At 40.2% G+C, this 142834-nt stretch overlaps 5 protein-coding genes and 1 long non-coding RNA gene across 6 annotated transcripts in view; 5 read left to right on the forward strand and 1 right to left on the reverse strand.

The window, feature by feature from the left end:
* Positions 1-9615: 9615 nt before the first annotated feature.
* On the forward strand, positions 9616-25260 carry PAPOLG (poly(A) polymerase gamma; the record flags this gene model as incomplete). The annotated part of the gene is made up of 21 exons (XM_082480223.1): positions 9616-9677; positions 9757-9823; positions 10485-10566; positions 10650-10759; positions 12001-12054; positions 13132-13243; positions 13930-14019; positions 14641-14779; positions 14936-15008; positions 15091-15211; positions 15524-15608; positions 16025-16078; positions 18142-18261; positions 18590-18699; positions 21050-21171; positions 21258-21427; positions 22330-22436; positions 22512-22750; positions 23651-23722; positions 24312-24368; positions 25162-25260. The coding sequence occupies exons 1-21, from the start codon at positions 9631-9633 to the stop codon at positions 25258-25260; spliced, it is 2130 nt and encodes a 709-aa protein (XP_082336349.1). The 5' UTR covers positions 9616-9630.
* Positions 25261-31105: 5845 nt separating this feature from the next.
* LOC309670725 lies at positions 31106-33993 on the forward strand. The gene is made up of 3 exons (XR_014269035.1): positions 31106-31126; positions 32210-32288; positions 33933-33993. It is a non-coding gene; the product is annotated as an uncharacterized lncRNA (long non-coding RNA).
* A 10281-nt stretch (positions 33994-44274) lies between these two features.
* Positions 44275-75292, forward strand: REL (REL proto-oncogene, NF-kB subunit; the record flags this gene model as incomplete). Its single annotated transcript, XM_082480224.1, has 10 exons — positions 44275-44470; positions 49622-49764; positions 52957-53105; positions 57515-57606; positions 68237-68377; positions 72346-72450; positions 72783-72995; positions 73328-73396; positions 73506-73580; positions 74221-75292. The coding sequence occupies 10 exons, from the start codon at positions 44275-44277 to the stop codon at positions 75009-75011; spliced, it is 1974 nt and encodes a 657-aa protein (XP_082336350.1). The 3' UTR covers positions 75012-75292.
* A 4292-nt stretch (positions 75293-79584) lies between these two features.
* Positions 79585-111405, reverse strand: PUS10 (pseudouridine synthase 10). The gene is made up of 18 exons (XM_082481538.1): positions 111368-111405; positions 109776-109912; positions 107932-108198; positions 106190-106276; positions 99871-99905; positions 98314-98425; positions 96547-96608; positions 93948-93993; positions 91090-91154; positions 89925-90010; positions 86951-87076; positions 85160-85216; positions 84146-84222; positions 83998-84053; positions 83755-83872; positions 82438-82580; positions 81670-81769; positions 79585-79976 (listed from the first exon to the last, which is right to left on the reverse strand). Exons 2-18 carry the CDS (start codon positions 109899-109901, stop codon positions 79938-79940), a joined length of 1602 nt encoding a protein of 533 aa, XP_082337664.1. The 5' UTR covers positions 109902-109912; positions 111368-111405; the 3' UTR covers positions 79585-79937.
* Positions 111406-111617: 212 nt separating this feature from the next.
* On the forward strand, positions 111618-118997 carry PEX13 (peroxisomal biogenesis factor 13). Its single transcript, XM_082481539.1, has 4 exons — positions 111618-111731; positions 113865-114562; positions 114995-115120; positions 115643-118997. The coding sequence occupies exons 1-4, from the start codon at positions 111658-111660 to the stop codon at positions 115936-115938; spliced, it is 1194 nt and encodes a 397-aa protein (XP_082337665.1). The 5' UTR covers positions 111618-111657; the 3' UTR covers positions 115939-118997.
* A 6322-nt stretch (positions 118998-125319) lies between these two features.
* SANBR (SANT and BTB domain regulator of CSR) overlaps positions 125320-142834 on the forward strand; it is a gene marked incomplete at both ends in the record, with an annotated part of 19923 nt that continues 2408 nt past the window's right edge. Inside the window, 17 exons of the mRNA XM_082481314.1 lie at positions 125320-125469; positions 127350-127536; positions 130816-130909; positions 131929-132167; positions 133034-133092; positions 133901-134061; positions 134931-135017; positions 135127-135237; positions 137236-137359; positions 137551-137703; positions 137931-138076; positions 138461-138560; positions 139655-139687; positions 141290-141389; positions 142257-142348; positions 142453-142481; positions 142579-142652. Of these exons, the coding sequence (XP_082337440.1) occupies positions 125320-125469; positions 127350-127536; positions 130816-130909; positions 131929-132167; positions 133034-133092; positions 133901-134061; positions 134931-135017; positions 135127-135237; positions 137236-137359; positions 137551-137703; positions 137931-138076; positions 138461-138560; positions 139655-139687; positions 141290-141389; positions 142257-142348; positions 142453-142481; positions 142579-142652 (1939 nt within the window). The remainder of the gene's footprint in view (positions 125470-127349; positions 127537-130815; positions 130910-131928; positions 132168-133033; positions 133093-133900; positions 134062-134930; positions 135018-135126; positions 135238-137235; positions 137360-137550; positions 137704-137930; positions 138077-138460; positions 138561-139654; positions 139688-141289; positions 141390-142256; positions 142349-142452; positions 142482-142578; positions 142653-142834) is intronic.

A 142834-nucleotide genomic window follows, 5' to 3' on the forward strand; every position in this document is an offset into this window, starting at 1 on the left:
AGGGCACAAACTTACCATCTTAGTTTTCCCCTTACAGTGAAACCCCAAGAAATTGAAGAAATCTACATGTTTCCATATGCCAGCTGCTTATCCAAATGCTAGTATACATAGACACTGTTAGGCAGACCCTTTGGTTGAGTTTAGCTGTCAAGCACCACAGGGCTTGTCTGCACTTCCACATAAATAGCCCCAACATACTGTCATTATGTCTGATGCATGCTGGTGGAATCAAAGGATTCAACCTTCTTCTAAGATCAGAGCAGATTGTTGTATGGGCAAAAATTAGTGAAGTGGAAAGGCAAACAATGGCTTTGGACATGGTAGAAACAAATACACAGAATAGATAATAGTTGGAAAGGCAAAAAACTCCAACACCTTCTACTATAATCTTGCTAGTTCCTAGACATTTTAGGCTGTACCCCATTATCACATGGTGGAATAGCAGAGTCATTTAGATGATTGGTTCAGGTAATCAAAGTAGAAAACAGCTAGAAATAATACCGCCAAGAGATTAGAAGAGAACTGGTTGTAAGTTTAAACACCATTTTGATTCATTAATCTCCAACAGCTAAAGACAAACCTAAAGCAAAATTAACATCATTGTAAACTAAGCACTCATATCCTGTAGCTATTTTTTGGCCTGCTGAGAGAGAATGAGCTGATCAAAGAAAGACACTTCATTCAGAGCAGCAAGATTAGTGTTGCTTCAGTAAACTCACAGTTAGTTCCTATTAACTAACCTGTTTTAGAAGCTGGTAACTCCATAATTAATCTTAGCTTCAATTTGAAGTGTAACAAGGGAGCAACCCATCCATCTCCTGATGACATTGCACGTGCCCTACGAGCCAGTGCAAATTCAGGTATAGTCTTTTGTTGTTGTTAACCAGGTGAAGAGCTGTAACTAATTTCACATTAAAGGGCACAAGCATTTAAGACTTTCCCCTGGGAAAGCGGAGCAGAGGTTTTTTTGCTCTGTTTTGCTGGCTCAATGTACAGTGGCAAGTTGAAATCCTACCCAGCAATTGCAGTTAAGATAGGAATCCATTGTAACTGTCAGTATGAAGAGCAAACAGCCATTAGCAGCAAGCCAGCCTAGAAAGACATACAGCAGTGTAACAGCATAGTCCCAAAATCATGCTCTCCAAGGCAAACTTAGTGTTTCAGCAGCAACAGTTTGGACTGACTTAGAAGATTAATGTGTTATGAATTTACATTTCTGAGTAGCTTTTTAGCTTACCAATACCACATTTCTTAAAATTATGCCCCTTACGTTGATGCAATTCAAAGATAAAGAAAAATCAAAACAAACCCAAACTAGAAAACCTTCACCACTTGCTTAAATCCATCTGAAATCTGTCTTCAGCAACGCCACCTTCTGCTGTTCACTTATCTCTTACTGTATATCTTCCCACATAATGTGATAGATTAGTAAATCTTGAGAACATTTATTACAAAAGGTAGCTTTCCAGAATTGAATTTCATGTTATTTTTAGCTGATGTTCATTAGGGTCTAAATGTACATATACAAATTATTGCCGACAAAAATCTTTCTCTAGTGAAATATAGTACATTACACAGATAAGACCCTCCTCATTTTTAAGAAAAATCTAAAGTTTGATTAAAATATTTTTCTGATTTTTTTTTGTCTGTTCTGTGGATAATATTTTAATATCACACAAAAATATTTTCTCTGTAGCAGTTTCACCTTTCAGTCAGATTTTGTGTGTTGCAGCAGAAAGGTTCAGGTGCAGTGGCTGATACCTAACTTTTCATGCATATACCTAAAGTTCCTCCAAAACTGCCTTTAAAAAGCTGTTTAAAGTTTCACTCTCTTTTATTCATTAAAATGTAATAAGAGTCATGAAGCACCTTGCCAAATAAAGTATGATAAAAGTCTTTCTGGGGAAAGATGTATGGTTTTTTATGGGTTGCAACACACAATTCATCTGAGAAAAAGCTACAAAACTAAGAAAACAGAGCAAAATATCACACCTTTTCCATTCACATAGACACGTTGCTTATTGTTACCATCCTCACATGACTCCAGCTACACACTGCCTCATAAATACCAGCTCCTCAGAGACATCCCACTTCATAAAAGAAGTATCTCCAAATAAACATAGATAACCAACACTACCAGAAGGTCAGCTGATAGATGGTACAAGTGTTAAATCACAGATCCAAGCATGTAATCTTCCACATACACACAAGATTCAAAGAATTCAGCCTGTGACATGCGCATCATGAAAATATTCGACTGGAATAATATTCATGTGCATGCCTCTATGGATAAGAGTTGATCCTATAAAGCTAACAGTTGTATTCTCCCCATAAGAGTATCTCCAAGCTATCTTGCTAATATAGAAACACTAAGTATTTCACAAGAATTCACATTTGTCTATGCATTTACAGGTGTGCTTGTGTACAGGCACAAACATGGCAGGCAGATATGCACACCTAGCTGTATACATTTCACAATGCACAGAATTACAGAAGGAAAATAAGAGCAGAGGAACTGTAGAGATAGATTATAACTTTTCTTAAATCAACTGATGTACTGGAAAACAATGTAAGTTTCCAGGTACACAGCAACCTGGATTTAGATTAGTTTACGATCTATCATCCCACCTCTCCACTTCCACAACTACGTTTGTGGTTCTGCTTCTCCCTGACACCAACAGTAGCATTCAGGAGCCTTCACATACTTCAACAACTAGGAAATGGATCTAGCTCAACACCAATTCAGCACAGACTCTTTGACGGATAAAAGAAAAGTCTCATCAACCAGGGTTAGACCAGTTTAAATTGCCATGGAACTACTACTATGAGAGTATAGTTTAAGAAAACAAGAAAGATCTTATCTGTATAAGATACAGAATTTAGCTTGTGGATATTGAAAGAAATCACCACATCGTATGTTCTTTCTCCCTCCCTTGGATCAATATTTTTGACCACACAGCTACATAATCAGATACTTGAACTGACTTATCTAGCCAGAAGTTAACACAACGAAAGCTTATATTCAAAAGATTAGCTTACACAACTTACAGGAATTGTGCACTGAACAAAGAGCTGGTTATCCCACTTTGAATAAACAAGAACAGTTTGTAAGGGGAAAAAAAGGAGGAGTCCCACCTTGTACTGAGAAGGGACGTTTACAAACAAGCATCCCCTGTGGAATACAAGGGCAGCAGCTGAATATGCCATATCTTAAAAGAGGTAACAAACAACAACAACAGCAAAGTCCATAGAAAGTACATAGACAGCTTCTTTGAGCCAGAAATAAGCATTTAGACTATTGAATTTTAGAAGTCTATCAAACACATGGTCTCCCACAAGTGATTTCTAAAACACATCACGCTACCATCAAGTTTACAGATAAAATAAAAGATATACAGACTATAACACATGAAAATGCACAGCCTATGTATTTGTATTTACAGAGCATATCTCCATAAAATCAGTAATACCCTCTAACAGACTAAGAGTACTCAGATATCACCTCGTTTATGCTACAGAGGATATTTACTCCTTTAGAATGTACCAGCAATTAAAAAAACCTAAAACAAACCAACCCCAAACAACCCCCCACCCTATATCACTGTAAGAAAATAGATTTTACTTTTTCAAGGTGCTACCGGGTAACACATACAGGCACCAAGAAAAAAAGCCTCAACAAGCAATATTTAATTGGTTATCAGGCATTTCTAGAACCCAGACACTACACGAACATGTTTTAAAATTAATATAATATACACATCAGAGGAAAGCACTGCCTTAAAACAGACTCTCCCCAAATTCTTTATGTTCTAAAACATCATGTTTTAGCCACTACTACACATAATATTGTGGAAACTATGTAAGTAGAGCGCAACAGTTACACGTTCGAAAGAATTTTACATGAACAACTGGCAAACAACAAAAGAACCTCATTTTCTGTGAAACAAATATTACTCACAGAGTAGCCAACCTGATCAATCTCCTCAGTTCTGACCTTTGAGGAAGACTCTCAAGTATCTTCAAAAGATAATTCTAGAATCCATACACTCAAACAAAATAACATGAACTCTACTGAATTACTGCTCTCATAACTATCCCTTTTCCAGAAACGAAGCATGTTATTTCCTTATTCGAGCTCTAACCGTTGTAAGAGCTCCCAACCTCACCATCTTACTTCAACTACCTTTAACGTCCTTTGTTTCTCAGGTACCCCCGCCTTTTCTCTTTAATAGTGTACTTGATTGAAGCAATCAAGTTAAGCTTGATTAGTTTCCATTTGCATTTAACATTAGAGTGGCACCTGAGGAAAAACTTCTGTTCTTGAAGACCTGTTAATTTTTTCCTAAATGTTGCAGGTGATTTAAATAAAGGTGCCACGTCTCCATTAAAAACCTTCCATCACATCTGTAGGCAAATGCAGCTACCATTGCAATACTAAAGCATGCAGCAGAAACAGATTAGAGGAAAATATTGGCTAATTAGCCATTTAACTTGGAAAAAATAAAGGCAGATGGTATCAACCTGAGAGAAAAGAACAGGAAGCAGCATACAAACAAGTTTTCCTGATTCTAGGACCTCAGTAGTGCTGCAAGGATCATAAAATGTTAAAGAAAACCACGATGAACTTTTAAGAATACAAGGGCCGTTAACAGACCTTTAAAAAAAAATCTGAAAAAATTTGCTTGAAATCTTTTCTTTTATCAGTGCAATTTCTTGCAGAAGCATCTGATTTTCAGAGACTTGGAAATGTTAGCACAAGTACTGCCATGCAAGTATTCAATAAATAAATAATTTTTTAACTCTCCATACCATGAAGTTATTTGAGAAGGGTAGATAAGGCTATCCTGCTAAAAGTACCCTGGTGTCTGACCACCAAACATTTGTTTTGTTAGTTTGTTGAAGCTTCAGGACAAAAGTTAAGTTTGTGTTTCTTCAAAGCATCTTGCAAGATAAAATATATTGCAACAAAGGCATTACAGGCAACACAGAAAAGTACAAAAATGATGCATGTACTAATCTCAGAGAAAGTCTCTGATATGGCAAGGCATCAAGGCAGTTGGGAAGCAAACTTTTTCCCAAAGATTTGTTCAACTTTACAAAAACATTATGGCTTTACTTTTACCTTATTGCAGGCTTGAATGCGAGTGGGGAATCGTCATCTAAATGCCATTGTGCAGAATAGTCTCAGGGTATTTTGGTTGCTTTAATACCCAGCTTGTAACAGACCATGTTGGCCCAGAATGATATATGGCAGTAAGTTATGGCAAGTACTCAAAACTATCTGCTGTCATCAACAGTGTGTGTTAAATCCTTCCAATACCAATGTAAGCCAAGCGACGCTTAGCACGCTCTTCAGCATTAGTGGATGAGAATACATTAATAGGGCACTAGTGACTTCTGTCTTTGTACCCCTCCTGTCTCTGAAGGGGGGTGCCAGGGAGGTGGCATGTGAACGGGCATGTCCCTGCGCTGTAGGAGGGAAAGCTGCGTTGGTGCTGGACCACCCCACCTACCAGCGGAGCCCGCCCCGCGCGCAGCTCGGCCCTCCCCGGCTGCGGGGGGGGTCTGTCAGCGCCTCTCTCCCCGCGCCACGGGCCCGCTGAGCCAGCGGCCCCCCGAGAAGGCTTTCCCCCAGCTTCCAAGCGGGACGGCGGGTGGCACAAACGCCGAGAGGCATCTTCGCCATGTCCTAAAGGTCAGACGCCCCCCTCCGCCCCGCCGGCCGGGAGCGGGAGGCAGCCTTCCCCTCCCCGCAGAGCCTCCCCTCAGGGCTGTCCCCCGCCCCGCTCAGCCGGCAGCCACCGCAGCCTCCCTGCCTCACCCAGCCCACCTCCTCCCTCCTGCGAGGAGAAGAGCAGCTTGTGCATCTCCCGGTTTGGGCCGGGGCGGGGGAGGGTGTGATGTCCGCCCCGGTGCGGGTGCGTCTCAGCCCGTGTGGTGACCGGTCGGTGACCGGTGCCCGTGAGGAGAGGGGAGGAGGGGCGGGAGTGGAACCGCCTCAGCCGCGCGCCACCAACTGCCGCCAGGGGGCGACGAGCGGCCGGGCCGGCGGGGGCGTGGCCTCCCCAGCAGGCCCCACCCCGCCGGGAGCGCTCCCCCTTCCCATTGGCCGAGCGCCGCGGTGGCTGTCGGGAAGGAGGCGGTGGCGGCGGTGGCGGCGCGGAGGGTAGAAGGGGCGCGAGCCGTTGGGCGGCATTTGCGGGTCGGGTTCTGTGGCGGGCGCCATGAAGGAGATGTGCGGGTGAGGCGGTGGCCCCCTCCTTCCCTCACCTCTCCCTGAGGGGCTTTTCCCGCCGTTAGTCCCGTGAGGGGCCTAGCGGGGCGACCGGCTGCGGGCCCCGGAGGGGGGGGGGGGGGGGGGTTGAGAGGGGAACCTGCCTTCCCGTCAGGGAAAATTTGTCCTTAAAATAGATGACAGGCCTTTTCTGTGTGAGGGCAGGGAGTGTGGGCAGGGCTGAGGGGCTGCGTGGGGTTAGCCCCGGGTGTCGAAGCCCCCGAGTTCGGTGCCTGTCTCCGCTTTGTGCTGTCGCCGTAACCAGGCAACGGCGGGGCTGGCTGGGGGCTGCCGCCGGCTCGGGCCCTGCGCTGGGCTTAGGCCGCGGATCCCGCTTCAGTAGGGCTGAGGAAAAGCGCCTTTCTCTTCATGTTGGCCTCAAGGGCAAGGTGCTTTAACTTGCCAGCGGGTATCTGCGGGCTTTTTTCAGCGTGCGTTTATGTGGTAGGACTGAAAGGTTTAGTTGGTGTTACTTCAGTGAATGTCACAGGGTTGGGGGGTTATTTGTTTGTATTTAGTTTGTTGGATTTTTGTTTTGTGCTATTAATTTTGGTGGTTCAGGAGCTGGTTTTGAGTCACCAGGTGGTGAGGGTGGAAGAGGCTGGAGTGATAAATTTCCCCCAGGCTCGAGGCAAGTGTGCCTTGTGAGATGGAGGAATGTGTTGACAGTGAATCCTTGTATGCTGCACTGGTGGCTGAAGGCGACTTCCTGAGCCGTAATAGTGTAAACTTATCTGTCGTCTCTCAAAGCATGCTGGAGAAATGGCTTGCAGCTTTGTAAAGCTATAAATAAGTGACGAAATCTGTAACAGATCAATTTAGGTTAACTTCTTGTATAAAATTAGGATCCATCAGAACAGAAATATGTTGGATCTGTTCACTGTAGTCGACAAATCATAGCAAGAGTTGGCAAAATACTAAACTACAACAGACTTCTTGTTTAAACAGAAGGCTTATGGATGAATAGGTAGTATGCCATTTATGCTACTTTGTCTCTTAAGATGCCTTCTTTGTATATGCCTGGTAGTCTGGTACACTTGAAAAAAGTAAGATTTGGGTTTTTTAATTCCAAAAGGGGAATGAATTCTATTGGGCAGAAGTAATTCTTTCAATAAAATTTTCTAAGTACTGTTTTCTTCAAGTTTTAAGTTGAGAAATCAAACTCTCAATAACACATGCAAGCAACTGAAAAATATCTACTATTGACTGGAAGAATTAATAATAACTGATATATCTAATTGATATTGTTCTGTATGTCAATCTCTAATTATAGTCTCTGTAGGAAGAATGGGGCAACGAAAGGCAGATAGTGGCCTTCTGTATGCTGGAAAGAATGCTAGCTAAGTCTAAAACCCATTCTTGTTTTGTGCACTTCGGAAAGTTTGCAAGTTGTACAGGGCAAGTAATATGTAAAATGTGTAAGAAGTTGCTGCTATAAGTGTTTTAATTTTGATGTAATGCACAGCAATTAAACACGGGCTTTCCTTCTATATTTGTTATGAAAATGATATAAGAAGGAAAATACTAATTACAAACATTTTTACTTATGAAGTGGAAGTTGACAATGCCTATAAACAAGGCAAGGCAAATTAGGTCAAGGCCTAGTTACGCTTGTAAGTAAACAGCTGTTCTGACTGGGGAGACTAGTTGATAGGACTAGAGTCCTAGTACTCCCACAGCTGTTTGGAAAACACATAGAAGAAAGTTTGAAAAATGAGCTTACAGAGAGGATGGGGGGGGAAAATCACTAGATGACTAAAAGCTGTGCTATAGTTGGATAAAGCTACTCTGAGACAGAAATGCATCTTCTTCCAATGGAAGAGTAAAGGGAACAATTAAAAATAAGGAGCTGTAATAAACTGTCTTTTTTTAATCAGGTGTTGAAGCTGTCCTTTGAGCATTTCCTAATCCTATTCTAGCTGAAATGGATCAGATACCTTTAATAATTATAAGCATCTCTTGACTAACCCAGCTAATATTTGAAGTTGTCGCTGTGTGAACTAGAAAAATATCCAGTTTCAACAGTGGCATAATTAATCCCTTTAGCCTTGGGGTGTGGATATGGACTCTTTGACAAGCGTGCTGAGTTGTAAAGACCTTTTAATGTGTCTCCTGCTTTTGCTACTCGTGTTTCTGTAGAGATCTTTGATCCATTAAGTGCAGTTCTTATCTCCTGTCCTGCTCCTTTATCTCTCCTGGTTTCAGCTGGTAATGCAAAGTAGGGTGTTTTCTCAGTTTTTCCCTTTCTAAAGCAAGAGTTCTATGGTGAAAAAAAAAAAAAAGCGCTAATCCTGCCTTTAATTTCATGTTGTCCTGCCATGTCAGTCCTGTGCTATTTCTGATTGCAAATAAGTCTAAACATGCATGTAATTGGAGTTCCAGGGGCAGTAACCTTGGGGGCGTTCCAAACCCAGGTGCCTGGTGTCCTGCTCAGTCTAGCTGGACAGTGAGCTAGCGAAGTGAGATTTGAGCACCCTCTATGAACAGAGTTTAATTTATGCTGCTTTATATGCTGATGTACATTTCTTGGATTTAGATAAAACAGATGTAGGCTAAGCCTCTGAGCTGTGAAAATTGAACACTGTTAAGAGCATGAGGCTCTCCTAGCAACATTAGCTTTAGATTGGTTGATGTTTGCATTCATATCCTTCCATAAATAACAAGATAATACTGAACTTACTGCATCAACTCTTTTTAAGAGATCACTTCAAGATAAGTTCTTCCTCTACAATCAAGTATAACGCCCTTCCAGAATCAGTAGAAGCACAGCAAATACATTTAACTAAAAGCGGCCAGTGTTAAATTGTCTTATTTAATGTTAGCAGGAAGCTGATAGGAATATCCTTAAATCAAAACTGATATAAAACTGAAATATGTCCAAAACTTCTGCTGTATGTAGTGTCACTCTTAGTGGATTTCAAACCTCTTCATTTCCTGGTGATCAGTTCTGTCTAGAGCAATGCAAAAAATGCAAATAACTCGTATTAAGATGGTAGCAACTTGGATCTTTTCTCATATCCACATTTTTTTTTTTAAAGTAGTTATGACTTCTAAGTTAGGTCAAGTTATCTAAAAACCATAAGTGAGATTTTTTTTTTTTCTTATTTATGTTAAGGCTGGGTAAAAGAGCAGAAGTTGATTTGAAAACCTGTAAGCTGAAGGGTGTTTTCTAGTAAGTTGTGGGGTTTTGTGTGTTTTTTTTTTTTTCTTTTGTGAAGTCTTAGTATTTTATTTTATCCCACAGTACTTCTAGGCTGCAGAACCAGCCTCAAAGGCACTATGGAATCACCCCTCCCATTAGCTTGGCTCCTCCGAATGATATCGATTGCATTCAGACTCAAAAGCTAGTTGAAGCAATGAGACCATTTGGGGTATTTGAAGATGAGGAAGAACAGAATCACAGGTATAAGAAGAGTGTAAAATTTGTTAAACTCTTGGTTTTTTTTTTTTTAAGGCAAACTTAACGTGAGTTTTCTTTACAGGCTGGTTGTTCTTAGTAAACTGAATAACTTGGTCAAAGAATGGATTTCAGAACTTGGTGAGAGCAAGGTAAGGATTTTTTTGTATGTTCTTATCAAAACACCTGGAGCCTTTTTACTTCTTTTAGTGGCTGTACAATTAGGACTTATGCTGAAGTTCGACTTCTAACTTTACTGAAGTATCAAGTAGAGATGTAGTAAATGCTGTTGAAATTGTGTATAAAAGATACTTCAGGTCAAGATCTTGGAGTCTTTGGGGCACTGGATAAATTTGTAAAATGGCTCTATCAGTTGATTTGTAGCAGTTAACAAAGCTGAAACAATATATTGTGGAGTGAGATAGATGGTAAATGGGCACTAATTTTGCTGCAAACAGCCTACAGCACTCAATCTAATTGGAAATTATTACATTAGACTTGCCTTTTGTATAGCTCTTAGATTATGTTAAGTTAGTGCATCTGCTGCAGGGAAGACTAATAATAGGTTTTAAGTTGTGTAAATTAATGAAAGGACTGCTATGTTACTCAGCTTTTTGGGTTTTTTTTTTTGAGTTGCAAGCACTCACTTGAGAAAAAACAGTATTGGTCTGTTAGACTAACAACTGAGTGCAGAAGTGAGAAGACATTGTTTATGGAGGCTGTTGTAGTCTTTCTAAATAACTTGTATGCTAGTTAAACTTGGTTAATGTGTATCTTATGTTCTAAAGTAAACTCTTTCTCTTCTACCCACAGAATCTTCCCCCCTCAGCAGCAGCAAATGTTGGTGGCAAAATATTTACATTTGGTTCTTACAGGCTTGGAGTGCACACTAAAGGTAGAACTTTTATTGTCTGGTCATAGTTGTAATGGTTGAAAGTGACTTTCAACAATGACAGAAGAAATGGAATCTCTTTGCAGGTGCTGACATAGATGCTGTTTGTGTTGCTCCTAGACATGTGGAAAGATCGGATTTTTTTCAGTCATTCTTTGAAAAACTTAAACATCAGGAGAAAATAAAAAATCTAAGGGTGAGTAAGCTCTCTCCTTGATAGATTGTGCAACTTCTACAATAAGAATATTCATGCTAAAGACTAGTATTAGTAGTGAATGTCTTGCAAACTAAAATAAAAAAAGAAATTGTTTCTGAGCACCTTCTAAAATACTATTTTATGCAGCATGAAAAGGTTGAAGTCAAGCTTTTGGTTCCTTTCCCCAATGACTGTATATCATGTAAGAATCTTTGTGATATGCTTCTCCCCTATGCATGGTTTGGGAGTGGCTCAGCTGTATAAAAAAGCAAGGTTGTCCCCAGGAACCTTTCTTTAATCTTAGATGTAGTAAGGGGCTTGGAAATGAGGTAATTGCATGCAGGAAGAGGAAGGGCAGCCTGAAAACTAAGGAAGTTGAATGTGATGTGGAAAGGATTCTGTCAATACCTTTACCATGAAATTCCTCTGAATGTACTTTAGGATGTCTAATTCATTCTTCACTGGTCATGTTCCTCTCTGGTTGCTCAGCCCAAGACTTAGCAGAAGGGATGCATGCTATCAGCTTCACATAAAGTTAAAAGGAGCTGTGCTGTGAATGTATAAAACTGCTTTGTAAAATCACCCTCAGGTGCATATGTTGCATACCTCGCATGTGAAACTGAACTCCTGAGAAATGTTTCTCTTACCCTAGTCTTCCTGGTGCAGATATTTTGGAAGACTTCATATGCATAGCTAACAAGCCTTTGTTTAGATGACTATCACCTGGAAACAGAGTTACAGTGGGCTGTGGCACAGTTCTAACAAGTGGTCTACAAAATTGAAAACTGTCCCATAAAGTAGCTGGTAGTATCTCAGGCATGGTAAAAAAAAATATATATATATATATATACAAGAGACTAGTGCACACAGTCAAATAAGGACAGAAATTTTTTAATTTCTCTGGATGTTAACTAGTAGTGAGATAGCTACAGAAATGTCTTTTCTTCCTCACTACCAAGGTGAGTACCTTACAACCACTGGTACTGATGTCTCATTGTGCAATGTTTGTTCATTAAAATACATGATCAGCCTCTGAATCTCTTGGCTAAACAACTTCTTAAAGCTACTGTTAGTACTGTATTAGTGCTATACTGCTTGTAGCTTATTAACAATTCAATTGGTTCGGAAGCAATTCAGTCTTTATACCGAGTAGTTTAGCAGTGTAAATTCTGTATTGTACCATCTTTTATGAAAAAAGTAGCAGAAGATGTTTTCTTACACAGTTATCCTCTCCTTTACAGGCGGTTGAAGATGCTTATGTGCCAGTTATCAAGTTTGAGTTTCATGGCATTGAGGTAAGTGTTTCAATTTTTTCTTTAAGTAGGTAATTTTTTTTTCTTGCTTTGAAATAGGATACCTTTTCCAGCAACTTGGGACTACTATGTTGGAAGGTTATTGTAATCTTAAAGTATATTCAGTTAACTGTAATTGAAAAACCTGACTACAGCCAATCCCGAGAGAATACATTGCAGTAGAATGGGAACCTATAGGAAAATAAGCCCCTAGGAAGCCTGGCTTCTTGAGTAGCATTTATCTCACAAGGATTGTGCGGAGTGGGAGTAGAGGCAGTGTCCTTGCTAACTCTTCTTATCTCTGACAAGCTAGCTTTCCGCAAAGGGCTGCGTGTAGTGTAGTTCACTGTATGAATCATGTGAGCAGACTAAGTGGTTGGTTTTTTTTTTGCAAATGAAAAATGAAGCAGTTATGAAGACAAACCATCAGGAAAATGAAAAGTAATCATTCGAGTCCTGCCTCGGTCTGTCAGCTGCAGGAGTCCTTGTATCTTGATTACATCTTATACAGTGAATAGACCTGCACACTGTAGTACCTAAGGAAGTTACTGCTTGGTATCACTATCATGAAGACACTTAGTCAATGACCTTCTTGCGGCCTTTATGTGGTACAGACATTCACAGAATAATTTTCTTGCCTCAGACTACTAAAAAACAGATTCTTCAGGATCAAAAGGGCTTATTGCATAAAGAAAACTCTCTCTCTCCTTTGCTGAAGTATAGTTAAGGAGATTGAACTTACATCTTAATATTATGATTAATTTTAAGTTCTCTTTTAATGGAAGTTCTAAGTTTAGAGTATCTTTTCAACTTAAAAAAAAAAAACCACCTTCCTTTCCTTAGCTTAAAAAGAAAGGGGGGATGCAATGAAGGTTTTGTAGACAAAAATATGGAATATCTAGCAGTTTTCTTGAGTTGTCTGGCAAATAAATCTTTTGGGAGATGTATCTGTAGTCATATAAATTCTAAAAACAAGTGTTAACCAGTCTTTTTAGACCTGACTAATTGTCCCCCACTAATGTGCTGTTCACAAACAGTGTGACATTCTAACTCACAGTTGGCTTGCTTTTTCCTCTTAAGATTGATCTTGTGTTTGCAAGACTGTCTATGCAAACTGTTTCTGATAATCTTGATCTTGGAGATGACTCGCGTCTGAGAAGCCTGGATATAAGATGTATACGGAGTTTAAATGGTAAGCGTATTTACACATCTTTAAAAAGAAAGTGTTACTAAAATTGGTATAGAATGCACATTATGCAACCCAAGTTTCTGTACAAGATGCAGAAACTGATCTCCTATATACTTGAGATCTAAGGAGCTGACAAGTGGCCTTAAATGTACATGTTTTGAGGAGGTGGCAAGTGGGCTTAAATTTAGAAGTTTCAAGGAGTTGTGTGTTTAGATAGACTTGTATTTCATGTTTCTTTGATCAGGGTGCGTGCATTGTTCCAGTTTGCCTCAGAAACTGCTTCGGATGACTAGGTAGAGCACTTGATAGAGAAGAATGTGTTATAGTTCATAAAAAATAAAATATTTATATATTTAAAATATCTGAAGTCTAATGTGCTCACTGTTTAACATGGACTGATTTAATTCTTCCTGGCTGTTGAAAGAAACCTAGCTTTTGGACTCCTGTAGAAAGGCTGCCTTAAAAAAAAAAAAAGCTGTCGAGGGCACCAGTTACCTGAAATGATACTGAATGGTGTGTGTAATCTATATATTTTTTTTTTTTTTTAAGGTAAGACAAAGCAAGTCATCCAAACTTGTTTTCATAGACTTGAATGTTAAACTGTGAGCTATTGATCCAGTATAGCATAAAACTGGCTTGTACTGGTTATAGGAACTGCTGTACTTTTTTTTTTTTTTTTTTTCTTACAGGCTGCAGAGTTACTGATGAAATACTACATCTAGTGCCTAATAAAGAGAACTTCCAGCTCACGCTCCGTGCAGTTAAACTGTGGGCAAAACGTGAGTAATGTGATTGTTCATGGTCTTTAAAGTTTGCAGAGGCATCTAATTCTGAAAAAATGAGACTGTTAGAAGTAATTCAGCTTTGGATACTGTTTAAATGACAATTTTAATACTAAAAACAGGTTTTGGTTTAAATTCAAGGTATAGAATCTACCACATGAACATGTGTTTTTTAATGGGGATAGAGTGGGGAGGGGAGTGCCTACAAGACAAGGTGTTGTGTTGCTTATTGGGTACCTTACTACAAATGATAAAAATGCCAAGTTAAGTATAAAAGCTCGATACATAAGGAATAAGGAAATACTGTTGATGCACATGGCTAAAGCGAGTGCTAGAAGGAAGAATGGCAGAACTCTCTTTTTAAGGGAAGTTGGAGTGAAGCTGTAGCAGTGCAGGCAAGTTTCAGTTAGCAGTATTTTGGGAAGTGGTGTGGCAATGATTCTTTCTCTTATCACTGTAAGGACTAACTATTTTGGCCTCATTACACTGCCAAAATAATAAACTTTGAGGCTGATGTGTACTAAGTATTGTATAGATTGTAAAGTTGGTGCTGTAAATCTGAAGGAATATACTTGGGTTTTGAAAGACTACAGGCTAACTACAATGTATCTATTCTAGGACGTGGCATTTACTCCAACATGCTGGGATTTCTTGGTGGGGTTTCCTGGGCAATGCTAGTAGCAAAAACATGTCAACTCTATCCAAACGCTTTGGCTTCTACTCTTGTTAACAAGTTCTTCTTGGTTTTTTCAAAATGGTAAGAGCTATTGTTTGTTTTAATTTTGCATAAAGAAGTAACACTTCTAGAGGTAGTTCTTTGTCAATGTAAATCACTTATATAACATTCAATCCTACTGTGGATTACATGGTGGAGTTTTAAATGGACAGTTAGTTACTGGCTTCTCTTATATAGGGAATGGCCAAATCCTGTATTGCTGAAACAACCCGAAGAGAGCAATCTTAATTTACCAGTATGGGACCCTAGGGTAAGTAAACATTGAATTTGGAAGCCTTTAAACTTTCTTCTAACCTAAACTGATACTAAGCACAATTGTTTTAACATCATAGGTGAACCCATCAGACCGATATCATGTGATGCCTATCATCACCCCAGCCTATCCACAGCAAAACTCTGCATACAATGTATCTACATCAACGCGAGGGGTAATGGTAGAGGAGTTCAAATACGGTAAAGTTCTTTCCATGCTTATTAACTGATTAAAAAGTATAATTCTTGCCATATGAAACCACATTATCTGAATTGGTTATATTCCATGAGGTGTTCTGCTCTTTTAGCCAGAGTAGGCCTCTGGGAAGTATGCCTGCAACAGGCATAAGAGACCACTTTTACAGTGAACTGTTATAGTAGACCTGTATTGTGTCACGGAAATTCCTGGTTTTTCATCTGTCTTACTGTTCAAAACCTTTATCTTGTAAGGTTTATCTCATGCTCTGCTAGCCTTAAACAAAATGGTAATACGGTTTTCAACCTTAATTGTAGGTCTTGCAGTTACAAATGAGATTCTCCAAGGAAAATCAGACTGGTCAAAGCTCTTTGAACCACCGAACTTCTTTCAGAAGTACAAGTATGTATGAGATCTGTTGTCTGAACTTGAAATTATTTACTTACCTCACACCAGGACATTAGCATAGTGAGATTTAACTTGCAGTCTAGATAGGAGATGGCATTAACGTTTGTTTTTCAGAAACTGGAGGTAGTAATATGAATTTTGGTGACGATGAATACAGGAAAGATATAAAACCAGCATCAGTGGCATAACACAGGTGTTTTTTCTTAGAAGAAATCAACTATGATATTTAGAATGTAGCAGAACGGTTCTAAAGGATGTAATCAGTTTTTCTTCAGTTAACACTGTGCTGAATACAGGATATAATCTGTCGTGTCTGGAAGTGACATTCTATACATTTAAGGCAGTTTTGGTTTCAGCTGAAGGAATATATATAAGTCCTGAGCTAGTATATTAATTTTTTTTTCTTCTAGGCATTATATTGTGCTGACTGCTAGTGCTTCTACTGAAGAGCACTATTTAGAGTGGTAAGTTTTGCTTTAAATATGAATTCAATACATAATTGAAACTCAATTCAATGTCGCACTTCGTTTTTGTTAACTGTATTAACAAATGAAGTATTAAACTGTGCAACTAGGCAAGGAATATACTGCCGAGTGAAGTAGACGGTTCACCAGCAAAATTAAAAGCTTTCTTGTGAAGGGAAGTTAACAAGTCTTGCTGTTTAAGAAGTTAACCTAAAGATTTGAGTCATGATGAGAAGGAACAAAGAGGGTTAGTGTGTGTATGCCTGAAGGTCAGATACTTTGCATCATCTGGAGGAGCAAGGAGTCTAAGGAGACTGCTTACCCAACACTACTGCAGCTAGGAAGATGTTCCTTGTTGCAGAGACTGAAGCAAACAGGGATTACTTGATGTAGCCAGGTGTGTTTCCAGACACTGGAGAGCTAGGTCTTTTACTGGCTTACAGAGCACCAATCTCCAAACTCTTTTCATCGTGTACTCCTATTAGCAAAAAATTCTTGAACACGTACTTGCAATACATGTCTACTTATTTACAAGTCACATATGCATTACTGAAGTTCTAATATTCTTTTCCTGTACCCCAGTGGATTGTCTTGTGTACCCCCTGGGGTACAGCCCCTACCCCCCCACTTTGAAGACCACTGTTCTAGAGCCTTAGATTTGGTTTCATAACTTCTTACTGGATGTAATATTTAATTTAGGACTAGATTGTACCCGATGTTCTGGTTATGTAGTCAGCCTATTCCAGTGCCTACTTTTCTCCAATGAAGTGAAACAGGGCTGTTTAATCTGGATGAAACCTGACAGTCAGCACAGAGCGTTTGAATGCCAATAAGTTTTATTTACTAAGTTTTAATGTAGCAGTGTGCTCAGACATCTTATGTTTATTGCTGAAATGGATCCCTTCAGCAAGCTTGGTAGTGGATACCTAAATTGCAGGAGTGCTGATCTACTTTGTGAAACTTAATGTGACAACCACTTCAATTGTAGTTAGAGAAAATGACAGCTTATGGCATGATATTTGTCATGGTCTCAAGAGAGATATACCAATAATACCTTCTTTAACCTATGTGAATTTGCTGACTAACTGGGAATCTTGAAATAAGGGGAAACGGTGAGGAATTAAGGCACAGTAACATGCGTGTTGTTTTTAACTTTGCAACGGTATTCATTGTTAAGAAATGAGTGACCAAAGCGTGTTGTATCTCACCGTAAAGGTGAGGAAAATTGTGGTTCCAGTAAAAGCTGATGTTTTCGCAGTGAGAGAAATAGAGGCAAATGGGGCTTAGTTTTGCATCTGGGAAAACTAAAAAGAAGATAAACTTCACTTTGTCTGCTGTAAGAACAAGTTTAGTTCACTAACTCTTGAATGGATTTGGGAATAGATAGCACATCTTTGTTGGTCATCAACATAAGATGCTTTTGAAGAATGTACAGATTTCTGACTGCTTTCAGAGTTAGCCATGGTTTACGTAAAAAGGGTAAAATGCCAGTACTTTAAATAAAAATCCTTCATGGTCATGATTAATTTCTTGGGTAAGTTTCTGATGAGACTGTGGTGACTAGATAATTTGTTTATTAAAAGAACTATATTTTTCAATTTGGCAAGAAGAAAAACTTTTACCACTAATTGATCTGCAGGAAGAATTGCATCTTTACTCAAGTGTAATTGAATAGTTGTGCTTGGGCCTTTTCTAAACTACTATTCCCCTTAATCTTTGGGGTAAAAAGGAGTTTTGCTGCACTTCAAAAGGCAGCCAATGGTTCTGGGATCTGCTTCTAGTTGATATTTTCATCATTGGTTCTGGGTTGAACCATATCTGAACTGTTAAAAGTACAAGTTAAACTTATTTACCTCTGTCTTTGGAAACTTAAAAGCTGAAATATCACTGGAAAAGTCTCAATCTAGAGTGTTTGTGAAACAAATCTAGTATCTGTTCAGCTGAATGAAACTTACTACTTATTCACTGGTTAGCATTTTTGTATTAACATGTATTATAAAAAGGCATGTAATTACTGTGCTGGATGCAGTTAAAAATGAGTAAATATCTCTTGCTCTTATTAGGGTTGGCCTTGTCGAATCTAAAATCCGTGTGCTGGTTGGAAACTTGGAGAGGAATGAATTTATAACTCTTGCACATGTAAAGCCACAGTCTTTTCCTGGAAACCAAGGACTCCATAAACAGTGAGCTTCATTATTTTTTCTGAAATAGTTTAGCCAATGTATTATGACTTGTTTATATTCATTAACCTCAGCTCATCTGTGAGATGTTCAGATAGATATCTACTGTTTCGTAGGTATAAGCTCTGACAGGCAGGTTCCGAACATGTAAGTGTTTTTTTTTTTTTAAAGGGAGAACTTCAGAGAGAAGTACTCTGAGACCTTAAGTATGATCTGACTCTAACCTTTAACTGCTGTGTAAAACTAAACTGTTTTGCTTAATTCCTTCTTGAGAGTAGATACTAGCATCCAAATAACTGTTCATAAATGATTTGTGAATCTGTCTTTTTAGGAGCGGATATGTGTCAATGTGGTTTCTTGGAATTGTATTCAGGAAAGTGGAAAATGCAGAAAGTGTTAACATTGATTTAACGTATGTTATACAGTCGTTCACAGATACAGGTAAGCCTATATTTTGCTGTAGTCTGTAGGGCTTCATTTTTATTCTAGCGGAAATTGCTTCACAAACTGAATTATGCTTCCTTCTAGTACTAGCTATTAGATATTGCTATAGAGAGTGACATATAGAAGATTAGCTTCAAAAATGTACCATTTTGATCCTTTGGAAAAGTAAGTTCATCTTAAAGTAAAAGTGTGTACTATAGTCATACACCATATGTGAAATAACAGTTCTGCAGACCATAGTAAATGTGCTCACAAAGGAACTGCATTTCATGAAGTGGACAGTCAGATGTGAAGCCAAAAGACATCTGTTTACTGGGTGTAGCTACACTTGTCAAGCATTTGTTAGTTGCTGAACTTTCAAAGTGGGAATTAACTCTATCAGGCTCTAAAATAAGCATGTTAATGCATGTTGACAGTATTTTTTCCAAAATAACAGTTTGTGTATGACTTTCAAAGTTCTGGGATTGTATCAGTGAGTTGTTCCGTTGTAGTTACATCCAGTCTTGCATGTGAACCTTCATGTTCATCTTCCATTATTAATCTTGATAGATGTAGAAATAAAGTAGTATTGCAAGTGGTGTTAGATAATGCTAGAATAAAGGGGTTTGGGTGTGAGGAGTCATTTGAAAGTATAGGTCTCTTCTATAATCTGTTTACTTCTTCCCAAGCTGACTGGTCATGTGCCCTTCAGAAGTACACGTGTGCGGTCACCCTCACCCTGAGGAAATAGGGTTACTCTTCTGAAGTGACAAGTGTGTTTGGACAGAGTTCTAAACAGTGAACTCCTTTAGATGTTTGCACTGATGAAGAGCATATGCATGGTATGAGTGTGAGCTGTGTGTTGTCTTGCTCAGACAACATAAATGCAGTAAAACATGACCTTCTTTTTGGCTTATGCTTTAGGATATGAGAAAAGCACAGAAAAATGCATCAAAACTCTTGTCCAAGTTTCAAGCCAGGCAGGGTGGTTTTCTCAGATTTGGCACTGTTATCTGTGCTCGTCTTGTACGCTACATCCAGTGGCAGTGTGTTTCAATGTTGTGGCAAATGTGAATTACTTCAAGGTTTATGTACTGCTAAGAGGCTAGAACTAATGTTAAATCCTCTTTTTCTGTGCACAAACTATATTAGTATAGCTGTGTGCTCTTAGTTTAGTGAAGCACAGCCCATAGTACGTTTCAGATACAGGGTTTGATTCCACAGAGATTAAACAGAAAAGGTATTTCTTGAGGTGTGGAATCCTTTGGCAAAAGTAGGAGTGACCAGTAGTTATGTGTAAGAAAGCAAGAAAAGCTTTTATCATGTGCCTTGAATTTGAGAGAATATTTTTAGAGGGCGAAGGTTAATTTCAGGTTGATGGGCTCAAAAACATAAGGCTCACTGTTGGGAAGGCTTTTGTTAAGTGAACTTTATCTCACTTTTACGTAAAACATTATTGAATTTACTTTGAAGCAACTGTTCATATTGGTGTGAACGTTCACGTTTGTGCTTTTGACTTCTAGGTGTCCTGTAGAAAGACTTGTAAGCCTTTTTGTTGCATGTCTTTACTTTGATTCCCATTCTGAATGTTAGTAAGCTGACTTTCCAGTTATGCTTGTGATAGGCCTGTTAGATGACTTTATCTAAATGTGACTTAATCCTGTAATAACTGCTGTGCTAGTATAGTATTGTTAAGTTGTGTAAAAGGCTGTTTGCAGACAGATAAGAAAAACCTGTTTAAATTGTAGTGATTCTGATAAGTCAGATGTCCCTAAAATCCAGTCTTATTTTCTTGGACAGACAGAATTTTAATATCTAAACTATTGAGAAGTTATATGATGTTGCAGAACTGTTATGAAAAAACATGTCACCACTGTAAATATCAAATTAGTCTGAATCTTGAGTAAGGTGTCTGGTCTCTCATCAGCTGTGCACAATTCAGTTGATTCAGTTAAGTCCTCTAGATCTATTGTCAACCAGAAAACTAATGGTTAAGGAGTATTATCTCCTGGCTAAAATCAACTCAAATATGAGTTCTCTCTATTCACAATTCAGCAGCATGTGAGCTGCACAGTTAGCAAACCACAGCTGTAACTTGCACATAAATGCATATTTGCACTTAAATAGCTCTTACATATCTGGTCTGTACTGGATGTGAAATAAGCATTGTAGGTCACATTTATCTTCTTGAGACTATATGTGGGGTGCTTGGGTAGCATTTTGTGTTTGGTTAGGCTGGAAACTTCTTGCTCTTCACTTGGGCTGGACTGACTTAAATACTTGCTGTTTCCAAAGAAACCATATGTAACTTTGACAAATACCTAATGCAAACATGCCCACTAAACTACAACACTAAATTTTGTGTTAGTTTACAGGCAGGCTAACAACCTCAACATGCTAAAGGAAGGTATGAAGATTGAGGCAGCTCATGTGAAGAGAAAGCATCTCCACTATTTTCTGCCTGCAGAAACCTTACAGAAAAAAAAGAAGGTATAACAATAATTTGGCTCTTCTGGCAATATTATTTTGTTTTAATAATTACTTGAAGGCTTCATTATTTTTTTTAACTGTTTCAGCAAAGCACGCCAGATATTAGTCAAAATGCTAGTGGGCTTCAGTGCAAAAGGACTTGTTCAGATGGAAGCTGTTTGGACAGTTCCAGGGACACAGACTGCAGAAGACCATATAATTCCTCTTCATTAAATAAGATATCTAAATCGGACACCTCTACAGCAGAGATAGAAAGGTTAGCACCATAACCTTAGAACTGTGAAGAAGCTGCTTTTTAACTGACTCACGATGTAAATGAGGTCTAGGTTTTCTTGTTTAAATCTATTTGGATCATAAGCATATGGAGGCCTCTAACAATCTTCAGGAGCAAAGCTGGCTTCTCCTTTGGGCACGCGGTGGGAGATGGGTTAAATCCTTGCAAATGTTAATTTAATGTACATGAACACATAGGAATGAAGAACTTGATATAAGGGAAATTATTTGGTCTTGAATATAAATCACCTTAGGTTAGGTGTAACTTGAAACCAGAGTGGTTATGTGTGGGTAACTGTGTTCTTTCTAACCAAAAGTATAGTTAATGCCTAGCACTGTTTACTTCTAATGAAGTGCTGATCTTGATCACAGAAGCACTAGAGCTGCTGCTGACTTAGTGGAGCAGTATGAGAACTCGGGCAGTAAAAGTGTCTCTCTTTTCCTGGGAAGTCTGTTTGTCCATAAGCTACTTCAGCACAGGGGGAATATGTAATCTTGAGAGTAGTAGCCCAATGTGTAGTGCCTGCTGTGTTCAGACTTTTTGGTACTGTAGGAGTAGCATGCAAAAAAAAAATAAAAATGAGTGCCTGTATGGGTAGAGCAGATACATTCATTAAAAGCAGCACAGACTATTGGATATACCAAGCTGGAAAACAGTACCAGTATGTAGAGACTCACTAAAGAAAATGCTTAGGTTTAAATACGCAGCCTGAAGTTCAGCAAAATGAAGATCTTGTGCTAGAGATTGCCTGTGAGTTTGTGGTGTTTAGTAGAGCTGTGACAATGAGCTAAGAAGGTAATGTTTGTCTTGCATGAGCTTTCTGGAAATTAAATATAGCATTTCACAGACTAGCATTTTATAACTCTAGCATCTGACTTTTACAGAAATGCTGTATATCAGAGATCTAATGGTGGTAACAATAGAGAGAAGAGATCTCATGTAGCTGTGCCATCAGTGTCTAAGGGACTGTCCGTTCCTGTTACTGATTCAAGTATGTATTGAAGTAATGGGTGGAATGCAGTCTTTAATTTCATTGCTGACTCTAAAAGCTCAGTGTCTCCTCCAGAAATGCAGGCTACAGTTGCAATAAGAACATCGGGACCTCCAATTGGTTGCACCATTCCAGGACGTAACACAGTTTCTGAACTCAGAGCACACTTTGTCCAAGGACAGCATGAACTAAGTGGGACCCCAATTACAGATCCTAAGAATGCTGCACCTAAACGACCTTATTCAACGACCTCTAAAGGATGTCCTCCAACTACGTCAGAAGGATGCCCCAAAAAAACAAGAGATAGAGAAAAGGTAAGGGAGGGGGGCTAGGCCAGGGAGGGTTTGAAGCAGTATTAATTATTGATGTAGAATAAATGAAATAACCGAGAAGACATGCATATATACATCCCCAGTGGATTCAGGAATCTAGATTTTAGGTGTAATTATAGTTTTACTAAGATGTAGATATGAGAAATTGTCTTGGATATAATGTATACCTATTAAACAAGTCTTTTTCCAGGCTCTGCCACTAGTGACCGTTTCTGGTCTGGTGGCAGGGTCTCTAAATAATGCTGTATTTACATGTTACTGTACTGACCAATTGCTAAATGAACTGGCTCATTTGGAAGCAGTACTTAAAACAATTCAGAAGACAATTGTCTGCAAAATGAAGAGGATACATCTTACAAGTGTAAAAGTATGAGCTAATCTTGTTCTGGCAGATGATTTTTGAATGCCTATTGGTAGTTTTGCTGCCTTAGAAATCAGCAGCCTACTCAACAGGCTGTCTACCGCTGAAATGACACTGTGGAGTTGCTTGTTAACTCTTGTTTTGGTGGAAGCTTTAGATTAATGCTTGATTTGCTTTACTGCTTTATATAAATCTCCTTACATAGCTGTACTTGTGTCTTCACCTCTGATTTGAGGCAGGGGCAAAGAACAACTAGAAAAAGCTCAATTTTGACACTTGTAAAGAGTCAACTTGAAGAATTGTTATCTAGTATTGAATATTTCAAGTACAGATTTCAAGGTTTGGGTAGTCAGACTTTTTTGAGAGGCTTGAGATTCTGCATGGGTAATGGTAGTCTTGTCTAAATGTATTTGTGGACATTCTTAAAACAACATTTAGTGTGTTGACTAGAAGCTGTACCCATAGATTAAGTTAACTTTAGCATAGCAATAATTTTGAGTCTGTGTATTCTGTTCTTCTAGTTAACTGGCCAGGATTCAGCATTCAAAGATGGTGGCAATCCAGAAGATGTCAGGCGAAGATCTACAGAAAACGTAATTTTGAAGTAGTTTTACTCAGTGGACTAAAAGCTGAATGGATTGTTTAGTTCCTAGACTACTTCACACAAATATTCTACATGTTTATTGATGTAAACAAAAATATGCTTTTTAGTTTAACTTATTTCAGTCTTCATTACCCAAATATTGCACCTGTATGACCTATCTCTTGAAAGTTACTACTAGATGATTTGGTAGTGTCTAGCTTCTTGCCATGCTTGAAATCAGATTTTATTTTTTAAAAACCACTTGATTCATTGATGTAAACTAAAACTACTATAAAGACTAAAGCATTTCACTTCTCAAAGGGAGGATAAAGAGCTCTATATTTAGTGTAGCTTGCTACTGAAGCATAAACTCTTGAGGGCACACTCTCAAATCAAGGTGTGGTCTTGTTGTTAAAGTGAAGGTTGAAATACCTGAAAAGCTATATGTGTGCTTATAGGGCTTAAAAAAAAAAAAAGAGGTTGAGGTTGTCGATGCACGTATGTATTTAGTTTTTAAGTATCCTAGCTGTCAGACCTCACTGTCTCTCAAGTCATGAATTTGACAATGCTGCCTAATGAATCCTCTCTGGCTTTTTTAGGGTGTCGTTGGAGGAAAACCCATGCTGATTCCAATTATCAACACATCAAGATCACAGGTATTACTTATTGTGCCTTTGTATTCATAGGTAATGAATTTCAGTTTATGTACAAAGACTTATGTACTGTTAATACCTATAGACTTGGTGGTTCTAACTAGGTGATAAGCTTTTGCCTATCATTCTACCAAATTGTATAGCTGAACAATGACCTTCCAGGTTTACTCACAAAAGTGAAGCCAAAGCTTCCAAGTTATTGACTTGAAAAAACATGTTTCCCTGCTCTTAAACACTGACACAGTTTGTTTCCTGATTTGCTTTTTTCTTAAGCAAAAAGGTCTGTACATTTTGTAGATCTTCTATAAGGTGATCTGAGATCTCATTAAATAATTGTGTACTGACTTCTGTGACCAGACTTGGAAGCTTTGAAGTGTATAAGTGGCTTTAATTCTTTCGTGTCATGTACAATATTTTGAAATTGAGGGTTATAAGACTGGAAGTAATCTGGACAGTAGAGACACTGTTCCATGGATCTGAGAAGAATGGTAGCTGCTTCTATTATGCTGTTGAGCAACTTGCAACTTCATCCCTTCTCGGGAGTATATTTATCTCAATTGATGCCAGGAAGGAAGTGTACAGAGGGGGAAAGTGCTCTTCCTCTGTAAACTGGTGGCAACTAAACAAGTGGTGTGGGGGAAAAATCCTTCTGTGTAAATATTGGGGGTTGGGCCATAATGTTTCAGTACATAAACCCTTTCCTAGCTGAATATAACAACATTCTTTATCTGCTGCTCATTCTGAATTAATGAATTTAGAACTTTTTTTTTCTGTGGCATCTTTTTGTGTGTTGTAGAGGCTTTCCAGTAAAGAACTACCAGATTCTTCATCTCCTGTTCCAACAAACAGTATTCGTATTATTAAAAGATCCATCAAACTTACCCTTAACGGGTAACCAGTATCTTTTCAGGTAAAGATGATAATCGCTTCTTTAGTGATCCATATTTTCAATGTGTATTGTAGTTACTAACAAAATATGGAAGATTACTGTTGCCGAACTGCAATTGGCCAGTTAAAATCATGGTCTTATTTTATAGTATTGTTAGATGCTTGCTTCCTTTGAACTATTCTTTGCATATTCTTGTAACAGTTATCCTTATTAGTCTTTTTAAAAGTCTTAACTGTCACTAGCTGAAAGAGCTTTTCAAAAAGCCACAAAAAAACCCACCTGTCCTGTGACTTGGATTCAGAGTGTATATAAACAGGGTTAGCTGGTCACTGCAACCATATTCTGGTTTCAAGTATGTATGAACATGCTTGTACTCATTTGTGCTTTCCTAGTTCATGTGCATATGTTGTTCTTATCTTAAATTATTTTCCTGCTTGGCACACACACTCCTGTGCATCTATCACAATGGTGCTCAGCTTCCTCAGCTAGTACCTTTCCACTGTCTAGCACAGCCATGCACTACACAAGTATTGCCTCCCATGGAGGCCCATAAATAATTGACATACTGAAGAAAATGCAGCAGAGGATGCTACCAAGGTATGGAGATGATAGATGTGTCTTATGCCACGTTATCTGATTTTTGTCTTAAGACTGCTCCAGCATGAGACTCGTCTTTGTTTTTTTGTTGTCACTGGGTAGTAAAGCTAAACTCAGAACACGCAGCTGAAGATGCACTTAAACATTGCAACAGGCGAGGCAGTTGTGACACTACTACCCACCTGCAAGCTGCAGTCTTGAAATAAATCCCGAAAGCTGTTATAAATGGTTATGTGAAAACTTGTAGTAGTCTTAAGTCTGGTTCTGTAAACTGATAACACTGATTTAACATCTGATAACTGATAACACCCAGTTAAGTGCATTAGGGTTTTTTTGAGATGTGGGGAGAAATTCTGATCGTATGAAAAAAATGTTATGCTACCTCTCTATTGTAATTTCTTTATAATTTGGTGCTTTTTGTAAATGAAGTTGTATGTGTTTTCCAGAGTATTTTTGTATGTATTGTGAAATACTGTCTTTCAAAGAGAAATTGAAAATCTTCTGTGTCTCTTCTTGTCTCTTTTTTTTTAATGCAGGTGGGATCTGCTTAACAAACTAAACCCAATGTAAGGCAGGGGGGCAGTGCCACAAAAAAATACATTCTACAAAACAATAATGTCATGCTAGAGTAAATTTGAGACTAGGAACACTGCTTTCCTGCTTCTAGTATTTCCAGGTTTTGAATTAATGCCCTCCTAATAGTGCAGTTTGCAAACTGCATTGGCAGCTGGAGTCCCAGTTTGCTATGTTGACAATAGATACCCCTGAATTCTTCTAAAATTAGTTGCTTGGCTTAAACAACAATTCTGAGCTCTTATCATCTTAAGCATCCACCTAAAACCCTAGTGACAAGACTGGAAGACTGTAAAGGAATAAGAAGAGGCATGTATCTTGTGAGGTGGTCTTTCTCTAGCATTCCACCTACCTAGTATTCCAAACTTCTGGAGAAAGCATGACTATTTATCACAATATACTTAGTTTTTTCCTTATTACCGCTGGTTTCCAGCTTACTTCAAGTGCAATTTATCTCTTAAAAAATTGGCCTTAGTGGGTTTGAGAGGTCTTATTCTTCCCTCTCCCCTCCAAAACCCCCAGAATTAGACTGCAAGGCTTAGGTTTAGTCACAGGTTAAAATTAAGAAACAGAACCCATGTTACTTAAGTGGCTTTTAGCAGAACTACACCTTGAATTTATAAAATGGTTACCTCATTTTTGACCTGTGTTAAAACCATGGTATTTAAATATTATTAAATCTGTGTACTAGTTACAGTATGTATACAACTTCAACACCTGTGTAAATAAAAATTCATCATGAATTTGAAGGAATTAAAGCTGAGATGGGTGATAAGATAAACAGCAAAGCAAATATGAAAAGTCAGTGTTCTGTAATAGTCTACAACCCTGTAATATTACCATGCTTTTAAAAAAAATTATTCCACTTAAGTATTCCAAAACTGTTAAGGCCTGTTTTGCCCTTAACCACTATGTCAGCACATGCATTTATGCAACTAGTCTCAAACTAACCTAGCTAACGGATATCAAAGTGTATGCCTTTACACAGATTTTTTTTCTTCTTGTTTCACAATTATCTTAGTAATTACTTTTTTTTTTTTTTTTCCTCCTTACTCTTAGGCTTTTAAGAAGACTATTTAGGAAGAATTTAAGTTACTAGTTTCTCGGACTTGATCCAGCATAGGTGAGATTACACAGTTTACATTAATGTACACTGACTCAACGCTTTGCCCAGTGCAGAGTGACATCACTGTTCTAGAGTTTCCCTGGATGTTGCAGAAGGATTAGATTTCAGCTGTTTTGAATAAAGTTCACACTGCAACATTCAACTCAAATGTTTTCTTTTGTTTATGGAGCGAGTCCTCTGTTAAAGTGACTGAAAGGAAAGTTACTCATGCATAGAGACTGAGTGAGGGAGGTTCTCTGATATCAGATTTTCTGCAGACTTTGCTAGTTTCTATCTGCTTTCTTAGTTGTTTGCTGTATGTGTGGCTTGGAGGTCTGGATGGAAGGGGTGAGGGCTGCATGATCAATCTCCTTAAAGAGGAGCAGCTCTGTACTGAAATCATGTATGGTTAGTAACTTTGAGCAAGAAATTCCATTGCTGGAACTAACATCTCCTGTGGTTTTACTTATTAGGTATAAGCAAAGAAACAGTTAATGTAAAGTCACCTACAGTTCTGCTGTTGCAATGGATGTCCCTGTAGAAATGAAGAGAAAGTAATAGAATACTTATTCTTTGCTTTAATGAGTAAAAAGCAAGGGGGGGGTGGGAAGTATCTTGAAATTGTTAATCTTGACTTTGGGAGGGAGGGGACTTTTTAATACTGCCTTTATGTAATACTTAGTGAGATAAGCTGTTCAGCCTAAAAACACAAGTGAAAACTCCTAGCTCTATTTTTGCAATTACCTCATCACACTTCTTATAAACAGTCTGTTTTTATGCATTATTCCAGTAACTGAAAAGATGTGGCTATAGTGTGCTATGTATCTGCATGCAGCTGAGGGGCAAACAACTACTCTGAGCTGCAGGTACTCTGTGTCTTGCCCCCAGAGGAAATCAAATGGCGGTAGGTGCTCCCTTGATCTGAGCAGTAACCTGCTCCTGTGAAAACAGGCACCTTCTCCCACAGGACCACCCACTGGGCTGTAGCCTCGTCCCTCAATCCACCCACTGCAGAGTGGCTGTGGGGGCTGTGTGCCCTTTCCCTAGTGGGGAGGGCTGGCGGGGCGAAGGGGAGCTGTGGCTGGGCTTCCCACGCTGGGATGGGTTTCCTGCTGTAAGGTCTGTGGCGGGGGCGGGCTGGGGGCAGAGGGCTGCGTGTGCTGTGACGGTGCTGGCATGTGACTGCACCGCTGCAGTGCTCTGGGAAACACCACTGCAGCCCTGTGCTGCCTGCAAACCCTGAGCACTGGCCCGGAGGGGTTGGGGGGACTAGCTGGAGCCCCCAGCTTCCTGGCCAGCTCTGCTGTTGCTCTACCTTTTCTGCAATCCTGCTGGGCCACGCTGGATTAAGCATAGTACAGTGGGGTGTTTTCCAGCCCCAAGCTGAGTGGTGGGCTGTTGAGCACTCCTTGCTGCCTCCTAGCATGCTGGTTGGCATGGACTGCCCTTCACTGTAGCTGAGGGTTTTTTTTCAGCCATCATCTGCCCCTGGGGTGGCAAGCTCTGAGCATGGCCCAAGGGCTCAGGGCTTCAGGCTGCTGGACCTTCTGTATTTTTTCTGGGAGGATCTTAACAAAACAGTCTGGGGGCTGATTTTCCTCTTGTTCCAGAAGATACAGCCTGTTGACCTCTCAGCTGTATGACCTTCAAGAAATAGATAGAAATCAAGAAAATCAAACTGGGAGTGCTTGTCCTTGGGCAGTTCCTCTTTGCTGGGAAGACCCTGTCTGAATCATCCTGCTCTCTTCACCCAACCTTGTTTCTTATTCACACCTCATCTCAGACTCTGGCCTGTCTTCCTTTTTCTCTGATAACCTAGATTTTCCTTTCTCGCCCAAATCCATCTTTGCTTCCTGTGCACTTGAACTAAGTAGTACTTTGGACTGTGCTGATGGAGTAAAAAAATCCCAGGAGTCCTGAAAACAGAGGAGAAATAACCTACCCTGTTTCAGTTTTAGTGTGTGGGAGCCTGGCAATCAGCTGCTTACTGTGGGGGCCATCCAACTCAGTCTCTGCAGTATGGGTAACGGAGGGAAAGCTAAAAATTCTTGGCTACTAAGCAAGTCTGGTGAGCGTGTGTAAGTTCCATCTTTTCAAAGTTTCAACACATGCCTAGATATGTGCGGTTCTTCAAAGGAAGAGCAAAAAGTCCAATAGTGACAGCAGCACAGCCTCTGTGCTAAATTTGATCTGTTTCTGAAATGTGAATAAGGGTTTCTTAATAAAAGTTTTAAGAATTCTTTGAATATAACTAAAGCAGCATATGTTCCCCATGACTTATTCTTAGAAATGACTGAGTAATTTTTCTTCTGTTTTTCTTAAAAATCAGCGCATTATATGTAATCATACTCCAAAGAAAAGTTTTTGGCAAACTTGGAGTAACTGAAAATGTGGCCTTAAAATAGGAAGTGTTGACTGGCTATAACAACAAAGTGCATTGATGGTAATATGATAAAAATAAAACATAGTACCTACTTGCTAAAGCATTAACTAAAGCTAGAAAATGCTAGAATTATTTGGTTCCTGCAGTTCTAATTCTGCTCTGTTTTTCCTGTGTGGTCACTTAGCAAGAATAGAAAGTTATAAACACTATATCCAATTGCACGCACACAAAGAAAAACTGAGGTTCTGTGTATCATTGACATAAGTGCTTGGCTGTATGCCTTCAACACTGCTTTAGTGTGTTTGTTGTGATTTTTGTTGGGTTGTTGTTCCTTTCATTTTTATGATACCAAATATACATTTTTATTATGTACAGCTTTTTGTACTGCTCAAGTAGAAGGGCATAAACATGTCATTGTGAGCAATACAATAGCGATTTCTAATAACTAAGCTTAAAGAAGTAATTGCTATTTTAAATTATACATTTTCTGCTGTCCCAAATGAGGAAGGCATTAGACTGTGGGGAAACTGGAAGTTGCTTCTGAATTGTATATACAAAACCAGAAGTCTTTAAGTATTTCTTGCAAGACTTTTAGCTGGCCATTACACTCACTTCTAGTTTTTGTCTAGATGGCATAGCATATGATAATTTTCCCCATTCATTTTGGGTGGTTTTACATGTCTTTACCAATACTGTACTTTTTCTGCTATGTAGAATAACGGCTGTTGGTAGAGTCTGTAAAGCAACCCAGCATAGGTTTTGTTCAGTGCATTTACAAAAAAAAATAAAAATGCAGTCTGTCAAATCATGAGCAATAAGAAAGTCATGGATACGGTATTTTCTGTATAGTGATTGCTTGCAGCAATTCGGTTAAAATCAAACAGGACAAAAATATACCTCTGGGAGTCGCGTTTTGAGGAAAATTACCATGTTGCAAACAGCCAAGTACTAGCAATGAGAAGGCAAGGGAATCCCCTGTTTCTGTTCCCCTGTTCACCCACTAAATAAATCACTGGGTTACACCAAATTATAAGTTGCATAAGTACAGAGATGTTTACTTTCTGTAATTCAGAGTAAATATTTGGCACATGCCTGTAAAATTATAAATCTATTTACTTATTTCAGTAAGAGGAATATAATTTAGTAATCAAGTGTGTTAACTTTCTCTCCTGTTCTTACATGTTGTGACTTCAAGTGGGGAAAATTCAGTAAAGGTAATATCTCAATTTTCTCTAGTCTGTGCTTATTTAAAGTTGTTTTCAGTTCACCTCTCAGTAACAAGTAAGCTGAGCTGGATTGCCCAGAAGCCCAGCTATGGAGCTCAAATAGAGGTTCGTATGTTCAGACTCAAATGTTGTGTGTGTTCAGCCTTAAAGGTCATCCCTGATTTCAGTGGCTGTGATGTCATGGGGAATCCCTGCTGCACTTTTGTTTGTCCTTGTGCGAAGGTCTAAAAAGTCAAAGCAACTACTTAGAAGAGCTTAAGGCTTCAGTATAGAAACTGACCATGGGTTTCTAGCGACTTCTGAGCAAGACTGCATTACTTCATCAGCTCCTGCTTGTATGTGAACTTGGGTCTTGTCTTTGTCACTATTCCTTTTGCTTAGATTGTTTTGGTTTTCAACTACTTATTAAGGAGGGCTTTTGTTGAGAAGCTTGGGATAATCTTACATAATGAATGTCCCTATCACCAATGTTTAAGATGAATTTTTATCTGAAATAATTGGACAGAGGATGAACCAGTGAGCCCACTGACAGTTCCTTATTTGTATTGAGTTTTGGTACTGTTGTGCACTTTTTTCAAGGCTTTCCCTGACACCATGTCAAATTCTTTTTCAACACTTCATAATTCTTTGCAACATTTCTGAAGTTTTTTTAAAATCTCTGCTATCAAACAGGTGAGGAGTCTAAAGCATAGGGATTAAAGACTTATGGAGGGTCAGACAGAAGTTTTGCAGCAATACTAGAAACTGAAGCCAAATTCCCTGAATGTGTGAGATTGTGTTGTTTGACCCTTTTTCTTTAGAGTCACGCTGTCTGTGCTTGCAATGGGGATTCCCAGTACATAGTTACTGCATCCAGCTAAGAACTGTCGTAACTCTGTCTAGAGACCATAACTGAAACCAACTGCTAATTTTTATTAAGCCATGACATATGTGATAGCCTGCTATTCTTTCTTGTTGCTTTTTTATAAGCTTGCAGATTAAACAACTTTTCCTTTCAGATCTTGATTACCTTCTTAAGAAGAAAAAAAGTCACAAATTTTTCTTGCTTATTTTTGGTTCTCCACAAAAAAGCCTCACTAAGAATTTTAGCACAACATGCAGTGCCATAGGACTGTCAGATCCAAGTTAACACCTTACTAAGTGCTGATGGGTAAGTTCTTATATCTTACCATTGTGGGGCTGGGTAAGGTTCGTAAGGGGGAATCCCAATAATTCCTCATAGTAGAAATGTAAAAAAAAAAAAAAAAAGTGACACATTTTCTAAGGAGTTACTACTAGTCTCTACAGAAGAAGAATGGATGCTAAATGTATGTCCTTAAATAAAAAAAAGGGGAGGGGGGTGTAAAAATATTAGAGTTTTAACTGTCCAAATTGTAGGTGGCTTTTTACATAGTCTTCATTGAGAGTCTTGATTAAATGGTCTGCTAGAGATGTCTTTTTCTGCTGCTGAGCAGTTGCTGCAGCATCTAACCAGACTTTCTATGTGAAAGATGAATGTAGCTTTCAAGTGATTGAATAAATCTTTGCAGAAGCATCATGTCAACTGTTATGAGAAATGGGATGTCTCGCGATACGATTCCAATGTAGGAGGCTCCATGCTTAACGTCACATGTTAAAGCCCCAAAGGCCTTAAGTATCACAAAATAATGGTGAACTGCATGAATCGAAGAGGCTCTGTTGCTCGGTGAAACATGAACCCTCAAGATGTATGTTAAGTACTGCAAGACCGAGCACCATAGGACCTCGGTGTTGCCATGGGTTTGCCTCCAACTCACAGCCATGATACCAGACTTCTTTTATTACCATGCATTTTAGGCCCCAAATTATCCCCCTGTTAAAAATGACTCTTGGCTTCAGTAGAAGCCAAATCCTTTTATTTAGGAAAGGGTTGTAGCTACTGAGTCGAGTCGGTTGAATTATGAATGTTATGTATGTGAACTGGTGTATTGTTATATCTTTCTGAATGAATGACAGTTTACAGCAAGTTGCTGGTAGCCATCTCCCTTAAATACTTAAATGAATGGTATGTTTGCAGGGCTGTGTATTTTTATCACTTGGACAAAATTCCAGTCAACCCAAGTGGAAGTTTTGCCTGTAAGAAAGATGTGTGATTGGGTTCTTGACTCATAACTGTACTGTATTGCTATGAATGTATCATTGCACGGCCCCAAATTTAAAAAGCTTAGTCCTGTAATCAAAGCTTGCTCAGTGCAGCGAGGCAGTGCAATGAGCGTGCCTCCAGGGCCGAAGAATGTGCTATTGCTTAATGAGTTGCTTAAAGCCCCTCAAATAAAGGTGGAAGAAACACTCAATTGAGGGAAGTTGACATAACGCTCTTCTTCAGAGTGCGATTTTTCCTAGATTTCCTGAATAAAGCTGTTGATCAGCCTCTGCTGCTTGAGCGTGTTATGAGGAAAGATGGAGATGCTCTTGTAAAGGGAACCACAGAAAATTCTGGCTCCCCTCCATCTTACTGAGCCAGAACAGGGATTTATGAAGATACCAAACTTCTGTTCATAAAGCACTGCTATGCACACTACATTAGAAAGCTCTGGGTTGGAAGACAGCCAGTATCTTTTTGCAGAAGTTGAAAGAATTGTGGGTTAGAGGCTTATGAAGGGGAGGATGTTGCAAAAGAAAGAAAACTGGACAGGACTGCTGGAGAATAAAGTGGTTAGGGTTGCTATTAAAGGGAGGGGGAGAAAAAAACCCTACTTTTATCGGTTAAGCTGTTGCTACTTTGCTGTTTATTGTTTTCATAAACCATAATCAGTTTGTTTTTTAATCACTTTAGGAGGTTGTTGCCACCACCTTCGTCCCCAGCACACCCAAGTTGTCCTTCGCTGGCTGGAGACTTCTGCTTCATCCATTGTGGTGAATCAACTGTCTGAATGTAGCTAAGGAGCCAAACATTCTGTTAAAGGGAGCAAAAATAACATTACACTTATGTACCCCTGTTTTTTGTTATTTCAAATTAATTACAGGGATGTTTATGAGGCAGGGTTGTTGACCACACAAATATAGGTTGTTCATAATACCTATAGTCTGGGTGAAACTGTAATTGCTGTGCTAAATATAATTTATTCTGTGGTTCCATTTAGCTATATATTTAATTTTATTTTTCCATTCTTCTTCTAGGGGCACTAGTAAACATTCTTCCAAGCAGGAATAGTAATGATGAGACAGTAATTGTCTGAGTAAATTATGCAAGCGGCCGCCTTTCTTTTTTCACTTCCTACATTTCTGGTGTCCTCTGGCATCAGAACAGAAGTATATGTTACTCCTAGGCTATGTAAATGAACAGTTCTGTCTACATTACAATTAAAAACATGCCAGGTCACATGGCTTCCACTTCAGCAGTTACAGCAGTGCTGTTTTGCAAATAAGGTTTTAACTGTGTTGCAAGTGTGAAGTCCTGAACTGACCAAGTCTGTAGTAACTGGGTCACCTGCCATAGAGTTTTTTGTGACGTAGGTCATGGGAATATTTGCAGAAGCAAAAGTGCTATAATTGCATAGCTGTACCAGTGTTTGTTGACACTGAAGCTTAAAGATGCATATTCAGGAAGCAGAAACAGCACCATGTGTAACTAGGATATGTAAAAGGAATATAAATTCTTGTATTAAAAAATCCAGCTACTAAGCAACGTGGGGTTTTGAAGGAATGTTGTAATTATTTCAGGTTTACTTCTTAATGGTCTTTTTGCACCCTAAGAGCTGCCCACTCTTGGAGAAGGAATTAGTAGCAGTAGCATAACCCCAAAAAGAAATTGGTGTACCACTGGATGAATCACTCTGAAACTAAAGAATAGTTTGTGGCCTGTAGAGCTGATTGCTAAGTATATGACAGAGTAAACAGTCTCTCTACTTCACGAGTATATATTGTATAACAATATGTAGATAGCATCATGTGTAGTTGCCTAAACACGTAAGAGATTAGATTGACCCTGGTTACCATGCAGCCAAGGAGCTGTGGTCTTAGACCACCCTGTTGTACTGTGGAAACAGGATGGTAAATCCCCCCAAATTGCCCCAAAGGCTTGGCAGTCAAAAAATAGTGTCAGAAAACAGGTGAAGATGGTGAAACAGGGTAGCATGAGCAATTTAAAAGACAGCATCTGTCAGGAAGCTGATCACTATCTGTGAAGAAAGCCGTAATTAAAGCTTTTCTTGCAGCAAGACCTTCTTCCTGGGATATACGGTCTCACTTGGTAGGCCGGATAAGTTGGAAAAACTTGCAGCAGCAAAAGTGTCTGAAAGTGAATCAGGCCTCAGTACCAATTTCTGAACTGTGACAGTCTCTTCAGATCACTTATAGGTGGGTGTAGACTGTAAGAATATTAATTAAATGTAGTAGTTAGTTGTACTTTACACAAGTCTCTTTGCCATCACTGTGTTTGAGTCTCCTGGAATCAGCCAGTTACAGAATTCACTTCTTACTGGGCTACGCAACATCCATGCCATTGTGAACAGATTCGGTAGCTGGCTTATTGAACCATGAGTGTCTAGTCTCTCAAAAGCTTTGAAGCGGTATTGCATCTAAATCAGTTTGCTCAGTGGTTTTTGCTTTTACAGGATAAGAGAAGGTGGTAACAAAAACCTAAACAGTTGTGTTTAATTTTTAAAAAGTAACAACCTTTTTAAAGTAGACCTATAGATTTGGCTTTTGTCTGATTTTTTTTTTTTTTTTAAGAGCAAATTATTATGTAGCTTCATAAAAATACTTTGAAAATTCAAGTGGGAACTTTGATCTCAGTTTATTTTCTGTTATTAGATCATTATTTGTGCAGGTTTTCTTTTAATAGAAACTTCTGGAATAGGCACAGTCAGCTATCTTTGGCTACTTTTCTTGGAGATGAGAGCTCAAGATACCACAGTGACTAAAGCTTTATGCACGAAGATCTTTACCCTTTTGTGCTGAAAGAAGCATGAAACCACGTAAGTATGACAAGCAGTTAGAAGCAGATGTAGTGAGATTTACTGGGAAGGCAGTACTTTGCATGCCCTTTCAGGAAATCATTATAGTGACCACGAGGGGGCATTTTATTGAGACACCGCAAACCCAACTGTATTACTCATGATCACTGGGGGAGTGGCATCAAGGCCCTTAAAAGACAAGCTGTTGCGACACCCAGGAGCAAGACCAGTAGAACAGTAATCAGGCCAAATCCAAATTATTCCAAATCCCCGTGCCACCCCCAGCGCCCTTTTCGTTCCTACTCTTTTGATATTGGAACCTGTAATGCTTATCCTCTAATTGTCTAGGCTAGTGCAATGGAGAATTTTAGCTAGCAGTTACATGTCTCAGCCTTTGTGAAACAGATAATTCAACAGGTTGATTTTCAGCATGCCTGACTTGGCTTGCACCCCAAGGTCTCACTGGAGACTAATCAGAAGCGGATCTAGGACATTGGTGGCTTCACTATATATAATTCAGTTTTTCTCCATCTGCATGTTAAGAAACTTTTCCCATTAAGCAGTTATCTCATTTTATATTCAACTTTATATACGACATTGCTCTCTAGCCAACTCTAGGCCTTATTCTAATTAATCCTTCTTGCCACTGGCTTGTTTCTCTCATTTCTTTCTTGGGTTAGGCCTTCTCCTTCCTCTAGTTTCTGCATTTACTTGCCAGAGGCAGCTCGTGGTGGCAATTCTCCCTTCATGTCTGTGTGTTTTCCATTCAAGAGGCTATGTGTCTAGATCTGTTTCTTCTGCTGCACAGGGCAACAAATCTGTTCAGTTCCTTTCTCTCTTTCAATGTGTGTATTGTGCAACAGATGTCTTGAAGGATTATTATTTTTCCTGGCTTATTGTTCCTTTTAATGAAAAATAAGTCAGAAGATTGATATGTATATTCTTTACTTGCATAGAGGAAAGTACTTTTTCTAGGCATCTGAAAATGTTCCGAGTCTCATGGTGGATGACACATTTACTATACCTAAGGTACAATATTTTAGACTGAAAATCCAGAGGATGTTGTTTGGATTTTATCTGTTTTCATTGATATTAAGGTTCATAAGTGGAATTGCTGTGCAGATAAATGAATATTTATCAAATGTATTGTTATATGAGAGACTAACCACTACATTGATTACAAAAAGGATGTCAAACTTCCCCAAATGTCCTAAAAGCAAAAACCGTCATGTCATGCAGTGACTGCCAAGTGAACAAGACTATGAAATAGCAACACCCATCACTGTTCTGTGTAAGAAAGCAAGGGGGTTCAACCTTGTAATTAAGAAAGCTCAGGCTAAAAATTGTAGCCTTATTAGAATGTTGGCCTTTTCAGTAAATCTAAATTATTTTATTGCAGCATCCTAGTAAATCGGATGTATGTGCACACACATATACATCCATACATACGCGGTGTCTGTCCAAACAGACACTGTGGAGACTTAACTGTTCAAGTGGGGTGAAGCAGCGGTGTGTTGATTGTGGGTTACTCACAACTATTGAAGGTAAGACTTTGCATGGTGAGGTGGCACTGTGACACACAGCCCCAGGCAATTTGCAAAAAAGGCTAATGCAGGTCCAGATAAGATGAGTAGCTGGCCAATTTACAAATTGTAGATATGTTTTGCATACGTAGGAGGACTTATGCATAAACTGGTCCCAGAAGGTGTTATGTGTTTATGTTCAGCCTGAAGAGTGTTGTCACTTTCTGTGATTACTGGGTGTAATCCTTTAACTGTACAAGTCAGAACTACATGAGTCATTGGGCTAGGGATTTAAAAATAAGGTGTAAGACTTCAAGTTAAAAAGAGATATATCTGGCAGGGCTGTACTGAAACAATGTGCCTTTTTATCTCTTTATTATTGGCTGCAGATACGGTCTTCTGGGACTCTTGAAGCTCAAGGTGATGTTAAGTAGCCTAAACTCCTTGCGAGCCCTGAAGAAAAAGGGAAGTCTCGAAATAAAAACCTGGATGAGCAATTGTTATCCTCTGTAGGTGGATCCAGTGCATAATGGCTGGCTGGTATGTGCTGGGGTTTTGGGGAGCAGGAGAATTAATATAAGCATATGTTGCCTATTTTTTTTTTTCAATGTGTAGTTTTCATGTTATGACTAAGGTACTGCAATAGCTTGCTGTTGCCAAAGGGACAATTCCCATCCTTCCTTCTGCCTCCCTATTTTTTTGTCACTGCGTAGTTTTTGTCACAGAGTAATTCTATTGTTTCCCTTTGTACTAGCAATAGTGAATAGTGATCTGGCTTGGAGAGCTAATTTATTTGAAAAAAAAATAAAATATTCTGGGCAGTAAAAGGTTTTTTTCTGCTGATTTAGCTCCTTGTGCTCATCCTGAGCTCGCCTCTTCCCTAAGTCCACTCGCTACAGCGCTGCTGCATCAGATAAATCTTGGTTGTGGCATAAGGAAGAAGTTTGCAGTTTGTCCATTTCAGAGGTTACCAGGTGGGCTTTGCTGTAATAGAGGGTTTTATGTAGCGCAGTGGAAAAAGAAAACACACTTTTTTTTTCTATGCCTGCCAACTGAAGTGAAAGATCTTTCTCTATTAAAATAATGCAGCAACTCCCAAACTGTAGTACGTGTTTGTAGCACTGGGATAAGGAGAAAGGAATAGGAAACACTTGAGAGGGCTGAGGGAGAAGGTGCCTGAGGACTTCTGCTCTGAAATCTAGCTCTGGGAAGGAAGGATTGTGAATGAGACATCTCGGAGAGATTTATCAATTTCTCAAGCTAAAAATACAGTGTTATGCTGCAGTCCCATGAAGCTAGCACTCTGTCAGGAAGCTGGCACCTCTGCCCAAATCTGTCTTCCAGAAACTTGTTCTGGTCTTGGTGCCACCACGTTCCTTGCTGCTGGCACAGTCACTTCTGTGACTGTACATGGAACTGGCTCAGTAAAAACTGAACCAGCAGAAAAATAATCTTTTTGTTTCCCCTAGCTTACTTTTAAGCAAGCTCCTGTATCACCAAAAGAGTGCTTGCAACAGCATAAGAACACGCATGAGCGAGTTGCCTGGAGGTACGAAGAGAAAGAGGGAAGACTGCCTTTTTTGACACTACCAAAGCCTATCATTTCATTGTGCTCGGCACTTTCATATAATAAGCGGTTCATCCCCTGAAGAAGTTGCATCATGAGTGAATAAGGCAGAAGTGTGGGAGCAAGGAAGTGTCTTCTCTGATTTCTGTTGGGGAAGTTGAGACTCAGAGAATTAAACGACTTGCCTAAGAGTAGAAAGGCTGACTTGCCAAGAGCCAAATTCCAGTCTCCTGAATCATTGCCTTGTGCCTTATCCACAAGACCAACCTTTCTCTATTAGCATTTCCTTTCTCTCCACCCTCTTTTGAGAGGAGGCACAGTAGCATTGTTCTATGGCAAACAAACTCAAAGCACGATGCAGGAAGGCTTCCAGCAGAATGCCTTGAACAACCTTTGAGTTTATCATTAATCTGGAAGCCATGACTTTTCATGGAGTGGCTTCTGCATTAGAACCTTCCTCAGGACTAATAACCACAAATGCTTTAACCATCAAAAGGCCTGACAGTGTTTAAATAAGAGGCCTTTGAGATTAGAAAAAACATACTTCAAACAACAAAAGGTTTCCTAAGGCATAGGGGATTGGAAATTAATCAAGGGAGTGTGTGAGGCTCGAGATACAGTGGGCAAGAAAATGGGGCTTTTAACTGTATTCCATAAGGAGAGAAATGAATGTGTTTTTTCTTTTTACTATTATTTTCATTCCTAGTATGATGTACTGTAGTAGGAGGGCCATATTCTGGAATTACCTTAGTGCCTGCTTGGCTGCTTAAACAAGGCAGTGACAAGCGGCTTATCTTTGATCTGAGTCAGGTAGCTGGGAACAGGAAATAAAGACTTAACAGTTTGCCTATGCTGCTTTTGTATCGCAGCAGGCTTCGGCAGACTTTATTGGGCAATGCCTGTGCTAAGCACCATTAAAGAGCCATCGTGTTAGGCTTGACAAATGTCATGTCAAACACTCAGTCCTTTGCTGTAGAAGTTTTGGTGGTGGGTTTTTATTTTTCCTCCCTCGCTACCTTTTTCTCTTGCTTGCCCCATGACATTCCCTGCCAGAGCAGGAAGCTGAATTCCTTACAGCAGCCTAGGTGTTAACTGTGCTAGTGCAGCAGCCAGTGAAAAGCAGGAGGGAGGACTTGTCTTTGGACTTGATAAGTGGAGAAAAATGGGATCTTAAAACACTTGCTTTAACTGGAAGACAGGAAGTGAAGCACTGGATCAAACTGGTCTAAGAATCCTGGTATCTTGCCTCTAGCTATAGCCAAAGTCAGCTGACAAAAATAATAGTAATGCACCTGGCTTTCATTATGCAATGCTACAGGAGGGGAATTCCGTCCTGCTTTTTGCAAAGATCTGCATATGCCCAAAGTTATGACATGTTCTTACACTTCTTGTCAGTTGCTGACTAGGTTTCTGTAATTGCCATTGCTATACTGCAATTCTCTAGTTCACATCACTCTCATGGGATAATCCCTGTGCCGTAGATTCAGATCGCAGCAGAACAAAATTGCATACAGGGTAGTCACAGGAATAGAGGGATCTATCTATATGCTTGCATGATTTTGAGTGAGGCCTCTTATATTTGTTTTGGGTTTTGCCTTTTACTTGGGAAGGCTTCTTGGTTTCTGTAGAACTTTCCCCTAGTTTAGGAACATGAACATATTATAAAACAGCCACGCTGGACTTAGACTAAAAGATCGCTTTGGCCCACTATTGTGCTTTTCCCTGGGCATCAGCTTATGGCTGGCGAGAGAAAAACTGTCAAGGAAATGTCTCCACTCACACTATCCTTTTTCTAATAACTCTGTTCAAGGACTTCCTGAGCTAGATCTAGTCTCTTATGTATTCAGATGATGGGAGCCTATGGATCTTGTACAGTGAAATACTTCATATGGTTGGTTTTCCTCTAATTTTATTATAGGTTGTTGTCATTTTAGGGAAGGGGTAGGGATAGAGTTAAAGTTTTTGGGATGCTATACGAAGTGCAACCCACTCATCTTTTTCTTTAAAATAGTATCAAGAAGCAGTTTGTACCATAGACACTGGTGCGTATGTGAGATACTGCCTCAATTTCTAACACACAGTCTTAAGGATTATCTTTGAGTAGCCTGTTCCTGCAAGCCCTAAGTGTTAAGAGTTCAAAAGAACTGGGGAAAAATAGGGAATGTTTATTGATGTTTTAGTCATAACATGGTATTTGTATTGCCTGGAATATTGCCCTTAATTTCACATCAGTTTAGACTGTATACCCTTCAATAACATTTTTCTTCTGAAGAAATGAGGAGACACTGTTTTGAGTCACAGATTTTTCCCAGGTGCTTTGGTCTATGTTTATTCAATAGTGTCGTGAGCTAGAGAAGTAAGTGGGAACCAGGGATATAAACTGTATTTAGGGAAGCACCTACATTCATTCTTCCTGAAAGGCCTCAGCTTACTATCTCAGATTTTGCAAACCAGCCTGAAGATAAGAAAGGAAAAGTGTTCAGTTGCTTCATATGCCTGTACTGACAGCTTGCTTTACATCCAAAACCCAAAACTCACATCTACACTCCAGGTCATGGGTAATAACCTCCCAGGGGTTTTCCAGTTCCAGCTAGCTCAGAGGAGTAGCACTCCTTTCACTTTCATAATCCTGTCCAGATCACTCCTGTGACCTGCAGGGATGCCCTTAAAATTGGGAACGTTCTCCAGCTGTTCAACCTTGTGAATGAAGGCTGTCCAAAACTGTTGTGCCACAGCCAGGTGATCAATTAAACTGAAGTAGTTTCTAGTATTAGATGTTCATGAGCTGAATGTGTTTGGATATGGGCACTTAGCGGAGAGAAATCTGGGTTGTGTGTTCTCCTATTTGCGGCTTTGATGCTGCTTTTACCCTAGAGCAGCACAAGCAGCGAGATGCTGAGCTTCGAGTACCCTCTGTGTTAACATGCCATCCCGTTGGCATCTTCTAACCCCATTGCTAAAAATGCAAGGGAGAAGCATCTACCCTCACCTCAACCCCCAGCTACCACCTTGAAGAATGTTTTGTTTGAGGTTTCTTTGTCAGTGCGTGCTTTTGGATTGTGTGTGTATGTGTAGGTAAAGGCTAAGTTTGATTTAGAATATTAAACCGTTTTCCTGCTTTATTTTATGTCACCAATCATAGGGAATCCAAGAAATCCCCCAGGACACAAAGATCCAGTCCTAATTTCTCATAGTTCTAGGGCACTGATGGTTTGTACCTTTCTTCTCTTTTTCTTTCCCACAAAAAAAATTAAATCATGTTCCTCTGGCAAGAAACTAACCCACAACTCTAGAATTATTTCAGCATAATATCTAAATATAATAATGTAGCACTGCTTCCCTTTAATCTTCTAGAGCTAATGTCGCAGACATTTTGATTATCCTGTGTGCCCCCTAGGATTCTTCTATTCTGATTTCGGTTATAAATTTGACAGGGGTGTATCCTACTGTGTGATGAACTTTGAATCTTAAATAAGGAAAGTTTTCCTTGCAGGATAGAGAAAGATAATTTCTGTTTACAGGAAATATGGATGATAGTTGGACAAAATTAAGGACATAAAGTCAAGTCCTCTTAAGTTGAGATTGACTACAGAGCAGGAAGAATAACAAGTATCGATCAGTCTCTTCTACTTAATTACTTGGGTTAGTGTATGGATTTGTGGATTATAGAACAGCATTTTCTGCTGTAGTTAATTTCTATACATCCCAATACCTTTGCTTAAAAAAGATAGTGAGAACAGGAAAAGCATAAAAAACAAAACAAAACCCAGTTATCTACCTTGCTTTAGTGGTCTTTGATGCTTTTCTTGTTGTTAATGTTTCCTTTTCAAGACTGCCAGCTCATTTAACTGCATTTTCACATGTGACAGTGTATTGCATTCCCAGGGTAAAGATTTAAGAAAAAAAATAATTAAATCTTGTTGCTCACTAAATGCAGTCTTGTACCATGGTTCGGTGTGGGCTTTGTGTTCCTCTCTTCAGAGGTGTTTTGAATCCCCCTAGATTTGCTTATTTGTTACCGACCCCTCCACCTGATCCCAATCTGGGGCTGTGGGGTTGTTCCCAGCACTCGTCTCCTTCGCTTGTTCTGCGGCTGTGTTGGGGCAACCCTGTCAATGAATACAGGCTGGGGGACTTGAAGGGATTGAGAGTAGCTCTGCTGACAAGGACTTGGGGGCACTGGTGGATGAAAAGCTGGACATGAGCTGGCAATGCATGCTCACAGCCCAGAAAGCCAACTGTGTCCTGGGCTGCATCCAAAGAAGTGTGGCCAGCAGGTCCAGGGAAGTGATTCTGTCCCTCTACTCTGCTCTGGTGAGACACCACCTGGAGTACTGCGTCCAGCTCTGGGGCCCCAAATGTGAGGACATGGACCTGTTGGAGCTGGTTCAGAGGAGGGCCACAAAAATGATCAGAGGGCTGGAGCACCTCTCCTATGAGGACAGGCTGAGAGAGTTGGGGTTGTTCAGCCCGGAGCAGAGAAGGCTCCAGGGGGACCTTATTGTGGCCTTTCAGTAGTTAAAGGGGGCCTACAGGCAAACAAAGAGGGTGGTGAAACATTGGAACAGGTTGCCCAGAGAGGTGGCAGATGCCCCATCCCTGGAACCATTCAAGGTCAAGTTGGACGGGGCTCCGAGCAACCTGATCGAGTTGAAGGTGTCCCTGCTCATTGCAGGGGGGGTGGACGAGATGGCCTTTAAAGGTCCCTCCCAACCCAACCCCTTCTGTGGTTCTCTGATCCAGCTGGGCCAGGGCCGAGCTGTGTTTCACGCGTGGATGTGGAGTGCTCTGAAGCTTTGGTAGATTATAAAGTTGGCCATTGTGGCTTAATCGGCTTGTTGCTGATGAGGGTGTCCTTACCTCGGCTGCCGCTCCGTCCCCAGTGCGCGCAGTGTCCGGGGCGGGCGGGGCGCGGCGGGGGCGGGAGCCGGGGCGGGGGGGGGCGGCACCGCGCACCTCCGCCCGCCGGGAAATTCCCCCTGAAAAGGGCGGCTGTGCGGGAGGGAGGGAGTCCGGTCCGGCCGTGCCTGCGACCCAGTGTCCCTCCGTCCGTCCCTCCGAGGTGTGCGGGGCCCGGGCGGGGAGCCCCGCGGCGGCAGTGGGTCGGAGCGGCTGCGCGGAGCTGTCAGCATGGCCGGTGAGCGGCGGGACGGGCCCCGGGGCGGTGCGGCGTGTGTCCGTGTGTGTGCGCGGTACTGGGGCGGGGGGTGGCCGGGGAACGGCGGTCCCCGCTTCTCCCGGGGCTCCGCGGGGCCGCGGCGAGCCGAGCCCCCGCCGCCCGTCCTCCCGCCCGCCTTCGGTCGCGTTCGTTGGGTAAACTGCGTCGGTAAAGAAGCGATTGCTGATTTAGGGGAAACGCCGAGTGTCGGCCGGTTCTCGTTTTTATGCTCTGAGGGATGGTTTGCTTCTCGGCTTCCACCGTCTCCCATTGACTTAAGCCCGTAGGCAATCAGAGGGAAGTGAGTAACAGGGCGAAAAAGGGTGACGGTGCTCTGAACCCGTCATCCCAGCATCTGCTTTTGATACTAAATCCACGTCCGTGTAGCTTGTTCAGCAGGCTTACGGTAAAAGTTAACGAGGAAACATTATGAGGTTGTTCAGGTTAGTTGGGATAAGATCTTAGAAGGCTGTTACGTTTCAGGATGGATCTTTTAGGTCTTAAAATCGTGTCGTTAAAGTGTTTAGGCGTTAGATAAGCAATGGGTCTTGTATCTGGGCTAAAGACATCAGTAGGCCGAAGACTCTGCTGCTCAGCAGGGTCCTGTTCACGTAGGAACTGGCCTATGAGAATGCAAACGAATAAGAAACAGAGAGGGCATAAATGCAAAGTAACATAGATAAGGGACCACGAATTGAGTAATTACAACAAAAAGCACAATTAAGTTTCTTTAGGCTAATTTAAACCGAGTTCATCATCCTTTTAGAAGGTGTTTCTCTAGTCTCTTAGGACTTAAAAAAACCCAGAAAAACTCCAGACTCGGTAGCATTAATTAGAGTAGCATTTCTAAGGAAAGATTCTCTCCAGCCTCAAGATTTAGGGGGGCTGTGTGTTTGGTTACTACTTAGCAAAGTACGAACTTTCACTCCTGTTAAATACTTGTGTGTGCTAACTGTCAACAGAGAGAAAACAGCTGGATTTGTAATGGATCTTTTAAATGTCACATTGTATTTTAGAGTGGCGAAACTGAAGTACGAGAGAGCACTTTTTTTTTTTTTTCTTAAAGCATTAATATATTTTCAGTGTAAATAGGAACCACAGAAGGAATTTTTTGGTAGGGGAAGTTCATAACTTCCTGGTACTAGCTAGCATTTGTAGTTGTGTTGTTTTTTTTTTTTTTTTCTTTTGGTTGCTGTTCTGTAACATAACATGATAGTAAAGAGGAAGTTCATGAGCAGTTTTGTCTTTCTGTTAGAATCTGTACAGTTTATGGAGTGCTAGGTAGATTAGTGCTTTCTAAAATTGTGTTTATGCTTTCGGTTATTTTAAATTGAGGCAGAACGTGCTCTAATAAATCTTCTACCATTGTCTCTTTTGCCTTAGCTGTTGCAGGAGGTTATAAGCATATAGATTGTCTGTTCTTGCTTTTCAGAAGTGGCTATTGCTGTGGAGGACACAGGGTCACCAGTGATCTGTACAGAGCAGTGAGGGCAAAGTTGAAGGACAGCACTTCTCCCGTCTGCGTCTTGCTGCAGGCACCTCGGATCGTAGGGTTTTGAGTGATATTTACACATCTTCCACAAAGACCCACAGCTGCTTTTCTTTCACACACAGATGTTGCTGGAGAGTCTGCTCACAGGCGCTCCTACTTGTGCAAGAAAATTGCAAATGGTGTGGTCCCTCCAGAGCCTGCTTCCTTTGAGCAAAGGAACAAGACAGAACGTACAAACCCTTGATCCCGTTGTCGCTTTGCTTGGTGGCAGTATGTCACGCTTCCTCCCTCACGGCACAGGCCGTGTTAAACTTTAAACTAGCTCAGGTTTCTCATCATGGAGAGGTCTGATGGAAGTATCGTTTAGAGTTTTTGGGGTGGTCCTTTAGTTCCTTTTTGTATTGCTCGGAGCAGATGAGAATAAAACAACCTTCAGTTCTTGAATAAATATAAGCTGACTGAACTCTTGGAGCTGTTACTGCTTTTACCTATATTCCTTGCTTATGTAATCGGGACACGATCTCCTGTATTCTCTTTTAAATTACTTGGTGTGGTAGTCAGGGCACGGGGGGAATAAACAATTTTATAACAAAAAGAACAAGAGGCAGGTTGTAATATGTAGCATAATATTTCTATTGCTAGCATGCGTAAAGGCAATTATAATTAATTACAGAGGCAAATTAAACTCTTAAGCACTTAGATGAAGGATTAGCTAGATTTTTGCTTTTCTTCCATGTCAGATGCTTTTCTGGGTAGCTGTGGGCAGGTAGTTAATATGCCGTGCATTTGTCTTCCAGAATTAGCGAAAGAGAGTTTGTTTTTTGACATAGGCCACATTTGTTTAACCAACATAGCAAGACCTGAAGAGGATAGGTCTTCAGCAGCTGTGTGGGAACTAACAGGCCTTTGTGTGTGAGTGTAGATTGGGAAACAGTTAAGCCATGCCACTTCACAAGCACAGTGCTGACTTACAGAAATAGGGAACACTGAAAAGCCCTCCACTTCGCTGCAGAGTGCTGATAATACCTTTAGTTTGCACAAACACTTTTAAGTGTTTCCTCTCTATACCAAACATGATGACACCGATAATCATGGCAGAGATGATAACGTGATTCTTAAATAGAGTGAGAGAGAACCAAGATAAAATGAAGCTTAATGCTTAATCTCTAGAGGCTACTGCGTCACTGAGCTTTACTTTCCCACAAACACACCTGCTGGTAAGCAGTGAGTCTGCCTTCAATGACACTTGTTTCAACCACAGCCTCGTAAAGATCACTGAGGCCAGAGTTTTAAAATAAAGTGCTCTTATTAGGTGAGAAAAAAGTCCTCTTAAGCAAATATTAATAGAGCATGAAGAGAAATTATTGGCTAAAGCAGAGAGAGTTAAAGATCTGGAGTGATTATGTCCTATAGCAGTTTTGAACAGCAAGGCTCTAGCTGGTTTTGACAAATATGTAATGTATGTGGGTGTACTGGTTAGCAGCTATGTAAGCATGTGCATCTCTAAGTAAGGTGATTAGCAGGCACTTTACTACAATTTTGTCATTATAACATCTAAAATAGATTTTTTAATTTAGTATATGGATATGTGTCTGTATTTGTGGCATACTGTGTTAGGTAGGAGTGGAAAGGTGAGATTCTTTTTCTCAATTATATGATGGAAATGGGAAGCTGACTGATATGCAGCAGTTGTTCCTCACTGCTGGCAGAAGTCCTCTGTTGTCTGGTCCAGAGGACTGTCCTAATAAATACAATAGCTAAGTAAATTTAAGTGTGAAAGTTAAATGGCTATATGCTGGTGTGTGAGCTTGGTTTTGTGAGAAGCTCAGACTTCTTCTCTATCTTTGAAACCAGCTTTATGTTATTTCTAGTTTTTTTTTTTTGTTTTTTTTTTTTTTTTCATCAATGCCCGTCTCCCCCTCCCCTTTGCTGGACCTGCTTATTTTCCAGAAAGAGGAAATATCAAAGCTTATCTAAAGGAGGGTTACGTAAGATCTGGGAAGTATCTAGAAAAGGGACCAACCTTGTAAGTAACTGGACCTAGAGTAGTGGCTAGTGTGCATTTAATGTGACAGACAGCTCATGGTCTATTTTCAGAAGACTATTTCAAATCAACTTGGTGAGAGGTTATCTGTTTAGGTACTTCATTTTGATAAATTGTTAGAAAGGAATATAGAGAGTTCTAAACTGTAGTTCTCGAATGTTTGGCACCAAATATAGCCTGAAGTTGAAATGCATTGTGCCTTTTTAAAAGGCATTCAGGTTTTGAAAAGGCATGTGGTGTTGAAAACAATTCCAGCATCGGAGCTTCTTTCTCATACTGTAGGTGTGTTAGTTGAAATGTGCATTCAGGTAAGGCCAAGGCGACATCTTGGAGATGTAGTTCTTCCCATTCCTTCTCTACTTTTCTTAATTATTCTATCTTTTAGGTTATAATATTTTCCTACTATAGTATGAACCGCTGCAGCACTGTAAATGTTTTGCGATCAACAAATCTGAGGTGTGAAGTTCAAGCTTTATTGGCAGGTATACCCAAGTCATTGTAGGTAAAACAAGAGAGAAGCTTTTATTATGGAGTTCAGATTGGAATCCACCTCTTTGCCAAAACTCATATGCAATGGACCTTAGGCTGTATAGACCTTGGGCAAAAGGAAGTAGGGGATCTTTTACCCTTTTAGCACTTTCAATACATTTAATAACTATTTTGCTTATTATGTTGAAGTCCAAGCACTTTTCTCAGTGCTGTGCCACAGGATGTTGTCTGTCATGTTTGTTTGTGATGCTCAACCTTGCTTGAGTAGGATGCTATTATATGAAGATGACAGAGAGCTCAGTAGACATTTCCATAAGCTATGTTCTTCTGATCGTGCAGCACCATGATGATTCAACTTCTACAATATTTACTTACCCTCTGTTATTTGTTTTTCACATGCCATTCCCACTGTTGTCACTGGTTGATTGACTATCCTGTTTGATGTTCTCAGTAAGATATATTAAATAGCTTGTTACTGTCTGGCAATAAAACATCACTTGAAAAGTACTTACAGCCTTGCTAAGTTATTGTCTTTGTGACCCACCCCCCCCCATTTAAGAGTTCTGCTGTCTCTTATTCTTGTCTATCACTCATGTTTCCTGAAAACCTCTTTTTTGACAACTGCCCAATAGCTTTTACTGAGGTTTCATTGTCTGGGGAGATACTGCAACTAGAAGTGGCTCTGTGGGAGGCTGGCAGCTCAAGAGGTAGCATTCAGTACCAGCAATGAGGTATTTTCTGAGCCCACAGTGATGGTATTCAAACCATAGGGTGGTTTTTGTATAATTTGCATAGTTTCTACTTCACTATAATAGGAACTAAATCAATCAATTTGGAGGAAACATGTTCACTTTCAGAGGACATTTAAGAGAACATAGTACTTGATAGTACTTGTACTTTGAGAGAACAACCATTTGCTAAAAGTGTATTATAATTAAAAATATCAACCGCTCCCTCGAAGTAATGATTTGTTTCCTGTTGTATTAAATCATCTTTCATCAATCTCTTAACAGCTAAAAGAAGCTAAGTTTTAGGTGAGATGAAGGGGAGGGTGCCCTTTCCTAATTACTTAAATGGCATTGATACCTGAGGCTCCATTTAAAATTTGTTCTCTCCCCTCGCCTCCGCCTTCAATGTGTGCATGTACCTGAAAAGAATAGATAGTCTGAGAAGGTAGACCAAGTGCAAAGATGGTATTATCAATCAAAGAGTCTAGATCGTCTAATTCTTACATCTTCTGCTGCTTAAGCTCTACTGTGTACTAACAGTGAAAATGTTTTGTTTTGTTTTTAAGGTGGCCCTGAGCCCTACATTGAAATATTTGAACAACCCCGGCAAAGGGGCATGCGTTTCAGATACAAATGTGAGGGAAGATCAGCAGGCAGCATTCCAGGCGAACACAGTACTGAAAACAATAAGACGTTCCCTTCCATACAGGTAAATACTACTTTTATCCGTGAATTGCCATTGCCCAGATTAGTGTTGTGCATTCGCTATGTGTTGGACTCGCTACAGTAAATAAAATACTATTCGTTTCATGTTCTGCTATTCTTTCCATGGCATGCAAATGTAGTCGCAACAGAGTGGAAAGAGAGTTCCTTGCTCTTAGTCATTGAAGATTTTGTTTCAAATTTACAAGAAGAGGAGAAGGTGTTGAGGTAGTTAACAAAGTGCTGGTAGAGAGGGAAGTCAGTGAAGTTACTTGTCTGGGAAGCATTCGTTGTTAGTGTTTTCTGTATGCACATTTGTTCTGGTTTCTTAGTTATGTGACTTGGGTTTGTTTCTACTGTTTGGACTACAGTATGAATTTTGGGAGAGCTTTGAAGGAGTTGGCGTACAAAATTTGAAAAGGCTTTGAAAAGCTGCTGGGCACAACATGAAAGAAGGCACTTTGTACAAGCGAGCAAAGTAAGACAGTGATTTGGTGATTAGGCTCTGCAAAAGAAACTACCATGAAGTATATGAAGTCAGAAGGGGATACAGAATTTAAAATGATCTGAAAAAGGGGAATTATGTGGTCAGAGCACCTGCAATGAAGACGAGTTGGGTAGTTGCATTGTGGATAGGTTGGGAAATCCAGAATGAAGGGATTCAGAGTAGCCCTAGCAGCTGCGATCAAAGCAGGGACAAAGACACAGACTACTGAGAGGTGGAATGGAAGCATTTTGGCAGTAGCTTTCATATGTGGGACGGAGGAATGTGTCGGAGACCCTAGACAGGTAGGATAAGGGAGAAGCATTTCTGGTCTCCTATTTGAAATTTAAGTTGCTAGTGTTTCCTTGATGTTTTCCAATTTGGAGAAAATCTTTCAGAGGTGAAATCGGAAGAGAAAGCTCAAATATAACCGGAAAGTTAAGAGTACTTGCAATCTTGAAGTACATTACAGTGCCCAGGAACAGCAGCTGTGTATCTGTGCTTGCAGTGTGTGCAAGTATATAAAAAAAAAAAAAGGTGGACCCAAAGATGGAGTCTCCGGAATCACAGCACAAAACCAGATACAGAACGTGAAATCTGCGAAATAGGAGATGTTTTAGGCTGAGGCATAAACGTTCTTAAAGAAGAGGGAGAGTTTGAGAAAGATAGTATTGGCAGTCATGTGTTGAGCAGCAGAGTAAGCCTCTACTACATAAAGCAACTGTGGAAGCTGGTCTAGCCCTGAAGCCAGAATTGCTAAGGGAAGAAGCAAACAAGAGGTTCCCCCGCCTCCCCCCTTGACTGTTACAGTGCCAGATTTGGTTAAGGAATGCAGGAAACGGAGATCTTGCCAGACTCTTTTTTTCAGCACTCTACCAATTGAACAAGGAACTATGTAGGCTGCTGGCAAGAGTAAATACTTTGACAGACTCTCAGCCTGATGCTATGTCAGGGCTCAAGTTCAATGGGCAGTATGAGCTCTCGATTCCGCTCAGCCTGAACCCAAAGGGAAGCTGGGACATGGTAGGCTACTGTGTGGTCCTGGCCATAGTTTGTTCTTTTTTAAAGGTGACTGTTGATGACAGAGATGATTGTTACTGATAGCAGGTGATTTCTAGGTGAATTCCTGCCTCCCTGAAGCCTGTAGGAGGCTTTAGTGCTGATTAGCTGCTAGGGGAGTCCCCTCTAGAGATGGAAACATCAATGAGGATGAGAACAGAGGCCAGGAAGAGATTCGATTTCGTGGTGTGGTTGAGACGAAGAATATCAAGGAGGAACTGGAGAGTCAAAAGTGGCTAGATCAGGCTTCAAGTTCAAGGGACTGGGTGTGAAATGAGGGAGAAATAATGTAATAGCTGAAGGAGTGGTGGAAGTTTTATTTTAAGGGTAAAAAGTAATGGTGGCTTGTATGAAGGCTGAGGAAGGAGCCAAATTGGAGACTGAAGAAACTAGCAGATGACAGAAGCTAGAAGAGCACAGGTCAAGTCAGAGGTTTGAAATAGCAGCTGAAAAGGATATGTGATGGATCCTTGGAGTCTCAGGAGGAGGAAAGAAAGGGCTGAAGGAGGAGAGGAACAGTTAGTTACAGGACAGGGGAAGTGGAGGAGGAGAGCTTGCCTCTGCACAAATGTGTTCCTAAGCAAGCCTTGTATTTGCTTTCAAGTTGTTATGCTTCAAACAATGTAGGCCAAACTGTTTTTCTTTTTTTTTACACTCACCCACACAACCCTTGGTGACTTCACTAGTAGCTGTCAGCATGAGGGAAAACTTTTATGCCCCTTAGAGATGTGTGTTGAATTAGGCTGATGACTGCTGTGAAGGCTCTAGTAGGAGCTTGAGAATTCAGTACGTTCTTGAATGTAAGATTGAATATTCATCTGAGAATTAATTTACAAAAAAAAAAAAAAGACTTCACGGGGATTATGTCATGCTGTATCTGTTAAGATCCTCTTTTACTACTCCAGTGTTCATGCACAGGTAATATCCTTATCCCTGAGGCTTTAGGAGCTTTTTCCCAAGATGTTCGGAACTAGACCTGTCCTTCAATAAGCACTTGTATGTGGTCACCTATGTAGAATTTTGCATCTTTCACTGTAAGGCTAGGTATGATAATGAAATATGTCCTATTATGTTTGGTCTTAAAGCATTACAAGCTGGTTTACTCTTAGGTCTAAGCTTCTGTGTTACTTCTGGCCTTTTCCACGGGGGGTGAATTCAACTTGTATAAAGAGCCCTGTTAGGATGGTGAAGCAATAGATCTCCAGCCTCAAAAGAAAAAAAAAAAGAAAGATAAAAAAAAAAGGTTCTTTAGAGCTTTCAGTCTTCTTTCACATTCTTGCAGTAGGGTAGTTTTAAGAGAACTGAATGGATTGGATGTTGAGTATTTTATCGTTACAAATAACCAGCTGCTTTGGCAAAACTGGCATGTGAAATATGTAGTTTTACATTCTGAAACAGATGAGATATACTTTTGAAAAAACATCTCGCTTTTCAACTATTTTGCCAAAGAGTTGGTGTTTTAGTGTGACACGAACAGAAATGAAATGAACAAAACTTCTCAGTGGTCCTGGCTTTTATGAAGCAATGATGCCATTTTCTTAGCTGTGGTGTTTCTTCCATAGAGTATTTTAGGATAAAATGTATTTTCTGTTACATGTAGGGACTTTACTAGCCTTGATACCTAAAATCTAGAAAATATCTTACATTTTTTTGTAGATTCTGAATTATTTTGGAAAAGTGAAAATAAGGACTACATTAGTAACGAAAAATGAACCTTACAAGCCACACCCTCACGATTTGGTTGGAAAAGACTGCAGAGATGGCTACTACGAAGCAGAGTTTGGGCCAGAACGGCGAGTTCTGTCGTAAGTAATGGTGTTGCTTGGGAGTTCAGTTAAGTATGCAAGTGATTTGCTAGTCTTATGTTTTAAAACTCTGGGTAGTGACTAAAAGCGCAATTAGTATTTTTAATATTTTTAATAAATTTTTTATTATAAAATTTATTTTTTTAATGTTAAAAGAGCAATTAGTAAAAGTAAACTTCAGCTGTCTTTGAAGTTTACTAATGCACCTCAGAGAGGGCAACTTCTCTTTTGAAGTATTTCCTTTGTTTTCAGTACTTCACACACTCATCTTTGGTCCTATTCTTTTCCTATCACCCTTTTTTTTTTTCCTTTGTTCATTCTCCTCATGTCTGTTTCCTTTTCCTTTCTCCCACTTGTTTGCTTTTTTTTAGTCTTGTTCAGTAACACTTTGTACTCTTGAGCATGACTCTCCTACTGTGAAAATGAGTAATAGAATGGGTAACAACACTAGAATTAATACTTCACGGTGATAAGAGGTTTAAGGAAGTTCGTGTCTTCCATGGAAATTGGACTTTCTGGAAACTGGTGGAGAAAGTTTGTACTGGCTGAGGATCATGTCCTTTAGAAGCTAATGGTTGTGACATATCTAGAAACGTGGTAGTAGCTGTCACTGTTGCTGTTTGGGTTGGGTTGGTTGTTTTTTTTTTTTTTTTTTTGAGTAAAAACTCGGATTGTGCTCAGGCCCAGCTCTGTGGAGCCAGCAGGCGGGGGATGAATCTGCTTGTGGATGCACTAAGGAAAATTCAGGCTGTGTATGAGATGTGTTTCTCAGTGCTATTCAGAGGGATATTAAGAATATCTAAAATACAGTTGTATTTGATGGCATTTCCTGTAGGTTTACCAAGTCTTATATAATGAAGGAGAAGCAGAATAAACTGCAAGAAATGCTGAGTGATTATTGCTGGAGAGGGGAATTCAGAATTGACAAGCTGTTCGTGGTTCACAGTTTGCGATGTAGTAAATTTGGAAGTAGGCTATTGCTTTGGGGTAAACATAACTGAGCTGGGAAGAAAATAAGGTAAATATTTCAATGTATAAATAGTTCTTACGCACTGCTCTCGGGCTGATGTGATTCTGTTGATGTTAGTGAAATTACTCCACATTTATGTGGGTTTAGTCAGCAGAACACTATTAAAGGAGAGAACTGACGACACAGGCTGTTTGAAGATGATGATTGCCTGATGGTGAAATAAACATTTGTAATAGTGGAAATGCTTCTTCAATGTACAACCTGGGCTCAAGTGATCATGAAGGTGCTGCAGTGTATTCAGGTGGCACGTAGCACATTGACTGTGCTGTCTTGCTGTTACAGATGCTAACCATTTTATTAGTTTATTGTTTTTAGCTCTGTTAGCAATGCTGTCCTAATTAGCAAATGGTAGAAAAGGATTAGTAAATGTAATGCCTCTTACTTTTCCCCCACTGTCATACCTCTCTAGAAAGGTAAGGCTTGTCCCTTCAGGCACTTACCTTCCATCTTGGTTGTTGTAACCTCATCCTCATCAGCTTCCCTGCAAATAGAGTTCTCCCTCGCCTTGTCTAAAAGGCAGTTTCAAGTATCTTAAACTGCTAAGGGACCTTGCACCTTCCTCTGACCGTCCATTCACCAGCTTCTCCTTTGTCATCTCAGACCAAGCTTCCTCACACAAGGTCAAAGCAAGTCTGCTGTTCTAGCCCATCTCACTTCCCCTTCTCGGCTCTGCACCTTCTGGTCCGAAGCAAAAAAGCCTGATTGCTTAACACCTTTTCTGGTTATGTATTACATTCACCGGGTGCAGGAAGACACTGATGATTGTTTTTCCTCTTGGCGTTTTGTTGCACAAGGTTAAGTGTGTAAGCACAAGTCTGTAGAGAGGCCATTACAGGAAGTAATGCCAAAAAGCATTGGGATGCTCTGCAAATATTTGCAAATTTTGATTTCATCTTCATTATGTGTGAGCATCAAATCCTGTTCTTGAATTCGTGCTGTGTCTCCATTTCATTTAAGGCACTTGTGTGTGTTTGCTATATCCATCAATTCTTCTCAATATTGTTAGGTTATAAGCCTGTAAGTTCCTTACAAAATAGTAAGTGGGCTACTTTTGCTTTATTGATAATGCAAAACTGTGAGCTCTCTTGACATCAGAGATCCTGATGGGAGGAGGCTAGAAACATTCTCTTTGAAATGTTTCCAGCATTGGTATACTCATTTTTAATTTTTTTTTAACAAATCATTGGTTGCTTTAAGATGAAAGAACAGTGTAATCCATAATTGGATCTGGATGTTTAAAGTCATTTTCCTTTTTGTGGTGCGTGACTCAGTCTTCACATTCTTCTTTTCGAGTCCATGGTGGAGAAAAGCCTCATAAAATACTAGCGTAGGAGATGTCCTCTCTTGGTAGTGGTTCTGGCTGTTTACTCTTGTTGATCATTCCAAATGGAGCGAAAAATCCAATTTTTTTTTCATTATTTTTTTTCTGCAGAAGTGGAATTATTAATCCCAGATTTTGGGCCGGTCTGAGTAATTGCTCTGCTTTTGGCTTGTTTAAAGTTCCCTGTGTAGTTCCGGTTGAACAAAGTGTTTTGTTCTGCCAGTGGTATAATGATTTTTGTACTACTGCCTAAACTTCATCAGAGCCCTCCCTGGCCAAAACATCAAGGGCAAAAGCATGAACGCCGGAGCTTCTGTGACTGCCTGTATACTCAGATTTTTACTTCCTAGTTTGCTATCTCTACATGGATGATATCATAGGGGTTTTTTTAAATGTTTTTCTCTTTTTTTTTTTTTTTTTCCCTCTTTTCCTACTTCTCCCTCTCTCTTCTCGTTATCTTGCTTGCTTCCTGTCAGCGAGCCTTGATGTGAAACCCCACAACCTTGCCGAGGTTCTTGACAGTTTCTCCTCTGATCCGGCCCTCTGTTTAGCAATCGTTAAATAGACACTTTCACTGGGACAGTGTTTATCTGAGAATTACAGGGTGCTTAAAAGCCTAGTTTCTGTCCCTGAGAGGCTTCATTCAGTGGTGGAAAGGTGCAGAACAATGTCTGTCTTGGCGTAGTAGGAAGAGCTTTTCTTCTGCACATGTACTTGCTTGATAACTTATGGTGGATGGCTGGAGAGCCTGGGACTGCCAGATAGCAATTTGGGATATAATATGGAACCAGGCCTGTTCATGGAAGTATGCTTCAAACTGAATCTGTGGAATACAGCGAGTATTTTGGGGGAAAATAAAGTAGTATGTGCTGTGATCAAGCCCTGAAAAAAGTACTACCTACAAGAGAAGATAGCAATAGGATTCCTCGTCCAGGCACAGTACAGATCTTGAACGTCGGTAGCCACAATAAGAAGCCAAAGTGCTTTAGTGAATTACGAGATGCTATATGTTTTATTTTTCTCTAGGTCACTGTATCAAGTTCCAGGTTCAAAAGGAAGCTTATGCATTCCTCTAGTAAATAAAGGTTATGGAAATGGAGTCTGATTTGGGAACCTCTAAAGAGAGCGTATTGGGCTCAGGCAGGGAAGTTTAAGTCAATTAAACTCAACATCATGCTAGGATAGTCTTGTTCAGAGCAGGGAAATGTAGGACTATTCTTGAGGGTGTTGGCAAAAATAAGGAGTATCGTTAGGTGCATTAAGGTGTTGGGGTTTTTTTTTTAGGCATAGCTAACGCAAAGAACTTGTTTAGAGTTTCAAAGGAAGGGAAATTGCTGGTACTTCTGGAGGCAGATGCCTGCTGGCACGACCCATCTTCTGAGCTTATTGTAACATCATGAAACTCAGATTATTTATTTTTTTTACTTCCTGCTTTACATCCACTCAGCTTTGATGATGTCATGGTTTTTCCATGTGGGAAAGAGTCAGCTCGCCTGGGACTCCCCCCACCTCCTGCATCGGGGTGACCTGTGCTCTTATGCAAATAAGGAAGAGCTGCAGCTCTTCAGAACTTTTCCATAACTACATGAGATTTAAAACCCTGTTTAGACTTGTTACAAAAAGCCTTTAAAATACTGTTTGAATTTTACTTTCCTTGATAAAAGCAGGAGGGCAAATCCTTAACTAATGCAGATCAGCAGGTTTATTGATAACAAAACCAATTGTCACTGTAAATTACCTGAAATTGAGTATTTAACTCTTAATCACTGTAGGTTTACTGAGGAGTAACAATTTTTAATATGGAAATATATATTCTTAATAAAGAATATAAATCCTTTAGAAATTTATTTTAGTATTTTTAATTTCTGTTTCTGCTTTTATTTTAGAAAAAAAAAACTGCATCCCTGCTTTTCAGATCTTTTACATCCTTCTCCAAATAAGCTTTTTTTTAAATTTCTTACACTGTATGTTGTCACACTAGTCAACATCAAATAATTTATTTAATATTCTACACTGAAGATTCTAATAGTTGCTGAAATCCTACCACATGTGCTTCAGTTTTCAGAATCTGGGCATTCAGTGTGTGAAGAAGAAGGACCTGAAGGAATCAATTTCTTTACGAATCTCAAAGAAGATTAACCCTTTCAACGGTGAGTAGAACTTAGCTGGTTCACTTTGCAAGGTGGTGGGGGTTTGTTGGTCCTGCCTTTGCTTTTATGGTGAAGCTTTATTTTTTCCAAAATATCTTTTTTTGAGAAACACTCTTTGCCTTCTGTGTCCTTCCTAGTCTTTCCTCACTGCCATCACATGATGAATTTCTTTGGATAGCTGCCTTTTTTTTTTTATTAATCCCTGCCAGCAAAGTGAGTTGCTGCTTGGACAGAAGCAAATTATAGAGGCAATGGCATAACAGGAGAAACCCCTCAGCCAGCCAGTTTGGGGAGCTAAGAGACTGCTTGAAACTGTCCCTTGCTTGATTTTACAGCATGGGAGCTGGTACAAGCGCTCGGGAAGTTCACAGCAGTATTGGTCTCAGTCAAGTCCAAGGCAAGTTGTGCTGCTACAGAACGGCACCTGTAAGGGCCTACCCACGGGCTGCTGTAGGTTTATGTGACAGCTGATCTGTGGGCTGCTCTCAACAAGAGTCATTCTGCTCTTCCCTCCATCCCTGGTCACACACTCCTACTACTTTCCTCACACCAGATACAGAGGCTGTGTGGCTACACGGTGAACGGACTCAGCAAGTTGTTCCAGTGGAAAACCAAGCTGGGAAAAAAAACCAAAGAAAAGTGGTAAAGTGGTTTCCCCTCAGATCGAGTTGCTGAACCAATTCATCTCACAGCCACATAATTGCGAAGCTCAATGCACAGGAGGTGTGGGGAGTACACTGCAAATTGTAGGGCCAACTGGAGTGGGACCAACACTTCCAGCATGCAGGCACAACTGGGGGAATTAAGTGAAAAGCATAAACCCTCCCAAACTATTAGTTAAGTGTTATTATGAATGCAGTTATGTGTTTGCTTAAGCGTGGTCAGAGCTTGGAGATTTTTCAAATACTAATTTTTGGGGTTTTTTTGTTTGTTTGTTTTAACACCCGCAAACGTCCTGCTAAATTCAGGTAAGCCCCTTCTAAGAGTTGAGCTGCATTTCTGGATAGTTTCAAAGTACGTACTTTTGCTTTTGTCTTGAACCTGGGACAAAAGGAAGCGTGTTGAACTTACTAGAAAATGAGAAACGTTTTAGATCACTTAATGTTTGGAATAGCCATTTGGAGTCAGGCTGATGGTCCTAATGCTCCATCTAAACAATTATCCTGGTTCTGATAATGTATGCATCTGTTTTTACATGAGTTTAGTCCATCAGCACAATTTAAACAGTGTGTTTTAGTTATGTTACTTTGACTCAGCCAGCTCTGCTTTGATATCAGACAAAAAAGGGAAAGTCTTCTGTTCAGCTCTCTTGGCTTTGTTTTACTCCATAAATAAAAAGTAAGTTGACGTTTTCTCTTGATGTCATGCAGTAAAAGGACATGATAAAATCCCTTTCTGTACGTGTATTTCACCGAAGAAACTTTAGCAACCACATGAGTAACTCTGTTCCTAGCGCTGTTGGGTGTAATAGTGAAGACATGTTTAACGAAAACCATTTGACAGTAGATTTTTAGTGATTGGCACGTAACTCCGAATTTGCCGATGGCTTTTAGGTGATTACAGCAGGCTGTACTTGGTAGCATCAGGTCAGATCCTGGGCTGCTTTCCACCAGTCCAGCAGCAGAGGAGAGCACAGCCCTGCCCTGGCAGCAGGGGAGAGCCTTGCTTGGGTGACACACAGGGCAGCACCCTACTCTCGGCAGGGGTTGTGCCGAGAAGGGGCCGCTGGCAATCCCCAGCCTGTGTAATTGCCTTTCGGCACTTGTTAACGTGTCAGCACAAAGCAGAGCTGCCTTGAGAGTGGCCTCCAGCTGCTCCAGGGCAGTCCCACGCGAAGTAGAGCCCAGAAAGGCATAGGACCAAGGTCTAATAAAACAGGATTAGTGACAGAAATATTTTTATATGTGTACTTAGTTGATCAAAACAGAGTTTAATTTAGCAGCAGTCACCGTAATGTTCGCTGCTTGCTAGAATTGAAAGTTTTATGTATGGTTTAGTTTGTTTTTTAAGGTCAGAAGAGTGTCACTACATTCTCCAAGGTTGCACAGGCTGTATTGTATCCATCCTGCATTGTGCTTTATTTATGTGTCTTCAGAAAGGCATCTGACTTTTCTGTTTAGAGACGTTTCGGAGTTAGGTGCATCCTCTAATCAGGTCGTGAGTTAGTGTTACTCATTTCTTTTATGAACATCATAAAAGAAATTTATTGGAGCTGAAAACTAGCCTTCAGGGTGTTTGAGCTGTGTGTGTGTTTGTTTTTTTTTTTTTTTTCCTCTTTTTCTTTCCCACTTTCTGGAGCAGTCAAACAGTCCCTGTCCTGAGTCTCCTTTCGAGGCAGAGGTTTGGTGTTGACCTTGTTAACAGATGCAAAATGCCTCCAGCCTGCCAGTATATGTATTACTTGTCTTGTCAGTAAGGGATGAAGTAATAGCAAGGCGTGGGTCTACAAAGTTGCATTCCAAAGTTCTTTGTGTAAAGGGGCCATCGTCTTCCAGGGAAGCGCAGGTGCCGCAGGCAACTGGGATGACAAAGGGAGAGTGAGCCCTAACACAAATTCTGTAGTGGTATCGTCCTCCCTCCACGCCTTCCAGCACATGGTGTGGATGCACACTGAATAGGGGTCATAATCAGCAACAGCAGGAAGTTGCTTGATCAAGACTTAGGTTTTTTTAAGACAATTTTCTCCAGCACTCTTACCTGTACTGTTAACGCAACTGATTGTCTACCTCCAAACTCCTGGATGATAGGAAGTTGGTGTTTGCCATATCATGCCGTGTGCCTTAGCTGGAGCTGTCTGCATCTGAGTCATTCTGCAAGCGTACCTGTAAGGCTGTTTCACTATGAATTCTCCACTATTAGCTGGCAGCGTTTATCCCTTCTTAAGCTCAGGGCAGGCTGGGCAAACTACGATGCAAGTCAGATGACTTGTGCTCAGGTTGCTCCTCTTGTGTTAGCCTTGTTGGAGAGAGTTGCTGTTTCCACACCATCTCTGGACATGTTCGCGATCTCCTATGATCACAAGGTACATCCTATGTATTTTTATCGGTTAATAAGCTAAACAATTCTAGAAATCTCTCGTCTCATCCCTGAGCACACCAGGGAAATGGCATGCAGAGGCAACCTAATGTGTAACTAGGACTCCTTGGCATGATGATGATATAAATAGCACAGCATCCAAGGAGCAGAGTTACTCCTCCAGGGGAGCTGGTCCATGTCTGCTTTCGAGGGTGTTTGTTTTCTTTCAGTAGCTGTTGAGTTGTGCCATATCCTTGTCGTCCCATGTACTGTCTGATGTACAGCCAACTCAAATTAAAAGAAGAGCCAGTCTTGAGTTAAGAGCTTTTGTGGGTGGGTGTGACTTGACACAGAGACAACAATTGAGTTAATAACAACTCAAGTTAATTATCAATGAGGAAAAGCCCTAAATGCGTTCTTTAAATTTAGGGGAAAACTGTACTTAGCAAAGTATTGCAGAGGACTAAGGTTTTCTAGCCAAAGAGATGACAGCATGAAAACCCTACGCTTGTCTTAGAGTGAGAAACATAGAGAACTGCTGAATTTCAGGTCATTCATCAAGAGGGTTTAAGTAGGCTTTCCCTGGAGTTTGGCATATGCCTAAGGTTCCTGTTCCTTTGTAATTGCTCTTGCTAATAGGCATTTAATTAATTTTTAGGCTCTCCCCTGTACCCCACAACTACTTCGGCTCCGTTTGCCTCCGCAGTCTTTCCTTTGCTGTTTCCCCTTTCCGCCCGCGAGCAGCTGACCCCGTGTTGGCTTCGCACTCGTCACAGTCTCCACGCCACCCCCTGCACGCCTCCGCGCTGCGCCTGGGCTCGTCCCCACACCAGTCGCCCTCGCTTCCTGCCCACGCGCACAGTCACCCTCTCCGCAGCTTCCCTTAGTGGCCCCTGCGCTCGTAAGACCCCTTCTCCTCTGACGCCGCTCGCCCACGTCAGCCGTGTTCACCAGGATCCCCCCCTCGCCAGCCCGCTTGCCACAGGGGAGCGCCGGCTTTATAGAGGGGCTTATTATGTGAGCAAACCAGCGAAATATTATGAACCAAAAGAAGACTCTTAGCAAGAATTCAGGAGCTGTGAATGGTTTGAAAGTGGAAAGCATCGGAGTCCCCTGTAATGAATGCCCCAGATGTTAAAGAAAACTTGAAACTTCTGTCCTTAAATTAAAACAAACTTCTGTCCTTAAATTAAACCAAAAGTGTAACACTCCCCCCTCCCCCCCCTTCCTAGGACTAAGTTCTCAAGCTGAAAAACTTGGTAAGTGAGACTTGTTAGTTTTTTTTTTAAGAGGCATAGAGCAAATCCACTTGAGGAAAGCTAAATGTCCTGATCATAACATGACTTTAGCTTTTACCTTTGGAAAGCCCTTTGTTCTTTTGTTCTTCATGCAAATGCTTCTTGCTGTTTATGCTGAGATTTTTATATTAACCTAAAGGACAGCCCTGTTTCAAGTTGTTTAAAGATGAAAAGGAAAATTACCAAGTAGAGACACAAAAAATGCTGACTTCTTTTTTTGTGCTATAAACAGAAACTGCTAAGAAATGTCTTCGAAACATGCAGCGGCTGCTGGATATATTTGCTTAAATCTGTTCCATTTTTACCTTTTTTTAGATTGGACTTAAAACAGGGAAAGAACCCAGATTCAAAGAAACATTGTCTAGACAAAACAAGGACTGAGTTTCGAAAGTTTTAATTTGTATTCCCAGTTTTTCCCTTGGCTTTTGTACGAAGCCAGGCCATTCACCTCTCTTGTCTTCTGCTTCTTTTGTAAAACAGGGATTATGCCGCTTCCGTATGCTGAAGCAGCCTGAAAGATGCATGAGGGAAATGTAACCGCAGCAGTTTGGGCATTTATTGACTGTAGGTCAACATCTGAATTTTATAGTCACTTGCACTAATCAACCCCCCGAGTTTTTGCTTTTTTAAGATTGAATGTTGCATGTTCTGTTTATTGGTGCACACAAAGGTTTCTTTTATCTGCAGAATCGATTGAAACTTACCTCTTACACCCATGCCCGGTTCATACCTTTGTATCAGGAGAAGAAACACAGCGCTGTCACGATTCTTCCCTCCCCTTATTCTCAGATTCTACCTCTCGGCAAGTGCTAGTAGGTGGCATTTATGCCTCTGGACGTGCAGCCGAACAGCCTGGCCCATCATCCAGTGCTGTGTGTCCAGTTGCTGAAGTCCACGTAGGAATGGAGCACAACATTCTGCTTTTGACAGCCAGAGACAAATAGTGCGCCAGAACTGTCTGCTCTTTCCTTTGTACCTGTATGATTGTAGTTCACTTAGAAACAGCAAATGTAGCATTGAGCTAGCTGGTGAGGTCCTTTTTAGCTGTGTAGGATTCGGCTACGGGAGACACCAGTCAAATATTCGGGCTGTTTAGTGTGTGCTGCGTTCCTTGTCTGCTGTAGCCCTTTCTACGGCGAGCTGCCGTACAGCTACACCATCACAACTGTGGCTGCAGCGGGGACGTAGGCTGGGGGAAGTAAATTGAACCTGAAATGTACCTCTCAGGTGCTGAGAGGGACCTGTGCCCCATTTCTCTGGCTGGTTGAACCTGGCACAAATCAGCCCTGGCACTGGAAGAGGCGGTCCTCCCTCTCCCTGCCTCTTGCCTCCACTGTTTCCCTTGCACCAGGGCTATAGCGTTCGTGGGAACCGACTGACTGAGGACAAGCCTTTGCCTCTTTTCTTCTGGCAAGTTAGTTTTGTGCCAGACCAGTTCCTTGATCTCTTTCACCACGTGGGAGCCAGTCCCAGTGCAAGAGTAGTGCTGGAAATGAAGGTTGGGCAGAGCCAGCAACACCTCTGGCATAGACCGAGTTAAAGTGATCAGTCAGTATCGGCGCTAAGGGGGGTATCTTTGTGCTCTAGAAGCAAAACGCTTGAGGCAAACCACCTCTGTGTCATCACCTAAATGAAACTGAGCTCCCAGCATATCCCTAAATTAAAAACCATCATCTGCGTAAGAGAAGAGGCAGAATACAGCTCATCGTGATTATTAACGATGTGCGCTCCGGAGCGGTCTCCTTGGTGAAGTGTTTTGGTTTGCAGGAGGTCATTCTCTTTATTTGAGGTCTAGCGTGGCTCATATGCCCCTGCAGAAGGGAAGGGGACAAGATGTCCCTTTGCAGGGTAAACTGGTATTTTCAGCACAGCCCTCTCTAAATGTGTCACGCCACATCATTTGCCCTGGAAGTTTCCATGCAGGTTAAGTTTAGATGCTAAAGTACCTCCGACTCCACCCACTCCAGAGGTTTCTGACATCATTAGTCTAGAAGTTGGGTGGAAGACTGGATGTGAGGAATCTATTTAATCAGGTATCACGTTATCAGTCAAAAAAAACCAAACACTTCATAATTTCTCTTCAATGTTCAGAATAAACTTTCACTTTCCCTGTAGCATCATCATCTTACGAGTAAACATCAGAGCCCTTAATCCCCCAGTAATTTAATCAGATAAATGGTATTTTATTGGCCTTTCTGGATGTCGAGGACTGTTAAAATAGTAAAAAAAATATTAGAAATTAATAAACAGAAACAAACAGGAGGCCTGATCTTATTGCCATCTTTAATTTTGTGCCTGAACTAGGAACTGCGTGTTGGTCAGTTGGACCTAGAGAGTCTCCAATTTTGCGTTACAGAAGCAAATCCAAGAAGTTCTCTCATTCAGTGGAAACCTCGTGGGGCATCTCTGGACTTGTGACATAAATCCCTGAGATGGGGACAGCCCAAACCTAATGCCTGTGTTGCGCGAGATGCTCGGGTTGGAAGGAGTTCGTGGTTTAGCTTGCGTGGGGTGTTTTTGTGCCCACACTGGGACTGTAGCAGTCTCTTCCTGTGACAGTGGATAATGGATTAAAGAATTATTTCAAAGGTGATTATTTTTTAAGTTGGGGAATCATCATTTCTTTCAGAAGACTTGTAAACGGATTTATAAAGAAAGGATTTAGTAGCTATTGTAACCCCTTTCAGGTTGAGCAGCTAATACTCCTCAGGTTTGACTGTAACTCTAGAGGCTGTTTTTTAAATCCTACAGCCAAAATCTTGGTGAGTGGGGTTAGGTTTGTTTTCCATTGCGCTGGTGGTGTGTTTGTGGATATTTTATTTCGCAGCTTGTCCCATAATTAACTTAGAATTTTAATTCTTCTTTAATATTATTGTCGTTCCTACGTGTTTTGAGTTGCTAAGTGTTATTTTTGAAAACTCTCCTTCCCCGTGTAAAAGAGCTGTACTTACAAACGTTCCTTCATATACCCCTGTTTGCAGAGATAACTATGGAAAATGAATTTCTGCCAGGTTAAGGCTATTTTTTTGTTTGAGTGGGCCATCGCAGGAGCATACCTGGGTTGTTGGTCGGGTGCCAGCTCTTTCGGGTGGATTAACATGAAGACAGTAAGGTGTGGTACCACACAGCGAGAGGCAGTCAGAAGAGGAAGTTGAACTCTTGCCAAAAACAGAGTACTACTTCCTTTTATTCATGTGTTGCGTTCGAGCCTTTTTTACCGTATCTGCATCCTACGACGTTTTTACTTCATGTGTGTAATATCACTGGTTTCAGTGGAGCTGCTTGCGTGGAGCTTGCACAAGTTGGAGCAGCTACTCTCCTTCTCTGGTCCTTTCTGCTCCCAAAATCTTTTAACAGTGTTTCTTAAGTTTAATAACTTCAGGTTTGTCAGGTTTAACCCTGTCTGTACAGAAGTCGGTGAAATAACACTGAATGACACGACCATCCTCCATACGGCCATGCTCCAGGCATTAGTCAGTGTGTTTGCCTGCCTCGTTTTTGTTTGTTTTTAATATTCTTGAGGTGTAAGCCAGCATCCGTTCAAGTTAGTGGCTACAGTCAAATTGACTTCAGAGGGAGCAGAATTAGACGTTTGTTAAAAAATAACAACATTGCATTTTGTTTGGATGATTGTCTTTTAGGTGGGAATGAAATATGTTTTGATACTGATGAAAGCTGTGCACTTCTTTATACGAAGGTGGAATCAGCCTCTCTGTATTTCTTTAAGCATGTCATCACAAGATGGAGTTGCAGCTGTCTTGTTCTCCTTTTTTGCTCTGTTATGTTCTTCTCATCTGGTTAAAAATAGCCCAAGAGGAATCAGTCTTGACTGAGCACTTCCTCTTTCAAAGTACAGATTTTTTAATTGTATTAAATCATTTGTGAGAACATGCAAATTAGGAGCAGTGTTTTTTGCTGCAATACAATGAGCTGTACGCAGCAATTCTGCTTCTTGCAGTTATTGGCACGCCACACCTTTCCTGTATCGGGTGGTTAAAGAAGTTTATTGGGAATTTGCGAAAGTTATAGGAAATGATGTAATTTGAACATTAGCATTACTAATTTTCTCCGTGTCAAGTGTATTTTTTGCATTTATAGAGTTCTCTTAAGCTTTAAGTCTGCTGCTGTTTGTTTCTGAGGAAGAGGCTGCTGCGCCTGTGGAAGACATGGCGCAGGGCTGGTGGTGCTTTGACCTGGGAGAGACGGACTTGATTGCACAACCACAAAGTCCTCACTTTTGATTCACAATCAAAAGCCGGACCCAGATTTGTGCTTGGTTTCCATCTACGGGGTGTTGACTTAGCGGTATTGAAACTCTATGCTCAATTTCATTTTTAAGAGGTTTGAAATTTGACTGCCGCTTGGGCTCTCTGGCTGGATCCATGTGGTCACTGATGGCTAGCACAACGCCCGAACGTAAGCCTTGATGCCAGACTATCCTTGGGAGCTAATTGCCTGCTGGCCGTGATGTCAGAGCGTGGATTTAGAAGGATCACCTGAGCTGCTGGGAGCAAAGTAGCGTTGCACTTCTGATTAGCCCTTCTGCAAGGCGCAATCTAGAGAAGGCGCTTTTTTTTTTTTATTCTCTCAGTTGGGCTGTATCAAGAGGCAGTTGGGCTGCGGAGTCTGCCAAACCTGAGTTAGACTGAACAGCTGTCTGTTCCAAACCTGTTTTCTAAAGAGCCTATTTTATTAAATTAGCAGGTCAGCTTGTGAAGTACCTTAAGTTACAAAACTTCGCCCTACGTATCTGGTAACACAGTCAGCCACCAACCTGCAAAGTGCACCCTGGCAGAGCTCCCCCGAGCACCATAGTTTCTGAAGTTACATGTGTAGTTGCTGCTTAGTTTTGTACTCACTGGTGTATCTGCCTTGAAACATTGCAGATTGTGGCCTTTTAAAAGGGAAGGGTGATTTGATTTCTCTTTACAGTAGAGACCAGGAGAAACAGATATTTGGAGCACAAGACAGACTAAAAGTGCCAGTGGAAAGTGTTCTGAGCTCAGTGCGTTTATTATATCACACTATCAAAAGGTGAAAGGAAGAACCCACTCAAGTGGGCATTGTGGGATCCCACTCGTGGCAGGGTGGAGGGCAACCCGGTGATAAATGTTAAAAGGTCAGAGCATTGCAATCTAATCGGTACAGTGCGACCCCCCAGACTTCTTATCGCAGGCACGTTTAATCTTTTATTCTTGCAAGAGGCCTTTGAAAGGGCAGGGGAAGGAGTGAACTTGAGAGGTTGTGATCTGTTGACTTGGCACACGCTCACTTTAGGGAGCTGCGAGGAGTATCTTAACTGTGCTGAACGGCTGCTTTGAACAATTTTGGAAAAGAGAGCCGCTTTAAATGATTTTAATTATCAATACTTAAATGAAATGAAATCAGTTTCTCATTTTGCTAGCGTTGAATGTCAACATAATAGTTAATGTCAACATAATAGTTAATGTCAGACCTTAAAGGAAAGCATCGAATTCGGAGAGGGCTGCTTTCCCCAGAATCGCCAATTAAGTCAGGAGTACGTGAAATGTTCAGTAATGATATCCCAGGTCCTGTGTCTTGAAATTAAAATAAGTGAAAGAGTGAACAAAATTGGAACGCTGAGCTTGGGTTACGCATTACTGTGTTTTACACTGGGCGGAATATGTAAGGACGCAGATCCTTTCCGGCAAGGGTTTGCTTGTTGTAATACGGAATTCTATCATCATGGCACCACTAATCGCCATTCTCAAAGGTCCTGCAGTGACACAGATATTGATGGGAGGGGGGGAGATGGTTTGTGGTGTTTCGGCTTCATTCTTGCCCCAAGAACTGCCTTCTGATTATTTTTCTGTCTCAGTTTCTAGAGGAAAATAATGATGTCATGTAGCAGAAGTCTCTCACTGTTGCTGAGAATCTTCAGCTACGTCCCAGGACTTATTTATATTGAAAGATTTCTCTGCAGCAGCAGCATTCATTTTGTAAATTTTATCATGCAGAAATGAGAGGGAAACATGTGCAGGGAATGACTTTTAAATTACAGATACATGAAACTGGTCTGGAAGGCAACGGGAGGAAACCAGACACAAGAAACAGCTGGAGAACTAGGACAGTTTAGCCTTGTTTGATGAAGGGAAGGCATTAAAGGCTTCTGTATCATTTGTTGTGTACAAGGAATTTATTCACACAGCTCCCATAAAGCTCCCAGGGACTATGAGCATGTTTTGTCTGCCTTGGCATCCGCCATCTCTTTTACCGGTGGAGATTCATCTCCAGTTTGTTAAAGCATTACTGCTGGGTTTGATGACTAATCCTCAGTCTTTCCTTCTGCTGTTCAGTGCCTGAAGAACAGCTGCACAACATTGATGAATACGATCTCAATGTCGTCCGCCTCTGCTTCCAAGCTTTCCTCCCCGATGAACACGGCAACTACACGTTAGCTCTTCCTCCTTTGATTTCCAACCCCATCTATGACAACAGTAAGTACCAACTCAGTCAAATGTGTATTTTTTTTTTTTCTTTTGTTTTTCTTTTTTGCTTGGGATGAAAAATGCCAGGCCAGTTTCTGAGGTCCGTGCCAGTGCTCTGGGTCGCTTCTGTGGCTTGGGACTGTTAGATGCATGGCCTAACACATGGCAAGTCAGCGAGTGTATACTCAAAAGATGATCCCAGGGTGAAGGGTTGGCCGACCGGAGTAAGGATGGTGCAGTACAGCCGTGGACTCACACATGGGTGCTTTTGCAGCCCTTGTTCACGTGTCACAGCAATGACTGCAAGGAAAGGCCTGCTACTGAAGTGCCGAGCGATTAAAATAAAGAGTAGCGAGACGGATGGCTGCTGTTAAGACTGACCTGTTTTCCAAGGATGTCCTCTAAAACCTGTTTGTACCTATGAGGGGTCTTGCCTTTGCCTTGTGAGGGCTCTGGAACAGGACTCGAGGGAGATTTATCCCAGTGGGAAACTGTCTTAATGCTTCTATATATCCCTTTTGTATTCTGGTTCGGTCGGTTGCTATTTTGAGTGTACAGGTAGATAACAAGGGAATGTTTGATCATGCTCTGGGAGGGTGCGGAATTACGTGAAACACCCGTTCTTGGCACTGTTTTCCACATTCCGCAAAATTGGACTTCCATATAGCTTTGGCAGGTCGCTTCAGTTGAGGATTTTAGCCCTCAACATGTGCTGGACTTCTCTCCTGGAGAAGAATAGCAGAAGAGCTTTTAGTAATTGGAAACTTTTTGGCAGTGGTTTTTATTTCTGTGTCGAAAGTATTTCTATGCTAAATATTAAGGTCATTATTTTAGCAGAAACTGCTGAATAAAATGAGGTTTGCGTTTTATCTAGTTGCTTAGAATTGTGTTGATGTGGGCGCAACCACTATGAAAATGTTGAATATGAACTCAGGTGTGTTTGATGTTTTTAAAGTCTCTTCTAGAATTATCTAGAAGTTGGAACTGTGTGCAATGTGTTATTGAGAACCCTTGTAGTGCTAAAGTAATTAGGGTTGAGATAAAATTGATGTACAAGATTTGCAGCTATGGCTCAGATGCCATTTAGAAATGTGCCAAATCATGATTACTCGTCTACGTTGATTGACGTCAGTCTTTGCTAAGCTGCTGAAATGACAGATAGCTGTGCGGTGGGGGAAGCTTGGTTTTTTTAGCGTGGGTGTATGTGGGTAGCTTCTGATACACTATAGGTATATCTAAAATCCTCCATGTAACGTAGCAGCGGTGTAAATAAAACAGTGCATGACTGCAACCACATATCATAAAAAATTATGCTGCTCTTGTCTGGAACAGCAGTTTCAGATCTGAATTTCTTTTTTAAATGTTAGCCTTTCTAAACCTGCCCTGTCATACAGAACTGGGTGAAGTCAGGTTACAACTTTAGATAAAAGATAAAACTGTAGGGTACAGTGGGCTTGGAAATCCAAGGTTGTTAGATTTCAAGTCTTTGCAGATCTGTCCAGATCAGGAGCTAAAAGGTATTCGGAGGCTTTCTGAAGATCAGCTTGCATATTTTACATCTAGTATTTTCTTCACATTCTAATACTTCGTAGCCTCCACCTGCTTTGTACAGTAGAGGTACATAAGAATAACATGAACGTAGTATGGAGGCAATCACATGAGCAGAGACTGCAGATGTCTAAAATTCAGTATTAAAGGCAGCTTCTGTTTTCAGTTGCTTATAACGTTAACTGGTTTTGAACAGAAATTTCCAAAGTTTTGTGTCTTGCCACACTGAAAATTCTTGGGAAGAGTCAGATAAAGCAGCTTACTGTTTCTGAGAAATGAGGTTAGGGAGAACATGGTGTTCTGCCCTTGTTGAAAGTGATGGGATTTTTGGTGAGAAGTTAGGTGAGGTTTTTTTAAGCATTTGTTACCAGGGATGCGCTTTTGGGGAGTGAGGAACAGGAATTGGGCAGGAATCTAGGCGACAGGAAGGTGAGGGTGTGCACTGGGGAAGAGAGATGGGAAGCAGCACTGCAGGACAGAGGCCACAGAGAACGTGTCCCTCTGAGGCTGTTGCCAAAGTTGACGTTCCTGCCCAGCACTGGGGCTGACAGCAGAGAGTGGTGCATCCACGTCTCCTGGCATTTGTCTGTCTTTCCTTCATCCTCCCCTCTAAACTCCCCTTAAAATAAAAGACAGAACAGCAAACTCCAGCCTAGGAAACCTTCCCAAAAACCTGTTAAAAGGACACCAAGTGCCATTCAAGCATACAGAAGTGAAACAAAGGTAAAATTAGGCTTCTCCTTGCAATTCTTAATTTACCCTTCCTATGAAAAACGCACAATGACACTGTCAGTCATATGATCCTGTGCTGTTTCTGGGTTTGTTTTGTTTCCCCTCCCTTCGCAGTTTCTGATTCATTCAGCGCATGAAGTGGCATGTGTCATGTAGTAAACGAGGCTGTAGCACCCACTTCTCCTAAGAATAATGATAGTAATAGCTGCAGATAGTAACTACGTAATTGGGGTCTGGCCTGAGGTTACCAGGAGCTGTTCTAAGCGTAGTCTGTGTTGTGCTTCAGCATACCTGTACAGTACCATGAAAGTTCGGGCAGGAATTGACTCAAACTGAGACTCTAAAGTAGATTTTTTTTTTTTTTTTTTTTTTTTTTTTGAGGGTGACACCATGAGCTTTGGTTTTGTATTTCATCTCTGTGCCTGGAAGAGGCAGCTCGTGGTGGTGGAGCCTCATGTTGCTGTGGTGGTAGGAGGATGGGTTTCTGGGTCACAAAGCAGCACCAGCTGGATCCTCCCCGGTGTTTTTAATACATTTGGAGTTGATGTCCTGACATAAGATGAGAGAACATCATGACACAGTGTAGTCTCGTTCGGTTGGGACTGGATGGGTGGGAGAGGGTGCAGTAAACTATGAACGTGGTCACAGACAGTAGAAAAATGGGCATCAGTTACTTTATATGTTAAATGAAGACAGTGTCTTAAAATTGGTATGTGCTCATGTACTTCAAAGTATCAACAGAGCATATAGGCACAGGGGGTGAACCTGAAATTATAGAGAGAGTTATTCCATTCAGGGTTTTTTTGGTTTGTTCTTTGTTACTTCTGAATCACTATATTGCGACATGAGTGCTCTTTTAAATAAATTGTAACAGAGCCCACAAAGCTCCGAGGGGCTGTTGGTTCTTGCAGTTGTCTCCTGTCCCTATTTACCCCGCAGGAAAGCTGCTGCTACTGAATGGGGCCAGACACCGTCCGGCAGTGCTTGTCTCCATCCCATATGAGGCCCCCACAGCCATCGGGTGGTTTGGATGCACTGTGCAAATTTAGGTGGTGGTTAATTTTTTGTGACATACAACGCTACCAGAGATTGTGCACAGGGCAGTTCCCCATCTGCAACTATCATGAGTGCTGCCCACGTACAGCCTCAGCTTGGACTTGAATTCTGAGCATTTTGGGGGTGAAATGTGCTACCCTGAGTAAAGGCATGAAAGTTAGACTCCTAGACCTGTTCTCAAACACCTGGAGGGGGGTAACAGAGGAGAGGTTTGATGGCCAAGCGTGTCTCATGCTCAGAGGGGAATTTTCTTGACTTGCTAGCCCAGCTTTTTCCAGAGAAGCATGACTGTAACGGGTGATCAGTCCCTTAAAGAACTGCTTTGAATCCTACAGTTTGAAGGGCAGCAGTGCCATTCGGGGAAGTATTTTGAGACTACTGTAGAATAGTTAGGGAGTGAGTGACACAGCTGCCCTGGTATCTTGTGTTTGGCCATGAACGGCCGAGAGCTGTAGGATCATGGAACATCAAGCTTTGCTTCTGCGTTTCCTGTATGGAGCGCCTTGTTTAGTGTGGATTTTGGGGCGTCACACTCCTCCAGCTGTTGCCTTCCCTTCGTGTGCCTTAACTCCCAGCACCTCATCTTCAATAGTGACAGTTACAGTCATTCTTTATCATCAAACATGCCTGTTTGTTTCCAGGAGCTCCCAACACAGCAGAATTAAGAATTTGTCGGGTGAACAAGAACTGTGGAAGTGTAAAAGGAGGAGATGAAATATTTCTACTTTGTGACAAAGTTCAGAAAGGTAATCTTGGCTAGTTTTGTTTTTTTTTTTTTTTTTTCCCCTCCTCTTTTCCCCAAAAGGCTGACGCTACCACTTTCTAGCTGCGGAACTTAAAGCCTTCATCACACTCCTGTGTAAGTGGGCTGGTTTTATAGCTGGATGGAGTAGCTTTCAGGTTCAAGGGCTCTGAGCACCTCTGAAAGATACTCAGTGCCTTTAAAGTTGAGCCATTTACTTTGCATCTGAATCCTGAGTCAGAGTCCTTTCTCTGTTCCCCTTTCCCCTTTCTTCTGCTGCAAATTTTCAGTTTTCTTCTTCAGCTTAACAAGCATCTTGTGTTTCTAATGCACTAGATGATATAGAAGTCAGATTTGTCTTGGACAACTGGGAGGCCAAAGGTTCCTTCTCACAAGCTGACGTTCACCGCCAAGTTGCAATTGTGTTCAGAACGCCCCCGTTTCTCAAAGACATCACCGAGCCCGTCACGGTGAAGATGCAGCTGCGAAGACCTTCAGACCAGGAAGTCAGCGAACCTATGGATTTCAGATACCTACCAGATGAAAAGGGTATGGTTCCCATTAGTTGAGTTTCTTAACAGCCATTATAAGTGCAGAACTTGTGTTGATAATAAACAGTAGTTTAATTATTAAAAATTCTACAACACTGCTGCTACAAAGTAGATTTTTGGTTTTTGAAAGTAATAATAGTCAGTTTGCTCCCTCTTTCAATGAAAATATCGGGAAGCACTGTTAATAACGTTGTCTTGGTTAGTGCTGTCACGTCTGAGATTTTTTTACTACAATTAGGGCCCATCTAATTTAAGTTTTAGAAGCTTCCTTTACTAATTATATCAATGAGAAACTTTTAACACTTTTTCCTTCTATTCCTTTCTCCGTAGATCCATACGGCAACAAAGCAAAAAGGCAAAGATCAACATTGGCTTGGCAAAAGCTCATACAGGACTGTGGTAAGGAAAATATTTGTCTTTTTCTTGTTTGAGTGAACTTACCTTTAGATGGAGTTATTCTCTATAAAAGCAAACATTCAGTGTATACTCACGCTTTCTTCTGTCGCAGGATCAAATGCGACAGAGAGGCCCAAAGTAGCTCCGTTCACCGCTGTCGCTCCTGAGGGGAAGCTGATTAAGAAAGGTAGGTTTTTGCATGCGTGTCCCAGTCCGACAGCGGTTTGAAACAAATAGGGCTGCAGCTTTTTCAGCAGGGCGCTGGCGTTCCCAAGGCAGCAGTGGTGCCGGTCTCTTACTTTGCCTCCTCCTCTTCCTCCTCCAGATTCTTCTCAAAGCCTCAGCCGTGCTGCAACTTCTCCTTTGCACAGGAGAGGGCTACACCTTCTTCATCTCTAAGCATTGCTGGCTTTCAGCCTTAATTTAGATAACTACTGCTTTTCTCTGCAGTCAGAGACTCAGCCCTTCAAACGTACTCTCAGTTCCCGGCCTTCCCTCCTCTTTGCTTGAAATGCTAATATTCTCTTGAGGGTTTCTTCCTGTAAGGTACTGGTACTTTCGACTATACAAACTAAACCCATCAGTTCTTTACTTAAATGCAGCTGTCACCTTCAGCATTCGCCGTAGAGGGGTGAGGTGGATAGCTGTCTTGTTGCTGTCCAGAAATCCAGGGTCCACCTTGCAGAGCAGTTCAGCGAGTACAAAAGGGCAAATGCCTATATAGTCTTACTAAGATAGCACTGGTTTTCCTTTGCTTTTTACCATGTGTAGTTCTAAAAGATATTAAAAACGGCGTTAAAATGCAGTCGCATCTCTTCTTTCCGTAGAACCAAACATGTTTTCATCCACACTGATGCTGCCGGGGCTCGGAACCCTGCCCAACACTAGTCAGATTTACCCTGTCTGCAACCAGATTCCCCACGCGCCTGCGCAGGTGGGGCCAGGGAAGCAAGACACGCTCTCCTCGTGCTGGCAGCAGCTGTACAGCACCTCCTCTTCAGCCGGCGGCCTGCTTAACGCGCACCCGCAGAACAGCTTTGCGGCAGATGTGCCTCAGCCCGCGGCTCAGGGCAGCGGCGCTCTCCCGCCTTTCCACGACAACCCTCTGAACTGGCCCGACGGGAAGGATTTAGGCTTCTACCGGAATTACGGCAGCACCAACGGGATGGGAGCAGTGGCGGTGTCGAGTGCAGACGTGCAGAGTGTGTCTAGTAACAGCATTGCGCCCCAGGCTCATCCCATCAGCGTCTCCACGGCCAGCATCGTCAACATGGAGACCGATGACATGAACTGCACGAGTATCAACTTCGAAAAGTATAACCCCCTGTTAAATGCAAGCAATCACAGGCAGCAGCTCCACCAGGTGCCTCCAGCTTGCCCGCCTGTAGCAGCCCCGGGCAGCGCGCCTTTTAATTCGCAGTCTAACTTAGCCGATCCAGCACTTCACGGTTTTATAGACCAAGAAGTCTTAAGCGAATCAAGACTATCCACCAACCCCATCCCAAACCATCAGAATAGCATTGCAGATAACCAGTACTACGACCCTGACGGTGTCCACAGTGACGAGCTCTATCAGTCCTTCCAGTTTGATAGCATATTACAGAGCTATAACCATTGAGGCGGGAGTGTCGAGCTGGAAGCGGGTGCGTAGTGCTTTTCCGATGGCTCGCTGTGTGAAGAGGAGTGACTTAACCCTTCTGCAGTCCCTGCTTTCTCTTTCACAATGTACTATGCAAGTTTCCTGATATAACTTAAGGTTATATATTACAGCCCAAAGACTCGTGCCCGTAAAGAAGAGAGGTGGGAGTAGCGTTTGGGGTTCCGTACCTTAAGAATACCTTGTATACATGTTTTTACGCTGTTGGGAAAAGTAACTGTTAACACTTAAATCTTCCTTACCTTTGGGGACTGTAAAAACTGGCATCTTCAGAAGGGTTAGAATTTCACATACTTCACAGGGTTAAAATTGTTTGAAAAATAACCATTTTTGCTATGGAAATGAAATTTAAATTTTGATGGGACAGAAATTAGGGGAAAAAACCTGCATATGGGCACTTAGTTCAGACTCACCTAACAATGTTAAAGTTTTACTCAACTTACTTGAAAGGTTTAGGATTCTTACCCTCTTTCATCTAAAATACTCTTCTCCTAAAACAAGATCGTGCATTGAGTTTTCACATTTTCACCACACTCCATTTGCTTTGAAGGCAAATTTACTCTAAAAATTTTTTTAATGACTATGTCATTGTTAGATATATTTTAAAAGACCGGAAGGTTTGAGTATTTTAATAGTCCATCTCTGTTGTAAATGAGTCACTGCACAAAAGCATGAACAGAAAGTAAGGACTTCTCTGCACTTCATCCAAAGTGCATTATTTTAAATGACAAACCCCTGTTGCTTTAGGACTGGAGCACGCTGTTATTTCTCTGGAAGTTTTTTTTTTGTGTGCGTGTGTGTAGCTGTGATGTATATGTTATTTTGAACTGCGGAAATATGTCGAGCCGAGGCATCTACCTATTCTTTCCTCAGGTATCCCAGCAGTTTCCTGCTATGCAAGTGACTGCTTAAAAGAAGGCTCAGACCCTGCCTCCCCCCTTCCCCTCCCCTCCCCCCCCCCCAAGAAAGCTTTGGGGCCAACCCAGAGGCAGTCTTAGTGCAGCCTCACCTAGATGCACACTGTTAACAACTTCTGGCCATTTCAGTCAGTACTAATTAAAAACACTCCTCTCTACTCTGTATCAGAAGACAGGACTTCCTCCCTTCCCCTTGATTCCCAGTCTTCGTTCTTAGCCTGAGTTGCGAGATGTTCAGTGACAACTCGCGTGGATTTAACTGGCTAGGTAAGACACTCTACTCTGCATTATAGGGCTTTGCTATTTTATTATTATTATTTTTTAAGAAGCAATACAGCAAGAAATATGTAAGTATTTCTTAAGTTATACAGCTGTTTTGTATGGCAGATAAGGCTTAAGAATGTAATTGTTACTGTTCAGCAACATAAAACTGCACCATGGAAAGAAGCAATAAAAAAGCACACTCTGATATATAAAAAACAAAAACCGCAACGCCAAATCAAAAAAGCCACTTGAGGCATGTAGTTGCACACAAGGCAGAAAGGAACTCCAAAAAACCTTCGTGGTTTATTGGAAAGCAATGACTTGACTCCTTAACTGCAGTAATTCATTGCATTCAAAGCAATAAGGTGCTGCTGCTGTAATGCATTACACCGATTACACGGGTTTGACGGAATACGCTCCTTAGATAATGTGTAGAATGTACGAAGTTTGGAAAACTGCGTCCCCTGACGCCAGGTACACCACTCAATGAATTGACTCTCCACAGTTTAAAGCACAGTTTTTCCTCACTTCTGCATAGCTCGTCTGCAGTCTTAAGTAATAGAAAGACCAAAGGAACACAAAGCTTGAAATGTGGTGTTTATTCAGTTCTTTTTTTGAAGTTCTCAATTTTAAGTATATTAAATGTAAACATTTTACTCACTTCATAGAGAGCTCTTTATAGTACAATTTGTTTTTACTGTATAATATTTTCAACATTCTGTTTTCCTTTGTAAACGAGTTGGTTTGGTAATTAAAAAACTGGTTATACTAAGTACTCAAGCTTCTGCAGCCTTTTCGGAATCATGACATCCCTCACGGCAGGAAAGCCAGAGAAGTGGGAGAAGGTGGGTTATGGGTTGCTTATCCAGGGGCTTTTTTGGGTATTTTCTGCTCACGGTTACCACTGGTCAGTACACAACCCAAAGCGATGTGTGCAGTAAGGATTCATCTGCACTCAGCCATTTTTTGTGGCAGAGCAATTGACTTTTTAGTCGGAGGGGACAGATGTTTTCATGCTCAGCCAGAGCTGTGCTACTGGTACAGCTTTCTCCAGGTTCGGCTAAGCTGATGCAAGAAAAAAAATGTAGGGGGGGCATTACAGGTGACCAGTTGTTTGGAGAAATACAAGGGCTTTATTTTGAGTCCTTCCAGTGCAAAGAAGAATGGGGCTAAGGAATGCTGGACCCCATTTTTTTTTTTTTAGTATTTTTCACACAACGTGCTAGAAAATATCTACCTCTTTCACACATGCCTCATGAACAGGATTAAATCTTATTCTCACAAAACATCCTATTTGAGTGCTCGCAAGTAGGTATTTTAAAAATAAGATGAAGGCCAAAGTACAACATTAATCATTATTGCAGCAATAATATTACAGATTATGATAGTTCAAAGTGTTTACCTTGTATTAGAAACTGCAGCCTTTAAACAAAGTTCAAAAAAACAGATCACATCTCTCATTTTTATATTTTCATGTGGTTACTGAACAATATCTAAAGGTGTAGAGATATTTGCATCATCAGCTTTTTTCCCCCTCATTTGGATACTTCACATTTCTTATAAAAATAAGCAATTGGGGAATTCTTGGCGGACCTCTCTGTGTTGCATGGAGAAGAGACTAGACTCGGCGCATTTAGTGTAATCTTTATAGCCTTGTTCATCTGCACTTGGATTTTGAACATGTTCTCCACTGTCCCCACGATAACGAACAGCACAGTGCGGAAGAGCTGCAGCTGGGAGCGCTGCGAGTGTCCCTGCGTTATGGCAGAGCCCTTTCTGCTTCTGCCTTGTTAGCTTTATTTCCCCCTTGGAACAGCTCTTCTCATGTCAGTTGTGTCCATAGTGCAGTCATGTTTACATTCCGCCCCCCGTAGTTTATGGAATTTATAAATCATATTTTAGCTCACTTTGAGTTTCAAGAATTCACATAGATGCGAGACTGAAATTCTCTTTTGTTTGTTTTCTGAATTCAGTTTAAGTTTTCCATCATTCATGACGCTTCCTTTCTGGGTACAGATTACTATCTGAGACGACTACTCCTGGAATCTGTTGCTCATAACAGCTTTAAGATTAAAAACAAAAAAATATTGCTGTCTGAATCATGTTCCTATTATTTTTGTGTTAGAAAAACAGGAGCTTCTGGACTACTGCCACACTTACGTTACAGTGGACTAGGAAAACAAATGATGAGAGACAAGTTTTGACAGCCCATCACAGGCAGAGCATATAATATTTATACTAATTTTTCAAGATCAGTTTTTAGGAGCTCCTTGAAAATGTATTTACCGATGCCTTTTCGAGCCTTCAACTAGAGTTACCATGCAACTGTTCTATTATATCAGGTCCTGGCACCGCTGGCCCCAACCGTGGTTTTTCTTGGCAAATATTACCCTCTTTATTTCTGAATGTTAATTAACAAAGAGCCCTTAAATTCCAAACCTTCGTTTCTTGTTGATAACTTTCTGCCGTACTTCAGGTAAGCAGAAGCATCTTCCTGATGGATTAACATGATATAGCATAAAAGTGCCTTTTCCTCAAGACGTAAGTGGTGGGACCTGGCTAATAAACATGAAACTAATCCTGCAGCCCAACCCCTGCTTTGTGTGAAACTTTTAAAATAACACAAGCAAAGGAAAAAACCCTCAGGTTTTCCCTATTCCAGGCAAGTTCCGAGACAATATTCAATGCTTCCAGGCATCCATCCAGGGTTGGATACTAGAAAAAAAAATGTATTATGCTACAAACCAAAGCTTTTTATCTGACTTGTTCTTCCAATACCAGCATTCTTCAGTACATCTTATATTTACCTGTACTTTGGGGTTCTCAGTATTCCTATTTTTCTTTAGATTTCCATTGTGCACCACTGCCAGGAGTTCCCAGTCTTTTTATATATGGTGACTCAACTGGGGAAATCCTATCCCTGAAGAGGACTGTAGCGAGGCCAGAGAGCTGTTGAGGCCTCAAGTACCTCAACTGTTGTTTCCAGGAAGCATCACTGATGTTTTTAAATGAGAAAAAGTTGGGTTTAAGTGCAAAGTTTTCCTCTGAAAACTGTTTTTTCCCTTTGAAAAGTACTTTGTCTGGGAGACAAATTGGCCCATCTCTAAAACTGGCACTGACCAAAAAGCAGTCAGCAGAGAGCAGAGTGCTGCCTCATTCCAGACACTGTCCTACTGGTTTCAGAGTCTCCCTGTCTTTTGGGATTTCCTGCGCGAACGGTGCTCAGAAAAAGTTAGGGCTGGGTTTCAGGTCACTCGGTGCTACCTGCATCCAGACAAGAAAGCTGCAGCATCCAATATAAAAAGAATTAAAAAAATCTGGCTTGAGGGAGGTTTTCAATTAAAACATTTTAATGTTTTAATTTAAACTACTACAGAATGCGTATTTGATGTACTTGCTCAGTACACCATTTGCACGTTACATCATTTATGTTTATCTTAATTTTAAAAAGACTTGTTATCAATATGCCACCTTACCAAATTTTTTTTTATGCACAGAAGAAATTGAAATAAGGCTAGAGATTGAATGAATGGTACCAGTTCCAGAGCGTTTACAGTTGATTCAAAGTAACAGTATCCTTTGGCGGATCAACATGATCCAAATGTTCAACAGACGTACTTTGCAACCAAGCTGTAATACGCTGTACAGGGTTCACTAACCAGCTGCTGACAGAGGAGTTGCTTCTTCCTCGTCCCACCTTGAAAAGTTAATTATCCAGGGTCGGAGGCCAGTCAACGTCAACAGACTAGAAAAGCAGGGGGGAAAAAAGGCAAATCAGCAGACTTGGTATTTTACATATGTAAAGAGACTTGCTGTCAGAACTCTCTGCTCGTCAGCTATAGGCTAATAGTGGAAAGGAAAGGAGTAAATAAAGGGCACTAAGATAAGAGACAGGGACAAGGCAAGCGGGAGACTGTGGCATGAAACAGCCCCTCTCTCTGGTGGCTCCATGTGTGTCTGGAGAGAGCTCTCTGGGAGCTGCGTTTTTCTTCATAAAGCAGAATCACAACTCCTTGTGCTCCCGCTTCCCAGCACCATTCGATGTTGGGCTGCGTTTACAGAGTGTCCAGAACTGTTAATTAGATACGTGAACCATCTCCATCTTCGGCCCATGCTACAGATGGACTGTTATGATGTGAAAACAAGTAACCTATTGATTGATGCCACAGAAATACTCGGGTATTGGGCAGTGCAGGCAAGGTTCAAGAAGAAAACCGTCACCTGTCTCCAGATCTGCCTCCTGAGTAAGGAAAACTTGACTAAAAGAATAACCTGTCAAGAATTATGCACAAGAATTATCTAGGCAACATCATTAACAGTCATCCTGACTGTTAGTTAAAGGGGACAGAACGTGCCTGACGCTTCATTAGAAGCAAATGTTGTAATTACTACCACTTGGATTATATCTTTCTTCCTTGGCCTCCCTGAGGCCACATCTCCAATTCCCTTTGGGCATAAACTTGTTGCTCACCCTCTTCCAAAGACAGAACACCCTACGCTACCATAGCATCACCATTTGCGATCACAACGCGGGGATCGCCACACAGCACGTTAAACACCTTGGCTTCAAGACTGCCTACATTAATCATACCTACTCCTTGCCTAACCTACAACTTCATCAAAGGACTAGGCTCTGAGGCTGAGTTAAATGCATTATTAGCAAGATGACTAATTATTTTCGTGTCTCTAGACATCTTTCACAGTTATGCCCGATAACTGTAGTGACACCTATCTGTATGAGAGTGATGCTTATCACCCCAAGCCAGGTGTTCCTGTTTTCAGAGGCAACTGAAGTGCCCTCTGCAAGCTCTCTTCCTGTATTATCCTACAAAAGATATGCAAAAACTTGTAAGTCTATTCTGCAAAATGTAACGCAGGGGCAGTTTTCCAGAAATACGTGAGAACAAGCGTGCTGATCACTGACTACTTGAAACGAAACCCCATGTTTCAAATAAACTTTGCCAAACCACTATGTTAAATATTAAATTCATATCTCTACATGCATTCTTTTAATCAAAACAACTTTTGGGTTTTTTTTTCATTTGACTCCAGCACGTGAGCAGATGTAATTTCTTGCTGTGTTTGAACCAGCACTGAAAGAGGAAGTCAAATCTCTCTTATTTTTCAGCTGACCCTGTTTTGAAAAGAAACGATGTGGTACATATAACATCGCTAAGCTCTCTTCCAGCGGGTGCTAATAATAAGGCGTCATCAATTCACGGTACATCCTCCCATCCCTCCCCGACACGAATTCAGCAGAGGAAGCAAGCCTGTCACATGTGGCAGCGTGCTACAAACCACAATCTTTGCATTAACATCAATTTTTCTATTAACTGTGGTCAGGAATGTTGATTTGGTTAGAGCAATTCCACTGAAACCATCTCACAAATGCAACTACGTTACTAATTTCCAGGGAAGATAAACAGCAAACAACTTACTTCTACATCCAACTCCAGAATGTCGGCAGTTCTGTTCAGTAGGGAGCCAATACTGGGCTTTGTTCTTCCAAAGTCTCCGTGCACAAATTCTTTAATGTAGCTGGAAATACTGGCTAAGGAAAGTTGTATTTTACCGCAAAGAAATCAAAAGGAAAAAAAAAAAAAGAGGATGGTGAAACACACGCAAAGCAAAAAATGGTGTCTTTTTCTAAGCCAACTTACAGTGAATGTCCCGTTAGGATCAGCCTTACGGTCCTGTTAAGCCCACACCCATCTTTAAAAGACTTCCTAATTTTTGGCTTCTGACTCTAATGCCAAAAACTGCACTATTGACCTGTATTTTCTGTTTTATTCCAAAGTGAGTGGTGACTTTATGACAAAACCGTTAACTTGTAAGTAGCAGCAATCTACAGTCTGCGCTGTAGTGCATTAAATATTGTGGAAAAGCTTATTTTCTACAGTGAAAAGTTTTCAGTTAAATTAGAAAAAGCTTAAGTGTATCTTTAACCAATACACTTCTACAGCTAAGCACGTACTTTAAAACTATCAGAGTGGTCATCACAAAAATACACACGCTTGGGTAGCATTTTGGAATGAAAGCCTGAATGCGAAATTCTGACATAAAAGCAAACGTTATGCAGCAACGTATGACTGCTGAAGAGCAGGGATTTAGAAACACCGCAGTGATAAAAGCAGGAAACTTCCCATTACCCAAAGTAATCAGCAAGCTGTTTCATAAATGCCTTGTGTAACGGCATCTAAGGATACGTTCCCGCTTGAGTCTTCAGATGCAGGCGAAAATGATGCTCGTCTATGTACTCAGATTTCATGGTGTGAATGATCCGACATCTTACAGCTAAAGGCCTTCTGTGAAGAACCCGGAGAGGTGTCTTCTGGTCCAGTTTTAATTCCTGTTACAAGAGGTAACAAAATAAACGAGGAAGGAAACGTGCAACATATTGCACAGATTGTAAGAGTCATATACGTTGTTAACCAATCGCATCTTTTTTATATTGTATTACGGTAGTTGAGTAATCTTCTTGAGGCGAGACAAATTTTTTCCATGTTTATCAAAGGAAAAGAGCACAGCCATCTCAAAGGCTAAATGAGAAGGCCTCATATGAACACAAACTAATGGAATCACAAATACAGAGGAATAACCTTGAAATCTCCACAGTCCTTTGCTGGAATGACTCCAGGACTTAGAAGCTCAGTGAGAGCCTCAGGGCAATCAAAAAAAAAAATAAAAAAAAAAAATCCCACCCACAAAATGCTTTGTCTAAGCTACAGCCAACCCCCTGGAAATAAAAGTGAGGAAAAAAAAAAACCCGAAATGAGATTAGATCTCGTAACAGTCTTCTAAAAAGTTCATTCCCCGCCCCCTTTCCTAAATGAGATACAGCAGTTTGAAAGGCAACTTTTCAGGAAATAAGTGGGCCTGCTAAAAAAAAGCGTCACAACAGTTGTCTCCCCAGACTGTAATGGCTTAAGCCCTCGCTTTGAGAATAATTTCACGGCCAAGACCCATGGGAAATGGTGCAACACAACAAAAACTGAACACGCTTCTCCATCGGCACTATCTCCCTGACCAACATCTGGAGAAAGTTCTCTTCAACGCAGCGTGCTCATTACACCGAGCGCTTTGTAAGGCCTCTTTGCATTATTTGTCACAGACATTTCAAACTCTTAATTGCTGCAGCTGCGGAAGAATGTCTTCAGAGCTTGCAGAACAAAAGACCTTCTCTGCTCCTTTCACTTACGCAAAACACTATCTAAGATAAAGAAAGAGGTGCGGGTGCCAGATTTCCTCCTCTCCCATTCACTACTTATTATTATTTGGTCTATCGGAAGGTCAACATTATTCAAGAATTTGTTGCCTTGGCTAACAACGCTAGGATGACAATGGTGAAGTAAGGAAGGCTGAGAAGGAGGAAGGGAGATATGAAAGTCCCTACAGCAAGAGAAACCCCCCTGAAGAAAAAAAACAAACCCAGAGAAAGAGATATGGCGGCTGCATGTATATAAACTCTCCCCTAGGGCACCAGGACAGGTACTATATAAATTAGCAAAAAGAGCTACAGATACCTTGATATCATCTAGAAATGCAATATCTTCTTTCTGTATCGCTTTGTCTGTCCATATTAAGGCACTATAGGTCTTTGTCTTTTCCTCTTCACCTTCTTTCATACGACCAATTGCCTCTCTAAACAAAAGACATTAATTACTCGCATAACATAAGCATAATTATATAACGCTGTGAGCAAGAATGCTTGCAAAACTCCCAAAGCATCGCTTTGAAATCCCTTGCCGGCGATGATAAATACTGACCTGGTGACGAGCTGTAAATCTCGAACCTGTATTTTGTCTGAAGAGTTATTAATTGTCTGTGATATTTAAAAAAGAATCAGTTAGCAAAACCGCGCAGTTAGAGAAGAAACACATGCTTTATGAGTTCCATGAGGTGCAAATGATTTACCTGCTGAAGTCCCTTCATTTCCTCAGCAGTAAAATGTATTCTACGAGGATTCACAAGCTCGATTGCAAAGGGCCTTCCTGGCAACATGCACAGTCATAAAACACAAAAACATGTTGTTCTAAATTAACGTTTGAATTTATGCAGTAAGGTTGGAAGGTGCGAAGATCGTCTGCTGTTATGCAAACAGGGATAGGACTTGCGGGTTTAGGGATGTAGCATCAGATGGAAGGAAAGAAACAAGGGACTTTTTTGGCTACTAAACCCCAGTATCAGCAATAAGTGCAAATTACGACTTCCCAGAAGACATCTTGTACAAGTCTGTGCTAATTAAAAAATAAAATAAGAAAAAAAGTTAATTAGCTTATTTTCTGTCACCTACAGCAATGCCCAGGTGCAAGATGATGTTAAATCCCGCTCCCTCGGCTAAACATCTGTTGCAATAGCTGCACTTTCCGCGCTCAGGGCCAGGGATGATCCCCAGTATAAGCAATGCCAAGAGCTACACTACAAATCAGACAGCAACTGGAACACATCATTGTGAATTTTTACCTTTTCTTTCCCCTCCTCCTTTGGCTATAGTAACTTCAGCGTATCGGAAAGCAACTGACCTTTATAAAGGACTCAAGTTCAAAGAGAAAATCAGGCTTCCCCACTCCCCAGTGACAGTGAGGCGAAGTAGAAGGACCCAACGGAAAACAAGATAGGAATCAGTCTGACATAAATGGCTTAAAAATAGGAAGCGAATCAAATAAATACTCCTAACAAGCTATGCATTTCCATGCATCTGTGCAGCCAAGGACACTGAAAAAAGGCTCCTCTTTCAGTTTGGTTTATGAAACTGTTCAGTCTTTCGGAATAAATACATAAATATCACCAAAACGTTTCCGAGAGAAAATTCCAAAGCATGCCTAGTCACACACTTATGCACTTTGCATTCAGCAAGGTCTACCAGGGTAGCTTCGGTTAACCATTTTGTTTGTTTCTGTGTTTCACAAGGGATGTTCCAAGCCTTACCATTGCCTAGTGTTCTTACATCCACATCTTCTCTTCCGGAGGAAGAAAAGTTAAAGCCTGTAACAGATTTGAACAAGGGAGGTCAGATTTTATTTTACATTTTTAATACTCTCTAAGTGAAATATTTTCTTTCTAAACTTGTTTGCGAATATACTTCAAAGAGCTACCTTTACAAAACGAAGCCTGCACTGTATTTGAAAAAATCTGGGATCGTTACTGTTTATTGGATCACGTTCACAAGTTTCTTGAAGAGCACTCCTAGTTCCTTGGCCTGAATGGGACTGCCACAACCCTGAAAATGTCCAAAAAAAAGCAGTACCATCTTAAAGGAATTCCACTTACTAATTTTGTTCATTTCTCACCCAGCCAATTCAAGTCTATGAATCAAATCAAACTGAGCCATCTTCCTCCAAAACGCGACTTTTTATCCTAAATAAACCCAATGGTTTCCAAAGATTTCAGAGAAATTTCTGCTAGTCGCACATGCCTGGACAAAAGAGAAAGACAATTCAAGTCCAAACTGAAAAGTAACCTCTGTGTGTTTGGTTTTTTTCATCTTTCAAGCTACAAAAAATGTACCGTTGGATATCTAGTTTCCTTCATCATACCCCTTCCACCTTTAAGCTTTGCCTGAAGGAGGAAGGGGGGACCAAACCCTGCACTAGAGGCAACTTTGCAGCTCTATTCTAAAGGGTCTCTGAAAAACTGATGGTTTCAAAATTTTTGTCTCCATAGGGAACATACACAGCATAAAGACTTCCTCAGTTTTTATTCTCTCTCATTTCTCTGGTCATATTATGACAACTACAGAACCATCTTCCATGGTCGTGAAGGTGTATTTTGGTCATACGATCAGATTTTTCTCAGTTGGGAATGCTCCAGAGACCTTCATCACCTTCACAGCCCTTTGCTGGACTCACTCTGGTACGTCCACATCTTTCCTCTACTGGGGAGTCCAGAACTGAACCCAGTGCTCCAGATGCACCTCCCCAGTGCTGACTAAAGGGGAAGGATCACCTCCCTTGACCTACTAGCAATGGTCTCTCTATTTGTTTATGTCTCAACTCAACATTGCTGCACATGCACTTCTGGTGGCCACCAGTAGTACTTCTGCAAGCTGAAATAAGGCCTTACATAGTACCTGGCCTACAGACACGGTCTGAGGATTTTCCTAGCGTTCAGGCTAACAGATCCACTGGGAGGCAGGAGGACAGGAGGGGAAAGTAGCTGTTTTTTTCCAAATTAATATTTAATGTGATTTTTCCTTGGGCCTTCTATGTCTCTAATTCCAAATCTAGTAGATGATAAATGGTGGGCAATGATTATTTCATCTGGATAATCCCTGGATAAACGTTTAGCATGTGGAACTCTATGGACTGAAGAAAATAAATTAGTCGAGGCATGAAACATGAAGGGGTCGAAGGCTAGGCAGATATTATGGAACACTGATGGCAAAAACCTTCTTGTTACGAGACATTTTATGAATTACTAACCGTTAAGAAGTATGGCTAGGCAAAAATACTACCGCATAAAATCGTGATATTTGCATCATCAGATCAAGTGAGGAGATATTTTAGAAGGATAAAAGACACTGCAGAAAACAAAGCAGTCATCTGATTACTCACAGATCACAGCTAAAAACAGTTTACAAGCTTGGACTTGGAAGGATAAGAGAGGGACAAAGAAAGAGTTTTTTCACTTACACTCTTGTATTAAGTAAGTAGCTAGTAAGAAAAAATATTCTAGTAATGATGAGAAATATGTATGGTAAAAGATCTCCTAGATACTTACTATCCGCTTTAAATTTTGCCATTAGATGCTCTGAAATCAGTTCTTCCACTGAAGATTCCAGCTTCCGCTCCCCATCAATAATCCAGGGAGTCTGAGGTAAATTCCTTGAATATTTGTTGTATCTTCCTGTAAAAAACAACTATGTTACCTGTAATCATTCTAAAGCAATGGACAAAAGCGCCAGTATCGCACAGCACAACACATTTAACTTTCATTGGAGCACTGTGAAAATAAATTTACAGGCTTAAACTTGATTTATGGCAAGAGCATTACAGTAACAGTATGAAACACATACTGCTGCACCTACGAGAGTTTCGGTATCCGAGATAGCCAGCTTAAAGGTAGAGTTGCAAGGGCCTATTGCTGCAGTCGTACCTTCAGGTATAACCACAGAAACAAAACTGCATGTGGCCTGACTCAACTGGAAATGAAAACCCAGAGGTTCAAGCGCCTAGTCTGAGTCAACTTAATTCTGAATGGAAAAATTATTTGTTTGGATCGGACCATGGTCTTTAACCAGCCTCCCATATACCCAACTAGTGCTATACATATGCCTGTCCACCGATGTACGCATGACCCAAGTGAAGAAGTTCCCACACCCCCCTGTATCAAGTAGTTCAGGTTTCAATCCAAGTTCTGCCATTGTCTGAAAGTTTATCAAAAGAAACCCAAACTAAAATGCTTCGGCTCATTGCAAGAAAAACCATGTGAGCAAAATGTGTCAAAAGTAAACCAGTACAAATTTCAAGAACCTTGAAAAGTTGCCAGGTAAAGAGATTGCCATCCTCTGACTGATTCCAGTCATAGTCCCGTGTTATGTCACACTAGCATGCCGTCGTCTCCTGTGACACAACTGCTATAACCAAAGAACAAGTCTGACATGGATGATCAAGATGAGCTTTCTTATTGACAGGTTTTATAAGAAGTGAAAATATGCACAAAACAAGGAACTCATTCATAAAGAACAATGAGTAATCCCCCTGCACAAACAAGTTTCAATCTGAAACCTTGCATATAGAATATAAAAAAGGAGTTCAAAGTAGCTATGCATATTATACTGTGGATCTGTCATCTCAATTTTTCTGGTTTTCAGTATCATATTTTCCTATTTCTAACAGTGTTTCCTTCTTGCGTTTTGATCTGCAGAAAAACCCACACAAACAAATGGGGAAACTGACTAACGCTGTTTCACTGGGGCAAATAATGAAAGCACTATGATTATCAGCTTCACACTGCTAAATTCTCTTTCCATAAAACAGAAAAAGGAAAATAATACTTTTTTTTTTTCTCAACTCCCCGTTCTAATAATTTTAGCTTTTGATCTGAACAAGAGTGGGTTAAACAAACACAGAAGGGGTTTCTCAGTTTGACATCTTCTCCTGAACCTTTAAAAGTTGGGGGGGAAACGTTCAGTGAACACCGAAGAGATGGTCAGGAGGGCAATACCAACTCTGAAACAGTGCTTACAAATTAAGATCTTGTCTCATTTAAACTGCTGTAATAACAAAATAACTGCGCTGTACTCAATAAATTCTTCTCTTCTGGATTTAATTATTCAAAAATTAAAGACAACATCCTGCCTGGATTTTTGGGGGTTTGTTTGGAGCAAGCTATAAACTATAAATTGCAAAACTGCTATTAAACCACTTGCAGAAAGCTAACCCTCTGTCTCTTTCGCCATCCAGATGAATTCTGATAAAACCATCCAACAAAGCAACCTAAACCAGTGTGTTTGGAAAAGGCTAAAAGACACTGGATTCATGAAAATGTACATCTGTCTAATCAGTAATTAAAAATAAGAAACAGGTATGTACAGAACACCAAGTAGCCTGCCATGAGAACATTCACTTTTGCATTTTTTCTTTCCATTTTACGTTTTCCTTTAGTCGGGATTTGTACCATCCTTTTAAACACAGTATGTTGGATTAAAATTTTAGGGTTTTTAAAAATAATCTGTTTGCATATATATAAATAAGTGGTTGTTTATACACAGGATTGGGGGAAGGGTAGATACTCTTGCAGGCAGGTGACAGAAAAGTTTAATCGTCTCAACTCCGGGACACCAAGGGTTGTTGTGTTACCTGTCTCACCCAGTTATTTCAGATGCTGTCTTGGTTTGGAGGGGGGAACTAGGAAGAGCGAAGCTTTCCAAAACTGAACCTTTATTAATTGCATTAAGCTTGGCAGTTTTGGATGCAATAACATGCAGATAAATCCAGATGGTGAAAACTTGGTGAAAACTCAAAATCCAAGCAAGTGAACAGCACTACCAGGAGCTTATTTCGTGGGGAAGTGCCTCTCCCAAACCATGCCCTTATTATGAGGGGACATATTACAATGCAGGATTTGCGGGGATAAAGGTTTTCTGAAGGAGAGAGCAAGCTTTGACAACAGGGTAAAATTCTTTGTTTCCTAAACTGCTTCTGGATAAGTCCCCTTAACGAGCAGGGCCACAAATTAAGTTGTTTTAAATTTTCCCATCACCCTGTGCTGTCTCTAGAAGAGGGAATTCTTTCATCTCTCAAAGCACAAGAAAACCAGTGGCAAGGAAAAGCAAGATGTTCCTAAACATCCAGAAGGGAGCAGCCGGAGTGACACGCTCCCCTCCTGCAGCTCCTGCCACCGGAACCTGATCTTGGCCCTGATACAGCTGTCTGCAGCTCCTGCTCCTCTTCAACCGTATTCCACCACACACTATCTCCAACTTTAAATTCACAATGTAAGAGCAGGCAAATAGTTTTGATTTTAGCAGGTTGGTCTGTCATTTCTAACTTTTGACAAAATCACGTCTTCAGCAAAGGCAAGTATAATTTCTTCCCCTTTCAAAGCGCACTCTTAGACGGAGCTACATTTGTTTTTAATTTTTCGTTTTAATTACAGGAATCAACAAATAGCAAGAATCTTCTGGGTCTAGCGGCAGTATTATGAAGTTACGTTTAAGACAACACAGCAGCAAATAAATGGATCACTTTACCAGCAACAAAAACTGCACCATTATTGCACTGAATTTCCAGAGCAACACAGAGGTTCTTTGGTGAACTTGGTGGACATGGAAAATGCCTGTATAAAAAAAAGATTAAAAAATACTATAATACCAGAACAAAATGGAACATCACCATAGCAATAATGGCATGAAAGATGACAACTTCAGTTACACAAAACACAGCTACAGTATAAACTCAGTATTCACGTTAAAAGCTGGAGCACCGAGAAATGGATAAACATTAAGCAAATCAAGAACACCACATTGCAAATACTTTTGTCAATCTGTCATCAAACATTATCGAAGGATAATACTCCAAAGTGCGCTAATAAGATGTACCGTACTACAGCTATAGCAATAATGAAACTAAATACTGCATGAAAACTATCTTCAGGATCTATTACTAAATGTTTGCTGGGAATCAAAGAAAAGAGCTGCGAAGACTTAGTGCAATTAAGCACAGTTAATTACAGAGAAAGTGTCTATCGATGTCTTCCCACTGCTTGTGATTTTTACCATATTACAGCACTTGGTGTTTTCTTAAAACTCAACTCCTAACATTTTGGAAATACGGGAAAAAGCCTTTCTTGTAAAGAGAAGCTTGCCTTACAGACTCTAAGGTTCAAAATACAGAAGGAAACTCCATGATTTCTAAATCTCTTCTGTGGTTTTGGGGGATGTACATAAAGATTTTTGAATGTAAATAACTGGCAATATTACAACAAGCTGTTTTCACTTCTAACCGTTCTAAACCCCGTGCCAGTCCAGAGATCTGCAGTGACGTACTGCTGAAAGCACAGAGCAGAACTGCAGCTCTCTGACCCACAGCTTCTCCTCTCTGCTGTTCCTGAGATAATCAACCAATGAAGCACTTTTACGAATAGGAAAAAGGCCCTCATTTCTGTGATGTCCAGTTCTTCATCCTCTGTGGCTTAACTCAAGCATTTTAAGATTACTCCTTAATTAAAAGATCTGGAATGACATTTTATTACCAGAAGAATAGACAACACATTTTACCCAGTGAACTAGCAGAATTTAAACAATTAAAACCTATTTTATAGATCTCTTACCACTACTTACCCACTTAATATTTTCCTCCCCATCCTAATTCTACACAAAAGCACAATACTAAGAACTAGTTTCAGTATATACTTACTTGAGAAAATCGTCTTCTTTTATCTTCTCTAGGGCTTTTATAACTGCCATTCTAGTGAAAACAGACTGCAGAGTGAAATAAAAAAATGAGTCAAGAACCAAGAGAAGCTAAGAAAGAAAAGGCCTAAGGAAGAAAAAAAATCCCTAAAACATACACACTGTACGCTTCTCACAATACAGTTTTTTCACTTGTGTTTTCTTATACCTAAAAGCAACTCTATATCAGCAAGAACTCACTCTGATCTTAACCCTCACTTTAATAGAGCAACAAGGAGCAACAGGTAATTTTGCCAAAATCTATGCAAGTACCTTTATGCTCAACAAGACAGCAATACAACTAATACAGCTGACCAATTGGAACATAACAGTTATTTAGTTGTAGAACTAAGATTTGCCCCTTTGTTTCTAGAATATACTACTGTTGTACGTGTCGGTTTCCTCACTCTGTTTATACACAGAAAAAAAATAACAAGCGCTACTGACTTTCAGCAGGTCTAAAGTTACTGTCGCACTTCCAAAGAAACCTACTCCAGCTCCTTAGAATATTCAATTGCTAAGCCTGCCCTTTGGTTAGCTGAAATAAATGTTAAGCATATCTTTGGAAACTATCTTATTTCAGATGATAAACAAAAGCGTGCAAAAGAAAGAACAAAAACCAGTAGTTCTTGGCAGCTCAGGTCCAAATTTACAAAATAGATTAAAACCAGAACCCTAAATCCATGAAGAGAAACCTAAACCAGCTTCCCCATTTTCAAAAGTTAAGTATACCTAAGCCCCAGCTTTTATCTCAGTGACAGTAGGCAGCTAGCTCTTCTGAAAATAAGACTGTTGAGTAGGTATCTGTTTATAAAGTTCAAAAGTTCATTCATACTCAGAAGAAAGGGCTCTGAATGGTAGGGCTTGGCAGTTCTCGAACTGTGGAGGGCAAGCAACTTCAGACTCCCAAGCTGCATCGATTCACAAGGGTGAACTGATGGTAGAAGCAGTAATAATAGTACAATAGTGGCAGGAGCCACGACTACCGTCCTCCAGGCATAGCCAGGTGCTGCTGTTGATAACTCAAGTGAGGCTAAGGCAGAAAACACAGAATTTAGGTTCCTAGAACAGGAGAAACAAGTGTTGTAACAGATGAGGTGGAATCCTACTTTAGGAAGGCTGAGGACAACAGAAGGTCTCTAAATGAACCTCCTAATTAAAGCATGATCAGCTATGAGATCAAACCATATTGCCCAGAGTTTTATCCAGTCAGGTCTTGAAATCCTCCGAGGATGGAGCCCGCACACCCTCTCTGCATAGCCTGCTCTGCTGTCCAACGGTCCTCACAGTAACAAGTTTTTTCTTACATCTACTCCAAACCTCACATTTCAACTTCTTTCTGCTGTCTCTCATCCTTCCACCATGCACTCTGATGAACAGCCTGGCTCTCTGTTCTCAATAATCTCTCTGTTGGTACTAGAGGGACATTCAGTTGGGTCTCCCTGAAAGCCTTCTCTTCTCCAAGCTGAAGAAGTCCAAGTTTCTCAGCCTCTCCTCCTAGGGCATGTGCTCCAGCCCCCCAACTGGCTTGATGGCCATCTGCTGAATTTTCAATTTAATGTTGTCTTTTTTTTGCAAACTGGATTGGGGATTTGGAAAAATACCTGAAAAATACTGGGTTACTTTGGGACAATTCAAGTCTTTGCTCTAACACAAGGCTCCTGGATGCCTTCAGGAAAGCTGCTCCTTCTCCTTCTAAGCATGTTAGAGATAATAGCACTTCCCTTCCTTGTAGAACAGATGAACTGGAAACCCCTTAAACTAGCAGTAGGTTTAAATAACTGTCTACAGCAGATGACGCAGAAATTTTCACTCAGAACCCAGTTTTTATACTGCTTCTCTGATTAACACAGCCCTTGAAGCTAGCTTCAAGCACAGCTTCTTTGTAAGGATGAACCTCTGATGGCTCTTCAGAGTCGGTATTTTTTCCTTTCGATTCCCCTACATCTTGTTGCCTGTGTGGTTTTAACAGCCAGGCCCTGCTGGTTTAGCTCCTTATGTGGGATTTCCCCCCTTTTAAAGGAAAGCAATGCAGCAAGCAGTGAGTTATAACAATGCAATCCTTCTAAAAAAAGACTTGCATTTATTGGTCAGGTGGAGTAGAGTAGGCAGAACTCCTGGGTCAGACTGCCTCTGCCAAATGTCGGTAGACTCTTCACCAGAAAGAATAAAAGGCCTTACACAGGCTTCTGATAGAAGTTACTTTTTCTCCCTCTGATCACACCAACTGTCCTACTTACATCAGTTTCTCTCCAACTGTTTTTTTATTCTTACATGTCCTCTTTTCCGTCAATGACTATGTGTGTGCTGGGGGCCTGCAACAAGTGGCAAGGTCCCTCTTCTTTTCTCCCCTCCTCTAGAGGATAAAACCATCCTGCATGTATTGTGTCTTTCATTCAGACCAGAGGACATGAAAACTGCAATGCGATCGTTCTCTTTCAGCTGTGGAGCCTCATCTTCTCCATGTGACTTATCTGAACTGTTTCACCCACAGAGAGCTTGAGGGTCATCTTTTATGCTACATTTAATGCATGACAATCAAATTCCTAGATCTTAAAGAGAACGTTCCTAAAATTACGGCCTTTAAACAGTCTGGAAAATGATTGAAGAAAAGCACCAAGCGCCTAGTTTTCCTAAGCAGAGAAACGTTAGCTGAATAAGGAGACAACTTTTTTTTTCAGACAATTGAAAACTGGAGAGATTTTTCATGAAGGAAAACCAGATATTAAACACTGACTGAATACCCAGATAAATTCTTCATTGTAGCTACTGCTGTGAAATTCTGAATGTCGGAAAAGAAATAGAGCAATGATGAGATCCTACCTGTTTGTTCTTCGCTGGTTTGAAACAGTCTGGGCAGGCTGTGGCTCTAAATACAGGAATGAAAATTAGCTGTTACTCTTACAGGAAAACAAATAAACAGAGTTATAACCATGGCATGTACAGTGTCTTTGTACCAATATGCCCACTATCTCACTTCCCCAGCTTAGCACAGAGCGCATTTTAAAATTAACTTTATCCTAAACCACAAACGGTGGAAGGTGTGCGTTGCTTGATCTAGACAGAAATCATGGACAAAGCTGTGTAATCTCCTTTTGCTCTGACCAACACAAATGTGTCTCAGCTTTGAGATGGAACGGAAGAGCACACAAGAAGTTTAGCTTTCAGTCCTTTCTAATCCTTCTCAATAAAGGTCACGATTGATGTTTAAGTTCTGTGCAAGATTTGCTGACATCTTGAAACCTGTACTTGCTCTTCTTAGACACTACGAACTATAGATTCAAATTGCTGCTTCTGGATAGGAAAATTCAACTTACTACAGAAAAAGTAACCCCAGGTGTTCGATACCATTTGTGCTTTGCCTCTTCAAAAGGAAACTATTGGCTGTTTCACGAAAGTGAAAGCCAAGTCAGTGAAACACTTTTTCTGAGTACTGTAGAGGAAGTAGCTGTTCCTATTAGTGGATTTCTATGTATGCAGTTAGAGACAATTTCTAGCCTACAACACAATTTTCAACGCCTCTGTAACTACTTTAGACTATAAGGATGCAGGTCTACCTCTTGCTGTTTCTATGCAAGCAACTTGCCTGGGCAGTTTGTGACACAAAGCATCACTACTTCCCTCTTCCAGAATTTAAATTTAAACATAAATCTCCAAACATAAACTAACAAGAGTCAATTCAATCTTTGTGTCAAACCAAAGGTCACTTTAGTACACCTACTTACACATAATTGTGTAAGAACAGCTTGAGAGATGAGAAATTGCAGATGCCATACTTGGAAATCCCACGCAAAAGCATACCTGGAGGAGTTCTCCAAGTTGAGACAAGGTCCTGCTTTGCTTCCACAAAAAACATGACTGTCATTACTAAAGCTGTGACAACTGTCCAGTTTACCATATTTACATCAAAACCAAACCATTGTCTCAGAATATGCCCAGAGACAGCCATTCACATATGCAGAATGCCTTGACACCTGAGAAACTACTATGTAATTAAGTTAGGTAATATGCTGTCACTTCAGAAAAATGTCTAAAACCTTTATTGCTGTTTAAGTACGCTACGAAGAGAAGGCAAGTAAAGGGATATTGTCAAGTCACATGGAATAAAGCTGAGTAGTTGGAATGTGGAATGGAACTTCTTTACAGCTTTTACCTCTACAGCGATTCCACTTGGAGCGCTAACCTTGGCACCATAACATGCTTGGCAGCAACATTTTTGAAAGGTCACAAAAAGGATGGAAGGATGAGCTGAAGATAATTGCCAAGAGGTTTCAGAAGAAGGAAGAGCACTACAGGAAACAAGAACTGATCAAGTAAAACTAAATAAATAAGAACAAAAGGGGGCAGGATCCAGAAACTTTTGAGTTTTTACAGGATTGCAGGTACCGTTGTTTAGAATTGTACCCTGGTCCTACTACTTTCTCCCCCTTTTGCCCAGTCTTGAAGAAGCTGGACAGGAAAGAAGTTCAGCAAACGCTGGTAATAATTCTTCCTAATACCAGGTATGTCACCCAAAATGCATTCCCTCACCCCCTACACCAAGACATATGAAGGATGCAGTTGCTGAAAACCAAGTAAGTGGCATATTGGGCATTCAAACAAAGATCACAAATTGCCAGAAGGGGTAAAATCAGGGAAATATATAAAGGCTGCAAAGGAAATATCTAGTCTCAAGAACTGAAGGCCCTATGCAACAGGGAAGTCAGAAATTCTATGCTGAGACTATTTCTCTGCTAGTATTTAACTTGCCGTAGGAGCACAAACAATGAAACTGAGTGAAACTTAAATCTTCCAGGAAGCATCAGCAAACAGGAAGAGCGAACCCAATTATCCAGACTATACTACAGCTAGATTTTGAGAAATCAGATTAAATGGTAGCTAAATTCACAGAAATATTTTGCTTCTTTGTGTATAGCAGACACCCTACTGGGCCAGCCCAAAAACTATGTGTAGTGGCCAGGGAACTTCCGTTTGTTTTAATCAACCAGCTCAGTTGGATTAATTCACTTCAAAGGTTTCCCTCCCATCCATGTCTCCTATAAGAGCAGAAAACCTAGGCATGACCTCAAAATATTCTCCCACCTGCAACTACATGTTTATTAATTTATTTTTCAAAATGATATGGCTATATTGAAGGGGCTAATGACTTTGAAAAGGGCTGAAACTGAACAACTCATCTGAATTTTCTCCTTCCAGTCCAAATCAAAATTCCGGATGATTTTGTTTATTGGCTTTAAAGCACAGAATTAACCAGAGATGGTGTAACTTTAAGCTCCGCAACTCTATCTGAATATGAGGAAGTTTAGATGCAGGCCCCATTCTAGTTTATAAACACTGCATATTCTCATCTGTAGCAAATCCAAACCAACAATGTTGCACAATATTTAGATAAAGATCTTTTGTTATTTATATAAAAACTTACAGGAAATGGCACTCCTCCTCTGTTTCTGGGTGAGCAAAGACCACGCTAACTTCAAACAAACTCTAAATTAAAAAAAAAAAAAAAAGAACAAAAAAGAAGGCGGTAATAGTTTTTTAAACAAATAGGAAGGATATTCTCAAGCATCCTTAGTATTAGGAAAACAGTAAAGATGTAGTCAAAAGAGAAAATAACCCATTTATTCTACAACATCATCTAAAGACATTAAAACATGTGCCATAATAGCATTTGCATTTCTGAAGTAACCAAAGATGATCTGAGGCCACTTCAAAAACATGAGTGACCTACACATCATAGATACGAGCCCCATTTTGCACAGGGGGAACTGAGTCAGAGACTGTGTATGCTCAAAGCCTATTACGGTCACTAAACTTAACAAACCTTCTGGGAGAGCAGTGCATAGCGTGGAATAAAGATAAAACCCCTGCAGTAGTCACCACTGTAAAATTTTGTCAGGGGCTTCGTTTGCAATGACTGGATGGCCTTGGGGCAAAGAAAGGCAACATGTCCTAGCGGACTGACAGCTAGACCAGAAACTCTAGTGTAATCTCAGTTCTACCCCCAATTCCCTCTTTGGCCTTGGGCAAACAACACTCATTACTTCGGTTATTCAGACACCGGAATACCTCAAGAGGGCTATTGAAAAGATTGGCTAATATTCAAGTGCCTTGTAGATAAAGAGCACTAGACAAGTAACTTTTATGGTACAATGATGTCTGGAGTGGCTCAGTGTCGAAGCATCGTAGAGCTTTTGCTAACTTGGTATGTAAGAAGTTTGTTTCTTCTTGGATCATCTTCAGGGTAACTAAGCGTTTCTTTCTTCACTAAGACAAAAAGGATGCTTTCCATTAGCACTCCTGGGAAAAGACAATCTGTAATTATTACGGAAGCTGACAAATCAATGTAAAGACTAAGTGAGTCTAGTCCTGGGGTCAGTCCTATGGCTGATGACAAGTAAAAACTGCAGACTGCCTTGTCCTCAGCAGGAATTGTAGCCAAGTTTGCAGAGATTTTACATTCAAGATGACAGTGTTTCTGAATTTGTCTGGCAACATCTGAATGTCATGTTCAGTCAATGCATTTCAGAAACATTTTAAGAATGTTAGTCAGAATCTGGAAGTTGGAAACAGCATTTGAAAAAACATTTCTATTGCCTACTCACAGGTATTGCAGGTTCCAACATGCCTATCTATCTCTAGCATTCATTAAAGTGAACAAGGACCAATCTTTTATCTGTCAGTATGTTTCAGAAATATATTTTACCAATAGAATTTAACACGCTAACAACCTTAACCGTTTATCTCTCAGAGCAGTAACAATGGTGGAAGTAATAGGAGAATAAAGAAAGAATGTGTGAGCATTCCTTAGCCTCTGGAAAACAGAGATCCTGGAAAATGAGAAAACTGAAAAAGTCTCATTGATAAAAGGAGGGTGGCAGCCCAAGTGCAAGAGATTTAGCAAAAGACTACAATGGTTTCAGAAGATGCAATGGCCTATGTGTACAAAAATGAAGACTGGACTCCTCAGTACTGACACTTGGAGATCTCTGGTTAAAAGAACTTCCCCTCTGCTTCCCCCTACACTGAATATAAGGGTAGTGCAACTTGTTTATCTGTTAATGAGGGAAAGAAGTATCTATTTTTATTTTTTCCCGCATATATATAAGTGTATAAATATGTATACACACACAAGCACATATTAAAAAAAAAAACCATACAGAAAAAAAGTGTTTTCTTATTTATACAACACCTTTCCGTCAGCAGGAACACCCAACTCTTCTGACAATTGGGGATGAATAATCCACTTATACGCTTCTTTCAGCTGAACAATGTCATCCTTTTTCAAGGAAAGGCCCAGTTTTCTGAATCACATAGACAAAGAAATAATAACTTGCACAGGAGTCTGTCAAAGATAGATATATGACATACAGTGTTTGAAGACAAACTTAAGTAACTAGTCCCAGGTAAACAAACAATGCACAAATAAAAAATACTAAGCACACAGACCATGGCACAAAAGTGTGAAAGGCTGTTCCAAGACCTCCTATAACGGCACTGAATCTTTGTACTGAATTAACAAACAAAGTGTCGAGGAAACATTAAGGCCAGACCAGGATTCTACGTAAGATGTTTCCCAATAAAAACCTAAGAGTTTGGCAGGGAGTAGCTAGAAGTGTAGCTACTTGAGCTACAGTCAGCTCAAGCCAACTGAGGACTCTGCTGCCTCCTCCCAGCCTCTGGCCATGCACTCCTGTCAGCACTTGCATGCTGGCACTACGCAGCATGGTAAGTAATACCAGTCCACTGATCCCACTTTAAGCAAACCTTGATCCACCAAAAAAAGGTTTGGTTTTCAGCTAGATCAGTGAGATGATCAGCTCTCTGCGTGGTCACATAAGCACGTATGTTAACACAAGAAAGACAGAAAGTACATGCAGATGGAGGCTAGATCCTTCTGATAGTAAATCAACATCTAGTTCAGCCTAAGTAAACTGTGTATCTGGAACCTGCAGGGCAGCACCTGTGATACTTGTGAAGGAACCTCCTGTCCAGCTTCCAGCCTAAATAATATCTTGTTTTGCCTTGTTGCTGTTTGCCTGTGGTTTTTTTCACTAACGTTTAAAAATAGATTATTTTTTTCTGCGTAAAAGAATGCGCACTGAGGAAAATCATGCCATAGCTTCATGGTAGATCACAAGTTGCAAAAGTCTTTCCAGACTTTACCTGGAGAAGAGCTGAGAAAGAGATATGCACAAAAACCCTTTGGTGTTTTTTTTTTTTTTAATAAAATAAAAAAATCATTAAGACTTATTTTTATTGTTAAAAGGGCGACCTGGTCCTTCATTAAAGTAGGGCATGAACTCCAGTGGGCACAAATTCCTAAAACGAAAAGCCCAGATGACAACCTCAGTTGATCTTGCTGGGACAGGCTCAACTACCTCTGTTGGTACAAGACCAGGCCTCGACTCCTGTGTCTTTGCCTATGGAGAGAGAAATTAAAAGGAGCAGATGCCTGTAAGGATACCAGCATATATGTTATGGACATAGGAGGTGAGTCTACATATTCCACAACTGTTAGCAAAAGTACCTTTATATGAATGCAACAGTCTTGACCTCAAAATACAGCATTCATTGCTTAGTTAAAATTTTCTCTTAACATACGTGTCTCAGCAGGTCTACTGCATTAAGTGGTTTCTCATTTCTACTATGCTGGAAAAAAGTTATAGTAAGAGTATCTCCCCATTCTCTAAATCTGGAGAACTCTCTAACAGAAGTGGTATGAGGGTTGCCAAAAGAAGTTACTCACCCCATTTCCTGTTTTACCAGCAGCCAAGCAGCACGCTACAGGTCATCAGCCAAGCCCAGGAAGAAGAGAGTAAAAAAAAAAAGGCAAGTGAAATTAAGGTTCAAAACTCAAAACTCCCAACAATTTGACAGACTGTTATCAGAAGGAAAGATGTTTTAAAAACTCAGGACAAAAAGGAAGTATTAGGATTTTAATTTAGCTTTTGCTTTACAAGTGGAAAGATAGAATTGGTATTTGGTTTTATTTGTAAGGCATCGCTTTGCAATTCACCTCAATTCCTTTCTGGCTTTAAAAAAAAGGTCAGGCTGCACTAAACACACTTTGAAACTTGATACTAACACTACAACTAGAAAAAAACTCTGACAGCCTAAGTCAAGTGCAACTAGTAGTTATCTACCATGCAGAGGAATGAAAGAAAGTGTCTAAATGGAAGGTATATGAAAACTGATTTGACATATTAATTTAAAAAAAAAAGTTATCATCCCTTACAAAAAACATTAAATAAAAGATATACTTCGTCTTGTGGAAATCATGAACCCTTTTGCTGAGGACTGACCCCTTATTTAAAGCATACCACTTAGTTTAGGAGACATAGGCTGCATATGAGAAAGCAGAGGAACAGAAGGAATAATTCTAGAAATCGGAGGGAGCTTTTAGTACAAACGCTCAGGTTCACTAATAATTATTATCACGATGCATACATAGGAATGGCTGGAAGATGTGATCATGAGAATCCTGGGCAGATCCAACCTTGAACTCTATTTTTTCATTTCCCAATTGCCCTTCTGTTACATTGTGCAGATCCTCTGTGAATGCCACCTTCTGCAGCTCCTGATACACTTCTTTGAGTGGAGGTTCCAAGAAGTATTATTTGCTTTGCATGGGTGATCATGGGATAATTCAGAGACTTCACAAGGTCTCTGTCCAACCTTGTGCTTCTAACAGGATCGGCTATGAAATCAGACAAGGTTGCTCAGGGCTCTTTCCAGTTCTTGAAAATGTCCAGGAATGGAGACTGCACCACCTCTCAGGACAACCTGCTCTAATGTTTGATAGTCCTCAATTCGTGCATTGTAAATACTTCCTCAAACTCTACCCCTCTCCTCTAGCAGCCTTACGTTTGTAAAGAAACACAATGTAGCAAGGCCCTTAGATGCGACTCTGCCCAGGAAAGAAGACCATAAACCATCACTTAGGTGTCCCAGCCAACACATGGAACTCAGCAGTGTAAGAATTAACAATGGTTATGACAAAGATCAAAAGCAGAATTAAAATAAGCAGTGGTATGAAAGGACATAGAAAAACACAAAAGTAAGCACAAAGGAGCAACAGCCATCAAATCAGTGCAGCAATAACAGACTTGAACAAAATTAAAAAGGATCAAGAAATTGAAGACTTCCAAACAACATTGCTTATGCCAAAAGCTTCCAAAAGTGTATCTTTACCACACCCTGCTCTGGGGAGCCAAACATTTTAGAGGTGCACCTCTTGGCAGTCTCATTCACTTCTCTTTGTACTGATGTATTGATTCTACAAGATGATCTATTACTTCAGTGAAGTAGCTGTTCAGCACTTTGGGCTTTAAATTTTGCTTCTGTGTGGGCCAAGAGTGACTGCCATTCTCTGCATCACAATGAAAACGCACCTTACTAACCTGAAGCGCCTTACAGTTAACCAGAATTTTAACTTTGAAATGGCCTTTCTATTAGGTCTTTAATTAAGTGGGAAAAAAAATGATGTTGGACACATACAATGTTTCCATTGCAACAGAATGTCAGTGCAAAAGAAATTAATAAGAAGAGAAAAGCTCCCCTCAAAACTTTCTACAATGAAGGACAGACAGCAATAACATTCTCAGTTCTTCCTCTACTAACAACAACAACAACAACAAAATACATTAAGACTGGCAGGATGCTACTTAACTAATAGAACCTGTACTGTCAAGACACAGTCTGGACACCTGTCTCACCATCCTCACTAAAGATGAATTCCAAAAAATCATGTTGTTTGGCTTGAAACAACTACAATATGGGGACTGCAGACTACTAGTAAAGTGTCAGAAAGGTGACTCCATATGCTTTTCATACAACCCTATACGCAACGTCCAAAAGAGTTTGTATCTCAAAAGCAGTGAAAATCGCTGATTTAAATTCATGTTTGAAAACATGCACCAAACTTAAAGGAGCAGAGCCAAGATCACATCACCTTTTCATTGGTATTGGAAGGAACCACATCACAGATCTCTCTTACAGGTTGATAGAGGACCTCAATAAAAAAAAAGTCTATTATCCTTCCTTTGGTACATCTAAAAGAAGGAGGGAATCCTAAAAGCAGTGTTAGAAATATTAAGGGGAAAGAGGGATAGCAAAGAGAGGACACAAACTTTGTTAGATACATGATACACAAAACTGCACGCTACTGAACAAAATAAATATAGTTGTATTGATGGAATACTGTTTACTCAAATTCGCTGTGAGTCATTATCCTGCATATGTAGACCTTTGCTTCACAGAACACCATGAAGTATATTGTAATCTTGTTTGCATAGTAACTCAGATAAAATCATACATAAAAATAGTTTCCAATTGAAATTCCTTGAACATAATTCTGAACTAGAGAATATGACAACCATAGAACTGGGTCTAGAAATCTGCATTTGACAAATGCCAATTTAAAAAATCTGATACGCCTTGATTTAAAGGACGTGTAGGTTTGGTACTCACTTGGGTGGCTAATCTCACTCCTTTTCCCTGTTTTACGGGGGTACAATTACAAAATAGAGAAAACTTCTGCATGTAACTATGCTAAAATGAGACCACAAGTCAAATTTCATCTCCTCTCTCTTGACTTCAAAATTGAAAGAGAATTCAAGAAATTGCTTTCCCCCTTCAATTAAGAGGAAACAATAGATTAGGGTACTGTGAGCACGGAAGCCAAAAGATATTCCAAATCACATTCAATCACCAAGCCAGCCAAACCCCTCTACTCCTACGCCTTCACTCCCCTGCTCTACTCTCTCCCAGCTGTATGTGAAGCAGGGGATCAGATCCCTCCACTTCATAATTATTTTATGTTTGTGAAGTGGTTTGAAAATGAAAAATGCTCATTACAGAGCTCAAGCCTGCAGGGCAATGCTTAACAGCAAATATATTTCTGAAATACACTAGCTCAGGCACTATATTGATTACAAGCTGCAGGATATTATTCTAATGCTATCTGAGGGATCACAGTGGCAACAGTTGAAATACCATGTGCAATCCCAGCCACAGCATTTTTTCACTCTATTAGAAAAGAGCTTCGAGATGGGGAATTCCATGATGAGGTATACACTGTCCTACAGGGAGTAATGACTACAGATGCTATTTGCATTAACGTCCTTGTAGCAAGTACCAGGATGATGGATCACAACTGAGACTACAGACATAGCTAACAGTCAGTCTTTTGAAGGGCATGACTCACTTCATATTCTAATATAGTCGTCTGACATAAACTTGGGACTCCTGTATTTATGATTTATTTTAATCGAATATCCTACTTGTGGAAAGAGGTGATAGCTTCTTTGCATTACAGATACAAATACTTCGCAAATGTAAATTTTATGTCCCACTCTTCTCCAGCTCCTACCATACATTTTAGACTTGGCAGGATGACAACTGTCATAATTAAATTAGTTGAAGGTAATATTAAAAGGCAGTTTCTGATTTTTTGTTAAAAAGAAGTCAGAGAAAATCTGTGTGTCGGACAAAAGGTCAATGGGAGGGATGCTGTCTTTGGGGTGTCCTTTTGTGATAAAATTACATATGTTCTTGTGCAGTGCAGTTCAAAGAATTAAAAGCAGAATTTAACAAAAGACCTCTTTTCAACACAAAGCATTTGGAGGTATTTGAGATATTTTGATACATTATATTACTTGCTGCTTTTCTGTAACTGTAGAACAGGAACTGTTTTTACCAATTATTTTTTGAAGTGATAGGTGGTAAATAACCCCCCATGATTTTAAAGAGGTTCTTTCTCCACCATCATCCTCGTGCACCCCTTCAGCTAGAGCACAGCTACACAACCAGCAGATTTAGCGTTTGGCAAGACTAAAGGGATGGAATAGAATGGACAGCAGGAACTTCCTAATGCAGACCTGCTCACAGACAAACTAAAACTGTTTCCAAAGAGAACAGATGTGGTTTTGGAGATTCCTGCTCGCTCATCTCACTCCACCTATTAGTTTCTGGACCCACACCACAACTTTTATTCCCTTGGTTGTACCAAGCACTGTAGAATTGTTTGTCTGCTTGAACATAAGGACAAGATACCTTGAATGAAGCTGATCAACAGGTTAAAAATTACATCTCACCCCTTTTATCAAACTAATAATTTATTGAACTTAGAAGTCAAAATTATTAAAAAGTAATAAACCTGTGTTTCTACCAATTGCATTTGCCAAGTCAGTTTTCCCAGTCCACACAGTCTCAGTGTATCATCAACATTTCCATCAGCAAGAGGAGCTCTCTGAAGCAAACTACTATTTTTTGTTTCCATGTACAGCCAAGGCTGCCTCAAAAGCAAACAGAAACGCTTGCCCTGCTTGTTCAGATTAGTGTGAGAACATCACTGAGCTAGAACTGCAATGCAATGACACCCTCTATCGAGGCATTCTGGCAAAGACCCACAAGGAGGGTGAGGAAGAACAGCAGCATCAAATTTTTCTTTCCTTGCCTCCATCGTTACATAGCTATGCTACGGAAAATAGAAAAAATAAGTTATTTTTAAACTAGATAAACTAAAGTTGTCAAGCTAAAGATGCATAATGGAAATGTATTAAGAACTTGATAACATGGGAATTGCAGTTGGGACTCTAGCCAAAAGATTCTGTGCATTGCCTTGGTTTTGCTTATAGAGGCTATAATGAATAGAGTAAGGGAGGTCTCAGTAATGACTAGCAAAGGTAGACTGGAAATGGAAAAGACCTGATTAATCATACTCTAAAAATAGCAAGTCTCCTCTTTTTTTGAACACCTAAGCTTACACCGGGCATAAAGTTGGAGTAAGTGTGGCCTACATTTGGAGTTTTACAGAGCATCATGGGCACACATGCATGCATCCGTATACTCACCTAGCCTGAAAGTGCTTTTTTGACATATCTCACTTTTCGGATGACCATAAAATCAAATGGGAGTACGGAGGGTTCATCCATTCAGAAAGCACAAAGCAATTTATTCTGGTATTATTTTACCAGACACAGTGGCAGCTGAAGCAAACACACCAACTATGCTTAATTTCAGATGGGAAGTAGAGAATCTTATGTTCAAGAAGACTTAGAAGTAGAATGTGTGTTAGCACAATGCAGCTTTTACACTGGCATTTGCCCGAGATGCCAGAACTAACAGGACAAATCAACACAAAAAGTTTAGCAGATTAATTAACAATCAAACTGTGTGGGATAAGAATAGACCTCACCACAGGTTTATATAAATCCAAGACAACCTACGCTTCTTTCTGCCATGTTCACTGAAGCTTCTACTACATCATACCACAGCAGGCATCCATCATAAAGATTTACATGTTGGCCTTTAGAATAGTATTTTTACGTCACTTTATATCAGAAAGCAGAGGAACATCGTAAAACATCTCACAACTAAGCAAAAATTGTCGCTGTATTGATCAAGTTATACTATGCTTGATATTCTCCCTCAACTTAAAAAAAAATTACCAGGGTTATACACTCCTCCATATTATCATTATCCTCTGTAATTAAATGACTGAAATGTAAACAATTTAAGTTTGATTAAAATTGCAATCAAAATCAGTAGTTTTACAACTGCTATAACTGTAGTTTTACAAATCTAGATTTTCAACAATGCCCAAGACAGGTGACTATTAAAATGTGTATTTTCACATCATTTAAAATGCAGAACAGTTAAAGCGTTCATCTTCATATTCCTTCATTTGTATTCTGCACTACCAATTATCATTTATTTCAGGAAAGGCACCAGCTGTGCAGTTCCTTCTCCAAGAAGAACCACAAAGCAGAGCTGGCATCTGTACCAAAGGAAACAATACACTGAGGGTTTAAAGAAACTCCTTTTAGATTTTCAGATGTAAAGTAACTCCAGGGCTAACTGAAAACTGAAGTGACTCAGACACTTTATTAATTAAAATAATACTCACCAACAAGGAAGACGAGAGCAGACTTCACTTCGAGCATGTGTTTTTGGTTTTTTTAAACAATAGCAATTAAAAATCAAACCACCTCCAGCTTGTACATTCCACAGTTGCTTTCTTCAATATGCATTTAAGTTATGAAGAAATATCTGTAAACACTTACCTCCCTAACAGACAGCTGTGGGGGTAGCGACACAGAAAATATAAAACTAGTGAACTGGTAGTCAGCAGAATTAACCTTTTGGCACACCTGTAAACAAAAGGATTTTAATATTAAACCACAGCGATGGAACTGAGTTGATAATCTTTTAGAACACTCTTTATTCTAATGTAATCACCATAAATACATATTAATACACATTCAGATAGATGCTGAACGTACAAAACACAGTAATCCCTATTGAAATACAAGCTTTTTTGTTCCGTTAAAAAAAAGAAAGTTACTAATAAACTGCATCCTTATTGCTATGAAACAACTAAACTTGCCATTTTAAGGCTAAGACCAATTGTGTACCGAAATCTTAGTGCAATGAATTACACCACAGTGACCAAAGGCTAGAACAGCTGACTCAGAATGTCTTTCTTCATGGCAGTGGTACAATTCTATGACAATAAAAATATTTAAGATCCTGGGATAAAACAGGAACAAACAGGTATCCACAATACTAATTCATAATCACTCTTCATCATAAAAAATCATGTCTGTCACTGGAAATAAAGTAAGAACCCAAACACACATCAAACATTTCAAAGTAGGCTAGCAAGAGCTGATGGCTAGATGGGCCTACTGGAAGTAAGCTTAAACACACATGGAGAAGACGCCCAAATCATCAGTGATTTTAGTGAATGTTAAAGATTAATTCTGAGCTTTCAAGGTGAAATGAACATCTCAGGTAAGGAATTTCCTTATAAAATAATGCGGTTTTGCGGTGCCTTGACAAACGCTGTCAGATTTTTCATTGCTACTCAAACCAGTAGCTCTGAAACAAGTCTTAGAAGCTGATTCTGTAAAAATATATATACACTCTGCCACTAGAAACAAAAAAGAAACATCATGCACTGCTGAACAGAAACTATATACTATGCTTTATGTTTAGCCCCATTTTTAGATATATTCATGCTATTAAACCAAATTCTTTTCTATTAAAACTCTGTTAAACATCTCAAATGCAAGTGGGATTTTTCTCACTGATATTTCAGTTTGTCACATAAGCAATTTTATTGCTCAGAGATGATGTCTGCAACGCTCATTATGCCCATATTCTCTCCTAACTCGTATTTTCTCCATTGTCTACAGTCAGTTGCATCACCAAAACATTTTCTTCCTCAGTGGCTTTCTAAGTAGTAGTCCATGGTAAAGACAGACTCATGCTGTATTAGGAGCACGCAGAACATTAGGAACTAAGCTGAAGAGCACAGGGCTTGATGCCTCTTTATTTTCCTTTCATATAGCAAAAGTAAAGAGAGGTCAACATTTACAATCAGGTTTTCCTTGTAATCTAAGCAGCTGAACCACAGGTTATCTCCTAAATTCATCTAACCATGTATCTGTTTGTTCTTTTCTTAGGAAAATGTGGTCCTAGCAATCATTCCATTGCACCTGCAATGCTATGTTTTGAAAAATTACATTATGACAAAGTCTGCGTAAAATATGGTCACACCGCCAAATTTTATTTCCCAGCTGCACAGGAGGTATGTAACACTTTCAATAACCAGTACATAGTTGAATGGCGCCATCTACCTTTCAAATATTCAAAATAGGTAAATGTTTCAGTTTGTTTTCCAGTATCTTTCTCTCAATTGTTTAACTGCATGGTGTTTTTAATCACCAGCTCTATACTTTAGGCCCCAACATACTCAAGCGCCAATAAAAGTACACATAAAGGTTAAGAACTGGTTATCTACCTTTTTAACAAAATCAGTCTCGCAGAACTCCTGAAGAATTCCCAAACACACGTTGCAAACCTCTACAGCCGAGTTCTCCACTGCAGCATTTTCATTGTTAACCGAAGGAATCTGCTGTAGTGCTCCATTGTGGTTCAGATCATCAGGCTGTTCTTCTGTATGTTCAAGTCTGATTCTCTTACAAGGTGGATCAACCACATCAGAACAAACTGTATCTTCTTTTTCTTGATTATTTTTCAAAAATTCTTTTAAATCCTTCATCAAATCCTAACACAAACAGAGGAATCATACTGTTGTTGGTCTTCCCTCTTTTCTCCAAAGATGTAATAAGTGCTTACAAACACAATTCTAAAAGGCAGTACTAACCATTCCAGTTTAGCCTTAGTGTATGTAATTAATAACTTGGAATTTATACCAAAAGACATCTCCACAATTAAAAAGCTCCGAGCTGTATTGCTCTCAAAATGTTATCCAGAGAAATTGAATTCTGCTGAACAGACTTCTTTATCATCCAAGAAGAGTGAAAACATTTAACAGACCTGACTTGCAGAAATACATTTATCTTTGGCCCCATCACTATTCAATGAAAATAGATGTTTATGACCTTTTTGTCATTTAGATTATGTTAGCATTTAATTCCTCCAACTCCATTATCCCAGATGATTAGGAAGAGAGTTGGCTAGTATAGTTTGAGAAGAAAATGAGAGCAGATACAGGTGACGGTGAAATTAAATACATAGAGGAAGAACTTCATATAAAGAGGAAAGTCTACAAAATTTAAAGGATGTGCCTGCGAGGAGAATTATCTGCATGTCTCTGAATTCTAGGAAGGATGAGCGGCAGAGGCAAGACACAGTTCAGAAAGAAAGATTTAATAAAAGGTCTTCAGTAACAAAGAAAGCAGTTAATGTGTTGTTGCAAGTCAGAGGAAAATTAGGTAGAGATGCAAAAGAATAAAAAATGGCATACAGAATGATCTCAAATGATTGACAGAAAATGGAAAAGAATAAGAAAGAAAGGTATTAAAAATGAATTCTGGAGAGTCTAAACTTGAACAAAGGTGAAACAACAAAGACAGACATCAGAAGATGGAAGCATAAAGACAAATGATTAGACCAGGTAAATGGAGATGTTTACTTGGCCTAGACAATGAGAGAGGTCTCAAAGAACCAATACTGAGGAGGAGCAAATAGCCAAAAACAAGTTGAGGAGTATCAAATACAAGAACAAAGGCAAGAATGATTGTGCACAGTTAGGAAAAATTTGAAGAACACTGAATTTCAGCACTAAGGTCAGCTAAAAAGGATGCCTAATAACACTGTGTTCAACTGACTGAAAAAGGAAGGTTTATCCTTAACCTGCGCTCCACAATTCTTCAGTTACATCCCCCTACCAATTCTACCGAAAAAAGAAGGAAGTATGAGGCAAAAAGGTTTGGATCATAGATGGTTCCTCCTCTGCATCAGCTGCACTGCCCACAGCCCCTTTGCTACTTATTAAAGGAAAAAGAACAGAGGGAACAGTCATACCTGTTCTGCTTCAAAAGTGGTACAGCCATGCTGTGCAGAAGCTAACGCGCCCTGTTTTCTGGTGTTTTCAGGGAATACATAGCAACTTTCACAGTAAAGTTTAACATTTAACCCACAACAATTGTTATATTCTATGATTCTTGTAATTTCTCAAAATTGCACAGTGTAGCAGCAGTCATTTTTCATAACTCATTTTCAAAACATTTTCCTCTCAGGCAAAGAGCCCGAGAATACAACAATCTTCTCCTCCAAGGTAGTGCAAAGAACACTGCATTCATATGTTCACACGTTCTACTAGGAATACAAAGAACAAACCTTGTATGGACATCTATAAAGCGCCTGTGATCCCACGCAGCAGAACCTCAAAATACATCGTGGACAAGTGCCAGTGTTCGATAACAGCTGAACAATTGGTCTGTCCTTCTCTGTTAGTGAAGACATGCTGGATAATTCTAAAATTAAAAAAAAAAAAAAAAAGCTTAGAATAAACACAACTCAGCAATTCAAAAATAAAAGGACTCAACTGAGCTGCGCTTTATTTAGAATCACTGGATTTTTTTTTTTGTCTTCTAGAGAAAGTTTAGGATACATGTTTGCCTTAAATCAAAGGCACAACAGAACTGGAAGACCAACCCAAAAAGACCACTGACTCTGGGAAAAGCTTCTGTACTTCCTAGAAAAAGCTGAAGTCGAGTTCTGACAAAGGTATGCTAGGCTTTGGCCCAGAGCTTTATCTTTGATCAAGCGCATTACATGACATGTTATTCTTTACTGAATGGAGAAGGCGGGAGGAGCTAAGACATATTAAGCCTAACGTAAAATGGAAAATTCCTTCTAAAACCGTAGCGACTAAAGAACCAAACTCTTAAAATCACAGGAAAAAAAAACAACCAACCAACCAAAAACCAGATGCCATTCCCTTTTGTCATACAAAGCCCTAAAAGCAAAGTAAGTCTTTTCTATCCATTAGCCCTTCCAATTTTTTGAGATTTCTTATTTCCTGTCTCAAATACAGGACTTCTGTTTTTGTGAGAGATCTCACAATGCCTTTTTTTTTTTTTTTTTTTCCTAAAAGATTATGGACAATTCAGCTTCCCATTGCTCTCTCTGCCCAGAACTTCAGAGCAGACTGATTTCTTTGGCCAAAATTTAATAACGGGATAGAACTCTCAGCAAACTTAAGCTCCTGCGTTTTTAGAAAAAACATGGACAAAGAGAGATTCCCAGTGAGGTTGCTCACCCTTACTGGGTATCTAGGAAAGTTTAGGAGGCACGTAAGAATAACCACAGCTGTTCAGACCAAAGGTTCCGTTAGTCTCCTGTCACCCAAAGTGGGGATAAAAGGGAGGCCACAGGAAAACGTGTGTGTGTGGCATATACCTCTGCCAAGCGCTCCCTGCCTCCGCTGATTTCTGGTTTGGGGGATTCCTTTGACCTAGGGTGGTCTGCCTGTCGGTAAGCCTTAACAGGTCTTCCCTCCAAGCCCTCTCCAGCGTCTCTCCGACATTCTTTTGCCTCTGCACCCTTTGGCAGAGGAACCCCACGTGGAATTCCGCAACACCCACCGACGGATGATCCACCACACCGCAGCCCCCGCCCGCCCCCGCCGCAACAGCCGGGTCGCCATCGCGACGAGACCAGCCCTGACCGGCCCAGCCGCTCCGGGCCCGGACACCTCGGTGAGGGGAGGGAGCCCCATAACCCTCACACGCCAGCGCGCGCCCCGACCGTTAGAACCGTTACAGCCCCCCCACCGCGAGGCATCTCGCTCCTGGGGGGGGGGGGGGGGGGAAATGGGGATAACGCAGCACAAGGCCGCCCTCCCACAGGAGGCCGGAGGCGCCGCTGATGGGCTCCAGGCTGCCACCGCCCCCCGCCCGCCCCGATCCCCGGGGAGAAACCATCACCTCACGGCGCCCCTCGCTCCGCACGGGGCCTCGCCCCCTCCTTCCCCCTCCCCGCCCCGCCTTCCCTGGGCGGCTCAGCGGAGCCGGCACAGGCTAGCGCAGCACCGAGGCAGAGCGCATCGATGGGCCGGGCGCGGCGGGAAGCCCTGCCCTGAACGGGAGTCTGTTGAATAGCTCGGCGCTCCCGCGTCACGTCTGCCCGGTGGGCGGGCGGGCGGGCGGAGGAGCGCGGCGGGCCGGGCCGGGCCGGGCCGGGCCGGGGGCAGAGCGGGGCCCGCAGCGAGGCGGAGATGGCGTCGCAGCCGCCGCCTCCCAAGCCCTGGGAGAACCGGCGGCTGGCGGGCACGGTGGCGCCGGCCTTCCAGTGAGTGCCGTGCGCCGGCCCCGGGTCTGTGGCGGGGCTGGGTGTTCGCCCCCTCAGGGCGGTTGCGCCTCACCCCCCTCCCTTGGGCCTCCCGCCTCCTGGGCCTTCTCCCCTGAGGCGAGCTCAAAGGTCGGGCCCAGCCGGGCAGCGGCTCCGCCAGCTGGTGGCTGAGCAGAGCTTGAGGGGGTTCGTCGGTTTGGGTGGCCCGGGGGGGTGGTGGGTTACCTGCTGGAGGTGGTTTGGGGTCGTTTGCCCTGCTTGCGCCCAGCGGGGAGGGGGGTGTCTCTGGTTGGATCCCCCTTCTCAGCGCGGAGAGGGAGTGAGAGGCTCCGGAAAGGTACTGGCCTCAAACCCCACCTCGTGTCTGTGGAAAGCTGCGTGTGTAACGTGGTGAAGGTAAAGCTGTATGTGTTGCCACGAGTGGACAAAGTGTGGGTGCCCGTCCGTTCCTGGGGATTATGTAGCTGTGCCTCCACAGGAGTGGGGGAGCTGTGTGTCATCCCCAGGAACTGGAAAAAGGTGCATGTGTACATCTGTCTCAGGTGCGTTCACCCGGGAATCTGAGCTTTTCCAGAAAATCCCACCCGCTCACGGAGAAGGATGTTGTGTTTGTAAACTCATTCCTTTTCATCAGATATGAAGGAAAGCTTGGCGGTTCTAGATCAGTCTTGTTTTGGACTTGATGGTAGCGATTGCAATTAGGGTGAGCTGAAACTGGGCAAAAGGTTAGCCCAAGACTAAACATTCAGCAGAAGCTTTGCTGCTTTCACTGCAAGCTGAAGCTTGCTGAGCAAGAAATTTGATGTTAATTTTTATTGGTGGGATTACCTAGCTCGTCTTAAATTGCTTCAAGCAGCTTTAAAGTGAGGTGTCTTAAGTTGATTATTGGGAAGGGGAATGTAGTGTGACTTAAGTTATAGTACCTCTGTTTTCTGTGTTAAAACTTACTTTTTCTTCTACTTTTAACTGCCAAGAGAGTTAAAGTCTATGATGGAAAAACCAAATGGCGTAAAGATATAAATATTATTCTTTGCTGTGGAAACTTGTGAGTTTTGATCAGACGAAGTTGTTCCCTTCCATATACGGAAATAAATAGTATAGCAAGTATGCTTCACACTGAAAGCAGTGCAGAAAGAAGCAGCTCTGTAGCAATTCAAACTTGTCTTCTTTTTTTTTCTGTGAATTTACTGGACTGCAGAAGCGGAAAGTCAGGGGATGAGGCAGTAAACATGGGAAATGACCAAAATGTTTGACTTACAGGATGATAATATGTGATTAGCTTTTTAATGAAACGGCAAAAGTTGGACAGCTGCTTGACAGAATTCAAATATCAGTCTAGTACTTGCAGAGTCTTATTACGAAGAGCATAGATGAAATGACTTAAGCTTATGTGCATATAAAGGACTAAAAGTTTACTAAATTAAAAACAAATAATTGACTCATAATATATCTTTCTGCCAACAGTTAACAGTAATACATTCAATCTCTTGATGTGCTACATAATGGTAATTGGGTAGTTTGGGTAGAGGGGGAACTGGGGGGACCCAAAGCCCTTGCATATGTTGTTGTGTAATTACTTAGATTTTCAATTAGGTCACACCACCCTTTTCTCTAAGGGTGGATTCAAAGGAGCTCTCAAACTTCTTTCCTGCTGTATCATTGGCTCATGGTATAATAGAAGAGCTGAGAACAAGTATTGGAAAGAAAGCTTTCAGATTGAAAAGTTCATAAATATTCTTGGTAGTGCATATGAGGGGCTTTTGTGTGCAGAAAAATTATCTTGGTTTTATAGCATCAGGTTTGATGGATCTAGATGTAGCATTTCATGCTTTCTTAGTCAATACAGTAAATAAAAAGAAAGTTTTCCATGTGTATATTTCAGATATGCTGTGGTTCCGCGTATACACTGGATATCTGATTATGGGTTTTTGTCCCCGACAGACCTCTATTTCCTGACTAGAATTTTTACTTCCCACAAATGTTATGCGATGTACTGAGTGTTTGGCTACCAGGTTCCCTATCCTAGCACTACGGAAACACACTGTCATATTTATATAGTTAGCCAAGAACTCTGAAGAAGTGAAAATACAAACTTATTTTGAGTGCTGATCTTGCTTGTCTGAATTTGTTTAGGTCTGCTGACTTGGGTGACAACCTGCTGACCAGACCTGGACAACCCACAGTTGCACGAATACCTCCACCTATTTTGCCAAGACCATCACAGCAAACGGGAAGCAGTAGTCTGAGCACTTTCAGGCCAGCATATAGTAGTTCTTTTTCTCCAGGCTATGGTTCATATGGAACCTCTTTTTATGGAAGCTATAGTCCTTACAGTTATGGATATGGTGGCTTGGGTTATAACCGCTTTCGTACAGATGATATTCCTCCCAGCAGGTTTGTTCAGCAGGCTGAAGAGAGCAGCAGAGGCGCATTTCAGTCCATTGAAAGTATCGTGCATGCATTTGCCTCGGTCAGCATGATGATGGATGCTACCTTTTCAGCTGTGTATAACAGTTTCAGAGCTGTGTTGGATGTCGCCAATCACTTCTCCCGCCTCAAAGTACACTTCACAAAGGTGTTTTCAGCTTTTGCTTTGGTGAGAACTATAAGATATCTCTACCAACGTCTACAACGATTACTAGGTCTGCGGAAGAGCTCTGAGAATGAGGATTTGTGGGCCGAAAGTGAGGGGACAGTAGCTCGCGTTGGCCTTGAAGACAAGGCGGCTAACTCTGCAAAATCCTGGCCCATTTTCTTGTTCTTTGCTGTCATAATGGGAGGTCCCTATCTGATTTGGAAACTGCTTTCTACATACAGTGACGAAGAAACAGGTGAGCTGTAGCACAAGAGAAGTGCAGCATATATCGTTCCTTTTGTTATCATGTGTATAGCGATTAATCTACTACAGTAATAGAAGTTAATAGGTACTGGGGTACAATACTGAGTTTTAGGCATGTGATACAAGTAACAGCCTGTTTAAGTAGCCTGTTGTTGAGTTAGGATGCAGTTTCTTGGTAAGCTTTGTGTGATTCCAAAATTATAGTTCCTTTCTGTTTCCTTTCTATTAGATGCAGCAGTTGGGGCGGGGGGGAAAGTATTGGTTGGATTGACTCAAAAAATCATGCTTTGTTTGTTACTCCGTCAATTGTCTATTGGAAAAGTTTTAGCAAGGAAGTTAAGGTGCTTTCTTCATTTTTCTTTAAAAAAAACCCCACGCTTTATAATTCAGAGCAAGTAACCTTTTAATTTCTTTTTGGAAGCAGTATCTAGTAACTGGGCAAGTGGAGAAGATGATCATGTAGTTGGAAGAGCAGAATATGACTTCAGTGCTCTCTCAGAAGAAGAAATTTCTTTCCGTGCTGGTGACATGCTAAAATTAGCACCCAAAGGTAAACTTTGAATTTTGTATTAATTTTCTAATCGCATGTGAAGTAAGTCCTATTGTTAGAGTCTGAAAATGAAAACAAACCCCCCACCTTATTTGACCAAACTTCTCATCCATACTGTTTTTTTTTTCCCCCCATAAGTTATTACTTGCATTGTAATACAGCTTATTGCATAGTTTTCTTCAGTTTCCCTAAGGTATGACACAGGCTAAACTGACCCAGGGAGTGCTTTGTGGTTACCTTGTGGTTACCTTTTCCTCACACAGTGCTACACAACTGTGAAAATCTCTAGGCATTGGCAGTGCAGGGATTTCAGAACAGCTTGTGCTTTACAGTGCTCTTCAGCTTACCCCGCCAATGCGGATCATATCGTGAAGTAATTTGTATTTGCCTTTTATCACAGAGTTATTTTTTTTCTGCGTGGTGAGCTATTGTGTCATCTACCTTCTGGTGTATTTGTGCCTCAACTGCAATGTATTTTGAATTGTTTTGTAACTTGGATGTGTTTGCATTTTTCTTCTTCAGAACAACAACCCAAAATCCGTGGTTGGCTTTTGGCTAGTTATGATGGCCAAACAACAGGACTTGTGCCAGCTAATTACATCAAAATCCTGGGCAAAAGAAGAGGTAGGAAAACAGTGGACGTGGAAAGGATTCCAGAGCAACGGCCAGCCTTTACCGGCACACCTGTTAGAGGACCCACTGCTACTGTGACTTTAGAGGAGCAGGAAGCTGCTTTTGATTCTGTTTTTGCTGGAAGTAATAAAGTTCCTGTTGTGTCTGACTCCACTGTGGTTAGTGGAGAGAAACAGGAACTTTAATGCACTTTCATCAACAAAGCAACTGAACTGTGCTTTATTGATAAAACTTAGGGTTTGTTGAAAATCTGTATTGTAGTGGAACACTGATGGGTCTGTACCAGTTATTGCTGCTACCGACTGGTGAAAGGACAGAGAAATGATTGCTCAAATTTGTAGTATTTATTTTTGACTCACCTAAGGCTGTACATTAGTGACTCTACCCAACCACCTGGCAGCAGCTCTAAGATCTTGAGATGACAAGAATTGAGGCATTTATAAAAAAGCAAACAAAAAAAAAAAAAAAGGGGACTGCTGGCCTATTCTTGTTATTAAGGAGACAAACTGTTGGTGAAATCTGGAGATTAACATCCAGTAGTCTTCATTGGCATGTGGGCTAGACGAGAGGCCTGTTCAATAGAAGTGCAAAGGAAATATAGATATCTCTAAGATGTCCTCCAAAACTGGACACTGAGGACCATAAAACAGTAATAGTGCATTGTTTCCCCTGAAAGGAAGGAGAATTGCAAGAGATTTAGGTAACACAATTGAGTTGTTAGAAGTTTTACGTTGCTTGCTTTATGCAAGAAGTAGGGCTTCTGTCATAAAGACCTTAACCCTTATGAAAAAGGCACTTGTGAGAAAGGGGAGATAAATACAGTTAGAAAGGAACAGCAGTGAGGCTTCAGCAGTAGTTCTAACCAATTCTCTCTTGTTTATTAAAATAACATTAGAATAAAGGGCACTTTCCAGTGCCCTTATTGTTATTCCCTTCTGTGGTAAACTAACTTTGCATCACTCCTAGCCATTTTGGGTTGTAGCCTGTTAATTGCCTATCAACAGCCTATCAACTACCATCTGCATCTCAACTTATTTCTGTTCTTTATTGTTTTTGTAGGGATGTCAAAATACCTATCCTGCCTTTTAGTGCAGTAGGAAAGCATTGGGTTGGGGGAAGTTTAATGTAATTCAAGTGGCAAAGAAAAAGTAGCGTTTCTTGCTTAATTGTCTCAGTTAGCTAAGGTCTCGGAGTTAGCTCTTTATGCTGGCTTTCAGGTGGTAAATTTTGCATCTGCCCATAAAATTTGAGGGGGCTGGTTTATCAAAAGCCATAAAAACATTGACTGTGCAAAGTATTTAGTATTTTCTTCATACTGGTGTTTGAGAATTCTGTATTGAAATACCTTTTTTTTTTTTTTTTTTAAAGAAGCAAAGATAATTAAAACTTTTTTCCTTTTAGCATATATGTATAACATGTTGAGTTTCTGAAGGTTAGAGCAATGGATTAAATAACAAAAGCTTCTCTTACTCATTAAAATTGCTTTTCTTTTAAAGGTACTCAAAAGTATTAGTGAAAGTAGAGCACGTGCCTTTGCTTAATTGATCCAGTAGTTTCAGTTTGACTGTTTCTACAGAGATCTTCAACACACCCATTATGTGTTGGCAGAGCTTTATACTGCAATTGCATTTGCTGGCCTTGAGTTCTTAGAATTCTGTTCACCGCAAAAAAAAAAAAATACTCTGAGAAGAAAAACTGAAGCGAGCACAGTTTTATTGAGGTAGAGTGGCTGAAAAGATAGATATTATGCTGGAGCCTTGGATTTTAAAGTAATCTCTGAATGCCTGTCGTTGATAACGAGGGCGAGAATTTAACTGGTTGTGCTCAGGTATTGGGAGATGGTATAAAGAATCGTTTTGGCTAGATTGTTAGATCCTCAAGTGAAGAGGAAAAGGAAAGAGGAGTTAAAGGGCAAATGAGAAACTTGAAACCAGGTTTACTAGGTTTAAAACAGAACACGTTCCTGAGACATTTCCCTGTGTACCAGGGCATTGAAGAAAATTATCTATATTTGGAAATGACAGCTGTTGTTGAAATAAAAATAGCAAACAATCCTGAAATATAAAATACATAGAGGAAGAAAAGGCCAGGGGGGTATCAAGTTTATAGTTCTGCTTACAGGGTGTATTCATGGAGGGAATTAATTTACTGTTGTGAGACTTAATTAATGGACTGTCAGCCTGTCTTGTGTCAGTGAAAGGTTTAAATCAGAGGAATGGTCTTTTAAATAAACCCCAAACATTTTGTAGAGTGTCCATTCAAGTAGACTTCTGTTTTCCTGCTCAGAACAAGTTGGGAAGACAGTACCATGAACTAGAAACTTTAGAAAGGTGCTTTTAATTTCACTTTCAGGTCATACAATTTTGAAAACAATTCTTTTAGTAGGAAGATGGGTTATTAATAACTGACTTGTCTTTATAGTAGTTTGACTTAGTCTACCAGTCGCTGTCATAACTGTATCTGCTAAATCTTCACAAGAACTTTGATCCTTTTAATCTTGTGATTGCTTTAATGGGAAAAGAAGGCTGAGGAAATGAAGTAAATTATTTAAGTCACAATTAATTGTACTGATTGCAGAAGGGTATTAAAATTTCATTGAAGTAAAAGATAAACTGTGCTTTAAGATTTTGATTTTTTTATTTTTTTTTTTAAATGCCCAGACTAGCATCAGGAAAAAATGTGAGTCCTACAATTTCACTGTCTATGTTTCTGCCCATGTGTCAGGCTACAGAAAAAACACCAAAATGAATGCTGGTTGAAAAAGGGAGGCTGGTTGACAGGCTGCTCAAGACTTGCACGACTTTAGAAAGGTGAGAGGTGTGGCTGCAGCAGGAGTATGTAGAAGAGGAGATCAGAAAAAAATGCTGTTGAAATATTGCTAAACTTATGCATTAGGCAATTGACTCTTATTTTAAGATCTGTACATACTTCAGTTATTCTTCAGAACTACTTATATACCTGTAGCAGACCGAGGAGTCTGTAACAGACCTATGACATTTGTTTATATAAGGCTTTCGTTTAATCTTACTTTATTCGTATTGATACTGTTTAGTATACCAACCGTTTTATGCTCGAATATTGTCGGAACTAATCACAAATGCCAGTTTTGACTGGTTCTCTGGGTGCTAGCAGTACGTGAACGTGCACACCTTCAAAGCTTTGTTCAGGTTTCTGAATAATAAATTTTAAATATTTTCTTTGTCTAGTAGAACTTAATAAAATTGTCTACTTCTTTTGCACAGGTTCAAAACCTCTTCCTTCTGTGGAGCTAGACTGCAGCTGAGCTAGTAAGACTTTTTGACTTGGTGATTTTGGTGAAATTTGCTAGTCAGGTAAATACAAAGAAAATACAGTTTCTTATAAATCTGATCTGTTCACAATGAGAATTTTCCAGAAGAGGTACAAACTCAGAAACCAATAGAGTGATTTTCTTGACATACCATAGTTATTGTAGAAACACTCTTGTCCGCAACAGTAGCAGAACTGCATTTATTTTACAAAACATAGATAACACAAAAGTGTATGGTTTTTAAGTAGCTCCTTCCAGTTTTTTTTCTGTGGACGCATGTTGGGATTGGCCAGTGGTTTTGGCCTGTAACGACAGCGATTGCGTGTGTCCACAGGCGGTGATAACACTGGGGTGTTTTTCACCCATGTGTCCTGGGACCGGTTCTTCTGCAGAAAAATTTGGCGCAGGTTTGGGATGATAAAGGTGTCTCCTGGATTCCGTGGGCATACCGATTGCAGCTTTTTAAGCGGCTGGATAATCTCTTCTTGAAACAAACTTACTCGCCTAACCGGTTGAACTAGTAACATAAGCGTGATGTCGATGCCAGGCACCCCTGCATCTTTCTTAAACTTACAGTTCTTAATGCTACTTTGAGATGCTAAAGTTCCATAAATTTCACAGTAGTCACAGAACGGTAAGACTCAAGCAAGTGACATGGTTTATTTATGCTGTCAAAGGGGATCTTTACAGTTTTTTTTTTTTTTTTCAGTTTTAGAAATGAAAATGCTTTAAACAGAAAGAGCTAGTTCCACTACCTTTGAATTATTGGTAACTGGGCAAACATAGACTATCAAATGAGAAAAATTTGAGATATTGAGGTTTGTTTGGTTTTTTTGTTTTTGTTTTTTTTTTTTTCCTCAAATGCTGATATTGGTGGGGTTTTTTTCCTATTTAAAAAAAAAAAAAAAAAAAAAAGAGGGACTGAATTTCTGCCTAACAGAACAGGTTAATTCAAGAACTGTGTTGCCACTTCTCTGACATACCGTCAGGCCTGCATTTATATCGTTACGACATCACTTTATTGCACTATAGCAGTATTGCAGCATTAGCTTATCCTATGGATTGCTGTGGGACAGTATGGACTCAGGCATGTTTTATGCTTAAACTGAAACCCAAAGGCAGTTTTCATACTGTTTTAAGAATTCAAATTTCATATACTTTCCTAAGATTGGTGCAATCTTTTGTCTGAAGTTCTCTGTGCCTTTTTTTTTTTTTTTTTTCATTCTGTATTCTTAATGTATTAATTACTCTGGGGTTTAGGGATAGGGTTTTTTTTGAACAAAGTGATTAATATCCCTGTGGCCGTGACTCTCAGTGATTCCTGCCGAATGGGGCTGCCCAGGCCTTCCCTTCATGTCATGTGGGAACGTAATCACGATTTTTTTTTTTTTTAAACTGTAAAAAAGGGGTATTGGCGCTCCTCCCGCGGGGCGCAGCTCTCAGCCTGCGCTGGGCTGGGGGGGGGTGCGGGCAGCCGAGGAGAAGCGACGTCGCGCTGACCTAAGAGAGGTTGGCACCGCATCAGTTGTTGCCTAGGGTGGGAGGCGTGACGCCACGCGCCTGGTGTAACGGGTCTTCCACCAGCCCTCCCCGCCCCACTCAATCGCGACCGAAGCGCGGGCGACGGCCCGCCTGCGTCACTGGTTCGTGACGATGCGGAGGCGCAGGTCTGGCGTCACGGCAACGTCACGCGGAGGCGGGGAGAGCCGGCCCCGCCTCCCCGCTCGGGGCGGGGCGTTGCTAGGCTACCGGACGCTGGGCGCGGGGCGGGGGGGGGGGGGGGGGGGCGCGCCGCCGCTGCACTGCGACAAGGCGGGGCCGCCGCCGCAACACGGCGGGCGCCGGGGTTCCCACACTGCCCGCGCGGCCGCGTTCCCCCCTACTCCTGGCCATCCTATTGGCTGTCTCCGGCGGGAGGGGGCGGGGTCTGATCACCCGCGCGGCGTCGATTGGCGGCCGTCGCCCCGCCGCGCAGCGCTCCCCGCCCCTTCGCTCCCCCCTCCCAGCGAGGGTGGGGCCGGGCGGCGCCGGCGTGTGAGGGCGCCCGTCTCCCGCCCTTCGGGCACGGCAGGTGGGGAGGGGAAGAGGAGGCAGCCGGCGGGTCCCGCCGCGCTGAGGAGCCCCGGGGTGGCTCTGCTGAGCTCCTCAGCGGGAGCGGCCGTAGCGGGCTGCGCCCGGGCTCCTCTCCGCTCCGTCAGGCGCCCGGCGCGGCGCTCGTCCCCTCAGGGGAGCGGCGCCGCCGCCGTCCCGCTGCCTGCGCCGGCGGCCGTTGCGGCTCGAGGAGGAGCCGTTGCCTGTCCCGCCGACCCCCCGCCTGGGAGCCCACCAGGTAACCCCTGCCCTGGCGCAGCCGGGACAGCCTCCTGCCCTCCCGGCAGCGCCGGCGCTGGGTGTCCCTTCCGCGCCCCTGGCCGGGGGTGGGTGGGTGTGTGTGTGGTGTGTGCCTGGCGGCTGAGGGGGGGCTTCTCCCTCGGAGAAGGCTGGGGCGGCTGGCGGAGGTCCCCGCTGCCCAGGGCGGGTCCCGCCCCCGCGGTGTTGCATGAGGCGGCTGGTTACACTTGTAGGATTTTGCCCCAAAACCTGGGATCGGGCTTTAGGTTTTGTTGTTTGTTTTTTTTTTTTTTTTAATTATTATTATTATTATATAAATATCGTATTTTAATTTCTGTTTTGACTAGTGTGCGGGCAAACTACAATCAAAGTTGCTGTTATTCTCCTCCCGCCCCGCCCCCCCCCCCCCCCCCCCCCCATTCTGCACCATCACTTTGTTGCATGTAGGGGTTCTGCATGAAACCTCACGCCCATCCCACCATCTCTACCTTCCTGCAGGTCACGCACGTGCAAGGGGACAGTCATTCTTCATTTTCAGACTGATTCTCTGCTTTAAATAAAAAAAAAAAAAAAAAATCGGTATTACACGAGGTGGTGCATTTCCGTAATGTAAACCAACTTCCTGCATAATGAATTAACTCTTTATTTAAATCTTACCAGTTTTGTGAAATACTAAAGCGTTGGGAATCTTTTGCACCACTTAATTTAGAATTCTAAGTATTAATAAGAATTCCTGTTGTCACATATCTTTCTATATTGTGCACATCAAATGAGTTGGTCAGAATTAAACAATTCTGAAGCTTTTTTTTTTCTCCAATTTCCATAGTTGATGAAGGGGTTAACTTGAGCTTTACTTGCAGTAACAAACTGGAGAGAATCTGTAGAAGTTGCCTGATCTCTCTTAACAATGCGATTTATTAGAGGCTTTATGATGTTCTTACGGAGTGCACCATTCTCGCCTGAGTCAGAATCTTGTGTGTGTCTTTAACTATACTTTTGACAGGATTTCCTAAAGGACCGAAAGTCAAATATTAAATATCCTATATAAAGCCACAAAGAGGAATCTCATGCTCTTCCCAGAATAGAAATAAAAGACTTAACTTCTGTATGCTTCTAATTAAGTATGCTCCTTCATTTATCTTTGCAGTAATAAGCATATATAGAACTTTATTTTAATGTACAGAATAAGTGGATAAAAAAAAATTTGAGAGATAAAGGCTTCATCCCTTTTGAACGTGTCATTACATTTTAGAGTACCCATTGTCCCTTCATGGTTGGGTTGCTTCATGTTCCACAGTGCTGATGTATACATAAATTTGTTACAAGTACTCAAAACACACGGTATTTTTCCCTTTAAATTATAGACTCTAACTATTGCAAAGTAACTGCTTTTCTTTCTTTCTTTCTTTGATTACCCAGTATAATCACATCATAGAACTAATCCTTAAAATGGTGATTTATGGAATATTGACATCGCTAATAATTTACTTTCATTAAGTATATTTTATGACTCAAGATCAGCAGATTCTAATACTCCATCATTTACTTAATCAAACATGTTTTTAAACCAGCTACTACACGCTTACAAGGTAGCACAAGAAGTTTGCTTCCTATATTTCCCAGTGACAGGACGAGGGGCAATGGGCACAAGTTAGAACATAGGAAGTTCCGTATAAATACACGGAAAAACTTCTTTACGGTGAGGGTGACAGAGCACTGGCACAGGCTGCCCAGGGAGGTTGTGGAGTCCCCTTCTCTGGAGATTTTCAAAACCCGCCTGGATGCAGTCCTGAGTAATGTGCTTCAGGCAATCCTGCTTTGGCAGGGGAGTTGGACTAGATGATCTCTAGAGGTCCCTTCCAACTCTGAAACTCCGTGATTCTGTGATTTTGTAACTACTCAGATTTCTCACTCATGTTCTGGCCCAGTTATTTCTTTTCCTAACAGCAGATATGGTAGATACTCAGTGGCTTAAATATAATTGATACTGACATCTGTCAGCGCACTGATGGTGAGAAGTCTCTACTGTGGAATTACCACAGTGACACCACTTGATAGTACTATCAGGATGAGGGCTAAGAACTCAATGACTGAAGGGACTGATCTGCCTTTACCTTTAGTGGCATCTGTCTTAGTTGAAAAGTTTGGGTTCATATTGTCTGTGAAGGACCTCTGTCCTTTAAAAATGGTTATTTGGCACGCTTTGCAATATATTTAATTTAGATAGAATTGCTAAAATGCTATGACTTTTCCTATTGGACTTGTCTTCTGTGTTGTGGGGGTTTTTTTGTTCTTTTTTTTTTTTTTTTTTTAATCTCATGAATATATGAAACCTAAGAATTATCTTGGTAGGTTCTGGATTTTTTCTTTCTGATGGTTTCATTCAGCTGCTCTTTTGAGAGGATGAAAGTTTACAGTTACCTGCTATTGTGGTACCGGTTTCTACCAACAATACAAACACAAATGTGCTGGAATAGCTTCTTGAGTCAGAAACAAAATCAGTGCTATTTTGTATATTTTAAGCATGTTTTCTTTTAGCTACATGGAAAGAGGGTGATGCAAAAGAAATGTCTCTGTGTAGGATACTTTTAGTAACAAGTGATAGTGTCATCTGTCATCTAAGTGTATCTTCCCTGAAATTCTCTATAATCTTTGCTTTGTAAGTCAAAATTCTCTATGTTACTTTTAGGTTCTGTTATTTATGTGATCTGTTTAAGGTACTTTGGAAAAGGTCCAAAGTGCTTTCCAAATAGGAGTCCTTACTAAGGTCTTTGGCTGCGCGTTACTTGAATATGAAGTCTTCATTAAGGCCTGCAGTTTTCTCCCAGCATATGCTAAAACAGTACTTTGAACTTTTACTGTGTTTCCTGATGCTATACATAAAATTCATTTAGAAAAAGAAAAAAATCCCCAAGTATAACACTTTTTTCAAATTAGGAGAACTGCATTTTTAAAGTGCTCACTGCTGTCCTTATATGCTTTGTTCTGGTGTTCAACTTGAAGCTGAAGGAACAAGGTTTCTTGGCCTGATAATTTGTGGTGAGTTGACCCTGGCTGGATGGCAGGTGCCCACCAAAGCTGCTCTATCACTCCCCCTCCTCAGCTGGACCAGGGAGAGAAAAGTATAACAAAAGTCTTGTGGGTTGAGATAAGGACAAGGAGAGATCATTCACCAATTACTGACACGGGCAAAAAAGACTCAACTTGGGAAAATGAATTTAATTTCATTTATTACCAATCAAATCAGAGTAGGATAATGAGAAATGAAAACTAAATCTTAAAAACACCTTCCCCTTATCCCTCCCTTTTTTTCGAACTCAGCTTCACTCCCCATTTCTCTACCTCATCCCCTCCAGTGGCACAGGGGGACGGGAATGGGGATGACAGCTGAAAGACCTCCACGTGTTGTGTTTTCTGGCTACAGAGTATTATTGATTGCCCTCAGGTGAGTGCCCTGAGTTGGCTCCTACATAATGGAAGTCAGGCGTGCAAAACAAATAGCCAGAGCAAGAGGAGACCAAAGTTGAGCATTAGCAAGCTTGGGGGAAGAGGCAAGTGTATTTGAATGTAAGTAAATTTAAGTTAAAATGTTCCTCTGTGGCTTAGGCTGTTTATTCTGGGTTTTTTTTGCATTGGAGGATTCAGTGGTGCGCATCCGTCCTGAAATCGCACAACTTAAAGGAATGGCAGGTAGTGCCTGCTGCTGTTGAGTTGGTTTTGGTGCATTTTGCACATCTGCTTCTCCCCCCAGGGTTTTGAGGATATGAATGTAGATATGAATACATAAGTTTTGTCAAATAAAGCCTCAGCACTTGACTGTAAAGCTCTGGTAAGCATTTCCCATAGTAACTTTTAGAGTGGTGCAGTTAACATAGATCAAGGTTTAGCAAACCATGCAGTAAGTCTTGCTAATAACATTTTCTCTTCTAGGCTTAAGTAGCCAAAGATGAGTCGTGGATTTTCAGAAAATAATAACTTTCCGTATGACAACAATCAAATGGTTTTGGATATGATCCTGTGTTCCCTAATTGGTGTTCCTCAGCCTATCAATTGGGAAAGTGTGGCAAGGCTAGTTCCAGGATATACATCCAAAGAGGTGAATTTACTAATAAAAGGATTTGTATACTTTAAGCAATACTTTGTGAAAAAGAAAGCATCTTTGGGGGAGGGAAGGACATTGAAGTTAAAGGAATGGTGTTTTTTTCTGAAGTAATTTATGCCTAAAGAATCAAAAAAAGTTAAATGAGGAGTAGATGGGGGGAAAAAAAAATTGTTTCTATGAAACCTGAATGTTGAAATTAAGAAATACATTCTGCATTTTATTTCATTAGAACTGATATAGAATAAGAACAGAAATCACTGGAAAGTAAAAATTAAAAAGTGAAATAAAGTAGTTGTGTTAACCTATTTCAAATTATATAGCTAAGATTTTCATGGAAAGGAGGATGGCAGTACCCACTAAGTTCATCTAGATTGTAGTATGCTTATTAGCAAACCTGGTAACTTTCTATGCTTGTCATTACAATTCTGAGTTACAGATCTCCATTAGGTATTTAAGAGTGCAATTGCCTCTTGCTTGGTTCTACAAGACATGGATTTTTCTTTCTTTGGTTGGAATAGAGTTGGAAGAACCTAGTACATCTGTATACTTAATCTTTCTGGATTGCTGAATTTCCTGGTCAAATGCTTGCTTTTTTTAATATTTTTTTTTTTAATTTTTCAGTTTTGAGGGAAAGTAAGCTAAAAGAGGAAAATGTCTTTTGCCCTTGTGATTCAGCAAAGCTGGAAAAAAAACAAGCCAACTGTATTTTCTTGCAAACTTAATCAAATGTGTCAGCTCACATTTATAGCATTGCTATTGGGCATCAGTGTAACCTTATATTTAGAACATTAAAAGTGAATTATTGGGAGTAGAAGCTTATGTGGACTGTTACTGCCTTTCAAGTGCTTGGCAAAGCGCTTAGGGGGAGGTCTCTGCTGTTTACCTTTCAATTTGCAGACCATGCACGCTAAGCAAATAATTACAAAAGTATAGGTGAGCTGCCTCCTCATATTAATTAAGATAATATGATTGATTAGTACATGTCTGATTACTCTAAAAGAAAAAAGTGTCTCAAATACGTGGAGTCCTTTTTTTAAGGCAATTACATTAAAAGCACAGGTATGTATTTACTTATCTGTTGTATGTAGTAGACTGGCATCCTTACAAATTTGAGACACCACAGTAATATCAGAAGGATGTCGTTGTGTGCACCTCTCCCAATGGGGCAGGTGGCATGCAGTAATGTCAGTTAGCTCAATTGAAAATAAATAAAAACAGCTGCTTGAATGGAGCCTGACAAGCTGTGTCATGGGAGGATCACCTGTACAATTAAGTAGATTTACTTGTATGTGTAAATTACCTGTGTGTAGGATTCTGCTGAACCAAACCTGTAGTTGTCATTGTATCAGTACAAACGTACAAAATGGGAAAACTTTCTAGCTTGTCAAAATGTGGAATGGAAAGTTAATAGAACTACAGTGGAAATCTCTAGTCCTTTTTGTCCAAATCAGAATGGAAATCATAAAGTTAAAGAAGAGTAATTATGGCAAATTACTATAACTGCTTTTAATAATATTTGACAAGGTTTATGGTAAAAGAACCAGTTACTGAAAGAGAATTTAAACTCTCCCCATAACTTTCCCTTTTGAAGATCAGGCTTAAAATCACAGGGTTTAAGGAAATAAAGGTTGAAACAGGTTCCATTTATTTTTTTCTCTTTCTGTTAGAATATTTAATTATGGTAAATCTTATTTATTTTACTGTATATTTATGTACTTTCCTGATACCACTAACTAAATAGGGAGCAGTATGAGTTTGATATCAGTAACTGTTCACATGCAAAAGATGAAATACAATATCCGTCTCAAATTATAGTTATTAAAAATGTACTGAAAGCTACTGCTTCATTGTCCTATCATTTAATCTTGTGACAGTGTGCAAAAAGGTTTGATGAACTAAAAAGCAGTGGAAGTTCACCTGTTGACAACCAGTATAACCCCCTGATGGCTGCTGGTGGGAGTCCTGTGGAAACTTTAGCTACGTACATCAAATCCTCCTTGCTTGATACACAGACAGAGTTTCAGGATCCTGCTATTGGGCAGGATTCCATTACTATAACTGGTATGTTTTTAGTCATTCTGAAATATATTTGCTTTGATTTATAATCGGTATGTGCATGCTTTCCTGTCCTGAGTCCACTCAGGAATAGTGCTTGTTTATCTTTGAAAAAGAAAGTGGAGTATAAATATAATGCATACGTGGAGTCTCTTTCAGTTAGTTTAGCTTAAGAATCGATGCTTGTTTGGGTATTTTTAATAACTTGTCCTTCCAAAAGGTATAAATCTTTACACTAAATCCTCTGTTTAGGATTTTTGGTGGGGAGAGGAATTACTCTCCTGTTTTGTATCCCTAGTGTTGTACTGTTCAACGTGCAGCCATTTGCAATCACCTTAAGCCATATTATTAAAATAACTAGCAAGTTTTGGGTAGAAAAGCTGAAAAGGTGATCCTTTGAGGTCAGACCCTTGTCCCCTAGCAAAAAGCCTTGTGTTAGCCATGCTGCTCTGTAGCAAGACGGCTACATAGGAGTTGGAGCGTAGTCTAGCTACTTCTTGATGCAAGAAGGTCTTCCAATGACATTATGACGTGTGTTAGTCAATTTGGTGTCCCAGTAATAATTTGTCAGAAGAGGACCAGTCCTAATAGTTGTATTTCAATCACAGCACAATTAAATATTGTTAACATCTCCTTAAGTACTTCTCCTGTAAGAAGTAGTAATTAGCTGTGTGATAGTAATTCTCTGATTTTCATTGTAGACTGAGATGTTTTTAGCACCTTGTAGAACTTGATAAATGTGTTGCATGAGAAATTTGCTTCAGTAATGAGTAAACAATTTCTGTGTTAAAAATAAAGAAGACAGAAGTGCTTAAACAAAATGTTCTCTGTTACAATGTCCTTCACAGTGCTGCAGCTTTCTTTGCAAAAGAAAAACAGCTGTTTGACCTTTGCTGGAGAACGAATAAAATGTTTTTAATAACTGTAATCAAGAGGTGATATTTGAAAATTGTATATGGAGTATCTAGTCTGAAAATGCTTCCAATCAGCTTTCAATTATGTACTTGTTACATGCATGATGTGGAATAAATGCTTCTTGTACCTGCAGGTGGCTACTTACAAGATTAGTCACTTCCCAGTAGGCAGTTAACAAGCTAACTCTGCTTACAGAACTCTTTAGACAATTAGTGCATGTTTTCTTTTTAACAATGTAATAAGTATCGATGCGGTTAAGTATCCTAATGTTCCTACTAGAAGATGCTAGCCTGAGATTTTTCTCTGTTTTCTTTGCAACTTTGGCTAGATCATTTTCCCTGTTTATATGTAATTCGTTGATATGAAATTAGGATAATTAATCTTTTTCTCACAGGCTTGAGTGAATTCGTCTTCTTAATGAGATACTTGTATATTTCAGAATTGGGGATTTTAGAAAAGCCTATTTATAAATGTTGTTTGTTTAATTAATTAGTTCCTAGTGGATTTATTCACATCCGCTTATTGTTAGGATCAAGAATTTGGGGCCTGTTTGGATTTCTTTGTAGACACAAGTAACAGCAAGAAAATGCAATTGGACCAAATTAATTTTTAACTGGATTCTGGTTTTGGCTGAATTATAAAAGCTTATTTATTACTTGCTAATTATAAGGCAAACTGCTGTTAAGTCCATCTGAATGGATATTATGGCAGTAAACAAGCATATAGGATAGCCTTTTACTCAAAGTATTTATTACTATCTTTCAGAAGTCAATCAATCTATAATCTTTAGAGGGAAGGGAAAAAAAAGATAGGAAGAAATGTATGGTGAAGTTCAGACATCCCTGTTAATTTGTCTGTGTTGCATGTTCTTGTCAGCATTATTTCCTTTCCTTTAATAAATAACTGTGTTCAAAATAAACTTCTTAATATTTGCAGACAGAACTCTTCCATGTCATTATTTTTTTTTTTTTTTTTTTCCGCAGGCCCTTCCTTTAAAATACTCAGCTTGCATTCAAAATCTAGGAGTCCCACCTTGGCAGTTTTAATGCTAGCACAGGTCATCTGCGTGCAATGGAATGGCTGCCATGAAGGCTATGGCTGACCCAGCCCTTTCCAAGCTTTTACTAGGATCTGTCTAGTAAATCTTCCCTTTTTATTAACTGTGTTCCCTCTTTTATGGCCTTATTAAGGCTTAACTGTGCAAGGCCTTAGACTAAATCTTTGGAGAAAGTTTCATTTCTCCTGCCTCTGGTGCAAGAACTTTATTTTCCTGAAGGGCATAATTGCTGTGCTCTGAACTGTGTAGGGCTTCCAGATCATTTTTGGTGTTGGTCTTATATAGTTATTTAGCCATAAGATGAAAAGGTCTATCTTAGTCTTCTTCAGAAGAGTGCATGAGAGAGGGAAGATGCTTCTGGAACTCTTTCTCTGGAAATCTGAGAGGAGGGAGTAATCATGGAAAATCATGACCTTACAGGTTTTCATCAGTGGAAGACAGATACGTGTGCTTCCATCTTTTAAAAAAACATAATGATCTTTCTGACTTATAAGCAAGATGTTTGAAGTTTCAGGTTGCAGTAATCCATTCATCGCAGTCGGAAAAGTTATTCAATGTCTGAATGCTGGGGTTGTCTAAATCCGTGACCCAGAGCTTGCTGGAATTGGTGACTAGACCTCCTGGCTGCACTGGGTTTTATGTCCAGGTTCCGCTGTGTGTAGTGCATTTATGAAGACAATCTATTTGTCCTTTATTCCTGGTATAAGCTGGATGATGTAGTTCTAGGACTAGGCAAATTTCATGGTCGGCTTTCTTTGAGCATTGTTTTATATAGTCTGCTGCTTTAAGCCACGTGTTTGAGAAACTTAGCAAAAACACATCTTAAGAAAGAGATTTCTGCACATCTGTTTGGAAGAAACTTATTTCCAGAGCTCAGAAACTATGGATGAGAAGCGGAGTTAGTCTCAAGTTGTTATATCCTGGCAGCAAAGTTTCCCAAAACCAGAAGTTTTCATGTGACAGTCTTAAGACCCGCATCTCGCACAGCAAACAAGGAGAGCTAAAGGAGTGGATTGCATTCCCAGAAGGAAACGCTGAAGACTCTGCGTGACTCTTACTGCTTTGTATTGAGACAGGACCAATCCGGATTTGCAGCCAAGTGTCTGGGCAATCCAGCAATGCTGCTGCTCTGATTTTTCAAGTGCATGGCATTCAGAGCAGGAATTTGCATTATCTAGTAGCCCTTATGGTAGCACAGATTTGTTGCTAGTTGCATAACATTGCTCCACCGTGAGAGTTGTGTTTCCAAGATGCTGAAGAGCAAAAGGTCAGGCATTTTTGTTCTAATGCAGCCTTTTCTGCTTACGTTTAAGGACGGCCCAGCACGACCTCCGCAAGGAATTGTTCTTCAGAATCTGAGAAAGGTCCTGTGCATAAAGGTGGAGAAAGCACTGATGAAAGCCAGGGGTAAGAAGATCTTTGTGTGTTTGTTATCTAGGAGATTATAGAACTGACAGAAAGATGTCTAAATTGTTCTTATTTTTCTCCTATCACAAAGAAAACAGCTCGGAACATCCTAATAAATGTAAGGAATTTTGAAACTTTACATTGCTACAGAAATACTAGGGGTTGGTTTGAGAATTTCTTATGTGCAATAGGGATAGCTTGTTTAGAAATCTGTCCGTAGTGACAGAGTGATTGATCATTGCTACAGTGAGAATGGGAAACATTTTTAAAAGGCATAAAACAAGACTGATGCTCGATACATTTTAATTTAAAAAAAAAAATGTTCTGTGAACATAGATTTGTCCTACGTACAAGCAGGAAAACAAAGCTGTAATTGAAAAGTGCAAATGAAAAATTGACATTATCACATCCCCATTTTCTATACTATACAAGTAGATGTAAAATAATGTGTTTGTTTGAAACCTAACGGTAGCCATCTTTCTGTAGAGACAGCGTTTACTATCTAGCTTTGACCTTTTCTTAAGAAATAGACATTTTAATATACAATCAAATGATATTAATTTCCACAGATGAAAATGGCTATTGTATGTTGTTACTGTCTTTGGTACCTCAGTAACTTAGGCATATATATATGCCTAGTTTTTGAAGGCAATTAAATAAAGGAGAACAAATAAGTTCTCTTTGTAATTCAGGTGGTGTTCCATAACAAATGAGAAAAAAATGGGGACTGGAGCTAGAAATTTTCCTTCTCTAGTCTGTTAACAATTAAATTGCACTGATTATGTGTCAGAGAATGTGCATTTGTGTTCTTCATCTGACAATGCTATCTGACAATAATTTTTATTAATATTTTGTATTAATAGTTAATAACTGCAATTTGTTTTCTTTGTGTTGATAAAAACCTGTTAGTGACATCAGTGTTGCAATGTGTGATCCAGATTTGAAGATGAGATCTTTGTTTTTGGTGTTCTAATTTGCTTACGGTCCTAATTTGGTTTGTGGCATGTTTTCTTTTTGAGGCCAAATATGGTGATCCATGTGTGTGATGAAGCAAAAAACCTCAAAGAAGATTTTGTGTGTCCTCGAGACCTTTTGATTTCAGAAATGAAATACTTTGCTGAATATCTGTCAGTGGATGCCCAGCGCTGGGAAGAGGTGGACATTTCAGTGCACTGTGACGTTCACATCTTTGACTGGTTGATAAGATATGTTAAAAGGAACACTAAAGATTCTGAAGCTAGTGAAATGCCCACTTTAGGTAAAAGGAAGCACGTAGATCATTGTTATAGGTTCATTATCTTCTGTACTAATGGAAGATTAATGTTTTTTGATACAATTCAGCCCAGTCTCTTTGTTTCTGACTGTTGCTTGACTGAAGTTTGTAATTTGTTAAAAAAAGTGTTGCAGCAGATGCCCTTCGGTCATTGTAACAGATGTCTCCAATTTGTCAATGTTGATGGTTTTGAGGAAACATCCTGATAGTTGAAGCTGTGAAAAGGTCTAATATATTTTGGGATCTGGTGTTTTTAATTAAGATTCTTCAGACCTCTTCTTAACAAGAACAGAGTGGTAGTTTTAAAACACTGATTGTTGGTTTTTTATTTCGTTTCCCCTCTGGTCCCCATCAGTACAACAGCACTATTATCTAAAATTTCAATGCAATCTGATACAATGGTAGAAGAACTTTTGTCTTTACGATTTCAAGACAAGTTTTTAATATTTTTATGAGCCTTGGTTACTATTTTTAAAAAACATAAACAAACCAAGAGATTAGAATTATAGCTTGCAGTGCAAAGGTTATGTTAAGCAAACTCTCAGCTGGGTATGGTGGCTGCATATGGAAGTTGATCATGTTGTGTAATTGTTTTGTCATTGTATTCATATGAAGCCACCTTTTCCAGTTATTATAAATTGCCGTTTGTTTTAGCTGTACTCAGGCCACCTAAATGATAAATCAAAACTTTGTTTCTTAGAGTGGGAGATGCTCTGCATATTGGAAGATGGAATGACAGGTTAATTGGCAAAATAATACTTTAAACAGATACTAAATATTCAGAGGGAGAGATGTGGTATGAAATTATCAAAAGAATTAATGTAAAAAACTTTCTTTTTTTTGCCTTTTAGAACCATCAAATGTCATATCAATTCTTATTTCTTCTGAATTTTTGAAGATGGATTCATTAGTAAGTATTAAGAAAGAAAGATTCTCTGCCACAAGGGCGTAGTTAATTACCAGGTGTCTAGCTTGTTTGTTATGCTTTGGCTGTTACATAAACAGATGATGCAAGGAAAAAATGTTGAGATTTTAGCACCTTTCTTATTCAGTGCAGTAATTAATATTTGCAGAATCCCAATGCAAGAAAACTTACAAACTAAGTTATTTACAAATGTCGGAGCGGAATCTTGGATTTGCCTTCTGATGACTGATCTAAGTAACATCAGTATCTGGCTTCTGATAGGTTTAATTAAAAAAGATTATTAAATCAATGAATACCTTTGTTTTATACCCTTTTCACATGAATGATGCTTCTGCAATTTATGATCTGGTTCTCCAGCTTTGTATAAGTAATATCTGCTGACTTATTTGTTAAAATGTTTGTCAAAAGTTCTGTCGTCGGGATGACCCACAATTAAATACACATAGCTGTTGAAGTTGAGATCCAGGCAATACTACGTATAATGTGTGCCATGATTCTCTTTTTACAAGCAAGTGGAAGGTACCACTGGTTGAAGATGAAATATTTGTGGAGTTGCATTCTGGTCTGTTGAAACCTTTTGGAGGAGAACATAAACTAACTGAGTATCACATTAATTCAGAGTCTCCTTTAGATAAACCTGAGGCTTGTTTTTTATTTTTGAGTTGAACTGAAATAGTTTTCCAAAACACCAAACACTTTAAAAATATATAATCTTGAAGCAATGAGTGCATCTTTTGAGATAGCTTTGTCTAGAATTCCTTAACTTTATTTTTGATGTTTCTGTTTTTCCTAGGTAGAAAAGTGTATTCATTATTGTCATAAAAATATGAATGCTATTGTGGCCACGCCATGTAACATGAATTGTATCAATGCTAATCTTGTCACACATATTGCTGATCTCTTCACGCACAATGAAGTGGAAGAGTTGAAGGACAAAAGGGACAAATTTAAGAGGTAACTTTTTGCCCTGTAGTACACTACTGAAGTGCTGTCGGGCTTTTGGATCATTTTTTAGAACAGCTAAGATACTCTGGGGTTTGCAGTTTTATATATTCAGTTTATATTCTCCCTTAATGTATCTTTAACACAGAATATCATGAAGTGACTTCACAATTTTAGTATAAAATTATGAGCAAAAAGAAATAGCTTTCTATAGGAAATGAGTGAAAGGAAGGGGTGTGACACGGACAAATTATTCATGAATTCTCACATGGGAGCCAGGATTAGGGTAAGGAACCCTTTATGCAATGACATGCTCCTGATTCATAGAGAATGGTTTGGGTTCAGCGTCCTGTGAACTCTGATGTTTGGACATAGAATTTAGGATGGCTGGAAGGCTGAATAGTTTCAATGGAATACCGTTTCATACATAAGGACTCCATCTTAGTCAGTATCAAGATAAGGGCCAATTATTGGAGGGCAGACAAGCAAGGTGAAAGTAAGAAGGTATTTGACTCAGTGAGGGATGAAGACATTATAACTTCCACAATTAATGTTAAGTGTAATTTTGCAAAAGTATTCATTAATAAAAAGTCTTTTAGTGAAGGTGGAAGCTGCCAGTTTGTATTGGGGAAACAAAGAACATAATAGAGGGAAAAAACCTAAGGAATCTCTTTCCTCACATCTTTGTAAAAATCAGAGCTGAGCAATTCAGGAATCAGTTGTCAAAACAGATTATTTTAAAGGAGTATCACATTAAAAACTAGATTCTCAAAGAGATATCATGACTTTGCATATCATAAGAATATAATTGTTAGTCTCACAATATATAAAACAATTTTCAGTTTTTTCTAATGGGTAGGCTGTGTTGCTGTCATTAATAGTAAACTTTTCTGCAAGAAGATTGAGAGACTGTTTGATCCAGAGTACCTGAATCCAGACTCCCGAGGAAATGCAGCAACATTATACAGGTATGGTCTTTTTATATTACTACTTCAGTTGCAAAGACAGTCCCTGTGTTTCAAAGTTCTGCTTTTAGTCCAGTAATTTCTTTTTTTTTTTTTTTTTTTTTTTATCTAGGTGTTGTCTATGTAAAAAGCTGCTAACTAAAGAAACTGAAAGAAGAATTCCTTGTGTACCAGGAAAAATCAACATAGATCAATATGGGAATATTGTCTATGTTCATATAAGGTAGTGAAAAAAAAAATAAATATTTCTTCAACTATGTGATTTTGGGTGATTTTAAAAAATGCTACATGTTTAGGAATTATTAGATACATTACAAAATGAAGTCATAGGTATTTGAAGAACAGTATGAAACGTCTCAACTTGTATTACCTAGAAAAAAAAATGGGGGCTGTTATGATGATGTACTTCTGAAATTCATTCAGCCGTGCTGCTGCTGAATGGAAATGGAAAAACTAGAGCCACAGTTACTTGGGGAGGGCTATTTTGGGTTGTGCTGCCTTAAATAGAAAATACTCGGCTAATTCTTTCATCTAAGAGTTTTAAGATATGTGTAGTTGATGACAAATTAAATTAAAGGCTGCATTTCTGCAATGTTTGTGTTGGAGTGATAGATCCACCTCTGCCAGCAAAGAAATGCTAAAGTTTGTTTTCTAGACTGACTTTATGCTGTCAAATCAAATGAAATGCTCGGCTTGCTTAAAGGCTACTATGTATAAACTTTGCCAGTTGTTTTTCTGTTCCAAAGTATTTGTCAGAGGAGCTTCCAGGACCTATTCTTTATGTAAGCCTTATTCATTTGTCACAAATGTTTAATTCAGTTCTGCCTGTTTGATCCATGTTTGTGAACAGCTGGATTTTCTTCTTAATGAAGATCAATGTGTGATCAGCTGCAGTTCTCTCCCTCCCCACATGTTCCTTTTAAGGAAGACAATGGGAAATTAGTAACAGGAGACCTTTCTCATCAGATCAGTTCAGAACAACCAAAACACAATTCAGTGTCAGTTCCCAAGGTAACACATATTTAGTGTTACCTGCCGTGAGTAATTCCGAGGTGGGGATCAAGTTCTGCTTAGCAGTCTAAATAAAACAGAATCTGCGACCTTGTCCTGGCCTATTAGGATCATTGGTGATTAGCCACGTAAAATTCATTAATTGTATTACTTCACTTAAGCTGACTGTATGTAGCTGCTATGCAATTCTTAGCATATAAATGTACAGGGTTTTAAAGTTACTCAGAGGATTATTTAGGTTGTAATTATTAGCCTTGTCGTACTTGTGACTGCTTTTCTACACAGAATCCATTTAGCATTCCTTAAGCAAAGTGATGCTGGCCACTAGTGAATTCAGGCTCAGGAGCTAATACAAGCCTATCTTTAACAATGTAAAAATTGGTTTATTTTTATTGGTCCTCTAGTGGTGCGTAGAACTAATCTCCCATTGGAAGTACTCCTTGCTTAGTCTAGGTTAGACGTGTATATAAAATAAAAAATGTTTCAGGACAGGGCTTAAAATTGTGGGAAAACAGTAATCTGCTCTTTCTGAAGATAGCATGCACCAGTGCAGGTGGCATATTCTCTTTTGAATTCTGAAGAGGAGTGTGTCATCTAATCACTAGGAAGGAGCAAAGTCTGTATTCTTAAAACCAGAAGTCTCAGATTCATCAAAAAGACATGGTCTTATATTTTCAAACTTTAATTCTTAACTGAGTAATTGCGGTTGCGTTGCAGCTACATAGAAACATATTATGTTGGCTTTCAAAAATAAATAAAATAGAATGGCGGTACTTCGCTTGTGTTGCACAACTTATTACTTTAGCGACAGAGAACTGCAATATGACTGAACTTGTTTGCATGTGCATATTTTGATTTCTTCGACTCTGTGTATTGGGTTTTCCTCTGTTTTATGGTTCTCCTGATTTCCAAAAGGCTTGATATTTATTTTAGGTTATAAATTCGCACTATATGGAGCGTGAGATGAATCGAGCTGTAATTCTTTGTTATTAGTAAGTTTAGGATGTTGTGAAAGAATACAGGTTCTTCTGTCATGGTCTGAATTTAATAATGCCTGTCCCACATTGTATCCTTCCTGTTCTAAAGTCTTCTGTAGGGTTTTCACCAGTGGCGCATGTGTTGTTCCGCTCCTTTCCCATCTCACCTTTCTGGTGGCAGGATCAAAACAGTGTTATGACTCTGTATGCAACCTGACCTTTTGCTTTTTCAGAGACAGAACCTGGGAAGTCCACGAGTACTTAATTGGCCTTCATGAGGAACTGAAATCTTGGCGGGATGTTTATTGGCGTCTTTGGGGAACTGTCAATTGGTTGACCTGCTCAAGATGTAACCAAGTTAGTACACTTTCACTTTCACTTGTTTGTCTGTAGGTGGCTTGTTGTGGGTGACTTTTGGGGGGTGAGGCAGCAGTTAAAGCAGTTTAGAAAATATATGGCAATAAAACTTGGTATATGTTCTTTCTAGTGCAAAATTTTGACTTCCATAGGTAATCTTACCTCTCATCTCTCTTTTTATTCTAATGTAGTCTTTCCTGTGTACTGAATTCTCCCATTGCCAGTACCATTCGCAGCCAGTTCTTTATCCAGGTGTAGCAAGTTCTCTGGGCTCGACTGGGACAGGAGTATATCCCTGTTGTAACCAAAAAGTACTTCGATTTGATCCTACAACCCTTCCAAAGGTACTTCAATACTAGCTCACTTTTAAAAGAGCATAACACATGGCGGGGGGGCAACAGTATGTTATGAAAATAGATCTTTTTCCAAAATAAAGATTATAAATTGTTGCAGTGTCCCAAGGCAGGCTAGGACACAAGAGTTCAAAAATTAAACTTTTGTTATTGTACTTGCTGAAATAATTTTTTCCTATTAACGCAAGTATTTGATCTTTTGTGTATACGTATCGCAGGGCTGCAAAGTGAGGGATCACGTGGTTGATTTACCTTCAGGAAATGAAGACGGGGATGCTTTGCCATCTCAGACTACTAAAATATTGAATGATCTGCTTCATCACAGAGATGTTATTGTTGTTCCTTTCACGAAGGATGAGAATAGGTAAGAACGTTTTATTGTATTACTGAAATAACTTAGCCTTTAACACTTAACACGTGTGTACGTTACACTTGATTTTTTTTTTTTTTTTTTCCATTCTAAAATGGGACATAGGACTTTTTAAAGGTAACTTATTTTTGATTGTTTAGTGGGAAATTGGGAAGAGAAGAACAAGTACTTTTTCCTTTCCCGCTTCAGGAAGGCATTGTCAATCATCGTCCGTAAACATTCACTCCTATCTTTATATTTTAATGGGTTGTTATCAAAATATTATGTGGCTGATTTGGAGGTCTGTCTTCTCTCTTGCTACATGATGAGTGAAGAGAGAGTGAGTCTAAATATGTGAAATAGAAAAACTTATTTTCGTTTCATGTCTTTCTCTTTAAGTGATTCCGGTATTGGGCTCTGTGATGAAAAAGGCATTGAATGTGATGTGCTTGTAGAACCAAATACGCCGTGGGGTCCCAAAACTGGAGAAATCAATGCTGTGAGTGCTAATGGTTTTTTCCCTCCTTTCTTCTGCTTATAAGGACTCTTACAAGGGTAGTGTGAAGAATTCATTAGAGAACTTTTAATAAAAACAAACCCCATACGTTGTTGGAGGAATGAGTGCGCTGCTGAGGATTGCATTGATAGCATAGGCTAGCATAGGTATAAAATATCTGATTGGTGAAAAGGCAAAACTTTTACCCTTTCTGCTGGAAATATCTCTGTATATCGGAGGCAATTCTCCATATGTCTGTGCTTTCCACCTTATTCTTAAACCAATGATATTTAAGGTGGTACTTTAAAATACATCACATGGCAAATATTTAAATTTGTTTTGTCTGCTGATGTATGACTATGTCCACGTGATTTTTGCAAGTCCATAAATGAAGAACAGTAACTTTGGCTCTGTTTTGGTTGGGGTTTGTTTTTTTTTTTGTTTGTTTGTTTGTTTGGGTTGGTTTGTTTGTTTTGCCCCAAGATGTGAAAGATTTTACTTTCCAGAGCTATGATGAATGTATATTACTATGTGTGTGTCTGGTCAACAGAGATGCTTTCTAAGGCAAGTTTGAGGAGACTGTTTATAATATTACCTCTGGTTTAAAAAAAGCTTTTGTGCAAAGATAAGTTTTTTTAATTTCTGCACCAATTGTGGAAGTTTCGGTAACTCAACAGTGCTGATTCCATGAGAATTTCAAACAGAGTATCAGAAGCTCTCCTGTGATAAATAACAGCAGTAGACTATTAAATTTAAACTCCGTAACAATCTGGTACATAACTGTTCTCCCTTCCTGGTCTGCTTTTTTGATTAAATTCAGCTGTAAATAGTTTTTAGTGCTAAGGTTAGGCACATTAAAACATGAGTCTGAATTTGCTGCATTTAATTGGTCAGTGGTTCACAATCTGTTTGAGGTTAGTCGTTCCACTAAAATTTTTAGTTGAGGATGGGAGTAGGCTTTCTAGGAGTTACCAGTGTAGATTGCTGTACTTCAACATAGCATTCCTATTTTTAGAATTCCACTCACATTTTTAAAAATTCTAATTATTATTAGTTCTTTAATTTACATGCCTTTCTCTCTCTTCCTGTGACTACAGTTTCTTTCTCTGAAGAACTGGACTTTACAACTGGTTAGTAAAATATTTTGTTCATAATTTTAAATATTTGCTCTTCTGCATTGGCAGAGAACTAGCTTGGTTTTTTGTCTTGTTTTCTAGTTAATTTAGCAGAAAATTAATTTTCTTAATTTTGCTTTAACTTGGAGGTTGCAGTAGAGCAACAGTTTTTATAAGAAAGTATAAAGTATGTGTGAAGTAGTACTTTGGCCTGAATAAAAATTAAGAATACCTTTTAAATGTTCTCGTAAATAACAATAAACAATAGACCAGCACTGCCTGTGTCAGTTCTTAATAGTTCATTAGGCTGACAGAGATGTAAACCATCAAAATCAGAGTTTTTGAATGTCTCTCTCTTTGATGGCTTGTCTGAGATGCCTCATGTTGTCTTTATGCTGCTGTGTCATTGCAAAAAGCTTTTGTCAGAGTTGAGAGCCTAACCAAATGCAGACAATGGGGAGTCATTCTTCCAGTATCGTAGGATGTCACATGATTTACTATTTTTTTTTTTATGTAAATGCTAGAGAGCAGCAGTTTACCTCTGTCACTCTTGAGGATTTGTGTTGCAGTCTGATGTTCCTAGTGTCCTATAGTGAGACTGTTCTTGCAAAAAACATGATTCCTAAAATTTTGAACTTGCAGTCCATGTTAAGCCTCATCATTTCTCATTGATTACTAGGCAGTCGTTATCACTTAGTTTAAAAGATGTATGTGTATACTTAATCAATGTAAACGTCATGTTCCTTAATATTTTCACGATTCTGTGCTGATCAGTTATGAACTATTCGCTGTGACCCCATCTGTTGCAATATTGAAGCCTATAGTTTATTATGATGTACAAGAGATAGAAGGAAAAAAATTTGTAGGTATTAGGGCGAGTTCACAAAAAAAAGCCAACCAGATATTCCAGACCAACTTGCCATAAATTATTAATTCAGATAGCTCTGGTATATGTAATCTGTGTGTATTTGTAGTGCGCTGCTATATGCATGCTTTGTGGTATTTAATTACTGAGTATCTTGGCAATTTCAGGTAGTTTGCAAGATGCAGCAAGCCTCAACAGAACGATCCGTAAACTTGTAGTTTCCTGTATTCTATGATTATGTGGCTAGCTCTGACATTTGTTACCATTACATAAATTTTCTTATTAATTAGAAAAATAATATAGCCAGCAATACATGGACTATTAAACACTGAATCATACAATAATACAAGTTGGAAGGGATCTCTGGTGGTCATCTTATGTGTTTCCTCCCACTCTCAAAGCAGGGCTAACTTAAAAGTTAGATTCGACTTCAAAGCTATACCACTTTGTTCGGGGTCAAACCTTGAGTATCTCTGATGATGGAGATTCTACAGCCTCTCTGGGCAACCTCGTACAATGTTTGACTACTTGAAGGAACATAAATAAAAATATTTATCAGTACTTTCTAAGCAAAGATTTGAAATTACTTTCTCTACATCTGAGGATTGTGTTCTTGGACCTCACTGCACACAATTGTGGCACTAAGATACGGAGCTGGGTTTGAAGACAACTTCTTCAGGACAGATGTAATGTATCATTTAATAGGAATCGAGCCACATTATAATCTGTGACACCCTCTTCCTCCTGATTAGAAACAGCAGTCATTATTATCTGAAGAGGAGGAGTATACCACTGGCTCAGAGGTCACTGAAGATGAAGTGGGGGATGAAGAAGAAGTATGCAAGAAACCAGGTACTACAAGTATTTACAGTCATCTTCTCTGGAATTTAAAGATAGGGGTTCAAGGCAGCAGAATTCTTCTGTAAGCGAATTTTAAACATTAGGCATTTTAAGAAAGAACGTTACTTAAATTTTATTTCTAGTTTTTCTGTGTGTAGATACAAATTACCCCACTGCTTAGTGCCATCAAAAATCACAGGCAAACAAGGAACGCTGCAACTATTCACGTCTGGATGTCCTCAAAGTTGATAAAGGGTGTATTTTGCAGGAAAGAGTATCATGAGTTTTATGAAGTTTTGTGTAGGTAAATGTTGGAAAAAAAGGCAGTAGCTACATGACTATATTTTTGCATGCTGTTTCCACCCCCCACCCCCCACCCCCCCCCCCCCCCGAATATTCTTCTGTTTACATAGTGGAATGACTAGTAAATGTGGCTAGAACTGTGTCTGAATTAAAGATAAGCTCTGTATGATCTAAAAGGATTTTTGTTGTGGTGGGTTTTGGTTTTTTGGATTTTTATATTTTTATACTTTGGCTTTAAACTTGTTTGGTCTGATATCACTCAGAGCTTGTTGATTTGAATTAATATGGTCAAAAGCGTAGCTTGTATGTACACTTGCTTTTAATTTTACAACAGAAGAGTTGTGCAGTTATGTGTAACCACTCTGCATTTTAAACGTGTACTTGAGTACTTGTCCACTTCTCATAGAAAAGTGTTTGAGTAATCTGTGTGTATTAGCATGCCTGCAACACTAACAAAGGGAAAATAGCCTGTTCATTTTTTCTGTTTATAAAGGAACAGAGGGGAAAAATTTCTTTTGTAGCTGAGACAATCCAAGTATCTCTGATGGTATGAGTAAATGTTTCTTCAATTAGCAGGGAGAAAGGAGAAAATAAAGAAATCCTACAAACACCCAAAGAAAGTGGTTTCTTCACCTAGTATTCAGAAAAAGGAGAAGCCATCTGACAAGGTAAAATCAGAGCTGAGAAACCAGTCTCTCTGGTTGGGTTGAATAATGAGGAATTCTCTTAAGTTTTAGACTTGATCTTAAATGTGTGTTTCTTTCTTTGATAGTCAAGTTCCCGAGATGCATCTCCATTTATGTAAGTAACTTTCAAAGTCCTTGAGAACATATTCTAGTATATCTCTTTTTGTAAACTGTTACTGATAACATTGTGTGCATCTTTCTTTTCTAACCAGTGTGAGTATGCAGCAGAACAAATGGGATGCCTCCAGGTCATTAAGATTCAACCAAGATGCTCAAAGAGAAGATGGTCCGTTCTTGCATGAGTTTAGCTTTCATAAAGTTTAAAGTTAATATTATGCAAAGAAAATTATTCTTTCATATGAGAAATGGCTAACTTGCTTAAACTATAGCTACTTAGAAACCTTTAGGTTGAATCCAGTCTCAGAAATAGCAATGGTTTTAGGGGTGTGGGGTTTTGTTATAGTTCTC

Source organism: Vanellus vanellus (assembly GCF_965231255.1).
Source record: "Vanellus vanellus genome assembly, chromosome: 3".
NCBI classification, from domain to species: Eukaryota; Metazoa; Chordata; class Aves; order Charadriiformes; family Charadriidae; genus Vanellus; species Vanellus vanellus.

Coding starts and splice junctions, on each gene's coding strand:
- PUS10 (XM_082481538.1), bottom strand. CDS start 109,901: ATGTCTTCACTAACAGAGAAGGACAGACCAATTGTTCAGCTGTTATCG. Junction 106,277..107,931: donor AGACTGATTTTGTTAAAAAG/GTAGATAACCAG, acceptor TTTTGTTTACAG/GTGTGCCAAAAGGTTAATTC. Junction 83,873..83,997: donor GATTTACAGCTCGTCACCAG/GTCAGTATTTAT, acceptor TCTTTTGTTTAG/AGAGGCAATTGGTCGTATGA.
- PEX13 (XM_082481539.1), top strand. CDS start 111,658: ATGGCGTCGCAGCCGCCGCCTCCCAAGCCCTGGGAGAACCGGCGGCTG. Junction 111,732..113,864: donor ACGGTGGCGCCGGCCTTCCA/GTGAGTGCCGTG, acceptor GAATTTGTTTAG/GTCTGCTGACTTGGGTGACA. Junction 114,563..114,994: donor ATACAGTGACGAAGAAACAG/GTGAGCTGTAGC, acceptor TTTTGGAAGCAG/TATCTAGTAACTGGGCAAGT.